Genomic DNA, 130,838 nt, shown 5'->3' with positions numbered 1-130,838 from the left:
AAAACCTGAGATCTACGGGAGTGATTAAAAGAACGATTAGGTTTAAATAACGGTTACTGTTTCAAGTTATTTCAGAACAAGCTGTGTATATGATGAGGTGTATGAGGCTTCCTTCATCTATGATGTAGGCCTATACAAAAAAAAAAAAGCTAAAACAAGGTTTCAATTAGAAGAAACATAAATTTAATGCCAAATGGAAATGCAAGTTCAGATCTTGTCAAATTAATTACAAGGTTTTAATTTATTTACACTTTACTGAAAGTTCAACAGCAACGTTGACTAAATGGAAGACGAGATTACGCTCTTGATGCCCAACGTTTAGGCCTGCGTTAACGACAAGTCCTCAAAGAGCCCAGAGAGAGACGATGCAGATGGAGATCACAAGCTCGTTATGTGTCGTCATTCTCTGGAGAGGTTTTTAGTTTCATTAATAAATGAAAGTGTCAGATAAAGTCAAGTAACATCTTGCATGACAAAAGTGCTTTTTTTTAATCGTGCATATCACAGGAAATATTTGTTCTATTTTATTCTACATTTATTTATTTTTGCAATTTTGTATTTAAAAATATGACATTTTTATAGAGGCCAAATTATGTTTTAATGAGGATACTTTTAAATGCAGGACTCCTAGGATAGGATAGGATAGTTTTTTATTTGTCGCATGCACAGTTACACATAGTACAATGCACAGTGAAATGTATTTTTGCACCTGCAGCCAGTAGTAAAAAAAAGTACTACAGTAAAACAGTAATAATTGCACATAACACACCAAGTAAATAATATAAGTGTAAATGTAAAACTGAGAAAAATAAAATAAAATATAGACTTTAATATAAAAATATAGACTGTAAACCCGAAATGTAAACTTAGAGGGGGGTAGCTCGTATATATACACACATTTACAGTATTGAAAACAGCTATGTGACTAAAGTGCAGTGGTGCAGTGGTATTTAAGTCCGGGTAAGGCTCTATATGTATATATGTATTTTCTTTCTGACATTAAGGATTTGAATTCTTCCACCACTGCTGATATACAATATGTACAAATATAGTCTCTTAGTAAATGACCAGGATGAATGTGGTAAGTGAACAAATAAAGAGGATGCAACAGAGACATTTACAGCGGGAATTAGTTCCTCAAATATCTTATGACCTTCATTATCTCCTCATAAACACGGTGTGCTGTGTGTCTGTGCCTCGTCGGAAAGCTGCAGCGCGGCGTCTTGTGAGGAAATAACAATTTCTGAGTCTTTAAAAGTTATGCAGAGGCATATGATAAATGATATGTTTCAGAGGCAGCATGGAGAAAGTGCTCGACTTCCCTAATAGCGTTCCATTTTCAACATTATTTCCTCGATTATGCTGGCTTTCCACTCCTGTCTCAGTCCGGAGCGCTAGTAGGAGACAAAGTAAGCTGTTTCATCCCCCTGCGAGTTTGGATGTACCTTTCCAAATTACAGAAAGCAGCCTGGTAGGGGAGGCTGAGACGGCAGGGACATAGCACACACACACACACACACACACACGAGACAGAGAGCTGTGCTAATTTTTCTAATGCTCGTATACAGCTGCACAGAACCTCTTTGGTCATTACAAATATCCACGTAAAAAGTACATGAGCAATCCTAATGCCCCTCCTGCTGTAGCAGCTGTAATTTTCTTTGCCCTATTACATTCAGTAATGAAAAATCCACTTAGACAGCTCAACCTCTCTTTTAGGCCTCCATCAAAATGAGCAAATGGTTTCTCTTCATGGCAAAAACATACCTCTTTATAGCCGTGTGTGTATGTGCATGCCTGCCGTAGCTTGAGGATGTGAATCATTAAAGGAATAGAAAATTATGAGGAAATTGGACTTGGGAAACAATAAAGTACCTTTCTACTTTGTTTTCCTCATCTGGATGGATGGAGAGGATGATGATTGTGGTTTGAAAAGGAATGACAAAGGGACCCATTTTGTGCTCATACCGAAGTTTTTAGGGGTTAGGGCTTCACTGATAAAAGTTTTTTGATGGATGCTGCATACGTATACGCTGTTAAAAAAAAATACATCACATCTATGTAACATAATGTAATGTGTAGTGTATTAAAATGCAAGATATAGATGTAATATTTAGTAGACATTTCATTAGTTTCATTCAGATATTTATAGTGAACATCCCAACGCTACAGATGTTAAATAATTTCGGCTTACAGTCATGTCATACGCAGAGAGGATATAAAAGATCAGCAGAGACAGATGACAGATATTTAGTGATAAAAGGAAATACACGTATTTTGCTTAAGTACAGTGTAGAAGTGTAGAAAGATTGTACTGAAATATTATGTAAAAGTATGTAAAATAAAAAAAGCTCAATATTGTATTAAGGTTAGACAAATCTATTCATTAAGATGAATCCTACAGGCCTTTCATTTATACAAATATAATTGATTTTAATTATTGACACATTATTGTAAAAGTACTGATACTCATACAGTAACCCAGTTTTTCGTTATACTTTCTATTAATTGATCTGAATCTGCAAAGTAACATTTAACTAAAGCTGGGAAATAAATGTAGTGGAGTATAGCGGCGTATCCACTCAAAAATTTGGCAGAGTTGAATTACAGAGCAGCACAGAATAGAGTATTTCAAATTTGCACCTAGCCAGGGTGGTTCTTCTCGCCTCAATCATTCCTCCCGCTCATACCGGCCATTACCTTCCTAATGTGCTCAGGTAGGCGACGAAGGACAAAATCCACAGTCTTCGTTCTGTCTAAAAATGTATTCAAAAGTTTCCTGAACCTAACAAGAGGCCACAGGAGAGAGTTAATCGAATCAAGGTGATTTTTAAAAAAGTCTTTAAAAAAAAAATAAAATAAATCACCCCGTTGGAATGAACATACTGTTAAGAGACTGAATTTTCATTTATTCGTGAAAATAGAAAATGAAAACAGCAATTTACTGCTGGTCAGACGGAGACTAATATACTGTTTTGATGAATTGCTAAAAAAAAAAAAAAAAAAAAGCACACAAAAAAAAGCAATTCCAAAACAACACATACATGCAATAATACTTAGGTAGAATATTTAGTTCAAAGACATTTTATGAGCGTTAAAATGTAAAACCAGCTCAGTTAACTGAACTTGACACAGTTAGTCCATGCTTATAAACAGTTATATAATCCTGAATTAACACCTGCTAATGTCACAACACACACAGTTGAATTTCATTCGTTCTACATGTTCTTAGTTTGTAGAGTGATGTATTAATTTGCTGTAACAGAGCCTGTACAAGGACAACATGACAACACGACAGCTCCTGGTTAAGTCTTCATTAGTATGAGGCAACAGACTTGACTAATTTCACATATATCAAAAGACACAGACCACTGTCACTAATATATATATTTTTTAAACAGTTAAACAGAGTCAGCCTGATAATCTGGACATCCAGTCATAATCCAAACCATCAGTATCTTCTGGACCTGCTGAACCGAGGCAGGCAGACTGAATTGCATTTGTCTGTATGTGAAGAATAACAAGCATTTCCTGTCTACTAGCGTCATTATATTTAAATGCTCAGATTTCAACTGCATCGCCAAGCACATCATTTTCTTCTTAAACCAAACATTTTTCAGGTTTTAATGTCATATTCTGCAGAAAACTGAGTTAAAACCTTGGTAAATGCTTTAGTAACCGGTGGCATGAAGGCGAAAGGGAGTGAGAAAGTTGCGGACATGTTGCAATTCAGAACATTGAGAGAAAATGTAAAGAAAAGTGATTTTAGTGGCAAAACTGCCGTAATATATGATATCGAGTAAGATATTTTATTGCCATGAAGAAAAGATGATGATTGCAGTGAATGGGTCATACATAACTCTGGCGTGGTTAGGAGTCACTTAGAAGCTTTCATCTATAGAAATGTGTTTATTCAGGGTGAGAATATTTAAAATAACTGGCTGAGTGAGGGCTGTTGTTCCACCAGAAAGACATGTTTCCTGTAACACGGCATCAAACTGACATGGTTTCTGGTGCTGCTACATACAGCAGCTTGTGTACATCTGTTAGGTAAAAAATGAGATTTCATTTTCTCAGACATTTTCACTCTGGGAAAAAAGCATGCTTGGGAAGTCTTCTAGTATATTCGTTTAAATACTTAAGGCCTCAAGGTCATGAGTCTTAAAATAAAAGCAAGACATTTTAACGTGACATTAATTAATAAAACATAATATAATAATACGTTTAGTTGATTCCACTAAATGTCTACATTATGTCCTACACTGACATTAAAAAAAAAAAAAAAAGATATGAAAAGACCATAATGATTCTGAAGATGTAACCCTGCAATTAAGGCGAAACAATTAATCCGGTCATTGACCGCTTACTGATGACTCAGGTGAATGATGGTTAACTAGACTTAATGGGAAAGCCTATTAAAGAGACAAGTCTGAAAGAGTGCAGACAAACGATTGACAGGCCCACAATACAGCAGGCCTCTCTGCGCATTCGGTTCTCATGCTACCAATTCATTACTACCATTTGAATATGAGCAGGATGTACTTGAGAAGCAGGACTTAAAAGAAAAGAAAGCAAAGGTACCATATAAAGAGATGAATGAATGATTTTGCTGTGACAAGAAAGAGAATTGTTCACTCCCCCCACTTGTCCTTTCTTTCTGCTCAGAGACGAGGCAGCCTGAGAAGCTGGCCATTAGGAAGGTAATTTGACAAGCTGTGCAGAGTGCTTTTCCTGTGCCCTTGCACCTCTTGAACATCATGAAGTCTTGTTCTGTACCCCTAGTTAATATTAAGAAAATACACAGCCTGGAAAAGGCTACGGAGGATGACAAATGACAGGCAATGTATCAAGCGCGTCTTCTGTTCAGGTCAGCGCGGCTCTTTGAACTCGCGGCCCTTTAGAAGAGTGAGTCAGTCAATCAGTTGTCAGCCGGCTGTTCGGGGTTTGCACACTGAGTTCCCATTATAATTTATTCACAAGGGAGATTACCGCGGCTGATCTTTTTGTGATCTACTCAAATTTTTAGGTCGTGGCACTGCATTCATCTCATTAAGGTTTACGTTTATAGCCGTGCACAGCTGTTTGTGTGTCCCTTAATGTGTGTATGAGGGTTTTTTTATTGGCAGAACTGAATGGCTTTAATTCATGAGGAGGATATGAAATGAAAGGTCACCGTCAGGAAACCACCCAAACAAGAAGGAAATAAGTGGAAATGAGACCCATCAGCAGATATTATCGGACAGACAGAGGACATCATCAACATGGAGCATCTTTACAGACAAAAAGATGGCGATGTAATATGCACATATGCATAAACTGACGTGCAGGGAAGTAAAGGTTGAAGTGAAAGACACTTGTTGGACTTGCATAACCCATAAACCAAGTATTCACTAAAATTTGCGACACTAGTCCTGGCTTTTTGCTCTCAAAATCAGACAGAAGTTGTCATAAAATGTAAACAGATGCATGTCGCCACAACAGGAACGACAGACACATATAGACACACATTTGTATTTTGTAGATGCTCACTCATATTGTGACCCTTATTGTAAACCAGTGGTTCCCAAACTTTTCACAGCCCGTACCCCTTCAGACATTTGACCTCCATCCATGTACCCCCTACTCTCACGCACTTGTAGCAGCTAGAAAAAGAAATGTCTGTGAGCCTGCTGCCACCCCCACCACCCACATTTAGCATGCATAACATACAAATAAAATCTCTTCAAGTGAATTATTTCTCACAAAATAGATTTATTTACCAGCATTTTCAGTGAGCAACAGCAGTTCACTTTTGAAAAAAGAGATCTATCAGAATTGTTGATAACATAATTTAAAGACCCAAGCAAGAACGAGATTTGCTTGTTTCTGGGGGGAAAATAACTGTAGCGAGTATAACTATGTCATCAGGAGATTTGCACCTACCCACCAATCACAGACATTTCAGGGAATCGGCGCTAGCTACATTAGCAGCAAACTGATACATAGCTTCAAAGCCAGTTGTCCTACAATCTAGCTATTAACATAATTGACTGGAAAGCAGTTTTGATTTTATATTTAGGTGGAGAATCAGAAAATGAGAAAACAACCCGTTATCTGTTTTTTCAGTTTCAAAATGTAATCAGGCTGAGTTCAGAATCAACTCTTTCGCGTACCCCCTACATCACTTTGTGTACCCCCGGGGGTACACGTACCCCAGATTGGGAATCACTGTTGTGAACTAACCGAAACCATTGCTGTATGACTGACACACAGGAGTCAATCTCCAGTTGCCCCCTGCCCAGTCTTTATTCTTATGTTACTGCAGTCTTATGTGTTTTCTAAAACTGACATTTGATGCAGTGACACAAAAAAAAAAAAAACAGGTCAGACTTGGGACCCAAACCCCAATCTCCTGCTGTAAAATTCCAACATGTAATTTAATGAACGGCCATAGAGTACATGCTAGTTACTACAAACAATCCTATGTAGTTGTGGGAGGCTGGCCGAGAGGATGTGTTGGATGTGAGGCTTCCCGCTGATGTACCAACATCCTCACCACGTTCTACCAGGGCACCATAGAGAGAGTACTGACCAACAGCATCTCTCTCTGGTGCAGCAACTGTTCGGCTGCAGACCGGAACAGCCTCCAGAGGGTGGCGAGGACGGCAGAGAAGATTATCGGTACTTCTCTTCCCTCCATCAAGGACTTGGGTGCCGAACGCTGTCTGTCGCGAGCGTCATCCAGGTCATGGACTGTTCTCTCCGCTGGCCTCTGGCAGGAGGTGCCGCAGCCTGAGGTGCAGAACAGCCCAGCTCTGCAACAGCTTCATACCTCAGGCCACAAGACTTCTGAACTGCAAATAGTCTGCAGTGAGGTTTGAGGATGATGCAATATCCAGTGTACAATAATTAATTGCAATAATCCAGTGCAGTATTCTTATTGCACTCTTCTATGATGTTGTTTTAGGTCTGTTTGTAATAACATATACAAACTAACCTTCTAACTAACTTTTCTTTGGTGCATCTCCTCAGTTTTTCCTGCGTTTTTTTTTTTTCTAACTGGGTTTTAGTTAAAAATACTCGACACTCCTCCTACTGTAAGTAGTCTCTCTCTCTCTCACTCACACACACACACACACACACACACACAACTAACCAATCTATTGCAAGTAGGGAGGAAAATTATACAAACAATCAAAATTAGTAATTCATTTATGCACATTCACACACATGCGAAACAAGTCTTGGATGTCTGTGGGGACATTATCAAGTCTTATTAATGGACCTGATCAGAAATGGTCCAGCTGGTTGCTAACTGTTGCTCATCCATTAGAATGCATTATCACACCCTTGCAAATGTCTTGCCCCGCAACCATGTTTACTTTTCTCTTGACGCGAGTGCTTCCTAATTGGCTATTTCAGCAGATTTTTAATTTCACATTCAACAGATATTTTATTTAAAACGTTAGTAGTAGTGATTATTATTTTTTTCTTCTTCTTCTCTTTTCGTATCCGTTAAATCAACAGGATGCAGGTAAATATTTGGGGTTAATCGCTTCTGCTTTAGTGGCTGGTGAGAGATAAGTGTTTGGTCTCAGTTTGCACCAAGTGTGAACAAGTGAAATATCTTTTGGGTTTGCGGATTTTCAATTTGGCCAGTAACTTTTTAGACTCTGTGTTTATTCACTGTCCTTTTACCCTCCTTGAATCAACTTAAAATCAGCTTCCCCCGCCCTCACACTGTTCTCAATCTCATGTTGAAACCTTCTGCTTCCAAAGCTACTCAATTCAATCATCTGTTAGTGGAGAAAACTGAGATGCCTCTCACTCTGAAATCCAATTTGATGAGCCCAGAGGGAGTGTAGAGGAGAATGAGGGGGTGGGGAGAAGAAAATTTTAAGGAGCTGTAATAAGGATGGACAGAGGGAGCGGACAAAGCTGAGAAGAGGCTGAAGGAGAGGTGTTTGCTGACAGAAGGGTGGATGGGGAGAGGATGAGGGCTTGTGGGGAAGCAAGAGAGAGTCAGGATTGCACCATGTGTGAATGGAGGCCGCGGGGAAAGACGCTTGTGTGCGTTAAAGGAAACTGATCTAGCTTGCTTGTTCGTACCTTTAACAGCTCCAGATATTGACATCTGTTTCTACTCGTTTTAATTATGACGACTACTGTTAGAAAGTCTAAATGCACCTGTTGAACAAAGCTGTCTGGTCCCTGGCTATAGCGTTGGACTACTTTGTCATGATTATCCCTTAAACTAAGAATCACACTAACATAAAACCTCATTGCAGTGTGTCAGAGCTGCCAACATTTAGGCACATTACCGTGATGTGACATTTTCTATGCTCCATCTCTTGGTGATGAAAGTCCATATGCTGGCTTTCCTCATTTTTGTCCCCCTCCAATAGCCAGATACAGATATAAATGGAAACTGTTCGGTCCAACTTGGGTTTGATTAGGTGGAACACAGAACTGATGTATCTGTGTTTGACTAGTTTGATGGGCCTTGAAATAACAAAAATACCAGGAAAATAGGAGCGTTTTGCATGGCAATATAATATTATATTTTATTATATTAATTGTAAAAAACAAAATGAACCCACGGATAATGCCTCTCATTCACACACCAAATGGGGCGCCTTCTTTTTAAGCTCTTGCGACAACAACAAATCCCATCCGTAGCAACAACAGAGACAACCAAGGTTTTTCCAGCAACACGACGCACTCCCTTAAAGGAAGCATGTCCCTTAGCGCAGAAAGGCCCATAATAGTACATGCAGAAAATACAGTAAACCAATAAGCGTCAACGGTGAGTCGAGAAACTTCTACAAAATGTAACTTTAGAAAATGTATTATAAGCTTTTTTTTGACAATCTAATCATTGCAGTGGACAACAGACGCACACTTTTAAAAGCTCAAAGACCTTCAAGACCTTCAAAGGCCTCCTGAATGCAACGCGGTTCAGAATTTCTGTGTACCCATCAGTCAGGCTCTGGAGAGTTTCTTTGGACAAAGGCATATGGCTTCGGATGTACTCGCTGCTGGATATTTCCGCCAGATTACGGCACTTTTTAAAAACCTTTCCTCTTCCCATTACTCGCTGAGCAACAACAACTCAACCACAAATAATAGGCCATTCATTATGAGCCTTTCTCTGGCATTTGGTGCCACCGGTCAGCGGGGCTCACTGATCGTTACCACGGAAACGTGGGTAAAATAAAAATAAAAAAAGTTCCGTGATGGCAAATTTCAATACAAAGCTAATCGTGACTATCTGACCGGTCCACAGAGAACACTTAATCAAATATGACTAAAATATATCTAAAACAAACAAACATTAAAATAGTATACGCGGCAGCAGTTACTTATTCTTTTTAAATGGAGTCTGAGTCAGTGTGTCGGTCTTACTTTGGCTGATTTCCATTATCCTTGCACAACATGTGACATACTTAAAGTAACTATGTTCCTTGATCTGAAAGTTTATCAGGCCATTTAATTAATTAGTATTAAGTGTTTCATTCAGTCATTACCCATTGCTGCACACTTAAATACTATATTCCACATATTTAAATGTCTCTAATTAAAGCAAATCTAGTTAAAAATGTGTTAAAACATCATAGTACACACCGTTTCTACCCACAGACACCATAAGGTGACGTGTACTCTCTGCTTTTCAGTCTTTACACACACTCTCCCACTCAACATACTAATTCACTGATATCATCATTATCTGCATCAAGGCTGTTTTAATTGATCTTATCCTGTCCCTTGAGCCTTGTTATTTTGCGTTTTTTGTTTTTTTTCTTTTGCCACGCAGCCTCTCCTTTTTTCATTTGGTATTTTTTAACACCATGCCGCGGTTTTCTAAAAGCTTTTCATGGCCTCTTACTTTGTTGCATTTAGGTCTTTTCGATCCTTGTTCGTTAATATATATTTATTTTTATTCTTTTTTTCGAGGAAGGCTACCCTAAAAGACAGTGGACATTTGTAAACACTTCTTTGTTTTTATTTTTTATGCAACCACCTGGAAGAAAGGCGTCGATCATCACGACTGTGAGTCTGTACTTTCGGAAAAGTAACACCCATCGTTGATGACCAACCTGATTGTATTTTTATTTGTTGCTTCCTCTTGCTTTCGTCTTGTTCTTTTGCTCAAGTAATGTCATTATATCATATTAACATCGTCATTATATCTGCTACGGGCACAATCTGCTTTTGCAAAACTAAACTCCTGTTGTCTTTATCTATCTATCTAAAATTGCTTCCCCGTTCCCTGAACTTCCTTTTACGGTTTTACATTTAAATTTCCACATCCATAGTCATTGCCTGGTCGTTCAGACCGCTCTAAGTGCTGCTCATCTTTACATGCACAGGAAGCTGACAAGAATTCCAGCCTGAGACAATGAACGCTGTTTAGGCCCTTGAAGCGGGCCTGATGCACAGTTTATCTTACAGCGAAGATGCATCCCCTCATCGCAAGAAGGTCCTAATGTATCCTCAAGGGCCCTCCACCTGCTCTCTGCTGCTTCGGTCACCATGGAGATTTGTCTATTTCAGCAAACGATAGGGTTAAATAAGTACACATTCAGTCCAGCTTGAGCAGCAGGAACAACATGTAAACACTTGTGGGATGCCTGGAACAACGGGCGGCATGAAATAGAGGGACTAGATGCGATGCTTTGATATGCTTTTAAAACTCACATCTATCCCCTCCTCCACTTAAAAATAAGGTTGGAGCCATCTTTTTAGTAGCTGCTCGTGGAGAGACACTAAATGGGATATGAATTGATGGAAAGATGGACAGAAGAGCTGGTGGAGGGATGGCACGAATGTAAAGCCTGAATAGAATTAAAGAATTAAACAGCACTTGATATTCTTCGGGCCCCTGAGCCCATTAGGGGAGCAGCGTTCCCTCTAAATTAGAGTAATGAGGAGTTTGGTACCCAGCTAGCTGCATGAAAAAAGGGACAGAAGGAAGGAGGGGCACGTAGGATCAAGACAGAAAACGCATGATTCTTTGAGAGAGCAAGAGAGCGTAAAAATCACCAGATTTCAGTCACAAGTATCTAATTGCCTCTATAGGTTCAGGAGCAGCCTGCTGATGAGTTTGTGTGCAGAATACATTTGAAACACTCAGGTTTTCAAAAGAACAGGGGGATAAACAGAGCGGAGAGAGAGGTGGGAGTGGTGTGTCAGTGATAAGAGAAAGAAGGAAGTAAAAGATTGAAGGAAAGAATAAGAGAGAGAGAAAGAGGAGAAATCTGAATCACACACTGCTGCTCTGATCACAGCATGTGTCCATCTCTGTCCCAGCCAGACCACCCGCCTGGCCTGCAGGGAGTATGTGTGTGTGTGTATGTGTGTTTGTGTGTGTGTGACTGACAGAGATAGAGCGTGTGCCTTGGTCAGCGAGCGCACACTCAGTGCGTTGCAGCGCACACTCGTGCTCGCTTGTGTGTCTCTGCGAGCTCTCTCAGCAGGAGTGAAAGCACATGGGATGAAGGGCACATGCGGCTAAACACACACTTAATCATAAAACAGTCGCTTTGCAGAGGTTTTTCCCAGAACCTGTCTAAAATATGTGTTGTCGAGGGGGACGAGAGGCCGCATCTTTTCTCAGAACAAATGGCAAACAAGAAACACTCCCGAGTGCAACTTGATCTAAACGGTTAAATTAATGATAAACATTTTCATGTCTGCCTGACCTGGGAAGGAGTCTTGGAAAAAGGAGGCGAAACATCAGATTTTGCCGTTTGACATTCATTTTTTTATTTTTTTGTCCGAATGTCTTGATTTGATCAAAATGTGCACAAAACAACAGATTCATTGATGATGGAAGTCCACTGTTGTTATGTCAGGGGAGACACATAAAGAGATATTTTTCCCTCCTTGGTACAAAACACGTTTCAGACAGTTATTTTTCACACCATTAACATTAACAAAACAACAGGTTTTTTGGGGAAACTATTAGATTATCAGCATTGATGCCGCTCTCATGTCTTTAACAGTTGATGTACAGTCAGCCGCGTGTTAGCTTAGCTTAGCATAGGCTGCAAAAAAGCAAGAAACACATGATCTAGCTCTAACCAGTGATAATGAAATCTGTCTATAACAGAACTTCTAAAGCTATTAAGTCAGTTTACATCTTATAGAGGCGTAGTAGTTCAGAAAAAGACATTTCTACAAATACAAAAATTGAAAAAATTTGTTGTTTTTCTTGTAAAAACTTGTCAGTGGTTGTTTCAGGTTCTAGCCAACAAGTATTCATTATAAGTGAATAATGTCTTTTTATTTTTATTCTTTGGAGGCTTGTGGTTGAAGAACACAAGCACTGTGAGAGTTTTCCCGTTATCCTGATCATATTTAATAAGATGCTTAATCCAAAGAGAAGCTGAGTTGCTGTTCTATTAAAATTGCTAAGATTCTGCATGACTTCAATCAAATTAAATACTTGCTTAAACAATGATACACCAGAAATAATAATGTAATTATACAAAACATAACGCTTAAGGTGAACTTCCATCCTTCCAAAAATACTTTTAATTAAAGATTTCAATGAACAATTCACATTTCAGTGAACGAAACCTTAAACAAAAGGCTTTTATTATTCTTATTATTCTTATTATTATTTCTTATTACACTTAGCAGTTGAAATAATTTATCTAGATATTAAGAAAACAAACGTGGATAGAGAAATCTGCAAAGAACACAATAGATGTAGGAGTGGATTTCTGAGGCCGTGTGCATCACATCACTCGGTGTGCAGTAAATTTAAAACCAAATACTTCTACAAATACACTAATCTCTGAGTTTGTTTTCCTAATTTCTTGTCATGTGTCCTCATTGTTTATCTGAATCGGACAATTAATATGCACTTATGTTTATGAAACATTTCTTACGTGGCTAAATCAAATTTTATAGTTGCATTAAACGCTTAGTTTTTATGTTGCTATGGAGTCATGCATTAAAGGTTATTTCCACATGCTGCCAATGAGAACAATGAACTGAAAAGCACATGAAAAAAGGCAAATGTCAGTGCTCCCATGCCACAGGGTTTGTACAGTCGATTAGATTAAAACAAAATCACCTCTGGTGTACTGTAACCTGTCAGTGTGTTTCTCTATAAACTATGTTAATCTCACTAACATGATCTCCACTTTTCCGTGTCATTTTCCTGACTAGAAACATGCCCCTCTGCCATCCACCGCAATCAGTGCGCCGGTCCGTCTGTGTGCCCGCGCACATTTATTTGTCAGGGATTCTCCTGTTTAATTTCCCGGCCTGCGCCAAGTCACGTCCGTGTAATTATGTGTCAACGAGCAATTAAAACATCAATTAAGGTTTGTTAGGCAGAGAGCTTATCACACAGAACAGTGATTAGACACAACAGTCTCCTAAATGTTTGTGTAGCTTTGGTTGTCAATAAGTTGATTATCTATCTATCTATCTATCTATCTATCTATCTATCTATCTATCTATCTAATCACACTTGCTCCTTCCTCACCCACCTTCCCTCTTTCCCTTCCTCTCTGATCCTTTTTTCATGCTCTTACCATCTATGTCTTTTCTAATCATCCCTCTAAGTGCCTCTCTGAATCCTCCCAAACTCCAGTTTCAATCTGTTTTCCGCTGTTCCTCAATCCACCTCCATATGCTCCCTCCATCCCAGCGGCCTCCCTCTCGCCGTCCCCTCTTCCTTTGTGTGCTCTTTGGAGTGCTGGTGGATGACAACTACATCTCCATTATTCCGTTTCTCTCTCCTCCTCTTCATCCCCCTCTCCTTGGGCTGGAGTGGTGCTACATGACAATCCAATATCCACCAGCCTTAACCTCTTCTTCTCTGTTTTTTTTTTCTCCCCCCTCCCCTTCATCTTTACTCCATCTATCTAATTTTCTTTCCATTCATCCTTGGATCTCCTCTGTGCTGCAAGCAGGGGTGTAAATTGCAAATCTATAGTTTGATTTAAAATAAAAAACATATGATATTTTAACCAGTGTGAAGTGCCTGACATAAACTTATAACCTTATAGGTTCTGAGCACAAATGTATTCATTTATTCCCCCAATAGGATTTATCCATATCTTCTTTCTTGTTACTACATTTGCCCCTGTCTTATTCATACAACAAATTTAGTTGTAAGTGTGTAAAGTGTTATGTGCAGGTTGAATTTAAGTGATTTTTAATGTAGTGGAACACTATTGAGTGAAACTTTTTTTATATATATATTTGCAGATGCATGTAATGATTACAATAATCACAAAAAATACTTTACTGACATCGCAAATCTTCCACAAGACTAATTTTTTTAGCCCAGATCTTTATTTGGTATTTTTTTTCCTTGGTTAAAAAACTATGTGTATCTCTGATGCTTGCCTGAGCTATTTTGGACAAATGACTAAACATCATTTGTCCATTTTGACGTCTGAATACAAATAAAAACAGGACACCTGTCAAACAGTGTTCATTCACAGTCCATCACGGTCCAGGTTGATTAGGCATGACGCACAACAGAAGACGGCTTTGGTCCATATTTCCCGTATATGCTGCGTTGTGTTCATAAGATTATTTCTCACACATTAGCCAACGACAATGAAATCCAAACAGGCCCCGTTTCTAATTCTTCTTCCTCCACAGACACTCCAGAGTTGAAGGCTGCTTTCCTTTCCTGATCACAGCCCCATGTCTTAAGCACGCTGTCTCTTCGACAGTGCTGATAAACAAGATCATGAAAATGAGCTCATTGGGATATAAATTTATTTATTTATATATTTTTTTAATAGGGGACACATGGTAACACAGAGCCTTAAAATGCCCTATGTGTCAGTGTCTGATGGCTGAGTTTAATGTTCCCTCTCTGTGGGTGTGTGAAATTCACACATGTGAACACACCTCCTGCCCACCGAGAAGGGAGCCATCTGACCTTTTGCTTGCGGTGGATTTAATGAAGAGACTGTCATTTGCCGTCTCTGGGACTGCATGCTCCTCTCACACATGCACATGTTGCAAGAGCACTGTTCCGATACCCTCCTCTTTGTTCGGTGGGCAGTCTATCACTTCTCTCTTAGTATTAATGAGCCTCGGACAATTGGTCTGCCAGTCAGAGCAGAGTGGCTGACTGATCTGTGGGGGCCCAATGCTGAATGCAAACTACAAGACACCAGTGTCATCTAGTGGTCAGATGTTATACTGCTACCGTAATTCTTAGCGCACTTGAGCAAGGCGGGAAAAGTGAAGTAAAGGTTTTGCCTTTTCTATAAGTATGTAGTGACAGATGTGTTTCAGGTTCTGTTTCTTTTTTGACTACATATACAGCTTGTGTGCCATCTGATGTTTTGAAATTGGGACTGCGGCAACATATGTTCAACATCATTTGCATGTTGTTCACAAGTGCGATACTTTACACTGCTGCTGCATTTCTAACTAGTCCATCAGGCACTGGCTCTTTCATATTTACTGCTTTAACACCTTTTTATTATATATTTTGCTTAAATTTCTATATAGTACTAATGGTATTTTTTCCCAGTTTATGGCAATTTGGTCCTTAAGCTCCCTCCTCTCCTTCTCTATCATGTCTTGTCTTATCTTGTCCTGCTTATCCTTTAGACTTCAACAGGTAAATGGGGCACAATCAATACATTCCTGTAACATACTATGAACACAAAATGTTTTTATGTCTAAGAGTTGCCTAAAGGTGAATAAAATATGAATGTATTAAGGCAGAAAACCCACATGAGCTTATTTGCAGCCAAGTTACACAGTATTATAGAGAACAAAAAGCACATGAAGAAGACATAAACCACAGCATAACTACATAAAAGCAGCTGAAGTACCAGAATAAAGCAACAAATCTATTATAGCTAGTTTTGGAGGATAAAGCTGCAGAAACTGACAAGTTGAGTGAGCAGGCATAGCCCCTTCACTTGAATGTAATTTGTAGATAATTGCTGATGCTATAAACACTGAGAATCTGGAGTTTCTGAAATAGAGAAACACATGAAGTGTGTGACTCTGATTTGGTTGCAATCCGAACTAAGCATTTAAAGGGGAATTACTGTTTTTTACAACCTGGAATAGACAGGTTGTAAGTATATATGGATATACGCGGATCTAAATGTCTTCCAAACGACTCCAAATGACACCAAAGTTATATGGGTGAATAAACAATTGTATTTTATGCCAGAAATAAGGTCCAAAAAACAGTAATTTCCCTTTAAGAAGGACCAAAAGTTTGTGGAGAGAAAAAGTATATAACCAGTATATTACAATACAAAAGGTAATCGTGTATTAAACTGTAATAAAGAGTAAGGAGACAGTGTGAAGTATCAAGATGACTGACCCTCCTTATAATGTCAACAGATTTATTTATTAGCATATACTGAAAATAAAAAATATATATATGTGGATCACCATGACAACCAGAGATTTTGTTAACTAATTAAAAAAAATTATTTTGAGCTATATCAAACCTTACAAGAGATGGAAGACAATAAGAGAGTTAAACTCAGTAGAAATACTTCAGTAAAAAGGAGACATTCGTTTAAAAAAAAAAATGGTGTCAAAAATATATATCAGAACTAAAGTGTACCTTGCGAACAATGACATATTTCATACTAACGTTTTTTATGTTACTTGATATAATTTATTACATTAGGTTTATTACATTAAAAAACACTTTTTAAAAAGAAGCACGTGTTCCTATCATTCAGGTAATCCTGTTTGTTCGCAGTGATTCACAGCACCAAGCTGCAGTTGAAATGTTCGGGGGGTGTCATTGTGCAGCAGCCTCGCAGACTGCTCTCTCCGAATCCCTCCCCAGTCGTCACGTTCCACGGCTCGTACACCGTCACGCTGCCAGCGAAACAAACACACACACACACTGAATCACACAACCCTCTACATTCATTTAAAAAGAAAAAAAAAGCAGTTTGTGGCTTACTAATAGCTGAAGTGAGATGTCAGCATTACATTTACTATAAATGGCTAATGGATGATGACAAGACGGGCACAAAGACGAGTTCCAAACGTGGTGCAGGCCCGCAGTACACCCACACACACACCTGTCATATAGCTGGGCGCAGCAGGTGAGGAGCTGTAAGCTGCTGGACACGTTGGTGTTGTTGAACTCTGTGCTCAAGAAAAGTGGGCACTGAGGATCAGGGATGTACAACATACCTGCAATAAAAACCCACAGATAGATTAACACTCGAGTGACAGGTTATATTTTGTACCGTATATTTCATTTAGATATAAAATATCTATCTATCTATCTATCTATCTATCTATCTATCTATCAGAAGAAGAAGAAGAAGAAGAAGAAGAAGAATATTTACAGTTATGGTTGCATTTCATCACTAATTAACACCTGATCGCTTAGCATATTAAAAGTTTTAGTTTTCTTCTGGTACTCGCTTTAAGAAAATGAACGTCATGGCTTCCTGTATCATTTTGTGTAGTGTGACAATTTTTGGTAAACCCGCAAAGTGTAACTGATAGAGACCCACAATAATAATTGTCAATTTCCCTGCAGGAACCTCCCAAAGGGAACAATAAAGTTGTCTATCTATCTATCTATCTATCTATCTATCTATCTATCTATCTATAACCGATAGGAAACACGCAGCCTGAACACGAAGAAGAACGAACAGGAGCAGATAAGAGCAAAAAAATCCACCTGCAATACAAGCAGTCATGAAACAGGATACGCTGCCTGCAATCAAAGATCTGAGGCCACAACTGGAGATGTCCGATCGCCTATCTGGAGCCAACGCAGCTGGAAATAGAACAACGACGCGTTAAAAAACAAGAAGTCGTACTTTATAATAATATTAAGTCAGCAAAGCCAGCAAATAAGACAGTAAATGAAGTGACTTCTCGTATCCACTGACAGTTTTTGCTCTCATTTCTTCTGAGTAGAATTTAATAATCAAGACCTTCCACTGATTTTCCGTCCTTTTAAAACTTGTCAAGGACAACCTTGTCATTTGTCAGGGACACAGAAATTTATGAATGTTCAACTTGCGATTTCTGAATCTCCCTCTTTGCTTTACATATCCCTAATCCAAAATGCCCCAGTCTCTTTATTTATTTAACCTTATACTTTCTTTCAGTTACTCTGCAATTGCAAATCATGATGATTCACTAAATGGTTTTTGTTGAGCTCATGAGTTCCTCACACTTGTCATCTGAATGCGTTGACAGTTGTTATGGGTGCATATATTACGTTCTGGATATTTGCAGATGTTCATGCTTGGGAATTGAGACAATATCTGAGTTTTCTTTTGATTTTAGGGGGTTCAAGGCCCAAACAAGCTAACCGAAACAGACTTCTCAGTCAGCCCACACACTGTGTAACTCACCTCATTGCAGCAGATGGATTGTGCCAGCCAAAAAAAAATAATAATCAAGGACATATGAGATCATTTCATCCTGTGCAGTTCTATGTGCGCCAGAGACTGTATCCTGTACTTCCTGCTACATTTGTGATCGCATCTGAGATAACACAATTCTGGATTAAAATAGCAACAATTTTAATTTTAATTTTGCAAAAGCTGGAACATCATAAAATGATAAGGCACTCACACATGGCTCCAACAGACATTCCCAGGGCAGCGAAGTTGGAGAATCCACACAAAGCGTAGGTTGCAATGGTTTCAGAGTGGACCTAGATGAAGACGGAGAATTCATCTAAAATGATAAGTGATATGAATATCCACTTAGTTGTGTGTAGTAAATTATCATGTGCACATGTTTCCACTGCCAAATGTAACCGTTAAAGCTAAAAACACCCACTAGATGCAATTGTTGCAGGCCAACTCCACATTTTCTCAATAGAAGTTGATCATTTAAAATGATATTATCTACTTGAATCGCATTAGGAGATAATGGGTGAGGTATATATATAACAAAATAAGATTTTCTCTGAGATAATGTACAGAGTTAGTTTTAAAGACGGGTCCTCCAATGGGACATCATTTAACCTTCTCATAAAACACGAACTAATAGTTTCAGTTTATATGCCCAGGTAATGCAGGAGTGTGATTACCACAAATGAAAGTCAGTCAACCCCAGTTATATAAATGATATTATTCTGTAGATCTTGATATAACTGCATAGTCACATACCACCTTTGGTATGACTTTTGGTATTTTGGAGATCTGGCTGCATAAGTGAAAAACCAATACGAGTACAAAACCACAGCAAAAGTCACGCGGCCAACGTTAATCAGGATTATAGATGGAAATAAACTGCACAGGCCTAATGCTAGTGGCTCACACGTGTGTAGGCAGCTAGCTCAGACACACCTTAGAGTTATCTTGTTTCATCTTGGAAAGAGTTTACACTCAACGAATAGCCCTGAATGAAACCTCAAGGACAAGGATGAAACATTTTGAATGTCCTTATAAATCACTTATTTCTTTATAAAAAAAACCTACACAACTGATGTTTCCTTGCCACAATTTTCTCCCTGCCATTGCTCACGTACACTGATCAGCCACAACATTAAAACCACTGATAAGTGAAGATGAGCTTTTATCTGCTTTGCTTACCACTGCCTTGTCCCTTTCTCCTCTTCCTTTTTCTTTCATTTTGGATTGAGCACTGTTATCATACTTAACTACTTTAAAGAGTCATGCACATGACACACCCCAATCAGGCATAACATTAAAACCACTGACAGGAGAAGTAAATAACATTGACCATCTTGTGACAATACAATGTTCTGCTGGGAAACTGTTGGATCTGGCATTCATGTGGATGTTACTTAGACATGTACCATCCACCTAGACCAGACCAGGCACCCCCACCCCATAGCAATGACACTCCCCCTGACACAGGCACACACACAAAAACGGTTTAGGAACAACTAAAAAAAAACATGAAGAACAGCACAAGGTATTGACCTGGCCTCCAAAGTCACTAGACCTCAAATTGATCAAGTATCTGTGGGATGAGCCATAGAGGCCCCTCCCCTCAACCCAAAAGGCCCCCACTAACAACATTCTGTTGCCAAACACCACAGGACACCCTCAGAAGATCCATGTCCATTCACTGATGAGTCACAACTGGTTTAGAGGCACAAGGGAGACCTACACAATATTAGGAAGGTGGCTGTAATGTTATGCCTGATTGGTGTATACCATGATTATTGACACCACCACTAGTAGTAAATACAGTGCACTAGAGTGAAGCTCAATCAGCATGCAATGTTTACTGGCACAAAACACAAAATATATTATAGTAATTATATTTACCTTATACACACTTTCACAAAAGTAAGAGGCAATTAACATATTGAAGGAGAAGCAGTGAGAATGAGACCTACAGAAATAAACTGTTTTACGTTGTTCACATATTCTGGCCCTCCTGCCTTCCTCTTCTGTATATACTCTGACAGCTTCTGGTAGGCCACAAACTCATTGATGAAGGTCTTTATGCCGATCAGCTCAGCAACGATGAAACTGTCCTCCCAGGAAACCCCCAACATGAAGGCGAGCGGCATGAACACATAGGAGCAGATGAGCTAAAGCAGGGACAGAGTGAGAGAGGTTGGTCACATATGTTTGCTGTAGGTTTACAGTATGTTAGAGAGCTGGAAGATGTATTTGTGTGTCTGGTCGGGGCCTTCACCGAGAAGCTGAGCTGCTGACAGTCGAACATCCCACCCAGCCAGGAGAGGACAGCGTCGGAAAAGGCCAGCAGTGCCAGGAAGGCAATCAGGATGGCAATAATGTTGGCCACTAGACTGACAGCATCGGATGCACCCTGGGACGCCGCCTCCAACACATTCTGGCTCTGTCTGAGGAGGGAGGTAACACTTGGTTATATGTCGCTCTATCTACGATCGCAGTCGCATCAAGATATCACAGCGTCATCAGTGTACAGGCATTAGTGACAGTAGTATTACATCTGGATTCTAGTCGCCCTACCTTTTTTTTTTAAACATTACATACATCATTAATGATCAAAGACATTATTAACTATTAAAAGCATCTTGGTGCTCAATACAATTCTTAAAAATGTACATCAGGTTTTTGGTTGCTCTCACTGATTTTGTCAAGATCACAGGTTGAAGGCATACAAGCTCTCATACAAAGCCACATGCAGATGTTGTGCGACACGATGAAGCTGCAGGGAAACGAGGAGCAGATTTAGGAAGTGATGGAATGTCGGTGATCCTTTGATAAAGAGATTTCTCTTTGTTTCAGTCAGCCTTGTGAGACAAATATTCTCGAGCTTTCATTTGACTCAAGCGGACAGTAGAGTTTTTATTGTTTGCAATGCTCATCTCTCCTACCCTTTGTTGATTTTGAGGACACGATCGGACGTTACAGGCGATATCTCCCTCTCAGGCCAGAACGTCTTGCCGATAGCCAGGGAGGCAGGAGCAGACATCAGTGATGCTGTCAACAGGTGCGTTGCCTCAACCTCAAACGGAGGCACATTGAAAAAGTTACATAAATTCAACTGTCGGTCATTTCCTTCCTGATGGTGTCATTTGAAACATCTCACATTAGTGACAGCCTGCCTTTGACCAGGAATTAAAACATTTCAGGCCGTATTAGGTATTTTCTGTCATATCACCCTAATTAGCATTCTTATAAGTTTAGACTATTGCAAATATCTTGCTCCTTGAAGTTGGGCATTCATTAATAACTGATACAGAAATGCACACAATTATTAATGGGAGGTATAAACCTTCTAGATTAAACATTGGCATTCATATTCCACCACAGAGATGGTTGAGAAATGATGATGAAACATCTAGCCACAGCTTTAAAAAAACATTCTTTTACCTAAATATTGACTTTCTTTGAAGTTTAAAAACTTTAATTCTGCACGTCTTTCCCCTCACCCCAAAGGAGATAAAGGCTCCCATAATGGTCCCAGAGATGCCAGCAAATCCCCCCGTCATCACAGCGTGGATCTCAGAGATCGTTAGCTCGCCGATGTACGGACCAATCAGGAGAGGTGTCTCCGTCTGGAGGACAGGTAAGGACACGGCTTGAGTTGATTCTGACTAATAGTTTTGATACATGCTGTACTGTAATATCTGGTTGAGGATTATGGTTACGATTGCGTACATGTCCTAGGAATATATTTCCAGCTGCAGCCACTGATTCAGCCGGAGATGTTCCCATGGTAACCTGCATTATGAATCCAATCTGGGAGGAAATCAGCATCAGTAAAAAGTCAAGGAGAAATTACTAAACTGTGGGAAATTATTATAAAAGTACTTCAGTTTTTTTTTTCTTATCTCTAAATTAATAGTCAGAAATAATTAGTTTCACACCAGATGTTTATCTCAGTCCCTGCATCCTCCTTCTTTCTCACCTTGCAAATGAGCCAGGGCATGAAACCAATGTAGTAGAGCATGGAGATGACCGAGCTTAGAAAAATCAATATAGGCATCACCTGTAGAGAGTCCACAATCATTACTATCGTCTTAGCAGTAGTTATGTATATTCCTGTATATCTTTTTCTTTTAGGATCTAGATTTCTCACAGGACAGTGCAGTTAATTATTCAGTTGTTTGCATTGCAGTGATGTGCCATACCTTGAAGGCAAATAAGTGTTCAGCGTAACTGGGACCAAACACAAACTCTGATCCAGCGTCTGTGAATGACAGAAATATCTGCATGGAGGAGATTTTGAATTGTTAGCGACAGACCTTGTTAAGGCAGCTGATTTTATCTTTCAACATGCCAGCCTTCATCATAATCTACTGAGTAAATGTGAAGCGAGAATAATTGCTTGCGAACTAAAGCGACAGGTAAATCTCCCAAATTATCAACGCTGACTGTGAACTTTTACGCTGGCAGACTATAGGAAGACTTATATTATAAACTATGTTTTGACTATTTACAGTATTTATACCTCCACTTGGTCTCCAAGCCATTGCAGTGCACTTAAGCCAACTGTGGTCCTGAGGATCAGCAGACCAAAGATAAACTGTAGTCCAATCCCCCACAACAAAGTTTGCCAGGACCACTGCAAAACAGATGTATACAACACATCAATTATTATTTTGTTTTTGTGTGTGTGTATGAAGAAGTTCACATGAGCGTCTCTTACCCTGAATGGGTGTTTGGAGAACAGCAGCATCAAGAAGGTCAACAGCAGCAAACCACAGAAAGACACAAGCTGTCTGATCCCTTGCTTGGCCGTGTCCAGGACAAGCCAGCACACCATGGCCACCAGTACCAAAACACATATTATCCTGAATAAAGAGGGACGACAAGGAGAGGGCATGCAAAATATGGTGCAGACTTGTTCCAGTACATCTCACAGATACTTGATAAGTTTGGGATCTAGTGAATTTAGAGGCCAGGTCAACACCTTGTGCTGTTTTTCATTTTTTTGAGTTGTTCCTAAACCATTTTTGTGTATGTGCCTGTGTCAGCCTGCATCCTGCTGGGGATGGCTGCTGCCATCAAGGAGCGTCATTGCTATGGGGTGGGGGTCTAGGTGGGTGGTCCATGTCTAAGTTACATCCACATGAATGCCAGGTCCGAATGTTTCCCAGCAGAATACTGAATTATCACAAGATGGTCAATGTTATTTACTTCTCCTGTCAGTGGTTTTAATATTGTGATTAATCAGTGTATGTAGTACAATCACCTTGATATGACATACTTGTAAAAAAACAGCAGACATAACAGATACAAACTCCACTTTGCTTACCAGCTATATGAGATCCAATATGCGAGTAAATGTTTGCTCACAGCTCCTATAAAACACCACTTCTCGCACTTCAGCTACAACCTCATAACTATCCCGAAGGTGGTTTGATTTGTAGACAAAAATTAGTTATATATGCCAGAGCAGGTGGTAGTAAAAGATATAGGCGCAATATAAAATATATCCATGGTATTAAAAGACTATAAATCATTAAACCAAAGAAAGGTATGTTTTTTCACTCCTTTTATGACTACAGGAGTATATGTGTGTGTTTGCAACTCTCCATAGTGGCAGCATGAACAGTGGGTGGTCAGGAAAAGTGAGAATCTTTAACCCTCTGTGGATGCATGTATATTTAGCCCACTTTTGTCACATTCTTGTTATATCGTTATAGTCTCCACTGTGTCCTCCCACTGAGGTAACATCCAATGTCCTCGAGCTATGGTGTAATTACTGTCCTTTATGTGCACTGCAGCACTTCTCACACCATCACCTGCTCTTGTTTCCTTTATCCTGCCCTGTTTGAACTCAGTGCTCATGCCACTTCCACTGACAATGAACTTCCTCCATTTGAGGACATTTGTTGTTTCCAGGAGACCGAGAAACCTTGAACTTGTCTGAGCTGCCATGCACATTATTCACATTACATCTACAAAAGGGGTTTTTTCAGTAGACTGACTCTACTACGCTTTGTACATTGGTTTTCTGATGAAAAAAAAAGACAGAAAAAAAAAAGAGACCAGTAAGTCGCCCCCACTTCTCTTGATGAGGAAGGCGCTCACTTCAGGGTAGAAACACTGACACACTGATTTCTCACCATCTTATCCAAAACCAGTTTCTTCTGAGAAGGTCTCTAACAGGAGTGAGAGCTTCCCACAGCTGGTCGCCATAGCGCTCCATCATCCAATCCCAGACCAGGAAGAATATGGTTACCAAGGAGATGACCAGCAGCCCCACAGCCCGTTGGAAGTTCAGGACACATGCCGCTATCACCATGGCAACAAAGCCTAAAAACAAATCTGGAATTAACGTGAATCACATCCCGCAGGCTCAGGGCGCTGACCGCGTTTTATTCACTTGAATCTTTTTTACATCAGAATTAATTGAGCCTTTGCTTTTATTTGCCGCTTCACATCCAACAGTTAAACAGACGTTGGGAGTGTAGTTAGTGTTAGAATGACTGGAGTGCCACAAAGACGTACTGCACTGCCGAAACATGACATCCTCAGAGGACAAGTCTGACTTATCAGCATCTATAATATCTTGTCACTCTGTCATGCGTTTTGTCCCAGCAACCCAAAAGATAAGAGTTGAGTAACGTTTTTGTTAAATTAAAGTTTAGTTAGTTTATGATAAGATGACAAAAAATTCAGCACAATAGTATAAAGTATGTGGTTTAAACATAATATTTCAAGGGGGAATGCACCTCCCCCCCCCCCCCCCCCTGCATTGCAGTGGTATGAGCCACCTCTCTAGTTTACCCCTCCCCCACGCAGCTAGCACACACTTTTGGTTTGGCTGACCACCTGAGGACTGTGGCTCCTGTAAGTTACCAAACAAAGACCTATTTACTTTATCACTCAGCACCAACACATTACAGACATTAGTAACAGCCCTAACTTTTACCGTTGTTATTGTCAAGCAGGAGTTTGCTAGCTGCCGTTTTGTTCTCTCAAACTAATCTCAATCAACCTCTGTCCACACAGTTTATATTGGAGCTGTTGTGCTGCTGTTAAGCTTTCGGTAGGCATATGTATTGATGTTAAAGCCAACGTGTAAGACTAATACTGCATGTAAACCTATGTGTATCAGCTAATTAATGTAACACAGTGATGGTTGAGGGTATGATGATGGCAGGTGATGCCCAACTCCTAAGGTGTGTGTGTGTGTGTGTTACCAAGTGATACTCAAAGGCATCATGTATCTGTGGATCTGTGAATCTGAGCAGCGAGAAAATAGTCTCAAAACTTTGTGTGCGAAGCCTGATCGGTCCGTATCTGACGATCTGTATGTTAGATACTGTTACAGGAAATCTTTTGAAAACGGAAAAGGATGAGGTTTGTGATGTTGAACGATCAGATTTGTGAATCTGCGATACAAACACACAAGTTCCGATTGCTTGATTACTTTTACAATCGTTTGTGAATCTCATGTTTCACGTGTGGATCATGGAACACGCAGAGAAGAACAGGGAGATTCTCCATGATAGCCACCAAGCCAAATCTGCAGGGTCTGATATTTGTGACTTGGGGGATAAGGATACTGGTCAAAAACAGTTAAAGCTGCCTTCCAAGAAAGCCAGTTTGAAAGTTTTACATGGCTGGAATACTCTGCTAGCAAAAATGCAGCGTTCTGTTTTGCATGTAGGGTATTTGGTTAAAATCTGAAGAAGGCACTAAGCAAGTTTCAAAAACATGAAACCACTCAGTCACACAAATATGTTGTTGTTTGTTGGAACAGCTACAAAGCAAGTCATACAAAAGGCAATGTTGTAGAGCAGATAGAGGCAGCGAGTGTGACTGAAATTACTGAAAAAAGGGAGTACCTGGAACGTGTTATGGCGGTGACTTGCTTTTTGGGGAAGCATGAATAGCATTTCGAGGTCATAATGAAACAGATGAGAGCCTCAATAAAGGTAATTTCTTTGAGTGCATGGCACTTTTGAAGAAGTTTGACCCATTTTTGCAGTGGTATACACCCCCATCAAACACCACTTACTTCTCAAATCTCAGTCAGAATGAATGAATGTTGTTCATTTGAGGTAAATGCAACTATTGTCAGTGAGATGAGGGAAGTCAAAGATGTATGCCATTATGGCTGATGAGGCCAGGGATGGAAAGACAGAACAGTTGGTGCTTTGTATCAGATATGTGTCTTTGGAGGGTGCAGTGAGAAAAAGGTTCCTGGCCCTTCCAGACATACACAAGTTTGATGCCTCATTGATAACAGCGGCAATTGAGGGTCAGTTGGAACAGAAGGGAATTGACCAGCTGAAGTGTTTGGCGCAAATGTATGATGGAGCAGCTGTCGTGAGTGGGGATGTTGGGGGTGTGCAAGCCCAGTTCCAAAAGCAGCACCCTGAGGCAATATATGTGCAGAATCTTGTGTTATGTCACACATGTCTGAAGCCACAGAGTCCTTTAGCTTGCTGGAAAGTCTCCATTCTTTCTTTAGTGTGTCACTTGTGAACCATCTCAAGTTTTTGGACACACAAAAGAAGCTAGGATTACAGCAAAGTGAACCTGTACAGTTGTTGAACACACCCTGGGCATACCAGCTTCGTTCAGTGACAGCATTGCTTGATAATGTCCCTCCTAACATTGAGTTCCTCTCCACAATCAACACACCCATCACACTGGGACTGAAGGCAAAACTTTGTAAATTCTCTTCAGTATATTTGCTGATGGTTTTCCAGATCATTGACATTGCCAAGCACTGACACGCAAAGATACGGAGATTGACACCTTTAAGCAGAGACGCAATGATGCCACTGCTGCAGATCTTCACAATTAAACAAAGGCAATGAGTGAGGCAAACCAGATAGCTATCCCTGAGCCGTCCTCTGGACAGATACGTGAGACAAAGAGAATGGATGGATTTGTAGTTGAGTCAACTTGTGGGGCAGGCTGAGTCTCAGACACAGAGGAATTAAGAAAAAATGTTGTTTCCTTGTGTGGACAGAATGATATCTGAGCTTGAAACGCATTTTTCTAGTGTGAACCAGGAGATGCTAAATGTATTTCAGACATGCAATCCATCCTCAGAACTCTTCTTGTCTGAACCTCATTTGTCAGCACTGGCACAGCATTACCACATTGAACTTAGGTCAGAAAAAGTGGTAGCTGCCAAAAACTTTCTGAAACGAAAGAGTGAGGCTGATGTTGTTCCAGACATGCTTACAGTGTACAATCTCCTGGATTCTGAAATGTTACCTTTCCTGAAAGATGTAATTCAGGTTGCCTTCACCATACCAGTTAGCAGTTGTAGCTGCGAGAGGCCGACACAAGGCTTTTAGTGCCTTGCTACATACTTGGCTGAGAAGGACCAAGGGCCAAAGCAGACTCCAGCACCTAGCTGTGATGTCCATTGAGAAGGAGGTGCTTGAGTGAGTCAAGCACGAAAAAGTAATTGACAGATTTGCCTCTCTCAAAGTGAGGCGGCTAAGATGAACTCTCCCAAAGTGTGTGCGTGTGTGTGTGTGTGTGTGTGTGTGTTGGGGGGGGGGGGGGGGCTGCTAAGCGTCTGCAGGGTCAGTTCAGTCCAAAAGGAGAGACAAAGGATAGAAGGATGTTGTCTCTAAGGCAGGGTTGCCCATCTTTATTGACCTTCATATCTTAAAGCTCTGACCCTAGAATCGCTCTTGCCTTAAGGAACGCATGAAGGAATTCACAAAGCCTGTGCAGTAAAAAAAAACATTTCACATTCATCATCCTCTCTGCTCTTTTATCTTTAGTTTCCTCATCTTATTGTAAGTCTTTAGATGATACGCTGTGTTTTGTAGACTCGCGGCTATGTCGCATGTTTTTTAATTGCGGCCTCTCTCTGATAGTCTGAGAATAATCCGTTATTTTTAACATCTAAAAGTATATTAAATATATTAAATACTGGGCCACTTGCATTAACCCAGTACATTTTAAATTTTTAAATTTAACTTAGTTTTCCTTAGCCTGTAAAATAATCTTCGAGCCATAATAAATCATTAACATCATCAAAATGTCTTTTGAAAATGCAGGTTAAAGGGAAAAAGTTTGACTTCCGATACAGCGTGTTCTCTTTTTATGACAGCTTCCCAGTAAAATGCAGTAACAACTTCAGGGATGATGTGATGTTTCAAGGTCCTAACTGATTTAATGCTCTTGACGATTAAATTATTTACGCTGTTCCTTGAAGCAGCGGTTTTTCTTTAAGAGAAATGTTTTTAAAAAGGACAAAGTCAGGCAGACATGAGAGCGTCAAGCTTTCCAAATCATAGCCTGCTCTGGGATTTGTTATTATCTTCTGTCCTAATATTTGTATAGGAAATGGCTAAAGCAACATCACTGTATGTCTGTTTTGGATAACACCTTGACACGCATTCTTGATGGCTTATAAGTACAGGTCCATTCACCGCGGTGCAGCTGGTTTGTGAATTAAACAGCTTTCATTCAGACTGCAAGCCCTTAAGCAAGACTAGAAATAGATTTTTCTGTGTTCTTGCATTTGGTACTTTAATCCTATGTGGCAGGAATAATCAGAATTACCAAACAGAAAAAAAATCTATTGTACAGTGCATACACTTCCTACTAAATGTCAGCATTAATGAAAAGCTCTGCACTCGTCTGTGCTGGGAATTGAAAAAATATACGCTCAGGCTTATGTTAGCATTTGGAAGATAGACACAGAGAGACACCTGCAACCTATTTAGAGTCCTGAGTTACACTTTAACAGATGCTAACAAAGGTAATTTACCTGCTGCTAAAAGTGCCTTTAAAATCAGGCCAATCCGGTGCTTGTGCTCTTCCAAATAGCCCTGCAGTGCCTCCATTTCCTTCTCAAGGAAGCTAGGCCCACAAAGAGAAGACAGATAAGGGGGGTAGATAAGGAGAGAGAGGGGGGACATAAATGTTACATCAAAGGGACAAGAGGGCGGCTGGTAATTTAGAGGAAACTGAGGAAATCGAACACGTGCGATTGGGAAAACCAAAAACCTCTTGTCGTGCTGGTCTGTCTTTTTTTGTGCATCATCTTCGGAAGCGCTGTCCACATCGGCGCATATGTGGTCCTGTTCCTGACACACACACACAAAGACACGCACGGTGCACAAGCTTCACGTTTACACAAGGGTGCTTGCACAATGACACATATTTGCTCAGAACCTGAATTTAAACTGGTAACTCAGACTAGAGCGTCTTCTCTTTCGCGCACTGAACTGAACTATGTGTCTCAGCCCATTTATTCTGCAAAGTGGATACTCAAGCCACAACATGCTGCACGTGCACTTACTTGATATATGGTAACACATTTGTTGTAACTCAATGCACAAAACTGTTTGAATTTTGATCGGATCTCTTTTGTATCCTAAACCACCGCTTTTTGCTGCCTAAAGTGAGAAAATGTTTCTAATATTATTAAAGAAAATTGAGACTATTTCACCAACCTCTGATTCAAAGGCCTTGTTGCTTTTTCCACGTTTTAGATTCTTCTTCTCTAGGGTGTTGAGCTCCATTCTCTTGCTGTTCATGTATGTTGAAGCACATACACTCACCAAATACACCTGTCCGTCTCCCCTCCCCTTCTCCCGCCTTCCTGGAATCCCTCCCTCCCTTTCTTTCTTTCTCTGTTTCTTCAGTGCTCCCTTTAAACTTTTTTTTTTTTTGCACAGAAACACCCCTGGATCCCTGGAAAGGCATTGTTTCTTTAGGAGTGCAACATCTCTCTTATCTTTATCCCTGCTGCCACTAGAGAGCACTAGTGTATAATTTCTCAGGGCCATAATACAAATGACCAACGGGTAGAGTTTAGAACAGGTTCATCTGAGTCCACCCGACACACTGGATGTCACACTGAGAGAGCTCAGCCTAAGCTTCTCTGTAGTTCATATGCAAACATATAATAAATATCACTCACTGTCAAAATAAAACAGTTATGTATGGGAAATATATCACCTCCAATTACATTAGAGTATGACTAATTTGACTTAACATCTATATGAAATCTTTAAATCCAAAGAAAATTAATAATATATTTAAATGTTGCTTCCTTTGAACTGGAAACGCCTCATCATGTGTCTTGCATTTGTTCCCTGAGAGCTTGTACTCACAGATGTGGGGAAACTGCTTTGTTTAAGTGTCAAAAAAAAAAAGGCCTCTTCCTTTTCCCACTGAAGACTACTATCTTGTAACCCTTTGATGCAATAAAAGCACACGCACATGCTAAAACTGTTTATCAAGTCAATAAGTTCAATAAAACAAAGACAAAGCAGTGGAAGTTCTTCTTACAGACGGAGGTTTGTTCATCCGTAGACTGTGTGCCAAAGTCCCTCGCTGTTAGCGAAGGAAGAAAAACATTTACGGGATAAGCCAGCGCAATGTTTTCTGCCCGTGCTTGCATCTACTTGCTGCGTCTGCTGTTCCAGTCGTGACCCTGTCTGTCTGTTTCTCATAGCTTTGTGGTAAAGCTGCATATAAGCCCCTCCGTGGGCCCACATGAATAAATCATAAAATGTTCTAGTAAACGTCTGGCCCTGAGAATGACTCAGTTCTTTACCTTGAAAGAAACGTCAAATTGTTGTAGCACACAACGTGCTGATTGAAAGGAAAATAAATCACAGAAGAGCCACTGTGGATGTGTTGCGGCTCAACAACAAATGGACAGGTCTTAATAAAATATAATATTATGATCTAGTTAGAAAAAATGCCCAAAACTTACTGTTTTCTAACTATCGTACCTTTAAAATCTTTGCTTTGCTTTACACTTACTACAGCAGTAAATGTAGCCCTACAGTAGTCATGAGCATAAAAATATCCATATGATTCCAATCAGACAAAAGGCACTAGACATCACCATCGTACTTAGAGGCAAAGACTTTTCCAAGAAGATGCCATGCTGCTGGAGGAGCTGAGTGACGTCCCTGAGATAGACACACACCTGCCATCTGGCCAACGGAAACCAAAATAGTTTCCAAACTCAAAGAGAGAATCCGCCCTTAATTAAACTGAGTTATTTCTAGTTACACTACATCATGGATTTCATTTCATCTGTATTTATTTAGCGTAACACTGCACACAAACTAATCCCAGGGCTGTTCCATATGAACAAATGACTCATAACACGTACCATTTCGCATACAGGAGCATTTCCTCTGAACCAGAACTCACTGAAAGCAAACTGTTTTGAAAGTAACTTCTCAAGTGAACTTTTTCAACTCAAATGTTAGGATGTGATGGCGGCAAATCGCTCGTTTATGTTCGTAGCAGCTGATTTTGCTGTACAAAGCAGTCAGGCCAGGTGATCAAAACCTAATTCCGGGGAATTTGGCAGCTAAGCAAATTCAGAAACCTTCAAAGGGAAACATTTTACATATCTGAATCTCATCAGTGACCGCATTGGTTGATTGTATGTACTGTATAAATAATTGGAAAATGGGGATTTGTGCTTCGCAATTAACACATCAAACATGCTGTATAATTTGTACAAGAAGTTAAATGTGTGTGGCGTAAGATCACAGTGCCGTGTAATCACATCCTCACTGGGGCTTTGTCAGCGGATGACAGACGATTCAAGGGGGTGATTAGATGCTTGAAGTGTCAGAGACCTTTGACTCAGGCTACAACCTATGCCAGATTTCAAAAGGAACAGGGAGTAATTGGAATATTTAGTTTGTCAGGCTGTGTTTTAATTGGTACGCCCACATTGTCCTGTGCAGAATGTGTACAGCCCGGTTTCTGAGGCAGGCATCCACCAGATTGGTCCACACACACACACACAGATGAGGCTCCATAATTACGCTCCTCTATTCAGCAGCACTGCCTGTGCGTCATCGCAAACGTCATATTCGAGCTGTACATGGGGACAGGACATTGGAGAGAAGAGAGGAGAGGAGAGGAGAGGAAGAAGAGAGGAAGAAGAGAGGACACTTCGCAGCTGTGGCGCGTTGGGGCTGCTGCTGCTCACAGGCAGATGTGCTGTCATCCTTTGTATCTCACTTACAAGGTGAAAGACTGTAGGAGAAGTAGCTCTGTTCGTCGATGGCTGAGCAGACGTTAAAGACAGCCTCCAAAGTGTCAGAGACGCATGCAGCACGAGGAAATCTATAGCAGCAGACTGAGTGGCATGCAGCCGAACTGCCTCCACTCTGAGATGACACGTTATTGATTCAGGTCTGGTTCGGCTGGGAGCCCCTCATGATTATGAAATATGGCCTAATGATTTAACAAGGTGACGCTTGGTCTAGTACACGCCAGCTAAAGACTAGATGATTGGTGACGGCTCCCTTTTCTCTCTTGGTCTCTCCTGTAGATACCTTGACTTCCTCTTGCCCTGGGTACTCACCGGGTAATGATTGTTCGGGCCAGTTAGCACTAAAGTCCTCTAAGATATTAAAATATACTGTAACTACATCGCAGACACAATCTTCCTCTTCTTTTTTTTTTTTTTTTTCTGCCCCCAAATATATGGCACTTGAGAGAAATGCAAAAATAAGGCTCCCTTCTGACTGCCTTGTTCTTCATTGATTAACTGTGTGCAGGTCTGGAACCGCCCACCATAACAACCAGATGATAGCTATGATGATGACAGCGGTGTTGATGAGAATGATAAGAGGCCTATTACAGTCTCTAAATTGATAGCCCCTTATAAAATCATTTATTCTGCAACCAGCAACCAGATAAATGAAGAAACCTCTTCAAGGCAGAAGCGTCTCTCTCTCTCTGTCTCTGTCTCTTAGGGATGAGACCTCATTCAAAGCTCAAGGCCAGGCCAGTCAACACATTAAACAGATGAGGGTTTATTATTATCATTATTATTATTATTATTATTATTCACCAGACAACACGATTTCACCCATGCTTTACTTCCTGAGGTGCCCTTGAGCACTACCACTCTGCACCTGACCCTTCCCCCAGACCCTCCTGAAAATATCCCTAAGGTGGATCAATGATGTATCACGTTTTCAAAATCTGCTGTGATGCTGGTACCCTCTCGCTCTCTCTCTCTCTCTCTCTCTCTCTCTCTCTCTCTCTCCTCATCGCAGCCTTCATCCGTGCCAGACGCGTATAGAAAGCAGCGGTGGGGTGCACTGACACTCATCTTGTAACACCCACCCACCCAACGGCACCACCACCACCTCCACCCGAAAATCATCCTCCACACACAGAGAACATTGTGTTGAGGAGGCTCCGGTCAGTGCGTGTCAGCTGAGAGGGAAAGAGAGAGAGAGAGAGAGAGGGAGAGAGAGCGAGGGGGGGAGAGAGAGAGAGATCCTCCTTGGCACACGCCGCCACTGTGGCAGTGAGGTTTTGACTGACTGGCTGACTGACGGGGGATCCTCGTGGAAACGCGGTGACGGGACGACACTCTCCTGATTTATTTCCCCCAAAACCTTTCTCGCCGTCTTGTCTGTCATCGCCGACACGACCGATGGTTCTCTAGCCGCGCCGCCTGTTTCCACCTCGACATCGGGATTTTTTTTGCTTTTATTTCCCCACTCCTTGATTGGCTCAACCGGGGCTGATCCCAGCCAACCTGGGCCGGGCCGTGGGGCTGTTCAGCGAGCCTTATAGCTGAAGTTGGCACCCGAGATGAGCGCCTTGAGACCCGGGAGCCGGGCTCTCTCTTCGCCCTGGAGGGGGTCTGGGTCCTGGTATTGGTGGTGGTGGTGGTTTTTGGCTGTCGGGGTGGCAGTGGGCTCGGGGGATCAGTGGTTGTCCGCGGAGACATGCCCTTCGACTTGCTCCTGCAGCGGCACCAGGATCTCTTGCGTGGAGCCGGAGCGAGGCATCACAGCGTTCCCCGTCCTGAAGAGCGAGGCAGAGATGGAGAACATCACCGAGATGTGAGTATCCCCCACAAAGCATCCGTTTACACAAGGGAGGTGTCCTTAATCTGAAACATTTATCCCTCTTTTATTGTTTTAACGCGGCTACATCTTCCGACACAAATAAGGGCATGCCATCCTCTGCCACAATTGTCTCTGGATCTGACAGGAGCGGCAGAGAAAGAACCTGGAGCGCCTCAGATTGGGATTATTTTTGGCAATTAATCCGCGCCTCTCTCATGAATTTAAATTATCTCATGCAATTCACTTCAGTTTAGCCTTTACATTTGTTTGGCTGAGACGCGCATCATGTGTAAGCTGCATTGCATAACAGACTCGTTGGCATCATGGGGCACATCAGTCTTCCGGCAGCAGCGTGGAAACAGCCCATTTAAAAATGAAAGCTGTTGAAGCTGATAGACTTTATTCTGACAAATAGACAAAGCCCAGTCTGTGTGCGGACGCGCGCGCGTGTGCGCGTCTGTGTGCGTGCACGGCTCTGTACAGTATGTGTGTGTGAGTGTGCGTGGAGAACGCGCGCTCACTAGACACCACAGTCCAAATATTAGCACAGACACTTCCCAAGATGGCTTTTGTGAGTGTATTGAAATGAACCGCACAAGCTGAGAGAATCGATGCTTTTTTTCTTTTTCTGGTTTTCGCTGAAGACCGATGGACCCTCCTGTTTTCATTCTTACACAAATCTCAGGTTGCATTCAAATGCTCTGCCCCTCCTCCCTTTACAGTGAGATTCAATAAGATAATGCAAAACGAACTAAATTGGATATTAAAATCTTTAGCCGCTGCAATGTCTTTCTTGGCAAAGATAAACGGCCTCGTTGATAACGACTTTTGTCAGAGATAAACAATCTTTATCGGCCTTGGAGGAGCCTTGGACGCTGTTTAAATGAGCCAGCAGTCTGGTGAAAAGCATCCGCTGAGTGCTTGGCTAATGTAAACAGACAAATTACCAAGTGATGACTGTGCCACGTCTAATTCCCAACGACCTTGCCAAAAAAAAAAAAAAATCGGGGAGATGGGTTATAGTGTCCTCCGCCTGCGTTAATTGGTTCCATGGTTTTGTGAAACCCCGACAATTGGTCAGACTGTAATGGGATGTTAATGTGAATCGCTTTGTGGATGCAAAAACTCACTTGTCTTGATGTATGCCCTGCCTTGTACAGTAGCCTGCGGATGTGTTTAGTATAAAAGCTGAGTCAAACAGATCACTTTTGTAGTTAGCAGTGTAAGATTTTCCTCCAATGTCCTTATGAGGATGTGTGTTTAAGGCAAAAAAAAAAAAAAAAAAAACCTTTATGTGTTGGATTCTTTGGATGCAAGAGAATCCCAGGATGTTTACATGTGTATCGTAGTATGCTACTGATAGATTGAACCCAGCAGGCTTATACACATCTGGGTGTAGTAACTCCTCCAAGTTTAACTCCTTCCTGCTCATGAACACGCAGTGGAGGTCTCATCAAAATAATTAAATAATATGCTCTTAGTGGTCGGTGGCGAAATTATTATACATATATCATATGGAATGGACGACTGTCTGCCGCTCACCTTGCCTGCGGCCGATTTGCAGATGTTTAACTGCTGACATTGAATGACTGACTGGTGATTTGTGGACGGCTAATTAGATTGTAACCCTGAAAACAAGTTGTCAAACTGAACGAGCAGCTGCAGTCTTTAAAAACAGAGAGGGTTTAATTTATGGTGTTTTTTTTTTTTTCCTGTTTTTTAATCTACTAATGTGGGTCAGCTTCTTTAATTACTGAAAGGAACATCTCTGTTTTTATTGCAAAATTTTCTCAAGTATAGTGGAGGGAGCAAGCTGACAGGGAATAAGGGGAGACAGAGGAGCGAATGATATGCAGACAATCCTGAAGCTGGGACGTTGTGTTTACATCGTGCATGACATGCTACCGTGTCTTTTAGACCCTCTAAGTCACAAGGTCACATCTATAAAATATTTTAAAGGGTTAATTTTTTTGTTGTTTCAGTCCTCACTGGTTAATCTTTTGATTTACATCTACTTAAATGTAATTACTGTGTTATAAATTCACAGATTAGAGATATTTAAAATACAAGCTGTCAGCACGTGCAAATCATTTAATCTAATTGAAGATGCGGTTTCCCTCAGGCACTGAATATCTACCACCTGACAGCTGTATTTACTAACCCATTAGTTTAGACAAATCAAAAATAGGTGCAATAAGGGTTTCTGCAGGACAAAGATCTCTGCCGTGATTGTTACAGCGTGTTCCCCTCGACAGGAGAGTCTGTGCTCGGTTGACTCAGTTTACACTCTGAATGTCCTCAGATATCTGATCTCGTAGCTGTACATATAAGCACATATGCAGCTTTTCAGAATCTGTTCACACACTTACATTCACTCGCACAAGGGAGTCGCCCGCAGTCTCCTTCTGCTGACCCTTAAACACAAACGGGTCAAGTGCCTCGCTCAAGTGCCGCTGAGGAAAAGGGGGCGAGGGCTGTTCCTCTGTTACCTGCAGTCCTCCAGGAGCTCATTTTTAATTTTGATCTCTACTTTTCAGCTACGTTTTCTGTTCTGTCTTTGTCTTGTTGAAATGCCTCTGTTTGTGCTCTCCTCTGTTAACAAATGAGCCTCCTGACACACTCTTGTATCTCCTGACAGTTACATTGCAAACCAGAGCAGCTTCTCCTCCATCAGCGACCTGCACCACTACAAGAATCTCAGGAACCTGTGAGTCTTTGGGCCAGTGCACACACTCAATACTACAGTTATTGTCAATATATTGTCCATGTCTGTTGCCTCAAAACCTTGCTGTGTTTGTCACTCTGCATCACACAGTGTTTGTAGTAACTCAGATTTACTATGTCTCATTTCATCTGCTAATCTAAATAACAGTTGCCTTTCAACAAGCATTTTCTTGCAGTGTTAAAATATAAAAAGTTAAGTAGACACTACCTAATCTCCCAGCCAATGTCCTATTGTCCTAATGTCCTAGACAAATAAACACATCGTGTAGTATGCACTGCGAGTGTGTGCTTTTAATTGTGGCTGGGCCCGATGGGAACAGAACTCCAAATGAAGGAAGGATGAGTGCTGCATGCGTTTGAGCTACTTTCAAAAAACAATTTTCCTGCGTGCCTGAAAAATACTTCACTCACAATTACACTCTGTGCAGTGTTAATGTATTGAAAAGAAAAAGCTTGATTCCCATCAAAGTTTGAACATTTTTAGTATAATTAAAGTGTCACATTTGAAATGCTTAAATTACACCTATGCTCTGCCTTAGTCATGTTGTACAATCAGTCACAGGATGAATTGTCTTACAGCCGTATGCAGGAATATTAAGCAGTATATTATTAACATTTTTGTACATTCTGTTGAGATACTTTTGCACCCAGATCCCATACAATTTATGTTTAAACATAACCTGACAGACACCTGTGTGAGTTTAAACTGCAGACACATAAAAAAACTGCAAATATCCTCTGATGCTACATTAAAGACAGTAAAACACGGGATGTGTGCCGCAAATCCATCCACCATTGTTTTTTTGATTTGTGTATCTTAAACTATGCAGTTCTGCAGACTAAAAATAAATGCTTTATACATTTTTACTGAATGAATAAACTATTTATGATTAGAAACCAAGGTAGTTAAAAATTAGCGCTTATTTATTTTTCTTTATTTGGGCATGCCACTAATGTAAACAATATGTAGGCTACGAGATGTAACCCATGTATGTGCAATTTGTGTGTGTGAATTAATTTACTTATGCTTTATACGTCGGCAATATCTGTGCTTGTTGGTTTGTTGTTTGATTGTATAAAATCAATAAAATATATTACAAAAAAAAAAATAAAAAAATTAGCGCTGCCAAAATGAGTGGCATGTAGAAGCATTGACACGGAGAAGTGATCAAACCAGAAGTAACAATGTGGAAAGCAAGCAGAATCTGAAGTGCAATCGCAGTGAATAACTTTACCCTGCAGAGGGCAGTAATATGCCCCTGTAGTATCAAAACTGCCAAAACTCCCAAGTGAAGCAGAAGAAGAAAAAAGTGAGTGGAAATAAATAAAGGAAAGGATCCCTGCCATCTCTTATCTCCGTTAATAGTTGTGAACAGAGTTACCGCCAGATCAAGTTTCTGATAAACTGCAACAGAGATACCTCTACAACAATATTCTGTTCGTGCATGAGAAGTGAAATGTGACTGCATTAATCGCAAGTTAACTATGGACATCATGCGATTAATCGTGATTAAATATTTTAGTCTGTTGAGAGCGCCATTATAAAGTAATTTTCAAGTTCAAAATGTCTTGCTGCGCAGTAACCCATTTTTTTGTTGTTGTTATTTTCTTGTCAATCATGTTGATTGGTTAATGAAGGTATAGATGATGATGTTTACTTTTTGTTTTGTGTCAGAACGGTGACCAACAGCAGACTAACATACGTGTCACAGCTGGCCTTTGAACAGAACCTCAAGTTACAGTACCTGTGAGTAAAAGAAAAACATGTTTCTCACTTTCTATGAGTAATTAAAGACATAATCAAAAATGTGCAGTTCTAGTGTATTTGTACTGTAAATGTAAAGGAGACTTATTTGTTACATTGTGAAGACAAAAGTAAATAAAAAAGGATGTGAAGACGAAGCCTAGTCAGGTTAGCAGGATTTATGACTGATTATCAGATCTTGGCACCCTGTCAATGTTAATACAGTCTGATACTTATTACACTTAAGCTAATACGCCACTTAAGGTTAATTGTCACAGTCCTCAAAGAGGAACATTTTTAATGATAAGAAATTGGTGTAAATAAAAACAGACGTGTGTTGTCACAAACACAATCTCATTCCCTGATGTCTGATTGAATTTCCAGGAATCTGAAAGATAACAACCTGTCGTCGCTATCCTGGAGGACATTCAGAAACCTCAACATCTCTTATCTGTGAGTTCAGAGAAACCTTCACTATCAGTCTGTCTATCTCTGTGTCTGTCTGTCTGTCTTTTTGCCTCCCAGCCAATATCTCAGTATTTAGATAAACAGGGACCTATAGCATCTGTACCTATAGCTTTCCGTTTTTAAGCTTGGAATTGGTTTTACTGCTCCCTTCAGTGATAGAAATTCCTTGAGACAGAAAATAAATATGTTTCTTAAAATTTAGATTCAGGCAACAACGCTGAGATTGAGATCAGCTGATGGGCTGTGACACCTGTCACTGAACACAAAGATGGCCTCATACAAACCGTTTGCCCAGTCTCCCATTCCTGTAATGGGATGCAATATTTCTCACAGTGCACTGAGCAATACTGAGCCAACTATAAATATGAAAAATGTTTTTAAAGCTACAATTTGGAGATTCCTACCTGTGGCTTGGTGCAACCAATCATTGTTAATTCCTTGAGGAACTCAAAGGACAAAATTTAAAAGGAATAATTAAGCATCTGTTGGAGAGTTACATGAGAAGATTGACACCGTCTCCACATTTGTCCGTTAAATATGAAGACCCAGAATATGCTCAGTTTAGCTTAGCATAAAGACTAGAAACAGGGAAGAACAGCTAGTCTGGTTCTCCCCGAAGCTAATATTAGCTAACCATCGCCACATTGTTGAATCCGTGCAAAAGCTGAAGTGTGCACAAGGAGCAATGTATCCGTTTTTACTTCCTGTTTTTTGTCTGTATTTAATAACTAAATTAGCAAGGGATGATGTGTTAATTAGGAAGCTGGGGAGTTGCTTTCGAAGAATTTTGTTACCATTTGGTTGAACCAGGCTAGCTGTGTCCCCCTGTTTCCAGTATTAACGGTATGCTAATCTTAGCATACAAACATGACTAATTGAAAAACCCTGTGACTTTAAAAAAAAAAAAAAGAAAAAGCACAGGTCTATGTATATTTCCCTAAAGAGTTAAACCAATCATTTAGATCACTTTAGAACTGTAAAGCAACTTTACATCAAAACTTCTGTTACTTGCTCTTCTTTCCGGTTCTTGACTGTGTGTGTGTGTGTGTGTGTGTGTGTAGGATCCTGTCAGGGAATCCTTTTCTCTGCTCCTGTGAGAACATGTGGATCAAGCTGTGGTTAGGAGAGGAAGCAGACAATCAGGATCTGCACTGTGTTGAGGAGGAAGGAGGAGAGCGCAAAAGAAAACTGCTGTCCAAACTGACACTACCTAAATGTGGTAAGGGCACACACACCCACACACACACACACCCACACACACAGAGTGAAGAGACTGAAAAAAAAACATGCACAATCTGCATCACAGCACAAAGCAATTCAACAAAATTTCCCAAATCTTTGCTGTGGTTGTTTTTGCATGCGTCTGATACAGCTGTACAGTTCTATGTGTTTAAGTTCAGTATAAAACTTATTGTACAAGACAAGTGTTTTGATTGGAGAAAGTTTTTTTTTGTGAACACCTTAGAAAATAACTGAACAAAGAAAAACAATTCATGCTCTGACTATAGACACCGCAGTAATCGGTAATACTGTATGTCTGCTGGTATGGGAGTTCCACAGGCTACAGGGAGGGAGCTGCATGGACTGTATTTCACAGGGCTCTGCTCTGCCTGTACATCGTAATTTCCCTAGACACTGTGCAGTGCTGAAAGATACAATGTCTTACTCATGAACAAGCAAACAAATGACCAACTGAAAGCAGGCATGCACACGGAGAGCCCTGTTTTCATACAGGGCTTAAGGTGCAGTTTAGTCCCTGCTGTGTGTCAGTAGAATGCCATCAACACTAAACGGACTGATATCTTCGTCCTTTAGGGATTTTTTTTCATGTGACACATAGATTAGCTGCCAGACGGAGGAGAGAGAAATCTGTGACACACTGACTAATGTGTGTGTGTGTGTGTGCGCCGTGTGAAGGTTGTGTCATCTTATAGACAGTCATCTGAGACTTTCGCTCACACATGTAGGAAGGTCACTGTGCAGGACATTATAGAGGCAGAAGGATATTATGCTCTGTGTAATTCAGCACACAGATGCCATCATAGAGTCTCAAGGATGCTGAGTGGGGAAAATTCACTGCATGTATCGCAGCAAAATGAGGTGTTATAAAGACCATCTGCACTATGTCCTATAGCACCGGTGACCTGCTGTCACGCAGCAGATTTCATTTCCTTTTTCTCTGAATCATCATGTTTTGTTCATCCAGAAGAGGATATTTTCTGGGTTTATAGAAAGCTGCATTAAAAATTCTCAACTGCGAAAGCAATAACCACATTTTATGGCCAATAAAAGACATTTCCCGCTGATTTAATTATGACAAAGTAAAGAACATTTTTGTTGAAGTTGTAAGAAGACAAAGTTTAGTATTGCGATTGGTTTATAATGCGTCTATAAAACAAGTAAATACTTTGAAATCTTAACAGTGCATACGTTTGCTTACAGCACAAGTGTAATGTAAAGCTAACCAGCAATCCTGCTGTCACTCCGAGACAGACTACCACAGACCACAAGCCTTTTACGTCCTTGCTTATGGGAGTGTTTATCAAGCTTGAATGTATAAATGTCAGCCGTTAATTGATGCTTTATGCTTCCCTTCTTAAAATCCGCACCATGAATTTTTCATGAATCCCGCTATTTTGGACACTCTTCTATTCATAAACGGGGTCAAATTACAGCTTGACCTGTTTCTAAAAGTCTGGGTCTGACCTGCTTTCATTCTCTGAGGAAAGAATCTGTGCAGAGACTGGGCTCGCTGGATTTTAGAAGCACAAACTGACATTTTATTATAATGTGGAGTTTGAATTTGACCCAAGTAAACAAACGAAACTCCGTTTGTGCCAGCCGTTGGGGGGATAAGTCCGGTCAGATCCAGTTTGGTTTTGCTAAGTGAGAACATAAAGGAATCTCACTGTTGGACTTATAAAGCACACCATAATAAAAGCTATGTAATCAGCAACTTGAATTTTAATGTGATTGTTACGTTATTAAACTGAAACATGATTCTAAAAGTATTTTGCCATCTCTGTTGCCAACAGAGCAAATGACCTGGTCAAAAATAGCTCAGGGCAATCAAGGCACTCAGGACACAAACAATAAGTTAGCATGCAGGAAGCTAACAATGTCATTGATAACTCCTATTGATCTGTCCCCACTGCCTCCCCTCCATTAGCGGAGGTTATTTTTGGCATTAGCACAGTTACAGCACGGCCCCCAGGAGAGGTGGGCCCGGGGACCCCCTGGCAGAATGACATATGAGTGGGACGGCATGGTGGGGCAGGGATGCCAAATAATGCCCCAGGGCTAACAGTGATACACCAGAAGACCTCTCAGCCCGGCCAAACTGCTGGCCTCCCTCTCTCTGGTCGTCCCCTTTATTTTAGATTTTCCATCTGTCTGCGTGCTTCATGTATGTGCTTCTGTCTGCGTGCCGGGACTTTTCTGAGTGACGTTATGAGGGAGGCACAAAGAAGAGGAAATGCCCGACGATGCCCTCGGGCTGACACTGATCTCTCTGGGCCAGCCTCATATGTCCCTCTCTCTCTCTCTCTTTTTCTCTCCACGGACTGTTTACCGCTGGAGCTCCACCCAATAAGGCTGGCGCAAACAGACTGCTCCCACTGCTGACCAAAACAATACTTTACCAAAAAGTGCTGCTCTGATGATCCTTCAGTCGTGTGCAGAATTAAAACTATTTAACAAACAGCTACACGCGTTAAAACACTCAAACTAGTAAACTAGTCACTTTTGTTCACCACAGCTCTTCCTTAAGTTGTACAGTGCAGGATCTTGCTTGTCAAGGTGAAGATGAAGATTCTTTTTCAATTTTTATTACGCTTCAAATTTCTGGACTCCTCCAAAATGCATAAAAGTGAATAAATGTAACCAGCTGTCCAGAGCAAAGGCCCTTTTTTTTTCCATGTGCTGTGTAAATGGCAGCAGATGAATTACCAGACCTCACAACACAGGTGCACTGTCTTCGTGTCTCTTTCTGTTTGCCCGTCTCAGTGTCAGTTCATCTGTTTGGCTGCTACGACTGTCTCTCGGGCTTTTTTGGCCCCCTCCTTTCTTTATTCATGTATTTATTCTTTTCTCCATTGTTTTCTTCGTCTCCTCTTCACGAACTGTCCTCTCCAAAGTTACACATGTGAAATAAAAATGCAGCATGTAGGCTCAAGCAGTAAATGGCAGCACAGACCAACCGAAGAGGCCAGATGGCTCCTATCAGTGTGTGTGGGCAGGAGAAGCTATTCACACGTGTGAATTGTTCTATTGTCAGACAGGAAGACCACTAACTTACAGGTTAGATAACAAACTACTTGAACAAGACACAAGACTTGTAATGCCAGATTAAAACAGCACAGCAGTTAGGAAGCACAACGCACAAAGAAAATGAGCATGATGCAGACCGACAGGAGCAGATTAGGATGGTATTTGCATGGTGTAACCCTAATGTTTTATGAGGTTGTTGTTGAAGCATGTCAAAGTAATGGACGTGACGTTTAATGCTAGATTTGCGTTCCCTGACTTCCATTTAAGGCTACCCTGCAGTCAGTTAGGAGTGAAGTTCTGCTAACAGGAGTATTAAAGAGGGATTAAAATGAACGGCAGCTTCTAACAGTAGAGCAAGGCTGGTGAAAACAATTCAGTAAATCATTTTTATGGGAAAGGGAAGAAAGGAAATGCCAAAACTTTGGAATGGGATGAAAACGCACACTATATCTATACTATTTCTGCACAGTTGAACTCTTGGAATTACGTCCATTACCACCATGCATACCTAAAAATGCACCTACAGTGCAGAGGCAGGAAGTTGTGGGTATTTTATGTAGAGAGGGGAGTAGAAAGAAAATTTCCTCTCTTCGTTTTCCTTTAAGTACCTTTCTCTAACCGTAACCACGTTTTTTAAGCTGTCTAGTCAATTAGTTATTCATTTTTTATGCTTTTTGAATGCCAAATTCTAATTTTCTAATCATCCCCGAGTCCAAGTGACTTGATGGCCAACTTTGAAGAAAGTCCTTCAGGGACAAGAGATATCTTGTTCACACGAACGTTTTGTAGACCTGAAGACACGACGCCTTCAGCTACAGCAGAGGAATAACTCAGTAAAAGAGCAACAGATAGAGGAAAGCCTTCAAATGATCTGATGTGAGAGTCGGAGCACTCCAGGTGTCAATTTGATTGACAGTTATCTCAGACAAGAAATCAGTAATCATTAACAGATGTAAATTCTGCGCCTCCTCCTCCTCCTCCTCCTCCTCCTCCTCTGCATTCTTTTGTGAATGCCTCGTATTGACAGCCTCACTGTGCACTAACACAGAACAATCTAGAGACAGACTCTTGGAAGGCTTTAGTGTTGTGTGACTCTCCAGCACATTTCCTCTCTCTCTCTCTGTTGTGTTTTCTTTTTTCGTCAGAAATATCTATCTCTTGCCCGCTTCTGCCTCTCCTTAGAAATCGCCACATTTCTGTAGGGGGGAGAGGAAGGAGGGTTACATAATGAGTGTGAACATTTCTCTAAACATCAATATGGACGTGCCTATTGTGCCCTATAACAAGCGCTGACAACAATGGCTCCTCCAACAATGATGCTGAAGTGTGCCATGGTGTATTGTGTGGGGGTTTCAGTCCTGAGAACAGGATTAAACTTGAGTTGTGAGCGGTTATTCAGCGCCACATCACCTGGGCCTATCCCCGATGCTGTCCTCGTAATTCACAGCCCATTCATGGAACATGCACCTGGCGAGAGAGAAGGAGAGAAAAGGAGTCAAGGAGGCTCAAGGGCGCGTCTATACTGTGTGCATAGCAAATGTAATATATTCCACACACATTTATTCCTCGAGGTGTGATAGGTGGCGTTTTCACGGTTACAATTTAGCTGACTCCTGTACCTGTAGTCAGTGTTTACAGACAAGAAGCTCCTTTAGTGACCCTGACATTTCAGAAATGCATCTAGACATAAGAGCAAGAGAGGAAATTTGTTAAATGCAAATAAGCCGCTGATGGTGCACCAGAGTCTCACAAAGTAACAATAGTACAACAGGCATACAAGAAGAAAACGCCATTCACTGTCATATAAAATAAAAAATGTTTGATATTGGCCTCGCTGTCTGCAATGAAGGAAGCCGGCATCCAGTTTTATGTCTAGTCAAACTTAAAAGATCTATTGTCCTGGCACTAGTGCATTATTTCCAATTATTTCTCCTGGCAAAGGACACACCATGTCATAGATGTGATTAATGCATGTCCATGCCTACGAAGAAGAACTAGGAGGCAATTAGGACAAGTTTGACCAACTGCACGTGGTCAATGAATGAATAACTGAACAAATGAACTCAATGAATGATGAGATGCTCCTCAGTTTAAAAAAACCCTGTCTCTACATGAAATATAGAGCCACACGGTAGGAAAAAAACCTTCACAGCTGACCTTTCAATCTTTCAGTTCCAATCTAAATGGACACTTTAAACCATGCTGTTACTGTGAGGGTTCCAGATGCGTCCATGCAAAGGACGAGGGGCTTGATGAGCATAAAATACTGTGAGTCATATGTCTTTTCAGCCACCAGATTATACACACCTGTGGCCCACCATCATCCAAAAGTCCAAATGAGACAATGAAATTTGATGGAGTGGAGTTCATCCTTCTTGTAGAGTTTTGAAAACCAGAGAAGCTCTGCCAAGGGACTGTGCAAGTGGCTTCAACATCATTTTTGTTTTTTTCCTCTGAGCTGGTTTGTCTTTCTTATGGTTAATTACGTCACCAGTTTTGTACTGCTGTGTTCATTTTCTTGATGTACTTCAAACAATGGCTCATTTTGGGGTTGGAGTTCACTGAGGTGGAAGGAGGGTTTCTGTCCTTGTCCGGCCACTGTGAGACAGGGAGATGTGTTTTGGATCAATCACAGATGGTGCTTTAGTTTTAGTTTAGTTTATTTCTTACAGGGACCATGTACAAAATGCATTAATCACTCAAAAAGAGAGAAGATACACTGTACCAGATTCAGCAAATAGCTCATTTCAATCTGCAGTCCCAGGGCAGGTAGGATAGAAGTTTAGACAGAAGTATAGACACACAAGGTCTGAAGTCTGCATTGCTGTGATTTGTAGTTACATTTCTGGGGAGGAGCACCTTAGGCTATGGGGTAGGCTACAGAAGACACTAATCCAAATTTCCATTGATAATTCCACTGATAATTGATAATTATAGACAAAGAAAATAAACTTGACTTTGGAAATATAGAAACAAGCGCTTCTGCAGAGTTCAACCAGATCACTCCTGGATCAGTATTGGATCAGGCTGGTCTACATCTGTTAATTACGACAAGATTGTCAATCCCACTTGCTGATGCTGAACACATCCGAGTAGCCAGAGGATCACAATCACATCCAGTGTCATGGGTGGTTTACCAGGGCCGGGAACATGGGGCTAGTTTTCAATGGACTGACAGGTCATGACTGCTGCACCCACATCAAGACCAAGGTGGTTTCCACAGGTTTCATTCTGATTTCTTGGCTTCATTGTTGTGTGTGTGTGTGTTTGTAATGTGACCTGCAGGTGGCTGTAGCAGCAGTAGAAAGCTGATTTACAGAGAGCCTGTTAAGATATGTGGTTGTGATATGGCAGCTGGGCTGCCACCGCTGAAATGACTGGTTTTTACTGCGACTCACGGTGATTGAGTGGGTTGCCGTAGTGATAAGTGGGTTGCCCTGGTGATAAGCATTCTGCCGACGGACAGAAGAGGTTGGAAGGGGGAGGGCGGGGGGGTGGAAAGGGAGAGTAAAGGGTTTGATAAGAAATCCGTCCAGTCTTATCTGCAGGAGCTGTCGCCACTCTTCTCTTCTCTTCTCTTCTCTTCTCTTCTCTTCTCTTCTCTTCTCTTCTCTTCTCGTCTTCACCTACGATCTTCTTGGACAGGGGACAACAGTGGCAAGAGACTCTGATTGAGTCTGATTGGTCACGCTCAGGTCACCTCCTGGTCAGCTCTGCACTCACACACATAGACGGACATACAAACACGCACATGCACGAACACAGTCACCAGTGTCGTTGCTTTGACAGAGGCTTCAGACTGTGTCCAATCAATTTAGTACTTGGGCTGCTGAAGACATGCACTAGTAATCAGTGTAACCATCACTGTGTTTGAACTCTGTCTCTTTGTCTGACTGTTTGATTGGGGTGAGTGTGCTTAAATGAAAGCGAACGAGAGAGAGGGATATTGAATCCGAGGCCTTTCTTTTGTGTGCCTTTCTCCTCTCTCTGTGGTAGTCGGTGTGTGTTTTCCTGCTACGTGCTCTGTGTTTCAACCGAAAGGACAAGAGTTGGCCATGAATCCTAAGTTTGCTTCCTTCCTTTCCCTCCTCTCCTCTCTCCATCTCTACACCCTCCGTTCACCTCATCCTCCTCTCCTTCTTCCCTGATTGTGTGTAGAGGTTCCCAAGGCAACGCTGAGCCCATCCGAAGTGGTTGCAATGGAAGGGGAGAACGTACAGCTGACCTGTATGACCTCCGGTGTGCCCTCACCTCAGCAAATCTGGAACATGGCACTCGTCACCACTTATGAGGTTAGGACACACACAGACACACACTCGGAGTAACACTGAATGTTTTATCGCGCCGCCAAAATGGACATCTGTTGTAGTCAGCTTTTAAACAAAAACATTCGCTGGATGCAGCTTCCCAGATGCCTCACTTTGATGTTAATGAGGCACATGTAAAAATATTGCAGTGTAAGGCAACAAAAAAGCAATATATCCCATCTTCATGAAGCTTAAATTGCTCAGTTTTTGTTTAAACTGTTTTTTTCTAAGAGGTATTGAATCAACTTTATGGTCATGTTTAAGGCTTTACTTTCTTCTGCTGTTGAGGTATTTCTAATATTTACTCCATTCTGACGTAAATGGATTAGAAACGCCAACATCTCACCCCAGTTCAACATGTCAGTGTGGCAGTGTACCTTCGTGGAGGTAGGATTTATTAGTGGTGATACATGTACTTAATAAAGGGGCATTTGGGTTTTGGACTCTCTTAAACCTGAGTGTTATGACCCAGCTCTGCTAGGGGATTGAGGGAAGCAACATTAAACCAGACTGAATTGGTTTTTGTCAAGCTTAATCACTAAAAACAATAAACCTTAACAAACAGAAAGCGCAGTGCCAAGGCTGGATGAAGGGTGTTGCATAAAACAATGAACTCGAACTCATTGAAACAAAAATAAACATATAGAAAGGGCCCTTTCTAAAAATAAAATCTCAAAACCTAACTCCTTATTCAAACTCAAAACACGCCAATAAACAACAGCCAAAACCTAAACGTGTCTATATAAACAATAGCTAGTTAGAGGGAACAAAAAGAGGTTTAAGTGTGAAGTCTAGCTCTTAGACCACAAAACAAAGTGCTTAAATAACAGAGTTATAAATTCTCTTAACTAAATACTTCTAAAGGTATTTTATATAAGTCACAATCATTGGTCACAACACACGTTTCCATGCACCAGCGTTGAGCAAGCTGTCGGGCTCTATTCGAGTCGCAGGGGAATGACGTATGACGTTTATATAGGGCCCCCAACCAATCAAACAACGGTCCATCGAGCGACAGCACAGGAAAATCTGCATACGTGACAACTGACAGAATAAAAAGAACAAGGGCAGAAAGGACAGGGGATATAATGCGACAGAACATTTTTTCACTGTTTTCAGAAATAAACAGAAAACTACAAAAAAAATGTAGTGATCCTTGATTGTGTGGAAACATGTTTGTATTTTGCAGTCAGAGTATGTCCCCCAAAATAAATGACCTACAAAAGATATTTAATCATCAAACATAATCATAGATACTGTTGCCGATTCAGTTTAATTTAAATTACCTGCTGTATAAGGTGCTACCAAAGTGAAGATGTGTGATCATATTAAGCAACGGTTTCATGTTTGTGTTCGAAAAATGAAAGAATCCCGATGCTCACATACGGATGCGTTTTCTCACCCAGATCCAGACATCGGGCCAGATTTCGGTGCTGCGACTGTCCAACCTGTCGTGGATGGACCACGGCAGCAAGATCGGCTGCAAGGCTGAGAACGTAGTAGGAGAGAATGAATCCTCTCTGCTGTTGAACATACGCTGTACGTTTACTCTTTAACAATCCTAATTCAGTGTAGATTAATGTGTCAGAGTGTAGTTGTGTTACTCTTTAAAGCGGAGAATTAAAAGCTTGAGGAGACAATGTTTCTTCTCATCTTTTAATCAGGGTATTTGCATGCCTCACTAGTTTTACTTTTGCCCATATCGTCTTTCTGTCTCACAATGTTCCTCTTGAACTCTCTATTCTCGACAATGTTCTCAGTTCCTCCCAAAATCATAAAGCTGAGTGACGCAATCCCGGACCATCACTGGTGCATCCCCTTCAGCGTGGCAGGTATAAAAGACATCAACATAATTTAGTGATCTTTTCTTGTCTGTGATTTTGAAATTTCACAATTAAAATACTTTCCCTAACTCACAGCATTGAACACATGAGGAAAGAATTATGGCTAATAATACGAAGCCATTTCTGAGTCTCTGTTACCTTTTCAGGAAACCCAGAGCCGAACTTAAGGTGGTATCTGGAGGGTAAGCCGGTGACAGAGGGGCTCTTCATCACTACCAAGATCCATGACTTCACAGACAGAGATTACCATGGCTGCCTGCAGCTGGACAGCCCCACACACCTCAACAATGGCCGCTACACGCTGGTGGCTAATAACACATACGGGACAGACCGGAAGGATGTGGAGGCTCACTTCATGCGCAAACCCTGGGAGGGTGAGGAGTACAGCATTTAATTTTCTGAACTGTGTAACTCACAGTAACTGCGCAGCAGCATATAGCTTACATCGATCAGCCACAACATTAAAACCACTGACAGGAGAAGTGAATAACATTGACCATCTTGTGACAATACAATGTTCTGCTGGGAAACTTTTGCACCTGGCATTCGTGTGGATGTTACTTAGACATGTACTACCCACCTAGACCAGACCAGAGCATGCACCCCCACCCCATAGTAATGACACTCCTTGATGGCAGCAGCCATCCCCAGTAGGATGCAGCCTGACACAGGCACACACACAAAAACGGTTTGTGTTGTTCTTCAAAAAACATGAAGAACAACACAAGGTGTTGACCTGACCTCCAAATTCTCTAGATCCTAAACTGATCAAGGATCTGTGGGATGTACTGGAACAAGACTGATCCACAGAGGACCCAAAGGCCCCCACTATCAACATCCTGTTGCCAGACACCACAGGACACCCTCAGAAGGCCCATGTCCATTCACTGATGAGTCAAAACTGTTGGGGAGATGGTCATAATGTTATGATTGATGTACATTTAAAGATACAGAGCAGAACATCAGCTAATTAGTTATTCAACACAAAACTAATTATCAATTATTTTTTTCAAGGTAAAACTCTCTTCAGCTTCTCAAATATTTACTTCTTTTTTAGACCCAGTCATTCACTGACTGAGAGTATAAACACAAAACACTGCTTCATTATTATGTAATGTGCAGAATCAATGAAAGTTAAACTTTGAGTAGTTTAGATAGATGCTTATAAAATACACTAGCTTGCATTATGTGTGCTGTGTCTATGAATTATCTGATCTAAGGGAACATTTCATTAAATTGGATTCTTTTTTCTTCTCTCAATGTCCAGGAGTAGAGAAGGAACCTTACTATTATGGTGAGCATATTTATTTATTTTTTTTCCAAATGTAATAAGTATCAAATTAACACATCCAGTCTTTGTTCATAGTTTGTTCACGGTGTCAGTGCTTTGAGATCATTGTTTTTATGTTTAACATCATCTTCGTTAGTTGACATAAATTTACATTCTAGAAATCTGTCTCTTTCTCTTTTGTCTCTCAAGTTGCTGAGGGTGCGTTTCATACCTACACATCCTTGCAGCTAGGGATTAGAGTTGATGTGTTGTCTTTTTCCACACTGTGGCCCTGACGTTGTCTGATTATTTTCTGACATTGTGCATGTTGAATACATGTTGTCTGTTGGTTTGTGTATCGTGCTTTGTGTGTGTTGGTTTTGAAGCAAAATCAACACGTAGAGATCAGGCATGATTGACGGCAATATTTGTGAAGTGCATGTCAAAGAATTTACAACTAAAATAAGTTTGTTTTTTTATGTTTGAGACCTAATTTGTCTTTGTCTGTCTCTTTCTCCGACACCTCATCCCTCCTGCAGATCTAACCACAGGTACTGCAAAATACTTTCTTTGTCAACGTTTACTCACCAGCAACACATTTGAATCAACAGACGGCCCGGGTTAAGATGTCACGCTGACGGGTTTCCTTTTATAGCCAGTCACATACATCCCTACAGTGATCATAGCAGGAGATGTGCCGTCAAATTCAATTTGGGAGCACTTGATTGCTGCACAATATATGCAAAAAGCTTGATGCTAATGTCTCGGGTAAAAAAATCAAGAAAAAAAACAATCAAAGGTAAACTTCTCTAAAGCTGATGGAGCCACTAATGTAAGCTTAAACTCTGGCCACATGCACAGACTCTAGTAAGGTAGTATGCAATATCAACTGTCGGTAGTAAGCTGGCTGGATCAACACGCAAACTAGATGCAATCCCTTTTATTACATTACTGTATGTGTCTATGATTGGTCAATAGCTGCCAGTCAAAAAGAGTCCAAAATACTAACCTGGCTCTTCAGCTCTGTTTATTCCTTTCTCTCTCTCTCCTGCATCAACAGAAGGCCCCCCTGATCCTCCTGAGGACAGAGTCGCTGTAAGTCATTTCTCACTGTTTTCCTACAGCTCGGTTTCTTTGCCCCTGTCTGTTGTTTACTGTTTGTGCCCTTTTATTTGTATTACACGTCCAGAAATACCTGAGTTGGATCTAATTTTAATGCCATACGTACTTAAAGAAGCCCAACAAATTGAAGGCTGGGCAGCACTTAAGGAAATGTGCCTTTCTTAGCTGATGACATAAACAGATCCCTTGGACCTTTTGTTGTGGTGTGCTGGATCCGTGTGGTTGACTCGGCACGCTGGTAGATTTATAACTCCTGCTTTCGTGCTTCGTAGGTGTACGTGGTGGTCGGCATCGCCGCTGTAGCCTTCACTGGTTTCCTTCTAATGTTGGTTATCCTCAAGTTCGGAGGAAACTCCAAGTTTGGCATCAAAGGTAAGATGTTTATCTCCAATGGTGGCATCCATTGTTAGTGGGGGGATGGTAATGGTTTTAATTGATGTTGGTGGGTGTTTAAGTAAAACATGTGGGCTACTCAAGTTCAACAGGGATTCATGGATACATGAAGTGCAATCTAAAGACTATCTAAACACAAAAATCAGAATCTTTTTCCATTTCAAACAGATATAAAGCACATGGGCTTAATGGTTATGGTTTACATTACTAGTCCTGTGTTAGACTGGCGAACAGTCCAGGGTGTACCCCGCCTCTCGCCTGATGACAGCTGGGATAGGCTCCAGCCCCCACCGCGACCCTTCTCAGGACAAGCGGATGAATGAATGAATGAACGAGGTTTACATTACTGGAGAGACATTTGACAATTGCAGTGCAGCAGTTATTTCAACTCCAAAAAAATCTGAACGTGAGTCTGAGTCCATGAATTAACAGGCTCTAAAAGTCTCTGAAAACAATTCGAATTTAATTGAAAATGCAGACTATCATGTATCTATGAGCTGATCCTGTTCAGAACGAAGCGTTTCAGTGGGTATCAGTTTTGCTGAAGATTAACACGCATGCAGAGTGAAATCAGCTCTTGTAGTCTGTGTGATGTTTACATAAAACTGCTCAAGTAGCCATTGCTGAAGCTCTGACCATACACACACACACACACACACACACACACACACACACACTCATATTCACCATTCATCTCATTTGCCATCCAGTTTTTGAAGAATCTCTTCTGCAGTGGCTACAAGTATAACTGATTTATCATACTGACTCACTAGAATAGATTTGTCTGCTTTTCTCATTTTGATGCTTGGCCAGTATTTTCTTCTTCCTTCCGAACTAACATTAACATCATTCCATCTGTTCTCGTCTACAATTATAAAAAATAAGCAGGCACGCTTTCATTTTTGATTTTGACGGGCTCATTCATGTTTAGTAGATTTTGTTGTCTAAATCCTAAAATACACAAGCTGGGTGCAGGGACAGTTTTCCGTTTCTTCCTGTCGGCTGGCTTTATTCAGTTTGAAAAGAAAAAAAAAAAAAAAACATAATATATTCACAACAAGCTACCCAAGAATTCAACATCTTGAGGATTTAATTTTTTTCTTGTGCTGTTTAAAACGACAGTTGTTTTTACGTCTCTGCATCATTTGAATCATTAGCATTTGACACCGAGATTAGAAAACCAAAAAAATTAACCCAAATATACAAAGAGATTTGATAAACGTGTGTGTGCATTTATGTGTGTGACTTTGGGCTTGCACTCTCAAAGTGCAGTATTTTGGCAGTGATTGATTTATGGCCCCCCAGAGAGGAGGGATGATAGACAGATGGAGCAGCAGCGTATACATTGTGTGTGTGTGTGTGGGTGTGGGTGTGTGTGTTTATATTTATGGTCTTGTGCATGGTTTCATTCATTTCACAGGAAGAGGGGAATGAGGTTGCGCTGAAGGAAATGAGTTCTCTGATGTCTCTCAGCATCATACTGTGTATATATATATATATATAGTATATATGCGTATAAGTATATATGTGTGCGTATGTGTGTGTGTTTTTTTTCTTTTGGGTCTAAGCATTTTTGCATGTGCATGCACTTCCATTCATGTGTAGGACGTTAGGTCATGTTACAGTTTTTTTCCTTCCGATTGCTCCCCCTGAGTCTTCATCTTTCCACTGTCGACCTTCCCCTCCCCATGCCGTTCCGTTCTCTTCCACATACAGTACGTCCAGATGTATGTGCCCCGCAGCATGTTGACTCTGCGGTGAGCGTGCGGAGAGGTGGTGCCATCAGTACGAATACTATGAGTTAGACAGCGGGTTGGACAGCTGTGAGTAATCCACGGCAAAAGTTTTGCCCACATAACTGCTGCTTGTTTGAATCTTCCGCAATATTTCCAACCAGACCAATGACCAAAGTTCATCATCGCAACAGAAATAAAACCGCAGATGGCATCACACAGCCAGCGCTAATCAAAACCAAACAGCACTTTGTCATGCCAGCGTGGTTTTTCTAAATCTTGAACACGTGCACATGCACACGCCCCCACATGAGCAGAGTCAGCGCTGACGATGATGGCGAACTCGAGATCAGAAAGTGTGAATAGAGCGTGTCGGGGCCTTGTACCATATTGAGCCGGTGTGCAATGAAAAGCACAACCCGCTTCGCTGACCCTGGATAAATCGCTGACCTCTCTCTTTCTGATAGTCGAGTAAAAAGCTGAGGTGGTCTACATTATTAATACTGACTGCATTATTCTGCTCCTCTCTCATCAATAACACATGGACGACATTTGGTACAGGTTTCCTCACACGATCTCCTCAACGCTTCTTTTCACACACGAGATGACTTTATTTAGTGGATATAGTTGTATGTGTTGGCAGATGGAAGTACCTATATAAAGGTTTAATGTAAAATTAACATACTGTTGAAGTAATGAACTCATTTGTCTTGATTTGTAAAACCTACCCACATTTTTAGCTCTGCTTTGGTCTCCTCCAATTCACAAGAAAGCTTTTCTCTGTTCTCATCTGCTAGCTTTGTGTTTGCGTCAGAAAACAGGCGCAGTGGTTGCAAATGGCGCTGAGAGCAGCGTCCGGGGTGATGCAGGACAGTAAAGTTGTGGGCTATAAAGTCTGCAGGTGGACGGCGTACTCTCGTTTAATCAATTGTTAATATCGATGATAGCGGCGGAGATTTCATTTCAAAGTGTGTGAGCATTAAATTGACTCCTTCCTCTTTTTATTTGTCTTACTCATACAGCATAATGCATTGACTTGACTGGAGTGCAGTTCAGCATGTGGTGTCTCTACAGAAGCAGTTGTGAACATCTTGTACCGGGCACTCTAAAGTGAAACACTTAGAACCACCCATATAACGCAACGCCAATACATAAACATGCATAAACCGTGCATATGCACAGATTTGAGTCTAAATAGTCTGTATGCACAGTTTAAGAACTTTTGTGTCATTCATCAATAATTTCATAGTTGTAGAGTGTCTTCATTCACACTATTCTGTCAGTATGCAGGTCAACTTGCAGGTTATACTATGAAATAATAATAATCCTGAATAAGGAATTTATGTCAGTAAAACACAGACTCATTTAATAATTAGTAAATGATTACACTTATTAAATATGATATGCACATTTATTTCTGTCATTAATTTGTGAAAAAGTGGATGATATGTTGAAGAGTCTCTAATATAATTCTGCTTTGGGAGCAACTCCGAGATGATGATCTTGGTAGCAAAGGTCCACTGTGATCTTGGTTTATGGGCTCTGTTTCCTGGCTATTATTATTAAAATATCAGACTGCACCCTGACAGAGTTTGAAGGATGGCTCCATGCATGTCTGTTTTTCTTTACATTTTCCTGGTCTCCTCCCTTGAGTGTAATAACTTCCGTGGCAGCAGACAGTAGCTTTGTATGTCGTCCATTTTCAGATTAAACTTTTTTTTTTTGCTCCTGCAGATATAGCATTAATTGCACTGACGGTCTTCTGTGCTTGTCTGGACAAGTGCACACTTTAAAATAATGAATCTATTTTGCTGCACCTCTGCAGAAGACATGCTTTTTTCTTTTTGCTGCTCTTTTGTGCTATTTTCTTTCGTTTCTCTCTTTAGTTAGCTTCTCTGCCTCTCTTGTCTTAGTGTAAAGTTACATGTCCAATTGAGGTGACTTGTGGTTTTGCACATGGCACTTGGATTGGAGCGTTTCCTTATGGTAATTGCGAAGTACTTGGCATGCATGTCTTTTTAAATTCAAATGCTATTCATCAACATTTGCAGGTGGTAAGAGCAGAATTGTCTGTCTTCACGAATCTCACAAAGGATTTTCTTTAGTTCAGTTTATAGAAGACAAATAGGGCAACCTTCATGCAAGAGGTCCACCGAGTCGAGCGGAAGCGTGACATTGTTTCTGGATAATCGCTGTGCTTTCAGACACAAAGTGAAGCCGGCAAGATCCGAAACAACACCGCTTATTAGCTGCTTAAAGGTTACCATTGTAGAGACACTGAACAGTGAAATTTTTCTCAACCTTTAGGTTTCCATGGTACTTGTCAGTATCATTTAAGATCCGGCCAGCTCCCAAATAAGACTAAACCTATGTGATCAATACAACACTGGAGAGAAAGCCTGGTGAGACTAATTCTGTAGTCTGCCACAATGTCTTGAGTCTGGGCCCAGAATACCACACTAAAGGCTGCACTGAACAAAATTTAAAAGATGAGTCGCTTTTGCTACAAATTGTCTCATAAGGAGTCCAATCAGTTGCTTAAACTGAAGGAGTGTATTGGAGCTTGTCTAGTATCAGAGATGAATGAAGAGCATGGACAAGTGAAAGATGTTAAGTTTTACAGGCAGTCTTACTGAAGTTACAAACACAAAATATATGCAATGTTGCAAGGATGAAAACCCATAGAAAACCCCTGAGATGTAAGGGAGGCTTAAAGGGTCAACTGAAATCCTAACAGGTTCCACACAATTACACATAAAGATCCTTCCAAATGAAATGAAGAGATCAAACAGTGCAGCGCAGAATGGGAAGGACATAGCAGCACCTATGTGCGTCCGTGCCCTTGGAGCGCCTGTAGGGAGGTAAACGTCAACATAAACCTGAGTTCTGATGGCGGAACAAGAAGAAATGTCAAGACAGGAAAAAAAAAAAAAAAGCGAGTGGTTTGAGAGGGAAGCAGTTAATGTGAAGTGGCTGAAGTGAGAGACAGATGGAGGAGAAAACGAATGCTAAAATTGACATTTGACAAGAAGTCAGAGTGAGAAAAACAGTTATGAAGCCAGTGGGGGAGTGAGGAGGAGAGACAGATTGAAAGGAAGAGATGAGGAAAAAGATGGAGAAAATGGAGGGGCAAAAGTTTGAGTAGATATTTTTTTTTTAGAGGAAGGCCAAAATGAGGAGGAAGAACTGAAAGAAAGGAAGAGATTAAAGGAGAAGGTCTTCTCATGTCCACTTATCAATGATTCATCATTAGAGCAGGTTTCGGTTTTCTCCTGGTTTGGTTGAGTTGCACGCCTCCATCTTTCTTTCTCTTCCTCTCTCCCCCTCTCTCCCTCTCACACACACACACAGCTCCTCACTTCCGATCGATCGATATGACACCTTCAAGGTCAGCAGAGCTTCATTCTGGCCCAAGGCATTAGCGAGCATGCTCAGTAAACCCACCACCACCACCACCACCACCTCCTTCTCCTCATCTTCTTCCTCCACTTCCTCCAGCGTTTGGCTCCAACTCTTGGGGTTTTTAATGAACACAGCTCACCCGAAAACAAAACTTGTGAAAAGGCAGCAAGATCTCAGTAAAATGTGGAGACACTGAAAAGTAAAATGAAACATTATTTTTGCACTTTTGCTAAACAGAGAAATAGAGTTTAGAGGTCTATATCTGTGCATAGTATATGCTAATGTTGGCATGCTAACACGCTCACAGCAGTGCAATACTAGCATGATTATTCAGAGCAGATACGTGTATCTAGATAACATGCCAGCAAGTTAATAATTGCACATTAGCAATACATGTGAAGTATAGTCAGGATTTGTAGGAATGTCTTTAGATTTGGAAGAATTTGGACATAAACCAAAACACTGAATAAACCCTCTGGACGACTTCAAACAGAAACACAAAAAAGCCATAAATGTTTGAGAAATCATCACTTGGGAACAAAATGTTTATAGTATATTTCTTGGCAGACATTATGACCACCATCTTAATATCCTAATAATGTGTAGGTCTCCCTTGTGCCTCTAAAACAGATTCATTGGAGAATGGGCAGGGGCCTTCTGAGGGTGTCCTGTGCCAAGAATATTGTTATATTCTTGGGGGGGCCTTTGGGTCCTGTGGGTGGAGGGGAGGGGCCTCTGTGGATCAGGCTTGTTACAGTGCATCCCACAGATACTTGATCAGTTTGGGATCTAGCGAATTTGGAGGCCAGGTCAACACCTTGTGCTGTTTTTCATGCTTTTTGTGTTGCTCCTAAACCGTTTTTGTGTGTGTGCCTGTGTCAGGCTGCATCCTGCTGGGGATGGCTGCTGCCATCAAGGAGTGTCATTGCTATGGGTTGGGGGAGCCTGGTCTGGTCTAGGTGGGTGCTACATGTCTAAGTAACATCCACACGAATACCAGGTCCAAAAGTTTCCCAGCAGAACACTGAATTATCACAAGATGGTCAATGTTATTTACTTCTCCTGTCAGAGTCTTGATGTCATTGAAAACTTCCGCCTAATAGAAATTATTAGCAGTGATCGTTGTCACACTTAAAACTTGACCATAGCCGCCTGTAGTTCCTCACAGGATGATGATCCACAACTCTGGGGATCAGCAACATTGAAGCTTGACTAGATTGACTGTTGCGTGATCTCACAAATTTTGCATATATCAATAAAAAATGTCAGAATCATGTTGTCACTAGAAGGAAATTCAGGCGATCACCAAAGCTACTGAGAATCCATGTGATATTTCAGTCTGGACCAAAGTGTGCCAGAAGGATTGACATTATCATCCCTAGAGATGTTCCATTAGCATCAAAAGCACAATAAACCCATTGGTCAGTTTGCTATTCACACCTGCATCCAAATCTTTTTAAAAAAAAACACACACGACCTGGTCCTAAAAGACATCTTTGAGCTCACTCCACTCTGCTATTTCAGTTGGTGTGTGCCTGTGTATGCGTACGTAAGCCTTACCAGCAGACAACAACAAGGCCTGTGTCTTTTCCAACATTCATAAGGTCAGCTGGTGAGGAGGTTTGAATGATGCCTGCCAGGGTGAAGCTGTCTTTCCTCACTCAGACGTTTCCTTAGCAACTGTAACAACTTGTTTGCAGATCAGTGGGTTATTTGAGGTAAACGGCCTAAAGGTCTCACTACTCTGAGTCACAGAAGGGCTGCATTGAAACTATAGATACTTGAGCTGCCGTGCAATTATTGTCCACCTGCAAAGCTTTGTGCAAAACAAGCGGTGGTAACAGAAATGGGAATAAGCAGGTGTCTTTCTTTTTATATAAGTTGGCTTGACCTTGAATGTGGAATGACAAAAAATATATAATTACTTTGCAAATCTGTTTCTAATTTTACAGTCAGTTTAAACTGTATCATCTGAGTCCTTAAAGAAAACGATTGTCTTCAACGCCCTAGAAGAAACAGATTTTTGAATTAAAAAAAAAAGACAAATTTACAAACTAGGAGAACTTCGACCCTGTGAATTCTGTCGTGCCTCCTGCTCACTACATGCTGGAAAAGCTTTTAGCCCCATTTAAGCACATAGTGCATGGATAAATGAATAGGAAAGAAGGCCACTGCCTCCTTTGTGCTGGTTTGTTGTTTCATTGTGTGTCCTGGACCAAGCTTTGAGGGAACAGTTTTTGTTTGTTTGCAGATTTAAATGTTGAGAGCTGGAGGAAGAGAAGCCTAACTGCCTACGGCAGATCCTGAGGGCAGTGACTGTTTGAAGTGCTCCGAAAACGGAAACTGCTCTTCTCCAAAGTGAAACGTTGCCTGAAGAAGTTGCCTGTTTGTGGCTATTCAGTCTGATCACGCTGCTCTTTATGAGTGACTCCTCTAACAGTTTATTAGATACAGAGCTGTGGTCAGCAATAACAAATCTATAGTTTGACAGTTTACAAAATGGAAAATATGATCATCTTTTTGAATCTTGGAAACATCATAACTCATTGTGTAACACTAAACAGGGAAACAAGCACTGCAATAGACTGGCGACCTGTCCAGGGTGTACCCCGCCTCTCGCCTGATGATAGCTGGGATAGGCTCCAGCCCCCCGCGGCCCTTCACAGGACAAGCGGTTACAGAAAATGAATGAATAAACAGGAAAACGTTATTTCTCAACAGATTGATGACAAGTGCTCTTTTGGTTCAGTCTTTAACCGTCTTGAACCTCACGGGAAAAACACATCACTCACTCCGCTGATGCTATTTACGGTCAAACTGGAAAGATTTGGCAGCTATTTTGAAACACCCCACATTTGCAGTAATTGGCTTTCTGAATGAACCGAAAACACAGTGTGAATAGCCAGTAACAAGCTCTAATCATCATGTGTGCAACTTCCTGCGATTTAATTTACTGTATCCGTGTGTGAAATCAGTGAGAACAATTACACGCTTAGTGGTCTGTTTTGAAAAGGGCAAGTGTTGAGGGTCAGAGTCGCTGAGCTTCCAAGACGTCGCCATCCATTGATGTCTTTCTTATCAGCTCTGTTAGGGAGTCCATTGTCCTGCTGTACATCATTTCCCGTCTTGCATTGGTCAGCCTGACCTTTGCGAACAGTCGGAGCAGTGAAAAATTAGATTGCTTAAACTGGGAGTGCAGTGTGGGAACGGGCACATAAATGGACTTTAAATGGTGATACAAAGAAACCAGGGGATCATGAAGCTTACACAGCACAAATTCATCTGCATATTTAAAACATGCCATTGTTTTCAAAGATGGAGAGTCTGTGACACGAGGCTTTCTGGCGGCAGCTGCAATTTATTAGTGCACTCACTCACTCAGTCATTTTTTTCCCTTAAAGTTATTTTCATATGTTTGTTTGCCCCTGAGGATAGATCAAGCTAGAAAAAAACGGCGTTACTGACATGTAATCACTACATATAGATCACCAGAGTTTTCCTTTTTGTTCAAGTGACATCCTCTTGGCAACGCAGCACATGCAACCACTGTTTCCACTAATGTGATCCACTATACCACCGAGGAAATGAGTCATCTGTAAGAAGAAAAATATCATAGCGTGGATGATTTTTTTCCTGCAGGTTCTGCCTTTCTATTATGAGCAACCAGAAAGAGCGTTTTTGTCTGCGACACATGTAAAGCTAGGCTCTGATACAGTTCTGATGATAAATCAAACAAATTATTTGGAAATTTCTACAGTGCAGTCATGAATTACAACGGGATAAATCAAAGTTTCTCTTAATTTTTGAGTTTAAAGGCAGCAGACGTGACTCACCAGACGTGAGGCCGAGCCATGTGAACTCACATCTCCATTCGGCGTTTGCTCATGCCGACATATTTACTGCGCAAACATGTACAGCTCGTCAGTGTGATATTTTTGCTCAGACACTCTGACAGTGTGTTGCTGTTCAAGGTCCTGCTGGCCGCTTAGGAAATGTCATCGCTGCCAGAGAATCTGTGCATGTTGCGTGCGTCAGTGTGGCTTTTTCTCTGCAGTACAGTGAATATGCATGATATAGGTTCTATGTTAATGAGACTTTAGCCATCAGTCAACACTTGGTCCGACTGCATTAAGGCAAATACTCAAGAAGCCAGGAGACACAGAGACATACACACACAGAGAAATCCCCCCACCCCTCCACCGTTTTCTTGAATATGTATGAGAGTTGGCAAAGACACGTGCCAATATCATTTACTGTGTCTGGCTGCGTTTGTCTTGTATATTTGTGTAGCGTTTTCTGTGCAACAAGAACAGAGACAAAGAAGGGAAGAGCGAGAGAGGGACAGAGCAGCAGTACTGAGCAATTGGGAACTGCACTATAACAGATAGCGGTTTATTGATGGGCCAATTGATCGTTTGCCTGTCCAAACTAAGCCAGGATGCCTCTGTCTTCTTGGCCCTGCTTTCCCATTACTGACTCGTGCTAAGGTCAGCAGCTCTGCTTAGAAGTGTGTTTGTGTGTCTGTGTGTGTGTGTGGAGGGAAGATGGGTGCACAAGTGTGTGAGCGATATATACACCAATCAGGCATAACATTATGACCATCTGCCTAATATTGTGTAGGTCTCCCTTGTGCCTCCAACACAGTTGTGACTCATCAGCGTGGATGGACATGGGCCTTCTGAGGGTGTCCTGTGGTGTCTGTGTTGTTAGTGGGGGCCTTTGGGTCCTATGGGTTGAGGGGAGGGGCCTCTGTGGATCAGGCTTGTCCCAGTTCATCCCACAGATACTTGATCAGTTTGGGATCTAGTGAATTTGGAGGTCGGGTCAACACCTTGTGCTGTTTTTCATGTTTTTTGTGTTGCTCCTAAACTGCTGCCATCAAGGAGTGTCATTGCTATGGGGTGGGGGTACCTGGTCTGGTCTAGGTGGGTGGTACATGTCTAAAGGCTCATTTAAAGTACTGTGGGACCAGTGTTGGGAACGTTACTTTAAAAAAGTAATTAGTTATAGTTACTCACTACTTGTTCCAAAAAGTAACTGAGTTAGTAACTGAATTACTCTATAATAAAAGTAACTCATTACCAGGGAAAGTAACTATTTGCGTTACTGTTAAAAAAAAAAGTTGCTATATGTCAAAGAATTTGGATTTTTTTGAGCAGTTTTCACAAGTCAGTTGAAATGAGTAGAACAGACAGGTGTTTGTACATAACTTTTGATATTTATATATATATTTTATAATTATATTTATATTAAATTTATTTTTATAATATTTATATTTCGGTAGGGTTTAGACGGCGAGCTATCGTCTGTGGTGGAGGTATCGGTGTTTTTGGCCACTAGCTTTGTAGATGCGTGTCGTTGTGAGATGCTTCATTAAATTAGAGTTGCTTACAGCGGATGTCGAGAAAGTCTTCGCTCCTGGACATAATGTACACATTACATGCACGTTCCTCCCTTTGACCACAATGAATTTTTTTATTTATTGAAGTAGTGCTTATATCTCCACCTTGAAAATGCCAACTTTTCATCGGATTGCTCCTGACTCGCCGTCTCTGCTGCTTCATCGAATCTCTGTTGAGCTGTTGTGTGTGTGTGTGGCGCGTGTGCTGTCATGTGTGTAAAACCACTGGCTCTGATTGGCTACCATGAAACATGACTCTGCCTTAGCCAATCATAATCGCTTACCTCGTTATTAACCCACCTCCTCACTAGCGGTGAGCCAGGGGTGCGTTCGGATTACACAGTTTATTCAATCGATGTATAGTAACGCACCGCATTTAACGTCCAGTAACGTTAACGGCGTTGTAACGACGAGAAAAGTAATTAGTTAGATTACCCCGTTACTGAAAAAATGACGGCGTTACCTAACGCCGTTACTTTAAACGGCGTTATTCCAAACACTGATAGTAACGCACCGCATTTAACGTCCAGTAACGTTAACGGCGTTGTAACGACGAGAAAAGTAATTAGTTAGATTACCCCGTTACTGAAAAAATGACGGCGTTACCTAACGCCGTTACTTTAAACGGCGTTATTCCAAACACTGTGTGGGACATAGACGCAGTAACCTACGCACATAACTTGGGCCGGTGCGAGCCATTTATACATCAGTCTGGCTCGCTCTGTAAAAACACCAGCCAAAAGCAAGTCGGCGCTGTGTCTTTAATGGCAGTCGGGTTAATTTTTGTTCTACTTCCTGCTTCACTTTCAACAGTGGTGACTGAAACTTTCGCTGAAACTTTCGCCGAAATTTCGCCGAAGGTGAGTCAAACAAATGCCGAACCGCCTCAGTTAACCTTTCCTTGATGTGCTCCATCTGTATTGATCCAAAACAATCAATTCTAAAATTGCAGAGATGGAGAAGCAGCTGGTAATACTAAAGCAGAAACACGCTACTACCAAGCGGACCAATCTCAGCTCTTGTGGTCTGCGTTGCCACAGCACATATGTACATTTCTGGGGTGGTGCACATCAGCTATGGCGTTAGGGTCTGCGCTGTCGCCGTTCACTTCTACTGTCAATGGTTTTAATGTAAGCACATGTTCAAACCTGCAGAATTGCTAGAGAAATTTTTATGTGAGCATTTTTATGTGGTTCATTTTCTCAGGGGACAACAGAGACATCAGTCCAACATACGTAACTTAGGTTTGAGTGAATGTGTCCTCAACCAATTAAATGATAAGCAATGAATTTTATCTTAAATTTATGGTGTTTGGTGTATGAAGGATAAATAAAAGAAAACATGAGCAGACAATGAAAGACAAAAGTGAAAGCTAGAAAAGAAATCTGTTACTGTTACTCCATGTGTGTTTCTGTGAGCTCAGCCGCCACGTACTACATCACAGCCCACACTGCATGTTAGCAGCCTCACAGAGCAGCCAGCTGGATTTATTACTGTGTTTCCTGAAGTCCGGTTCATGCCCCAGTGCCAAGACCTAAGCTTTTGCTGAGCTGTCCATGTGTTTCTTAGCTGACATAAGACCACTGACAAAAATTACTCACGTCCAAGCTAAGAGCAGTTTGAAGCTGACATGGACGGAAATAAAACAGATGTCCTGAGAAACTGCTGATAAGACAGAATCACGCCCTAAATAATAAGGGAAAAAATACGAGGTTTGTGCACAGAGTATGTATAGATGTTCTTTATTGCTCATGTCTCTGTGCTGTATCACAAAAAGAATAGAGTACAGGTGAAAATTAGTTCTGCAGCTCATATTATTTCCATCAAAAGGGGATGACTGAGGTAGTTTTGGCACTGAGTGAGGATGCCTCCTGGGCGCCTCCTTTTGGATTTTACCAGTTATGCATAGCGAGCTTTGAGGAGAGCACGGGGTAGAACCAGAATTTGCTGGAGGGAATTACATATCTGATCCGGCCTGGGAACACCTCAGGAGGAACTAGAAAAAGCTGCAAGGTAGCACTGGAATACCTTCCATAGCCTGTTGCCACGGTGACCTTACTTTGGATAACTGGACGAAAAGAGATGAATGGATAGACGGGCTGATTATTTTGTCGTTTAAGAACACCTCAGAATAGTTCAAAATGCAAAAACAAAACCAAAAGATGTTTAAAACAGCCAGCGAATATTCTCAGTCAGGGAGCTGAGACGATGATTGTAATCTCACAGCTTTAACTGCAGCATCTTCAGCAAGTTTTCTCAGAGCACTGTCAAAAATCTGATCACTGTTTTCTGACGCGCGTGAGACAGAATGAACACAAAGGTAAGAGATGAGGAATCTGACAATGACAAGGTGCTGAATGAAAGGATGTTAAACCGTAAGCGCAGAGAAGATTTTTGTTCATTGTTGAACTGAAAAAGGTGGAAATGAGAAAAGTTGACTGAGTAAAGACAGCGTATAACTTTGCCATAGTCTGTAGAATTATTTTTTTGAGGGGAAGTGAGAGACAAAAAGTGTGAGAAAGACAGATAGAAATGCGTGTATGTGTGCGTGTGCAATTGTCAGAAGGTCTACTGCGTGACATGGTCAACTTCCGTTGCCCGTTGCATGCTGTTGCCGTGGCAACGTGCGTCACCGCCAACCTGCGCCGCTCCAAAACCGAATCATTATCACTAGCTGAGTCTGAGAGAGGAGTGAATCACTACCTTCAGACACACACGCACTCACAAAAAACACACGGGGAGACGTGAAGCGACACCTGCCCGCGACTAAAGTCAGCAGCGCCGCGATGGGAGCAGACAAAAGACGTCACATCATAAAATCCAGAGTTCATTACTGCAGCGGGCCGCCTCAAGCTGAGAGATCTTTTGCTCCGTTTACTGGCTTTGTTTATGAAGTGAGTCATGGCATGAAAAACATTTTTCACTCCCCTTCCTGCAAGGATCAGCCAGACATGAGTCTGATTTGGATTTTTGAGGCTGACACTGTAACTCTGAATCTGGGTGTTTGAGACGCTGACCATAAAACATCTGGCACGTGAAGTGTTGAATGTATTTAACAGCGAGTCAAACAACAGGCAGCTGCTGCTATAAACCTCCGAACAGGTGCTCGTCCAAAAATAGACATATGAAGGAAATATGTATGCATACATACCTTTAATTTAGATCTAGATCAATGACACACAGGGACATAGGGACATGTCCTTTGTGTTGGTTTAGTTCCACTAAAACTATGACTATGAGGTCAAATAGATGACTTTCAGGTTAAATTAGATTATGCTTATGTCCATACCAGATCAACTGTATATTAAATATAGCAACTGTATAAAGAGAAAAAACAAAAAATACTTTAGGAAACAGAAAGCGATTAGAAAAGTTAGCAAACAAATCTCAACAAACTCATGTATATTACAGTTACTATTAAAACCTCAAACTTTTTTTGGACATTCTTGCAATAGAGAAGTTGGCCCCTGACCCAGTTCTGGCTTCGCTAAATGCATAAACCATCGCATGGAAACCTTCTGTGATACCAATAAAACCCCCCCTGATGTTAAATTCCTCTGCTGTGTCCTGGGATTGTTAATCCACTATACTTCCACTGTGCTCATGCACAACAATTCAGCTGGAGCATTGTTTCCCAGAGTTTAGCTACAAATTAGAGCCTCAAAGCAGTCTCTGGTGGATTATTATTCAGTCACTGTGTGATACCGGCACAGCGAGGAAGCTCAGCGAAGCTTTCCCTCAAGGGGGACACACAGTGGGCTTAGTGTTTATCGTCACTGCTGACTGGGAGTAGACTGAGTGTTGGTAGTTTTTTGGCATGTTTGCTTTTAGCCCGCCTGAAATGTTGTCTCTCATTTTTCGCCATAAGAAATGACAAACCCAGCTTAAGGAGGAGAGCAGGTTGTTGTTTTTGGCTCACCTCGCGCTGCCCTTTATCATAAAGTGTCAGCTGCCTGGAATAGTTTCCTCCTTCCCGTTGCCGACCTGACAGACGCCTCAGCTATCACTTTGTTGCTGCTGTTACCTCCTCTCACTTTATTTCCACTGTTCAAACTCCCTAATTACACATGTTGCTCCTGGAGAGATTTTTTGTTTTGGGACAAGAATGAACAAGCACGCTCGGAGTTACTGCATGATTAATCACAATCTGGATGTAAAACTCACGGTGGCAAGTTTACTCATTAGCGCATGGGGTTTGTCAGTTTCAGTAAGCAGACAGGGATGCTAATAGAGGACGGTTATCATCCCAACATCTCTCAACTTCCTTGCTCTCATTAGCTTTTGAATAGGAGCTACAGGAGCTAATTATTTCCGTCCAGTTCACAGACTTTATCTTTATTTTACCAGAATTACAAAATGTACCTTGAACTTTCTGGTCGCACTCAACAAGCAAGAAAGTGTGCTCTTTGCCTTGTGCAGCAGGGATTGATGTAGTGGATGCTGTGGGGGTTGTTGGTCATTTGGTGTATTTGAATTTCAAACAGAAGACACATATCTGCAGTTTTCTTTCAGTTAATTGTTTGGTCTTTTAAAAATCAAAAAATAGTGGGGAGAAAAAAAGGTTGTCGCTAGGGGGATGCCTTCAGGTGTGTTTGTTTTTTCCCCAGAAAACCCCAAATACCCAAAGATTACAAAACAATAGAGAAAATGTACACGTGTGAGAAAATGGAATGAAAAATGCAAAGACTACTGTAGAACTGATATAATCACACTGCATAAGGAAGTTCATGGCTGCTCAGTTCTTCTTTCTTTGACTCAGTTGACTCAAACTACATTGGCGTTCTTCACTAAAACACAGTGGGTGATATGAAGCCAGACAGTATACAGTGCAGTCCAAATGAACATTTGTATCTCTGCAGTAGTAAAATCAGTGGAAATGTGACCGAGAACATAAAACCGCTGCATGGAATTAAATTGGGACCACTGCTGCGGCACGCCTTGCATTTCTCTTTCTGCCCCCGCCTCCATTTCTCTCTGCTTATCCGTTTGATGTTTTGCGAGACATGGCTCTGGACACTTTTTTTTTTCTTTCTCTCCTTCTGTGACATTTCTCATTTTCTCTCAGATATTTGGCATGCATCTGAACCTTAATGCCACATCCAGCGGAGAGGTTTTTTTTTTTTTATTTCTTCTGGCGGGCTCAGCCTCCGTCGTAAACTGACAGGCTGGTAATGCAAACATAATCCTCCAGCTCAGATAAGGCTGTTGTGGTTGGTTGGCAGACTCCCCCCTGGTGACATGCCAGGTGTTGTTATCAATCTGTAATTTCTTTTTACAAAGAAACATGCAGCTGATTATCTTAATGACTTACGCGTGTGTGTACATAAAAGCTGCAGCAGAAATATGAAAACCCTTGGATATGTTAATTTTATGAGGTATGAGTGTGTATATCGATCGGAGCGCGCTGGGAAGGTGAAGACTATAAAGTAAAGTTCAGCGTAGGATCAATGAGCCCATTGTTCGTGTTTGGTAAAAGGTCAGTTCACTCCTACTGTGAGTAAATGTTTTTCGTTGTTATTTTTAAAAAAAAATCCAAATAATCACTTTACTGGGAAGCTGCTCTGCTGTGATTGTGGATGAAATATCTGAGTGACTGTGACCTTTGCTGTATAATTAATAAATGTACACAACATGGAGTAGGTACTCCAGGTAAAGTATGGGGTTCACTTTTTAGCAGGATGATATGTCTCTGGAGATCTAGGATGCTAGTTAGTCACACTTGTATCTGGCTGCACCACCGGTTTGATCAGTCCATCAACCAATTTGGTCTGAACTTAAAGGGGAATCTTTACAACCTGGACCTTATTTCTGGCACAAAATATGATTGTTTACTCACCCATATAACTTTGGTGTCATTCGGACGATATTTAGATTCGGTGGAGCGCCGCGTATGTCCGTACAGTGGGAGTGACTGGGGCACCAAAACGCAGCCTCTAAATAACACATTACTCGTTCATTTCACCAATATTTAGATATGACACACTAGTGCTATTCCCCGTTGAGTCCAGAGTTACCTGTTATCATCATCCGGGGCCTGTAGATTGACCTACTAACTTCTGACCTGGATGATGTCATCTCTGAGCGCCGCGGGCACCCGCGACGGTCGGCTTGTTTACCTGTAATTTTCTACTGCTATTTTTTTGCAACATGGCTGAATGTGGCTAAATATCTTCCGAACGACTCCAAATGACACCAAAGTTATATGGGTGAATAAATTATCGTATTTTATGCTAGAAATAAGGTCCAGGTTGTAAAAAATAGGTAGTTCCCCTTTAAATATCTCTTTACCACCATATGAAAATTCCCACGTTAGATGGAATGAAGGGTGGCAACGCTAGTCATCGCCTCGCCTCGTTTGCTCCCACGCCGCTTCCTTGTCACAGCTCAGAAAACAGGCAAGTGAGAGTGAGCTCAAAGTTTGCTCAGATCAAAGAGTTTCCCACAAGCCAGGAAGACGGATCAGGGTAAAATCAAAAGACCGGGATTCAGTCGGGGTCAGAGCAGGCCGAAAACAGGCTACGAGACATTGAACCTGCAGCAAAGCGCTTAACGACAACCGGCTCTTGTAAGCGGGGGGAACTAATGAGGGAATTGGAAGCAGGTGAGTGGAGAAGACCTGGTGATCATACTTGCTGAAAAGCAGGGCTGGTGTGGAAGCGGCAGGTCTGAAACAGGTCATGGACAAACAGATGATCAGAGGTCGTATGTATCAGTACCAAGAATGTGTATTTCGGTGTAGTCGGTGGACATAACGGGAACAACTGTGTACTTAATGGCGCCTGCAAAATGCCCACATCTACACATGGCCACCTACCGATGCGTCCTTGATGATACAGGCAGGACGAGAACATATGAAGTTTCACAAGTCCTCAAGAACACAGGCAAGAACCGTGCCATTAATTCAGATTAATCCGTCCAATGAGCGATGGTTTGACTGGTTGTTTGACACCTAACGCTAACCCTCAGCTAAAACTTGACCAACACATCTTACCACCGCTGCTTCTAATGATTTAAAATGACGGTAATAGTACATAGCCCGTTTTTGAGTCTATAGCACATGTTACCAAAAAGTCTGCTGATGCTGCTCTGTTTGAAATAACACATTTACTAAACCTCTCTGTTCTAACACTGGATTTTTTTTAACCTATATTCTACTCACAGTATATTTACCTGTATGAAGGGTGGAAAAAAGAAAACGTACAAGGTTATCAACATGCACAGAACATTACTTCCTTCTTCCTTAAATTACCGAATGGGAGTTATTCTAAGCATGTAGCAGAAAGCCTTGTGTACTTTCTCCATCCTGCAAAAAACATCTTTTATAACAAATACTAAGCAGCGTAATCCTCTGCGGTACCACCGCGCACAACTAGCAGCTCTTAGACCTCTTTTGTAAAGGCTCTGCGCGATGAAAGCTTTATTATTAGAAGAATTATTATTTCAGTTATTATTTCACATTTGTGTTGTTTTCTTTTGTTTTTTTTTGTTATCATTTGTGTTTTTTTTGTGTTTCCCTTCAGGCTGTGTGTTGTTTCAGAACATCCCAGTGGAGGTGGTCTCACGCTAACAGAGACGGACACACGGGGGACTAAAAGAAAGAGAGAAAAATTGCTGTGTGTGTGTGTGTGTGTTTTGGTGTGTGAGTATATGTTTGTGTGAGAGAACAAACAAGAGAGTGACAAATGGAAAATGGGATAAGGAAGATAAAGGAGAGGGGCATCCACATATCTAAGCAACACGATAACAACAACAACAAAAAAAACAAACTGTGAGAAATGAAGGGAGTGGACACTGTAGGGGTTACGGGATTATATAAAACAGACGCACAGACAATGGTCAGGTGGACGGTGTCCATTAGCGAGCTCTGAAGGTAGAAGACGCAGGTAGAGCCTTGGGATGCTGCAGTCTGATCATCCAATCACAGAGAGCCTTCAGAGACGCATAAAAGCCTCCCATTGGATGAATTATTCAGATCAGACGGACTGAGACAACCATTAACCTACATCTTCACCCAAATACACACACACACACATCTCCCTCCTCCGTACACACCCACACTTTTGTTCTACACCACTTTAAATTTAGGCACCTCCGCTCACGATTGCGTACTTTATCACTCGGCCCCCTTGGTGCCGACGTAGGCAGGCTCGCCCAGATATTTCCTCGCGCACGCCCCACAAGCTCCTCTCGCACACTGAAGCCGTACTTTGCAAACAACGCTGTGTTCCGGGGGGGAGGCCTTGTTTAAATTCAGGCCGCCTTCTCTGTTGAGGCCCTTGTATAATAAAACCGAACCCCTCAGACATTCAGCCGCTGCGCCGGCTCTCACGGATCCCGCTGAACTCGAAAGAACACAGCAGAACGGTTTGGAAAAGTTTAGAGTCTGGGGAGGAAAATTTGGCTTTGAAGCCACGAAATAAAAAGCATATATATATATTATTTGAATTTGGCAGCAGCGTCCTCTTAGTGTAAGTCTGCACAGTGAGAACAAGTCATAAAAGTGATCAGCGATATGGGAGTGAGAAAATGGCTTCTCTTCAAATTGCTTTCCGTATGCGTGCAGGATACTCGTGTGATGAGTTAGGCAGGTTCCTGAAAGTCTTCATTTGAGACTGCGAACACCAGCGGTGGCGGAGCACACTACCTGACTGTTTGGGAGCCACTGTGCTCCAAAGCCGCTGCGTAGCCGTCAAATTAGTTTTGCAGGTATTCGCCACACCTGTCAAAACATCCAGCACATCCGCCACAAAACAGATTTCTTTTCCCTCCCTCTCCCCCTGCCAGCAGCGCTGCTTAGTGGAAATTTGTGGCTCTATAAATCAAAGGATGTTGAAGCTCGTGCTCTTCTTCTTCTTTTTTTTTTTTTTTTGGATGGAGGGCTGTATTTTTACAGCGAGAGATGCTTAAGATGTTACGTCTGTAGCTCATTAGAGGACTTACACCTTGTCAGTACTCACCAACACCGACGCTGACACGTAAAACCTTCATAGCTCAGGACTACTTTTGGACTACTTTTGCAATTACAAACCATCCTGATGCACTATTGAATCCACACGAGCAGATGCATTGTTGTACATCTCAGTCGCATTAGGGAGACAGATAGATGCATGTGTTCACAAATGCACACATTCATTAGTAATGACATCCACATGTCAAGTGAGTGAGTGCACCACATACACTATGCATGGCTCGTCCACAAATAGGAAGCACACACACACACACACACACACCAAGAGAGGAAGAACGTGGCAGCTGAGACTGAGGTCAGGGCAGATGTTTGGGGAATATTTGATTAAGTGAGGTACAGGGTTAAAACACAGACACTTTGCTGGTGTGGACGCCCAGTTTTCTTTATAAATCACAGTTTAATAGAGTTTAACCCTGTTTATCCCAAAACTCCAGACAGCTAAACTGGTCGGCAAATTTAATCTAAAAAAAAAAGGAAAACGTTTTTGGATGGCTAATGTTTTTTGTTTTTTTTTAAATCGCATTATCTTAAGAGTGTGCACTTGAGTAACCGCTGCATCCATTAATGAGAAAGAAAAAGGGGGCCGTGCACTCACCGCTACATAAAAATTCACATGTAATGTTGATTGACCAGACGAGGCCGTATAACATTTAAACTGCACGGTGCTTGTACTTCGGCTCAGTTCAGCTTCATGTCTTTTCTGGCCGCAGCGGTTTTTGAAACCAGCTGTAAACTGCTGCTGTTGTAGCGCAGAAATTATGAATCTGTGTAACTCCACGAGGTACACTCGCAAATCTCTCTGAAGCCTTTACAACACGAGACTGATTGAATTAAACGTGAGGATTACAGAACTTCGGCAAAAAGGGAACGTTTTAAATGTTGCTGCTTTCACAGTCCGTTTGGTTTTGTTCACTTGTGTATACACACACACACACACACACACACACAAAAGAAAAAGATTAATTATCAGAAGAAAACACAACATTACATTCCCTTTTGAGGCTTAGTGTGTTAATTAAGTGTCAGAAACCAAATGACAGTAAAAAAATAAATAAATAAATAAAATCATTGAAAATCATGTTTAAAAATGCAAAACGGATAAATAAAAACAAAGGTTAATAGAATCAATTAAAACAGCCCCGAAGGCACTTAATGATTCAAATAGGAAGCCTGCGTCTCTGTGTGTCTTTATTAGAAAAAGTTAAGAAGTAAAGGATATGATTGCTTTTATAGAGACACGTTTATCTAAAATACTCAAAGTCTGCAGCTTCACCAGCAACATGAATGTAACTTTTTCACAGTCAAGATGTTTGTATGTTTATTATTACATTAAATACAGCACATTTACGTACGTATGTATGAATGTATGTATGTATGTTTTAATTTCTCAAGTTTTATTAGTCAACCCGTATCTGTACAACGGTTACTTGGATAAAAGCAACTACCAAATGGGACATGACCAGTATTTAAACTTTCCTGAAATGAAAATTGAGGACATTCAAAGATGTCTAAACAGCAGATATATTAATACAGGTAGCGTATTGTGACATTTTTGAAGCACACAGATGTTAATTAGGGACCTTTACAGGTAGTTCTAGGTGGATTTTGTGACCATTTGACAGTCAGACTAGGTCGTTTGTGTTAAGCTAAGTTAATTGAATTTGACGGTCAAACTTCAGTTCTTTTAACAGTTCTTGTTATAACCAGAATAATATGCTCATCACTCAGTTTAGGGTTGAATTTCTTTCTTTTTATTTCATTTTATTTTTTTTGCACATTGTACATATTTCCTTTTCTGACCATATCAGATTACACATTTTAGGTTTTCTTGAAAAAGATGTTTTATGGGTTACAAATAATAATAATGATAATAAAAATAAATACTAACACTGGGAAACATGCAGTAAAATAGCTTTGTGAACTGAATGTTATTTTGAAATGTATTATTATTTTCATTATTTTCTTTGTCATTTTTATTTCTTTTTGATATGTAATATTGGTGTTTCTTAAAAGGGAACTACTGTTTTTTACATCCTGGACTTTATTTCTGGCATAAAATACGATCGTTTACTCACCTATATAACTTTGTTGTTATTTGGAGTCCTCCAAAAGATATTTACATCCACGTATATCCATATAGTGGGAGTGACTGGGGCACCGAAACGCAGCCTCTAAATAACACATTATCTGCCGCGAAACTCGTTCATTTCACCAATATTTTGTTATGATACGCTAGTGCTATTCCCCGTTGAGTCCAGAGTTACCTGTTATCATCATCCGGGGTCTGTAGATTGACCTACTAACCTCTGACCTGGTAATTTGCTACTGCTAGTTTTTTTGCAACATGGCTGAATATTTTTCCGATTCTGAGGTTGCGGACGACGACTTTGTTTATGATGGACGTCCTTACCTTTGTGAGCCAGGGTATATGGATGAGGAGCTCGTTGAAAGGAGGATGTGGAGGCAGAGAGAGGAACAGCTGGCCAAAGAACAACAAACCGCTGCTCGTTTGCAAATAGATGACAGGTAACTCCAGACTCAACGGGGAATAGCACTAGCGTATCATAACTAAATATTGGTGAAATGAACGAGTAATGTGTTATTTAGAGGCTGCGTTTCGGTGCCCCAGTCACTCCCACTATATGGATATACGCGGAGGGACTCCAAATAACAACAAAGTTATATGGGTGAGTAAACGATCGTATTTTATGCCAGAAATAAGGTCCAGGTTGTAAAAAACGGTAGTTCCCCTTTAAGTAAGCTGTTGTCAGGTGCCTGTTTCGCCTTCATTCATTCATGTTTGTGACAGGCGTACATCACCGTACCTCAGTTATCATCTCTCCATCGGCAGCAGTTCAGTTTTAACGACGCCATACATTTAAAGGACTGCACAGTGATCATCTTCTTACCTCTCAGCCATCAGGACACAAAATCATTAAACCCATTTTCTTACTTTGTTGTAATTATATTCAGGACAAAAAGGCAAATCTGAACTGAAAACAAATACTACACGTGAGGTTACGAGGACTTTTTGGCCTGATCCCCATCCACATACTATGTTGCAGCGCTATTAAAGCGACATTCAAGAAGCTGTTCACTATGACTGCTTAAAAGGCTCTTTTGAAATAGATATTTCCTTTTTGAGAAGAAAGACTGGGTTTCTCTTTTCAATAAAAGAAATCATTTATTGGTGTCCCTCGTGTTTAAATGTGTCTTTTCATCTGAATGTTAACCAGCTTTTAGGTGTATGTTTATGGGTCAGTGGGTATTTTGTGTTGTCTCCCTTTATGCATCAGTAAGTGAACACAGTAAGTGAATATATATCTGTGGCTCTTCTGTCCCTGATCTTCTTTTTCGCCCTTTTTTTTTTTTAAACAAATAATTTTTTTCGTCACCTTCCTCTTTGACTCGGCCCAACTCTTAACAGTAGGCAGCAGTAATGCTTCAAGTCATCAAGGCTTTTTCCTTTTCATACCGTTTGACTGTAAGGATTTTTAACAACTTTAAGAGTGTTGCTGCCAGTGACGAGCTCCCACTGGCCTGCAGTCTAACAATAGTGGAAACCTTTTTCATTTCCTTTAGGAGTTTCAATAGAATGAGATTGGCTCGGCTTGAACACAGACCTTTGATTGGTTTAAGGCAGCATTTACAGTAAATCCTTTACTCGAGTTAAAGTAGCAATATCACATTCAAGAAAATGTTCAACAAAACAAAACAACAAAAGTCATATTACCTAAATTTAAGAAGCATATCAAATGTTAAAAATAAGATTCAGAAAACTGACCCCTCAATTAAAAGATGCAGCACGGTTTCAGACGCGTACCAGAAGCGGCCTTCCGCTGGGCTGAAAATACGGTACAGTCAAGTTTTGAAGTCCCATTAAGCTGCACAAAGTGGAGGGAGCGAACCAGGGAAGCAGAGCATGCAAGCAGAGCGTGCAGTCAATTTTAAAAATATAGCACCTTTTAGCAAAACACTCCCAGCAAGGTGTGAAATCATGTGGAAGATGGAACCACCTCCACGTGGTTCAGCTGCAACAGTCAAATGTAGCTGAAGCCATTTTCTCACGGGCAGCAGACAACAGACTGACATAGCAACACCGCACCTACTTTAACGTACGCGCAACATCAACGGGAGTGTGGAAATCGGTATAAAGGCGAGCAGAAGTAAGAGTACGAAGCAGATACACTCACTGCAAAGTTGTTAACACAACGGGGGAGCTGGTGGGATAAAGTACATTTGAGTGATTTGAACATTTGTGTTCTCACATGCAGCGAGTCCAGAGAAATAGCAGGACTGAAGTGATTCACACACTGATGCCTTAGTAACAAACTAATAATGTAATATATAATAATATAACAGTAACTGGGACATTGTACTTTAAAGTACTTTCACTTTTGAATCTACATTTTGCTGCTAGTATCTTGCTTTTAAGGTTTGTATGCTGGTGCTTGTAGAGGATGCATGTTTACATTGGTTCTTGTATGAATACATCTTCCACTACTGCAAATATATTATTGGACAAATCAACATAGACTGTAAAAAGTGAATTTTGCAAGTTAATGCGTAGTACAATGGTTCAGTCTGTAACAGTGCAGTCTGTAACAAGAAATCTTAATCTGCAAAGAAGCTGATGAGTTAATAGTTGAGTCAGATCTATAAAGATGTTTGTTAGTTTACACTTCCATGAGTTGTCTAGATTAAGCATATAAGAGTTATGAAGATTTAGTTTTCATTCATCATTAATTTAATATTTATGTTTTTTAGATGTATCAAATTTGGGTTAATTAAGGTTTGAGTATATTTTTGCTTCTCCATACTGACCAGATGTTTGATGGCAATTTCCTGCTCCGCTGGATTGATTTTGCAAAAAACTGGAAACACAACACACACAGCCTCCCTTTTTTTCCCCCACTTAAATTTCCACATGTCTGACCACCACAGAGTGCTTTAAGTAAGAGGAACTGGTCTTCCAGTGCGTCACATGAGAAGGTGAATGTGGGTTGAATATTATAAATAGAAAAGATCAAACCAAGGCGGTTAGAAGAAAGGAAGAGAGAGAGAGAGAGGAAGCGACGCGGAGGATGACGAAAGAATGCAAGGTGGTAGACGCATGCATGGAGACGAGAAAGGAGACACAAGCATAGTGATGGTGAGAGACGAGGAAATGTCTATTTTTACCGGTGGTCGGTACAGAGAAGAGGGGAATGTGATAGGCCTCCGCATTAGGCCGAAGAGGAGGAGGAGGAGGAGGAGGAGGAGGATGATTTTGGCTTGTACAGGCAGATTCATATGGACGTTTACTGCAGCGTAAAGGAAATTGTATCCATCTTCTGTGTCCTACTGTATCCGTCTCGCTCTTTTCTCTTTATGAACCGTTCTCTGTCTGCTTCATACCATCTATTCTTTTTATCTAGTTTATCCTTTGTCTCTTTTTCTCAGTTTAGTTCCCACTGAAATGACACACAAACGTCTGCCTATATATAGAGAGCTGCAGTGAGTCACTGATTAGTCAAGACAGAGAAAACAATAACAATCTTAGTTAGTGATCAATCATCATTTCTGGTATTTTGTCGAGCAGAAACTTTGAGAAGATCCCAGGATTTGTGATCTGTGACAGCATCTTTCATTAAACACCTAATCTCTTTGGTTTTCCCCGGCTGTTGGCTGCATAAAACAAGATGTTTTAATCTGTCAGGAAGCTGCGATTGTCATTTTCACTACATTTTGATTCATAGATGAGATGATGAAAAAGTTCTGCAGGACTGTGGGGATGTGGTTCGATCAGAATTAAGTGATAGTTATGAAAGAAGTTGACAAACTGTCAGTTCAATTCAATTTTATTTATATAGTGTCAATAACAATACAAATTGTCTCAAGACGCTTTCCAAAACCCGGCCTGAAACCCCCAGAGCAAGCCTGAAGGCAACGGTGGCAAGGAAGAACTCCCTTTTAATAGGAAGAAACCTTGAGCAGAACCCAGCTCATGTGGACGGACCCATCTGCCTAAGGCCGGCTTAAGGCTGTCCTCACATTGTTATTCAGCTGTAAATCCTAAATCTGCACGTGGATATTATTGCATCACCTCCTACATCCACCACTCTTTTCCATCCTGTTATACTTTAGACCAGTGAGGAGAACTCAGCATGCTCATGACTGAGAAAAGTATGCTTCCTTTTCTCTGTTTGTTTGTCTTTCCGTTAACCACTCAGTGAATCTGCAGCTCCTCTCCTCTTACACATTAAACTTCCTCCTCCTTCCCCTCTGCATGTCTCCCTCAACTGCATCTCCCCATCCCTCTTCCTCCTGGATCGATAGATGACTTCCTGTGTTCAGCAGGGTGACAGCGCAGTTTAGAGACCAAAGGGCTCACGTTACCGGTCGTGTGTGAGTGTGTGCTGGTGTGTTTGCGCGTATTGTGAAGAGGCTTAAGAGGTCGCGTAGGCCTTCGGGGGTCAGCGGTGTCTGTGCCTGAGCGATGGCTCCGCTGACGGCTTAGGCGTAACATCCAAAAGAGACGGACTCAGAGGGTTTAAATGACGGATTTTCTTGGCTTTTAAATTTGTAAAGAGTTCTTTTTTTTTTTTTAAATCAGTGGTCTGACTGTAGCCGTGCATTTGTGCTTGCCTGGTTTATGATATTTAGTGAGCAGCTCCAGCCAATATGGAGGGAAATAGATGGATATAAGTACAGAGACCTTTCCTTTTCAATTAGACGTTTTTTTTTTATCTCGAATTTTACCTTTATCTAGGTTGTCAATCATCACCTCTGAAGTGTATCTGAACCCCATATTTTAGTCAGTCTGACCTCAACGACAGCCGCCAGTCATCTCAAATCATGAAATCCACCATTATCTGCTAACAACTGTTCCTGCCGTTCCTCTCCTGGGCTTGAGACAACCGAGCTGCTTTAACAGAGTGACTGACAGGCCCTCATGTCCTTAAATCCCGTAATAGCCTTTCTACATCTATCGCCCTGGGCAACAAGCAGCAGTAAATGGCTTCAGTTTGTCTGAGGTGTACCCAGAGAGCCCAAGAGAGATCAATACAGTCACTCACCGTCATCGTTTTAACTCAACTTTAGTGTAGGCTGCCGCCATAAAACTCCTGCTCCACTCGGGATCCTAGAACCTCAGGCTGCCACAGCAAGACCGGTGTCACAGCAGCCATGTAAAGAGCTAAAGAATGGACACGTGGACAAAGTCAGAGCTTTGTAACATAATGTCTGACTCATAATCACTGGCTCTGTCATCGCAGCTTTCATTGCAGCGATGGCAATAAAGAGTTCTTCAGTATCTTGGCTGAATTACAGTTAATTTCTAGTACCTTTTCCTGTCCTGTCCTGTCCTGTTTGGAAACTGAAGTGATAAGAAGAGTGTACAAGACTTTCCATGTCTACTTTTCACACATTTTTTTTCCGCTTTCCCGACAACTCTGTGTAACTACAGCATGATGACAGAACACATCTGCTCAGTTTCGCCAGGCGTCTGATTTCCAGCACTCAACATAAAGCTCTAATGAAGCAGGCGCTGCGGACTGGAGGTCATTAATTTAACACTGTCATTATTCATGCCGTGTTTTCTGATTGGAAGGCAGCACTGCCCGTCCTTCCTTGACAGAAACAGCTGTTAAACTCGACACAGGGACATTTGTTCGTACACAAATTGGATCAAGAATGAGATGAACCGCAACGGTGAATTACACCTAGAGGCGAATTTAAATCCGGGTGATGAGTTCCCTTTTTTGGTAACTGTTACCTTTGGTAATTGTAACATTGCACTCTCCAAATGAGTTTTGGGAATAACATAATTAAAGGGTATTTAGAATGGGCACAAAGGACATTGAAGTTCTGATGAAATCGTTTTTTATGTTAAATATGAAATGTCTTGTTCTACATGCCACCTGTAAGCCCAACAAAGACTAAAAGAATCACTGTTTATATAAGTTAATTAGTTAGTAGTTTATGAGTAGCATTTCCTGAAAAACTATTTTGAAATGTCGATGACGCATCCAGCACTGGGGGGCGTGTACTAATTTTGGATCCACTGACACACTTCCTTAAATTTTTAAAACCCCTCCCGCCCCTGTTTCTCCTTCATCAGCCGGAGGTGCCCAACTGTCATCTTCTTTTCTCAGCTTGAACAGGGACGGGCGAGGCCTGCTCAGGAATACACGAGCAACACAAATTATCCAACTATCAAATTAGTTTATGAATAAAATCTGCATTCAGTATGAAAGACAACGTGGAAAAACTTGGAGTGGTGAACAGTGGCGACTAATTCAACTATCACCCAAAATGTTTATTGTAAGCATCCGGTCCACAGACCGGGGCATTCCTCCTCTTCACATTGTCCTGTCTGTTAATAATCTCTAAAGTCTTGATCTGATCCGACTCATTTCTTGTTTTCGGTGTGGTGGTCAGCACTGATGCCTCACAGCAAGAAGGTTCAGAGTTAGAATCCGTGGCGTTTGCATGTTCTCCCTGTGTCTGCGTGGGACCTTTCCGGGTCCTCTGGCTTCCTCCCACCATCCAAAGACATGCTCATTAGTTTAATTGGTGATTCTAAATTGGCCGTAAGTGTGAGAGTGGTTGTCTGTCTCCCTGCGATAGACTAGCGACCTGTCCACGGTGTACCCCACCTCTCGCACAATGAGAGCTGGGATAAGCTCCAGCCCCCCCGAGACCCTCCAGAGGACAAGCAGCTACAGAAGAATGAATGAATGTTTTTGGTGTTTCTCTCCCAGTTATAAATAATGGATACTTGTTGATGGAAGAAAACAACTTCACAGATTAGACCCAAGTTGAAGTGAACCAGCTCTGCCTTTGAAACATTTCTACAGCTCAAACCAAAATCTCTCTTTCCTTTGAATCCACTACAATCGTTTCACAACACAGCTGCCTCAAGAACCTAGAAAGTCACAAAACAGAGCCTTTGTCTGTCGTTAAGGAGATATATAAACTTGAGAACAGTGACATATTGACTGGCAGTTTTCATCTGCCATCTGCCACCCTCTTCTCAGCCATGACCTGAACTTTGAAGGCGAGACGTTGTAATTTATTGACTGTTAACCCAGGTTTCTCCCCTCCACGCCGCGAGGAGCTCCGATTTAAACACCAGTTCCATGTCTATTAACAGTGTTGGGTCTTGACCTGACCCCACTTACACCTTCACCTCTGCTGTCCATCTCCCTCTCAGCCCCTCCACCTCCCATCTCCACAGCTCTTCACCCCCCCACTTTTTTTTTTACCCCGTCACTCCCAGCGGACCTGCTGCCACCTCTCCCTTTCTACACGTCTCACACACAAACGCATGCAGGCTCCCGGCGGCCCTCAGCTTAACGGTATTTATAACGATCTGACCCTGAGACCTCTCTGCGTTAATGATCTTCCCCTCCCAACGCAAACACACACCCACTGACAGACAATAACCTGCGCTCTTGTGTGCGTCATTTTGTTTTTCCCTTTGTTATGTTTAGATAAACGCTGAAGGTAATCAGACAATGTGGAAGAATAGAAGGGAATAGAATAGGATGTCTTTATTGTCATTGTACAAGTATAATGAAATTAAGGTGATGTAGAAGTACTGGAATAAAAATAAATTAAACAAAGGTAAAGGAAATGTAAAAAACTAGAATAAAAAACACTAACATGACATAACAGTCCCATTCACACTTAATTATAAGCCACTGTTATTGCACGTCACATGAAACTATTGCGTTTGTTTGTATTGCACATTGTTATGAGAATTATTGTGTGAATTATTGCACATCCACATTATTATTTCCTTATTGTTTGAGTGGTTCAGTGCAATTATGGCTCTTGCATAGAAGCCGTCTCTCAGTCCGTTGGTGCCGTAATGTGGAATTCGTCCAATGAGAGCCCGTCGTGACAAAATGTCTGCTTCCGATTTAATAACGGTTTAAAAGAGGAAACAAAATGGAAGCACCTGCCTCCGTTTAATACGTTTTTTTTTTTTTTTTCTTTTTTCACCAGTCACTATCTTTGACCTTGAGGCGCAGATGGAAATCAAACATTTCCACTTACTACGGTGTCCTTGGAGTTTTGAACAAAGCAAGATAACATATCCATTAATTTCATTTTGTTGGTGGTGAACGTTTTAGTCAAGGTTTCCTTGTAGGAAGATTTAAATGATTGTTTTATTTATTCATTTATTTTTTCATTGAATTAACAAAACCGCTTCAGTCTATGGCTCTTTGACTGTGACGCTGCGATTTGAGTTTTCAGCGTGAAATAATCTTTTGTTCCAGTTCGCTTGTTTAAATTCTAATTTGGTGATTTGTACGTTTTTGTTTTTTTAAAGGACTGAGTTCAACTTTCCTGGTTGGCAAAATTCTTACTATGCATCATTTAAAATTACATATTATATATTATAAAGAATATATAATATTCCACTACATCACATGACAATTTGACGTTTAGTGGTTTTCAGTAATTTGTAATTGCAGAATTAATGAACTGTGCAAAAAGTATTTGATCCCAGAGCAATAAGTATAAAATGAGTTGTTCTTCATCTTTCACTCTTTGGGGCCCATTTACTGAACACATTAGCATACAAGTCTGTGTGTGTTTCTGGACACAGAAAGATGCTGCCAGACATCACACCAAGCACACACAAACACACATTTTGCAAGTTTCCACACACAGAAAAACAAACCATTGTGCTCGCTCTCATTCTTTTTCTCTCTCAAGGCCTTTTCATTCCTCACATGAGTCACCGACGCACACATCCCAGCCGCTTTAGACTCTCTCCCGCTCAGACACACGCAAACTCTCGCGGCCTCACCTTCTCAATCTAGCCCTGTCAAGAGCACTGGAGTCTGATATGAGGCCTGGGACAGAGGAAATGAATGATGTCAACCAGCATGATAATTCAGCAGGGACGACCACATGAGAGAGGGGAGAGCGTCTATTGTACGCTGTGGTCATGGGAAATTAATCTCAATTCATAATACAATATTTCTCGCCTGGTGCTCAGGTCTGAAAGAAGAGAGGAACATTCACTTTCCCGACCTGCGTGTCTACAATGACAGCCATGCTTGAACATGTCTCTGGTGTTGTTTTACTGAAGCTGACACGAGGCTGAAGAGCCGATGAAAGACCAGGAGTGAGTGGATGGAAGCATCCAGTTGTGCTCCTTACAGCAGCCTTACACGCACGCAGACAATTGCACATGCATGTTTTATCACTCACACCCATAATTTAGAGAAGAGGCATAAATAAGATGATATTACAGACCTAGAATCATGAAGTAGACAATCACTCACCAGCTTTTATGACCGCACTTGTAGGGCAATGAAAAGCAGTAATTTGCTCACCTCTTCACATCCCTGATTAATACAGTGTAATTTACAAGCATTGCCGATTATCATAAAGATATTTTGTGCGTTGCCTCTGGAATCTCTTCCTCTTCCTAATATTTTGTCATCAGCTAAGAGTGGTGACTGCAAAATTTAATTACGAAAGACAGCATGACGGCAGACTTACAAACACACAAAATCTGTATGTGGTTGCTAAGTAAGTGAGTGAAGAAACATGAATGCAGACTCCACAGGGACTACGGCCACTTTGGCAAACTTTGAGACTTTGTACACGTGAACCATTGACTGACGTGAACCCCAAAGTATTTTCTGGGAGATCTTAAAGCTGCAGAGACTCAAAAACATCAACTACCAAAAACACTGAGCACAGAGTAACTGGAAGTTGCAGCTCTCACAAAGCCAGAATGCTCCATTTGGATTTCATCATGGTGTTTCAACTAACATAAAGAAAGAAAAACACAGCTGCATGCAACTGGATTGTCCTACAACCAATCAGAGCAAAGAAGAATGTGATGTTAAGTGATGAAAAGCATTCTTTAATTTCGTTGTCAAAAGCAGGTCTTTTACAACCGATGACTCTAAACACCTTGCTTCTTCCACGGCAACCATTTTGTTGTCAACAAATTCAACTCAGCTCAGATGACGTGTATGACTTTGTCACCATTACTCTTCTGTCCATCATCACGGAAAGCCCATTCAAGTGAACTGATTGGCCCAGTATATCTTTGCTGAAGAACAACCATTACCCAGCGGAGGGTATTATGAACTGAGATTAATTTCCCACACTTGTAGGCTGGGAAGTTGCTCTGGCTCTCCGGATAGCAATGCACCACAGTGGGGAGTACTGGTTCTCATTTGAATTTTACTTCACAGACAGTTGTTGTTTTAATAATGCAAGAAGCGATGATTTTAAATTATATGCAATTAGACTGAGACTTGACTCAAGTTCGTCTTAAACCTTAAACATTCCCCTCTTTGGAACTGGCCACTGATTTTCGATAAATGTGATGTGATATGAAATCCACGGCATATAAAATATATCATATTCTGCATCACAAATATCAAAAGGGTATCTCAGAAAGTTTTTAGCACAACATTTCCATTATACAGTGTAGACAGTATTTCTACAGCACATAGATCCAAAGAAGACGGCTTTAGAGACATTATTATAAAGACCACAACGTTAGAAGATACAGAGTTGAAATTTGTAGCTTATACTGTTAAAACTTTTAAGTGAACAGTGTGTATCGACACAAAACAAGGACTATGGATTTTGTTCCCCAATATTTGATTTCAAATTACATTAGTAAAAGGTTGGAACAACTACAGTGACCACAAATGCTTTTCCATGTGGATATGGTTACTTTTAAAACATCGTATTTAGTCATTTAAGATCGTACATTGACCTTAAATAGCTAGAGGTGGGCTTACAGTTACAGGGTAGGAAGGATGCTAACAAACCCAGAGCGCGAACATTGACGCCTGCACTTGCAAACAAAGCTTCTATTTAGTGATTACAGAGAGTCTTTGTGGGAAAATAAAAATAAAAAGAGGAAAAATATATTGTTTGCTTTGGCATGGGGTCTACAGATGCAGAAAACTAGCAGCAATGTCATGAGAGTTTACTCTAGCTGACAACCTTCATGGACTGTCTTAATTAAAAACTAATAACGGCTCCAGTCTGTGGCGAAAACAAAACATATTTCTGTAACGGGGCTTGGGCTCAGCGTCTGACTCATGCCACCTCACCTCTCTTCTATTTTTAGTGGCTTCATGTTGCTGCCGCATGAGTTTTCATATAGAAGAGCTTATTCTCCCGAGACATTTTTCGTGCCATGTAATAGCAGCGTCACTGAATCTGGATCGGTTTACTGCACCAGGTTCCTAGATTTCTTCCATGTAGGTTAACCGCCAGCTGTGTAGAAATGCACTTTAATACATCATTAAATGTTGCAGACACACACACACACAAAACCCCCCAAAACATTTAAACGAGACAACAACCACTCCTGATGAAGTACCTGGTGGTATTCTCCTAGCCTGGTCCTCTAATTGGACACTTACAGGCTTAGTCGCTTATTTTCCACATGCAGAAATGTGCAGATTTGCGCTCACAGTCAAACAAGATGACTGAAGATAACTCTCCAAGAGCTGCTGCTTCTGCCACTCATCCGTATTTCCTACAATAACACTTCCAGTTTTAACAAAGGACCTTTGTCCTCATTTAATCCGCAACAGTGCTGCTGCACATTAAGATGTGTCGGCAGTCAGTCCCCCAACGGATGCACCTCCTACCTACCAAAAAGTTTATGCAGGGCGTGGAAGGTCAGCAAGACATAAGGAGATCCAGTTCCATTAGTTTAATGTTAATTTAATGTGCATTAAAAACTCACTGCACAACAGAAAGGAAGATTTTAGTCCTCAATGGAAGGTAATAACTTTATATTTTCTTGTGATGATCGCCAAGTAATTTGCTAAGGATGTGCAGTTGCAGGTATTTGTCTGGCTAACACATCTCCTTACCTGTTGTGTCTAATGGTTTGTTGCACAGAACCATCTGGGAAGATGCCCTTGGAAGCTGTTTGGCTGTTAGGGCAAGGAAAAAAAACTTGACTTAGTGCTCACAGAAACAAAGTAGTTTGAACCATGTGTCATCCAGTTATGTCGGACAGCAAACATGTTTGTGGCTGTTCTTAACAGACACAGTCTGAGGCGTGATAAAAAAGCCTATGGCCCCAGCGAGAGTTGAGACTTGATAATGGTACAAATAAGGATAATAGCGTCCACTTTCAGGCACTTGAAAGTGATTTCTTTCGCTTTCTTTGCTTGTTTGCGCAACTTGTTTGTGCACAGAAAGTTACTAAATAGTAGTTCTTGGCAGAGAAATCGAAATCCTGCTTGCTTTCTCACCTACACACACCGATTTCACAGTTGCTGTGTAAATTTTGGATCGTCTGTTGTCAGAGTTACAAAAAAGTGTTAGTCACCCATCCCCCGACCGATTTACGACACAGGAAAGGTGTGTGGGCTCTCATCTCCTCGATGCCTGCCAGTAACAGCTTAATACTTTAATTACTTCTCCTCTCACACTGCTTATCCCCGTCTCTCTTCTCTCACAGGACCTTCTTCGGTGATCAGCAACGATGATGACTCGGCCTCTCCTCTCCACCACGTCTCCAACGGCAGCAACACACCTTCCTCCTCAGAGATGGGCCCCGACGCGGTGATCATTGGCATGACCAAGATCCCAGTGATAGAAAACCCGCAGTACTTCAGGAGCACGAACAGCCTGCTCAAGACTGACACGTGTAAGTCACAGGTTCTCACTTATCTGTATGTCTTCTTTACTGTTGTTGCTTTAACCTAAAAGCAACGACAGTAATGTACGTGTGTGGTACACAGCGGTTACCGTGGCAACATGTTTCCTTGCCGTCATAACAATGACCTTGGAGCTGCTGCTGTGTGTGCATTCATAAATTTGAGACTCATATGTGTGACTCATACGCGTATATTACCAGAAACAGAGCAAAAAAAGTATGGCTTGAACTGAAACACGTATAAACCTCTAATTCTGCAAAGAGAAGCAAAAGTGAGCAGAGAAAGGGACAAATGTTAGTCACAAATAAAAGAAGTAAACAGGAGGAGAGAGAGGGAGAGAGAGGGAGAGAGAGAGAGAGAGAGAGAGAGAGAGCAGACAAATAGACAGACAGAGAGCACACAGAGATATTGATCTGGCCCATCAACATGACATTATGATTATTGACAAGTAATAAAAGCCTCTTCAGGCTTTGGCCTTGTGTTGCAGTAAATTATGGACCTGCACGTGTGTGTGCCTTCTTTTTGTTGAGAGCATGGTTTAGGAGGTATAGTAATGGTGAACTGGGCGATGACCTCTTCAGTGCTGTGATATAACTGAAGTACTGACTGGGATTTACAGCCTAAAGACAAGAATGAAAACGCAGAGGATCAATGAAGTCGATAGCCGGCTGCTGTGAATGTGCGTGTGCCTGCGTGTGTGTTTTTAATGTATTACAGTCATTACAACTATTACTCTGTGTTCCTCTTTGACTCACAGACAAGAAGCATGAATACTGAAAGTATCTGAATGATTATTTGGCATCCTGCCTTTTCAGGCTGGCACAATAGCCTTTGATGGAGACAGTTTGGCAAAGTGACATGAAGTTGCGTGCCAAAAACGGAACTCTTTTTAAACAGTGTCCTTAACCCGCCTGTGTCCTGTAATATCAAATGCAGGAATCAGTAGCAGGTACATGCTCCTACTTAAATGATTACACGGGCTTTTTCCTGGCAGCAATAAAGCAACAATTACTCTGCAGAGACAATGGATCCACGTGTAATTACGGGAAATGTTAGCTGTGTTGCAAGGTTTCAGCTGTGCAGCTTTCTTTCTTGAGTGAGTACCTCATTAACAATAATAACACCAGATGAGTTAACATTGTTGGAAGGCATGTAACATGTATTATTAAGGAAAATGAAGTAAAATGCATGCAAAAGCTTTTGGCATGTACAGTACATAGCCAGGATCTTATACTGAGGTTATGAGTCCCAAAACCTGTCTTCTATTTGTGTTTAATTATTTTGATGTTTCATTTCGATTTATTGCGAAAGCTGTTCAAGTTTAAATTGACTGGAACACTTTGTCTCCAGTTTACCGACAAATACCATCTGCATCTTTCCAGAAAACTTATTTATGAAATTCTTATGTAGGCCAATATGAAAAATGTTGGCTAGTTTTATGTGCAGTTTTATGCACTACAAATCCTTGGCTTAACATTTATTGCTTTTGTATTATCTCTTGTTGGGAGTATGATGAGAATACTTGCAGTAAACGTGAAGTAAGCTAAGCTGACTACTATCTCACAGTGACGATAGAAGTTAGCTTAGCTTAGCTTAGCATAAAGGCTGGCTCAATCTAACGGAAACACAACATTACTTCCAGCACCTCAATAAGATCTTACTTTACATTAATAGCAGAAACCAAAATGTAAAATAATACAATCTGGTTTTATTATTTATTTATTTAAGCACAGAAACGTTGTGGAGGCCAACTATTTTCCCGTCTTCATGCTAGGCTAAGCTAACTGGCTGCTAGATCCGATTACATACCCAATTTAGTCTCTTCCATCTAATTACACTAATATTTTCCAAATGTTAAACTGTAAAGGGCTGTGTAATACAGCAGAGTAGGGTATAAACATACCTTAAAATGTGTGACGCCTCAGTAGTAGCCTACAAGTTAAATGGAGATTTTTCTCTCTTTCATCTCTGTTATGTTACACCATCCCATTGGCTTTGTCTCTCAATTCTTCCACTGCAGATCTTCTGGGCTTTGAATTGTGTTGCATCAAGGGAATTAGGATTAATATCGTTCTGGAAAATGTTGTTCAGAAGTCAGCCAGTGCGTTCAGTATTTTCAAAACTCTCAGACACACGCGCTTACACCGAAAATGTAGGTCACAATTAGCTACTCCTCTTGGCAGGAGGGCATATAGTTGGGAATGGTGACTGACTGGAAGACGCTAAGGGGAAAAACAACAGGGGAGAAAAGAAAAAGAGTCATGACATGAATTGTGTGAGGAATTTGACGGAGAGAAGGTTTGACGTTTCTGGTTGGTCCTCTGCTCTCAGAGCATCTGTTTAGCAGGATTGTGTCTTTGACCTATGGTGTATTGCTCGGTTCAGACTAGCAAACTCGCAATTTCCAAGCTGTTCAAGCTGTTTTATGTCAGGATCCTTGGTCATGGAAAGAATTCTGGGAAGATGAGAGAAGGAGGAGTGGAAGAAGAGGCAGATGGCAAACAGGGAACAATTATGTCCCGAGACATTCATTTCTTCTGCCGTTTATAGGATGCCGATTACAGAGGATAGGTGTGAAGGAGGATTCTGTGGGGAGAAAGATTGGAGCAAAACTGATGGGAAAGGATGGAAGACGAGGTGGCTGATGGGAAATATCACTCCTCTTTATGTTAATGTTGTAAGCCCTGTCATAAACAATTGACGGAGGAAAGACAAATGGAGCACCAGAACGGGGGAAGAACCTGTCTCTAGATGTTAATGTTTAGACGGTGTTGATCAAAATCTGATCCGGTTTAGGAGCTGAGGGGAATCACAATAGGGAGGAATAAATGATGGAAGAGAGGGATGCTAAATAAGGAGATGGAGATAATGAGAATCGATAGAGAGATGCTAAATGAGGGAAAATATGTGATGATATGATAAGCACTGAAAACGTGTAGGGAATTAGGGGGGGGAAAAAAACTGAGAATAAGTGTGTAACATTTGGTAAGTGGGGGAATAATATTTCAGCAGATCTTAATTAAGGATACCGATCGAGCCGAAGAGAGTGATGTGTAGCACTGCACATGGAGATACAGTTTAATAATGAGAGAAGGATGAAAAAGGGAGTGTCAACTTGTCAAAAGCAAGATAGTGATATATGGCCATAAGAAATAAAATAACTCAATTAAGTTCTTGATTGCTATGCGCAGCGACTGTGGCAAATCCTCAAATACATGACTACAGTGTAGCAACAAATCTCAAAATGTGACATAGAGACGAGCAAGGAACGCCGCGAGAACACCACAAATCGTCACGCTAAAGACAAAAGGAAAAAAAGGGGAAGCATTGGTCCGCACACATCAATTTATTTGCCATTTGAGGGCGTTAATTAAGGAGAAGTGGTGCGAGGCGTTTTCATGGGTGAATGCTTATTATACAACCGCAGCAGGAAGCGGTGCGGTGAGGTAATTAGCTGGTTAAATGGTGGGTAGCTGTATTGTGGTGACGGTGGTGTGCTGCTGGTGCATGGGAGATGTGGTGATCGGGACCCGCTGCAGCTGTTTTTTGAGACGAAGGCTTAATGTTACGAGGAGTGGATAATAAATAATAGAACTGATAGACGCTCTTGACTTTTCTTTACACAGACGCCCCTGCAGTCTGTACGCAACATTAAACATTATGTCTACATGCTGCTGATTTGCAGCTGTAAAAAAGGAAAATGATAACACGTGGATTTTCTTTTGAAATATGAATTATTTTCGAAAATGTTTAGTCTATATAGTGTTTCCTGCTGGTATACAGTATACTCTTTTTTACCTCTGGTCTTTAGTCCCTTAGAGAAATCATTTGGGTTAAATATTAAAAGGTCAAATCCGATTTAGGAACATGTTTTGTAACCATTAAACTATTATCATTCCGCACCTTTACTTAACCACACAACACAAAGAAGGAAACCTAAATCACTGAAATCTTTCCGTTTAAAACATTGCTATGTGTACTATCAAGGAGTGAGGTGGATATGTAGCTGTACAAAGCCTACAGTGGCGCTCATGTAGAGCTTATAAACTGAGTGGTTGTTGCCTTTGGGTCTGAGGCTGTTGTAGAACGTGGAACGTAGAACTTAAACGTAGTCAGCAGCGGGTGACACCAATGGGCGCCAAGCCTCAGAGAAAATGACGCTTAGATGATTTTTTTTTTATCTTGGTAATCATTGTCCTAATGAGTTTATGGTCTTAATCGCTAGTTACAACGTCTGCATCGGCACAAGGTGACGCTCATTTAGTAAATTATAGGGCCAGAGTAAAATAGACGATAATGCTTGGTGTGCATTACAGCGTGGCTACGATTGAACTGAAAACTCGCTACCTTGTGGCCATCTACAGTGCTGCTCTCCAGCTTCTCTCTTTCATCCAGATATTCAGTCATTTCTGGCTCCATAAAAACCAAGATGGTAACAACCAAAATGCCAGACTTGTGCAAAACATCAGTGCCGGTAGGCCCTCGGTCTCACAGAGAGACTTACACCAGGTTCAGACTAAACAGAAATATCCAGACCACAGAGATGTAAGGCTTCATTCTGCCTTGTGTAGTGTGCCATAATCAACAGTAAACCATGGTGCATCTGGGATGCCTCACAATGTCTCCAAAAAAGACCAGCACTCCAGATTTTATTTCTTTTCTGTTTCTTTACCAAAGTGGTAAATGAAAGAGGCGTACTAACCTATCCATGCGACCTAAAGACAGGTCTGCAGTAATCTTTTCTTTATATCTTGGGCTTTTCCAACCACAAGGCAGCCAGTTTTATTCATGTTCTCGATACCGGGCCCTGGCATGAAGGATAGCGTATGATTGGTCGGTGACAAAATGTAGTTTGTCACGTGTCTCAATATGTTCACAGCAAGAATTTATGTCTATAACTGCCTAATCTGACGCAGTCAACATCTTATCAGACAGAGATATTGTGTCGTCTGCATCCAGCATTAGATTCTTTTGTATATCTGATGTAGACTAGCTGTGTTTATATGTCTTTCTCTCTCTCTCTGTCTGTCTCCTTGTCTGCCTGTACAATATTGGGTTATGGTGGACATCAGTAGCTTACAGTGTAGATCGATGCAGCTCCTTCTGAGAGTCTAGCTAGGCTTTAATGTGATATTCTGAGTGGACAGCTTTTCTTCAAATGCGCCTCTTAATCACATCACACATAAATCTCGGCTATGGGTGTCCTCTGTGTGTGTGTGTGAGAGAGAGAGAGAGAGATAGTGTGTGTGTGTGTGTTCAAGGCTTACACAATACGCGCATGCATCACAGGATAACCGTACGGGTTTCCATGCGCACAGACAGTTGCACATCTGGCCCACAATCAAAAGACAGGGCTTAACTAGGTTATAGTAAGGGCACCATGCTGTTAATCATTCCGTAGTATAATACCTTGAATTATGAGCGTGGTGAGATGCCAAATTTCCTAGCAATCAGTTGGCAAGGAGTCACGAGTTACTAAGCAACGGGGAGCAGGGTTGTCAACTCTGATCCAGCTGTGGGTGAGCAGGAGGCAGGAAGGGATTATGTACATGAAACAAAGAAAGACACTGGTAAAAAAAAAACTGAATGGAGACAAGCTGTAGATCTGCGTGTTTACTGTAGCATTTCTATGATGTATTAAGTGCAATGTCCTTAAATATGCAATATTACATAACCACCTCGCCTCAGCCGGTTTTCTGCATAAAAATGAAATTGGCTGAGGTGAGATAAGATGCCCCCAAGACAAGCGCTGCATCTCTTGTTTGTATTGTGACAGAAACCAAAGGCTACGCTTTGACATCTTTCCCACTTTTGAAATGCAGCCAGTGGTTCCTTGATAAACTCAGCACACCCTGCAGCTGTGCTTTTGTGCAAAAAAACAAAAACCAACAGTGACACAGAGCCTATAATTAACATGGTTGATTTGTTGCGTGAATAAAAGGTACAAATAAATTATTTGGGCCGCAGTCAGAAACCTGGTGTTAGCAACATATGTAAAGAAGCAAAGAAGACCAACAAGTTATATTATAGACCCTCATATCATATCATTATTACAGTGTTTAGGAGCAAATACTTCATTAAAAAAAATAAATGGACGGTTAATTACTAGCACGCTCCAGGGGTTTATTATAATGTTTTCTTCAGGAATAAGGATAAGGAGAGAAATGGGGCTGCAGCAGAAAGCAAGTGAAAGGTTCCTGTTGTCATTTGAGGAGAAAAATCTATAATATAATGAAGTTATGTATGATATATATAGTCGTAAACTGGAGCCAACACAGACCTATAACTATTTATGCTTAATACGATACCTAATCATGATTGTTGTTATATTTTTAATTACACAGTTCCTACATCTAGTATACCATAAATATCTGATTCACACAACAAATTGTGAACTGGTAATTATGGTCAGTGGTGTAAAGCTGTACCAAATCTGCAACTTGTAGTTTTGTCACACAGACAGACACAATAAAGAACAAAAAACTACTTTACATGTCTGTGTCCTCAGGAATCTAACGTAATATAAGATGTAGTGTTTCTAGACCTGAAGTTGTTTGTGATCTCGTGAGATGTGCAATGCCTCTAAACCAAAATGGCCCAAATTAAAGTGCTTTCTTTCTCCGTCCCTCCTTGTTCGACAGTCGTCCAGCACATTAAGAGACACAACATCGTCCTGAAGAGAGAGCTGGGAGAGGGAGCATTTGGAAAAGTCTTCCTGGCCGAGTGTTACAACCTCTCCCCTGACCAGGAGAAGATACTGGTGGCAGTCAAGGTAAAAATCTGTTGGTTCCTGTGACACACATTTCAAAAGCAAAGAAATCAGAAAAGTGATGATCCAAATCCGGATATGACATTACTATCATTTCCATGACCCCCATAACTTCTCTAAATGTGTCTGTTTTTAGTCCGTTTTCTCCGACATGTTCTAACATATGCGACTACACTCTGGTTGGCTACAGGGATTATAGGAAAAACATCTGCGTCCAGACTTACAGGAACGAATTGTGTTTATAAAAAGAAATTAGAAATAACATCCCGTCTGCATGAGGAGTCAGGTTTCAAAATGAGACGTTTTGAAAACCCCCCGGTCTTACAGAATGATTGATGCCATCAAAATAAAGCCCTTAATGTTATTACCGAAGGTGAAGTTATTGCCTTCTCCACAATATTTTGCAATGAGATCTGATACCTGAAATACATTCAACATATTGAACAGTTTACAGCAGGTAATCTTGTGTTCCTGAAACGGATAGATGGCATTTTTGTAATAAAATCCCCCGCATGCCATCGGTACAGTATTTAGAAGCCATGTTTGCCTCAGTTTCCCCTGCCATTGATAGAAAGTCCTTCCTTTCAAGGGTTTCTCTGCAAAGAAAAAGGTGGAATTACAGTGAGAAACCGCTGACTTCCGGGGTCAGATTAAATGGTTTCCTAGGGAGCTTCCTCCCATCACATCTATCTGTCCATCAGTCGCTCCATCAGGGCTGCTCTCTCTTTTGGTCTGCAGTGAAACAGGATCTGCATGGTGAAGAACTTCTCATTAACAATACATGACCCGTGAAATACCCCCTTCTTCCTTTGTCCTCCCTTAACTCCCCACCCCACCGCCACCGCTTCCTATGTCTCTACCACCTCACCTCCAGCTCTCACCTGCACCACTTTTTCTTTCTCACCTGCCTCTTCATTCTGATACTTTCCTCTCCTCGAAATCCTCCACCTTCTTTTCTCTTCCTACACTTCCTGTTTCCAGCTTAGCTCTTAAATCGCCCGCTGATGTGCGCTGCCAGCTAAGCTTCGGCTCAGTCTGAGCACTCGGCAAAATATGCACCTGAAAATCTTGGGAAGCAGAATGTAGAACACGGTGCTGTGTGTTTCTGACTGCATGTCAAATCAGGTAAAGCATTATATAATCACCACAGAAACGAGTGCTGCAGATCTCAAAAGTGTTTGCGTGCAGATATGAGGGCGATGGGTTGGTGATTGGTTTAATCAAGAGGCACTCTATTGATTCAACTCCCTCAATTCATCAGATTTTTTTTCCTTTTTCCAATTAGCTAATGCGCAACCTGCTTACACCACAGTACGCGCAGTACTCTGCTGCTTACTTGCTGCCGCATCAACAAAAAGAAGGTGTCATGAAGGCTCACGGTTACAGACTTTTCAAATAAATGAAGACACTGCCTCCGGTTCTTCCTTTTTAAGTGGTCTGCTCACCCAGAGACAAAATAACACAGGCTACCTCTTTGGTAGGAAGCAATTCATAGTGTGATCTCTGAATAATCCAGACACTATTTCTGTAAGGAGAGGATTTTGTGTGCGGGTTGCACAACAAAAAAAAATAAAAAATTTTGTGCATTGCATTGGGATAGGCAGAAATCAGACCTTAGAGAGATACTTCTCAAAACTTAGAAAACTAAAATCAAAACACACATCAATGACTGCAAAGTGAATTTGGCATCTTCCAATGGCAAGCATCTCTTCTTTGTCATACAGCTTAAGTGAGACTTGGTTTACTGAGAATGTGTGTCACGGAAACTCAGTGTGTACCCTGAAACCACAACTGTCTGCACGGCTGGATATCTATACTGTGTTTTTTTGTATGTTTATGTAGGCACATGACCTTTTCTGATGCTGTTAAATACAGTTGAGGATACACATTAACTAATTAACATACAATAAATGCCATTTTGCAGCAGAAATTATTCACACAACAGCCACAACATTAAAACCACTGTCAGGAGAAGTTAATAACATTGACCATCTTGTGACAATACAATATTCTGCTGGGAAACTTTTGGACCTGGCATTCATGTGGATGTTACTTAGACATGTACCACCCACCTAGAACAGACCAGGCACCCCCACCCCATAGCAATGACACTCCTTGATGGCAGCGGCCATCCCAAGCAGGATGCAGCCTGACACAGACACATACACAAAAATGGTTTAGGAACAACTCAAAAAACATGAAAAACAGCACAAGGTGTTGAACTGGCCTCCAAATTCACTAGATCCCAAACTGATCAAGTATCTGTGGGATGATCCACAGAGGCCCCTCCCCTCAACTCATAGGACCCAAAGGCCCCCACTAACAACATCCTGTTGCCAGACGCCACAGGACACCCTCAGAAGGCCCATGTCCATTCTCTGATGAGTCAAACTGTTTTGGAGGCAACAAGAGAGATACACATTATAAGAATGTGGTCATAATGTTAAGTCTGATTGGTGTATACCAATCTAATCTTGACTACTTTTCCTTCACTCATTTTCTGAAAGTTCACTGAAAAAAAAAATGGAGGGAACTGAATTAATAATGCACACGAAGGTGCTCAAAGCTTTGTCAGCGTGTGTGATCGTCTTTGCGTCCATGGATCTCCACCGTTGAGCACAAAAAAACCTAACATGACATTAAATACAGTACTTACATTGCACTCTGTCATGCGTACCACATTACAGGAACATGCTCTCAATTGTACACCGCATTACAATAACCCTACACTCACTAATAGAGCTTAATGGTCCCGGTTTTAAAGTCGCCTATCAATCACCCAGTCATCCATAATACAGAAGCAGGTTTTACTGTTACTGTATATTAAACACTGAGTTGCCATCGATCACAGGCGCACACGAAAATATGCATATGCACGTGCGCACAGTCACGCCCATGCAAACACATTTACGCTCCCGCATTCCCATCAATCATGAGCGCCGAGCACTTTCGATAATGCTGCCTTCACACATGTAAATGAGTCACTACTTTCCCGAGCCAGAGGTTGTTGATTGCTTTTTATTTGTCCAAGGACCTGAATGTGCTCGGACTGAGTGACTAACAGTGTAATATTATGGCTTTTGGCCTGGGAATTAATGCAGCGTTGAGTTCTCAGAGCCGGGGTTTTGCTCAATAGCGTGATTAATACTTGTTGCCGTGGTTATTTGATACATTGAACTGTTAGCAGATTGAGCCCCAGGGTGTAGTGAACAAGAGTATTTTTTTTATTTGGGTTTTTATGCCGGAGCACACATTCGTTGTATAGCATATGTAGACATTTAATAATGCTTTTCAATTAACCATTGAAAGAACAAAGTCTACCAGGTTGTGCCCAGTATCACTCTTCTTAACGCTTATCACCTCTTGCAGGGTCACACAAAGTCAGAAACAATCCTTTCCAACCTTTAATAAATACAAATACATTTAATTGCATGAACTGAAACTGAAAAATCCCACAAAGACGGATTCACTCCCAGAATGCGAGAAGTCATCAGAGGAAAGTCTCCAACACATTTCCCATACATGTTTGATATCACATTTCAAACTGAGATTGGAGCGTGGGCTTTCATGCACCATCTATACTGTAATAATCCACCCCATCATCTTCATGCGGCATCATATTACGGCCTGTAATGTGCGTGACCTGGCCTCCCTTCCAAGATACATGATTAGTTGGATATTGGCGGATGGAGCTGCATTCTGTCTCATTTTCTGGCATCTCAGCGTTCTGGACGAAAGGTTGCAGGTTGTTTCCTTCCGTCCGAGCTTTCTTAGCTCTTTCTTCAACGTCCTTTAGACCTCTGTTTGTAACAGGAACTTCTATCTGCATTGTTAGCACACAGGCAGACAGGCAAACACACACATACACAAGGTGGAAAGCGCACGTATATCCATGTCATATACTGTAGGAAGATAATCAATTATTCATGTAGGACAGGAGGAATTTTCTATATTTTTCTTCTTTAGATGTGAAATTAATACAGACCCCGTATCATTTTCATTTCCTGCAACTCTCTCTAACACGCTCACTCTTTTCCTGTCTCTGTCCCAGATGCTTGTATTTCGCAACCTCCCTGACAGATTTCCTAATTCACAGAAGGGAGACAATGATTAGTTTCAAAGGGAACCTGGGAATATAATGAATGTAAACAGTGCTGTTCTTTATAATGGCTTACATTAATATAAAATGCCACTGTTTTCTCCTGCTCAGTCCCCTTCGCTCTGTGCCAGTAATTTCACACTCTGTGTGCCGAGTCGCTGTAACTCATTTTTACAAGGCAAGACACTTTTTTTTTTCATCGTGGACATCAGCCAAATAAATTGGAATAGACTAGATCCACTGTGAAAATGACTAATTGGCAATAGTGTACGTGGCACAGTGTGTGAGTTTTTCATTTGTCACTTTATTAAAATGTCACTTGTGTGTGTGTGTGTGTGTGTGTGTGTGTGTGTTGCGCAGACACTTAAAGAGGCCAGTGAAAATGCCAGGAAGGACTTCCACCGTGAGGCTGAGCTGCTGACCAACCTTCAGCATGAACACATTGTCACTTTCTACGGCGTGTGCGTGGAGAGCGACCCTCTCATCATGGTGTTTGAGTACATGAAGCACGGAGACCTCAACAAGTTCCTCAGGCAAGGCTCTCTTCTTCATTATGGGAAATGTCACAGAAATGGCAGCTGTTAAACTGAAAAATGTGCATTTCTCTAAAATGCCGTGAAGAGGGAGTGATCAATAATCGTAGTGGGTTGTACAGTATAGGTTTGCTACTCTCTCGAGGGCAGGGTGTAATATTTTGCGTGTTTGAGACGAGGCTGACAGCTATCGCCACACCGGTAACTTTCTTCCTTCCCTGTTCCCCCACAGGGCTCATGGTCCGGATGCAGTACTGATGGCAGAGGGCCAGACCACCAGACCTGTGGAGCTGACACAGTCTCAAATGCTGCACATCGCCCAACAGATAGCATCCGGCATGGTCTACTTGGCATCACAGCACTTTGTGCACCGTGACCTGGCTACCAGGTACGACACTTACCCAATTCAGTGAATTTTATTGTACAGTCCTAATGAATATGAGTGAAATAGCACATATGTGTTACAAATGACTGACTGATTCCGCCCGACATTTAGTAGTAATGATTGAAAGGACTGTGCCAAATATATTAAGCACCATTTTGTAAATGTAGCTGCTCTAAATAATCACTGAAAGCTTCCCTTTTTTGTCTGTTTATACAGTGTAAGCTGTGGACTAGTGGTTAGCGAAGCAGCAAATTCCTTGCCAAATAAAGCTGATTTGATTTGATCAAAAGTGATGAGTCCTCATTGAACTGAACAACTTTGCTCAATGCTGTCAATGTAGAATATTTTAAGCCGACATTTAAATGTTAATATATAGAGTATATGCAAGGAGTAGCTGTTTAGCATCCTGCAGTGTAACGGTAAGCTGTGTGAAGCATTTTCATGTTGTTGTTCTGTACTTAGCTTGTGTTTGGTTGTGTTTTTCATCCAACAGGAACTGCCTGGTGGGTGAGAACCTGCTGGTAAAGATTGGAGACTTCGGCATGTCCAGAGACGTTTACAGCACTGACTACTACAGGGTAGGTGTATGTGTCGATATCTTTTCTGGCCCTTCTTTTAGCCCTCCCTCCTCCCTGCTGCATGGTCCCTCTCTGCTACTCCCCTGCATGGGCATGACTGACGGACTCCGGCAGAGTTACAGTAAGACGCTTGCCAGCGAATCTGAGTAATTAAACACACATGTAGCTGTATGTACGCCTCATGTGCTCCCATACTGTAAGCACTTGAATGAATTATGGTAAAGGAAGATAATTAGCCTGTTTTCTTACATGAGCTTACGTCATACCATGCATAATGGCTAATTACTCCAGCTTTTTCTGTCCATAAACACCATTTTCCTGAACAGTTTAATTAACTCAACATTCTTGCATTAAGCAGGTGTTCATTTCCAAATGTAGGAGTATACGTTCCATTAGGTGCTCGGCTAACAAGGCGGCTGCATGACAAGCACAGGCAGATTAATTATAATTGTGTGTATATAAAAGCAGAAATCCATAATTCGTAATGTTTCCGTCAATAACGCAGCATACTGACACACATATTTTGCAAATCGTTAAGGTATTGTCTTGCCTGTATATAATGCAGACAACAGGTATGCACCAAGAAATGTGCACCAAGCAGAAGAAATGTGTCTGCATTAATGCCAAAGAAATGTCTTTTGTGTTAATAATAAAATCAATGAAAGAAACATGACCTCAATGGACATTGTTAGCCAGATTTTGTTTTATATTTTTATATATACACACACACAAATACCGGTATGTTTAAATTAGTATTATCTATTGATTGAAAAGATACTTCACCTTCACTCAGTATCCCCTCATGTGCAAAGTCACAGTGTTTAATATATTCACACGGCCACACTCAATCTGTATTCAGAGCACATTAGAATTTACTCTCATCCGTCTTTTCCTCAACACTGTTGAGATTAAATTTGGAATAACTGGCCGAATGCTGCAAATTAAAGATGTAGAGACGATTAAGGTCTCTCCTCTTTGGCTTTCTTTTTTACTATCTCCGTGTGACGACACACAGCAGCATCATCCTCCTCCTCCTCCTCCTCCTCCTCTTTCCTTTCACCCTTCCTCAATAAAGCTAAGTGCTGAGGCTGTAGTCATGGCAACGGGCAAAGGCAGCGGCGGTGAGCCTTTCGGAGTTGAATCCAACGTTTCTCAGGAAGTAAAGTAATCACGGGGAACTTCTGCTTAGTATGCCGAGGCAGTAGTAGAGGAGGAGAGGGGGAGATGGAAGTGTGGGAGATGGAGGCAGGAGGGTGCAGAGAGATGAAAGGAGGAGAAGGAGAGAGACGGGGGAGCAGCAGGAAAGAGAGACAGAGAGAGAGAGAGGGAAAGGAGTGGGAGGCAACAAGACACAAACAAATACACAAAAAGAAGAAAAGTCAGTAATAGAGCGGTAAAGGAATATGGGAGAGGAGAGGCGGCCTTTGGAGTAGACATCCTACAGGATAGTCAGTACGAAACAAGCAACACAGGAGCCACAGATTCAGACAACCACAGAGAGCACAATATCAGAGAGAGAAGCTGCAAGAAATGACAACAAAAAAAAGGACAGCGAGGCAAGGTAGACAGACAGGAGAAAAACAGCAAACCAGAACAAAGGTGCAGGGTGGGAGGTAAAATACAGTTATTCTGCCATGTTTCTGCATCTAGGAGGGATAGAAGTGTGTGTGCGTGTGTGTGTGGGGAGGGGAGGTGTAGAGTGTAGGGAACCAGTCATGCTCTTGCGTCAGACAGGAGCAAAGATGAGTCATAGAGGATTTGTAGCCCCCCCAGTGCTTATGTGCGTGTGCATGTAAGGAGAGGCGTAGGACTGAAGGGGCTGCAATGACGTCATTGGATCTCCTGTTACACAATGAACCTGACAGGCGCTCCAGAAGACAGACACGACGCCTCGACTCAAACCCCGAGCCTTTCCCTGCAGCCCCCGTTTTTTCCTTCGTCTTCTTTCTCGGCGCGTGTGCAGGCTCGTGGGTGGGGCTTGACTGGCGGTTGGAGTCGGGGAGAGTGAATGCACAGTCGATACACCACAGCACAGTTATTCTTTTTCCTCCCTAAAGTGATTTTATGCCCAATCGTGTAGGATGAAAGAAAATTAACATTCGAGCCTGACTGTTTTTCTGCTGCTGACACAGGCTGCGGGAAAAAAAAAAAACTGGTAACAAAGCAGAGATAAACACTCTCCCTCTAGAGTAATTTGGCTGGCATGTTGTATTTTTCTTTTCTTTTTCTTTTTTTTTAACAAATCACCTCCGGGTACCAACCAACACAGACGAACAGCATCCTAATGGAGCACCTGGAGAGGCTTAGATACAAATCTACACAAGTGGACATCATCTCACTTTTTTTTTTGAGCTTATTGGAGCTTCACAACTATGACCATGAATGTATTCAGAGAGCCGGATGTACCACTGTACCATTGTAGTGACAGCAGGAACCAGTAATACTGCAGTGGTCTGTGGCTTTTATTTTCATGAGTGCATGTTCAGTGGGACACTCAATATTAAAGCAAACATAGAGCTAAAAAAAAACCCAAACCATCTTGTCTTTTGCACCAGATGAGTCATTCAAGTGAGTAGGCACCATCTTTGAGTCCGATATCCACTTCTTAATATATTACAAATCCCTGAATATGACAACACAGCTCCTGAGTTTTGCTCTGCTGGTGTTTCTCTGCTCCCATTTGAGTTTTTCTGCATTTTTTGGATTTTCTGGAGTCGTCATCTCCGTCTCATTCTTGTGAATGTGATATTTAATACCTGGAGGGGATCGATGAGATAATTCATACCTTAATTATGTCACTCAACTGTCTAATAAGACAAATAATGAAGCGGTGGCATTTTAAATTGGAAGGTGAACTTCACTCTGCAAAAACACATTTATTATATTCAGTAGTATATTATGAGTCTGGCCAGACATACAGGAGAGGTTTAAAACTGCAGCAGGGAGGTAATTGTAGTGCACTGTCACGGCTGATTTAAACCATTTCAACGTCATTTTTGAGGAATTACGTTTTATCTGAAGCACTGATGTAAACAAGGACGACCACGTGTTTCCAGAAGAGCAAATTTGAAGCTCTCAGTGTCACCATTTTATCTTTCATCTAAATCTCCATCATTCAAAAAATTAATAAAATATGGAGGTGGAGTGCGAGCGAAGCTGAGGCGGGTGGGTGTGACGCCTGTAGGCAGACAGCCAGCGCCCTGTGAGGACTACAACCTGACACTCAAGGCAAGCCATGCTCTAAATTAAGCATAACTTTAAGCCTTGATATGATTTAAACGGATGAAATATAGACAAACTCACCCAGATACAGTTGTCTTGAACGGGGAGATTTGCAAGTTTTGTACCAGGCTGTAAACATTTTAGCTTTTTGACATGTGGTGCTTGATTCGTTTTTGGAGCACGCCTCAAGTGGTTATTTGAGGAACTGCAGTTTCTGACACCTCGGTTTCATTCATTTTTTTTTTTTCAGTCCTTGGTTTTAAATAAGATAATGGTGAGCATTGGGATTAAAAATAATAAAAAAAAAAGCTTGACATTGGTACAAACTGAGAAGAATTCAAAGTCTCGAATGAGCAGCCAGTGCATAACCGTCTATTGAACTTTTCAGACTGAATACTGTCACCATAAATATTGTTATCTGAACAGAATCTGTAGTGAGACAATGCTGCACTTATAAACTTACCACGTATTATATTAAGCCTGAGCTGGCCACGTGTTTTAACTCTTTTCTCCTGATGTATGCAGACCATTCTTGGAAAGTGTTTTTTGTTTCCATAGCAACACACATTGGGATTACAGTTTTCTGTGTAACATCCACCAGTAGGCGGAGTTAGCCACACATTAACCCCTCCCCTACAACATCCCATAATGCTTTCTTTTTTAAACCCAGGCAGTTGCCATGGCTACACCAGCTTCTGGAAAGTCACTACAGAGAAAACCACATCCCTCCTGTGCTTTATCTCCCTTCTTTTTGGAGGCTTTCCTGGAACACTCAGACGGCGGTCTCGCTGAAAACGATGCATATTTATAAGACAGGGCAGGAGAGAGACGGGCAGCAGGCTTAGAGACAGGCGAGGGAAGGTGCGAACGAGCGGAAGAGATTGAGGAGGGCAGAGAGAGATAAAGCAGAAGAGAAGGAGACAAACGTTGACCGCCAGTCTACTGACAGCACAGAGAAAACAGAGAACGGGCCCATGACGGGGAGATGCAGCATCAGTGAGAGTCTTTGAAAGTCTTCAGACTGCTCCAGTGTAAACATTACTTTCTTCATATTTGAGGCCCCCCTGTGACAAAAAGATTTAATCCGAGCTTTTTCTTTATCTTTCCCTCTCTTTCATGTGTTTTCATTTCTGATTCCTCTTTAATTCTGCCTTGTTAGAGGCTTTCTGAAAAGACCGCCCTCGACGTCTCTCGATCTGAACACACTGAAACACACACACACACAGACACACACGTAGACAGTTAACAAACACAAAATAGAAGATGTGGCTCGGCAGTTCAAGAGCCCAATATTAATATTTCAGACCAGTGGGGGAAGTGATCGGTCATGATGAATAAAACAAAAAGACTAATGGATATAGGCAGGTTCAGACGCGTCAGTGAAACCTGTCAATAGAAGAGAAAACTGCTTGACATATCTGCTAATCCTTAATGTAGGCCTATTTTATTTCTATAACACAGGCAAACAATAAAACACACAGTGATCAGGCATAACATTATGACCACTGACAGGAGAAGTGATTAACATTGACCATCTTGTGACAATACAATGTTCTGCTGGGAAATGTTTGGACCTGACATTCATGTGGATGTTACTTAGACATGTACCACCCACCTAGACCAGACCAGCGACCCCCACCCCATTGCAATGACACTCCTTGATGGCAGCAGCCATCCCCAGCAGGATGCAGCCCGATACACAAAAACGCTTTAGGAATAACTCAACAAATCATCCAACCTCCAAATTCACTAGATCCCAAACTGATCAAATATGTGTGGGATGCACTGGAACAAGCCTGATCCACAGAGGCCCCTCCCCTCAACTCATAAGACCCAAAGGCCCCCCACAGGACACCCTCACAAGGCCCATGTCCATTCTCTGATGAGTCACAACTGTTTTGGAGGCACAAGGTAGACCTACACAATATTAGGAAGGTGGTCATAATGTTATGCCTGATTGGTGTACACTGCAGTGGAAAGCTAAGCTATGTTAGCCAGGTCTACTGATTTTGTCTACTACCCAGCCTTTATACTGGGTATTTTAGGGTCTGAATATTCAGTGACATCTAATCTCTTCGAGGTCCTCTTTAAACCTGGCATTAATATGTATCTCAGGTAATCCGATCACAAGTGGACAGCTCCAAGCACAGGTGTGAATTAACCCGAGCTACGCCGAGGACACTTCAGGAGCTGATCGCTCAAACCACATTCCACATTTGGCCTCGTCCTTTGAGCAGCGCGAACGTGAACGTGTCCTTGGTCACATTAAAGGACGGCCTATTCAACTGATGTCCTTCAGAGATTTTTTCATTCACCCCACTCTAAAGTTTCACATCTGTTATACGCAGAAATATTCATAAATATACTCTCTGAATTCTCACTAAAATAGTGAATAAGCAAGTGAGCTCGGGCGGGCAGAATTATAATTAATCCATTAAGCATATCCAGGAAGGGTAGAGTGTGTAGTAGGAGTTGTAGAGGAGAGCGTTTGAACAAACTGTAGTTCATTATGCCCAAGCCAATACAGCACATTTGAATCTGGCAGAAACGTAGAGAATTATAAAATAAACAAACAGACAAACTAGGAGGAAGACACGGTGCTAGAGGGAGGACAGCGAAGGCCCAGTTATTGAGAGTAAGAGCCGCAGAGATGGAGGCAGATATGTTTCCCCTGATGTAAAAGTGAACCTGATGGCTATCTGTGTGACTCTGCACATTTTATTACTGCATTAAATAACCCTCTGACGAACACAGAAACAGGCCAAGTGTGAGTACCAAGCCATTAATAACGGGCATAAACCTCAGAAAATGGATTGTTCCATCTGTGTGGAGCAATGGAGCGCGGGGCAGTCGGTAGATTCATGTTCGGAGGAGGACTGAGCTGTGCAGCAAGGGAGGGAAAACAGCGTCAGTACACAGAGTCAGCTTTTACCTGGTTTTATTTAAAGAAAAAAAGTCAAGCTTTGTCACATTTAACATGTTTAAACCATCCAAATCTCGCTGACCTCCCAGTAGCAAGCTTCACAGTGACGTGTATACAGCTTAAAAAGTTTGTCAGTTCTTTAAATGGTAATCAAATTAATGATATATTTTTCATATTAAAAAAGCTAGAAATAGCTTGAAATGGGTCCGCCTGTGTTTTCTCTTGTGGGCATTAACCGTTATATTCAGGTGATTTATTTTCATAAAATGTCATTATGGAGTAATGTCTCCACTCTTAAAGCCAGGAATAAAATGCAATGAATTATCTTTTCAAAATCCTCAGTTGTATTTGAGCTTCTTTATTGAGTTCTTGCGTTTCTTACAGAATATTTTGTTCCCGAGCTCTTGAATGATTTAGATATAGATATATAATCACTACTGCAGCCAGCTGATCGTCATACTTGGAGAAAATGTTTGTTTGCAGCTTTTAGTACTTATAAAAATCTGTTGATGTGTTCCCACTTTATTCTCTTTTTTTGTTTTTGATGATTTCAGTGCTGCAGGTATCAGTATTTCATTTTCCCAGTTCTCTTACTTGCATACTTTGTCCCCTATATGGGGGGTATCAGGCAGTTGTTAAGCAGCTCTGCTCAGATTGGTCCAGTCTGAGGGGAGATTAGCTCACACTTAGTATGTTTGAATCTGTTTTTATATATAACCACTGGATGAAATGATCTGCTCTGCATATTTCACTGTGCACTCATCATGTAGCTTTAATTATAAGCAAGAGCAAGCCAATAAACAATGTGCATTATAATATCTGTTAATGTGGGGTAAGAAGATAAACAAGCCGTTTTGTTTGTAGCCGAGCCAAGATAGTACTATAATCACACGTTACTGTGTTCTTGGTGGATGAGGTGTTCACTTACCTTTTATTTCTGGTGCAGCATTAAAAGGTCACGCTCTGACCTCCGCCGCTATAATAACGCGATCCAAGCCTGCAGTAGAGATGCGAGAGTCTCTCAGCTGAAATAAACTGTCGGCGTTTATGAAGAGTAAAAACAGCAAATGAATGCAGCACTTTAATGGCTCGGTTCAGATTAGAGCGTAATGAAATGAACAAATTGCCTTTGAGTTCCTGCGTATGATCAGCTGTTGATTTCTGCTCAGTGAGAAATCACTGGAACTCGCCGTTTCGCGATACAATGTAAGGTCGACTGTGATTGATTTATTATTTAATTAAACTTCACTCACATGGGACGCTAGCATACTGTAACAGTTCGAAACGGATCAAAAATGCTTGACTACGGGAGTGTATGGCGTCAAGAAAGTTTAGTTAATAGTTAACCTCATTATCAAAGCTAAATTGTACACATTTGTCCTTTTAGTTACGACCGCTGGCCAGCTGATTAATGCATACACCATGATCTCAATGCCATGTACAGTATCTATGCCCTCTTTGTTTGAGGGGATATACAGTAAAGCAGTGTGTTCTCCACAGTACGCCCTGCAGCAAAGCAAAATTATCAGGAATGAGAGGAAGATGATGCAAACCGCTGTGCCCTGCCGTCACACCTCACTCACTGCTAAGCCTCAGGCAGCAGTTTGGAGAAGTGAAATGTCTGCAGCATTACTTTAAAACTGTATTGAAACTCCTGAGTGTGCGATGTTAAAAGCTGCTCTTAACATAGAACTGAAACGCATGATGTCGCAGGACAGAGTAGAAGATGCCCCACAGTATACTCCATGTTTATTCCTCCATTTATACAGGATACTGACTTAATGCTTCTTTCTATCTGTGTGCTATTAAAGGTCGGAGGTCACACCATGCTGCCCATCCGCTGGATGCCACCTGAAAGCATTATGTACAGGAAGTTCACGACAGAAAGTGATGTTTGGAGTCTAGGGGTTGTTCTTTGGGAGATCTTCACCTACGGAAAACAGCCTTGGTATCAGCTCTCCAATAATGAGGTACAGTACCGTCATTCATTTAAAATTTGGCATCTAGAACACACAGATACACATCAGAGTTTGTGAAGTCTGTGAAGATCCTCTGCAAGTACGTAAACTTAGCAAAAAGAAGTCGAAAACAACAACTGTGCAAATGTTACTCTGGACGCACCTTCAGCTTAATAAGTCATGACGAACAAGATGTTGCAGCCCGAAGCTATGAGGAAAACAGCGCTCCATAAAAGATAAATCTAAATGTTCAGTCTGTTTGGTGTGCAAGGTCCTCACAGGTATACATTTAGTCAATCTTTCGGCCTGAGTCATCTGGTAAAGCTGAGGCCCTGCAAGCTGTTTGTGAATTAATGTGTCGCTGTGATGGAGAGACCTGAGGAGAAAAACTATCCACATGACAATTGATAGAGGAGGAACAACTGCGATGAAATATTTTACCGGGGGAAGCTTTGCTCTCCTCACTTTTTGAAAGTGCGGCCAAAATGGATGTGTTGTTGTCACACAAAGGATGCAGATGAATCGTACTGTATGTTCTGAGTGGAATGTGTTAATTCATTTGCTGTGGATCAGACTAACTATAGTGGTCGAGTGACACTAATACAAGTAAATTTTCAACTGTTTTTGGATCAGTTGTAGTTGTTTAGTTGTTCTCTTTTTAAAAAGCGACACGTAAGTAAAATATTACAATAGATATTAATAGAGTTACAGAGAATCATACAATATACATTTATTTTCTTGATTACTCTTGGTTTTTCCTTTTTCTCCATAAAATGTAGTGAGAAATACATTACAGTTTCCTAAAGCCCAGTCAATTAATAGAATCTCATACCAGGGCTCAATGCCATAGGAAAATAAAAACACATATTCTTTGTTCTCTTAGAGACTCTCTCAATCTGACTATTGCATTAAATATATATTTCTACGTGAAAAAGAAAACCTATAGCTTTACCGGAAACACACATCCATCGTAGCCTTTCAACCCTTCACCTTCACCTCAACCTCACCAAACACGGACCTCATCATGTCCTCAACTCTGGTTACATCCAAAAATTAACCTTTAGCCCCGTCAACTGTCTTCTTTTCCCGTTTTTAAATCTACCATTTCTCTGGCGCTCCACAGTTCGCTCACCTCCTGACCCAAATATGATACTCACATATCTTTTACACAGGATATGGATATCAAATATTTTTTCTTGTCGCACAAAGTGATAGCAATCACGGACAAAAGGAGGAGTAGGTAGCTGCTTGATTGGCCGAATGATCAACCTCTTACAGATTTGATCCTTAGTAATTTGAGATATTGAGTAATAATCACCGGGTATTGTGGTTTTATATATAGAGAGGATATAGGGTATAGCAATTATGAGACACAGCTGGGGTCGGAGGCTCAATAAATGCCATTAACTGGTATTCACTGCGTGAACACATTTAATGTTAGAGAAAATTATAACTACATTACAAGCTAAGAATAAAATATTAATTTTATATTACAAATGACTGACAGTTTATGAGTTATACAGCCTGTATAGAGGAGAGCTGCATGTCGTAGTTAGCTTTATAAAAGTGCCATCTCATTTAATCCTCATTCAAAAGTCAAATTAAATCTGAACGGTTTTTACATTAACATATTTAGAGACATGTGCTTAAATGCTAATTGTGCATTACACCTGTGGGTAAATGTGTAGGTGGAGACGTTCCTCTCACACTGCTGTGGAGAAACTCCATCCAATTTATCTGGATCACTGCTCCGGTGCATAACTTCATCAGTTCCCTAAATAATTTATTCACTGTGACATTTTCACTGTATGCCACTGCAGCAAGGTGACACAGCTTGATAGAGCAGATGCTCCATCATCTTCACTGGGGACTGAACTCGCAGACAAACTTTCAGCTTGACCTGATGGGACGGTCCCTGTTTTTGTTCTTTTTGTCAGTTCTGACGCCGGATGACATGAAACTTGATGTCTGTGTTTGTTCCTGTCTCTGCAGGTGATAGAGTGTATAACCCAGGGCAGGGTCCTGCAGCGCCCTCGGACCTGTCCTAAAGAAGTTTACGACCTGATGCTGGGATGCTGGCAGAGAGAGCCGCACATGAGACTCAACATAAAGGAAATCCACTGTCTGCTCCTCAATCTGGCCAAGGCCTCGCCTGTATACCTGGATATACTGGGCTGAACACACCAGGAGGACGGAGAAGAGTTTTGAATGTGTGTGTGCGTGCGTGCGTGTGTTTAAGTGGAGGTGGTTACCGTATCTAAGTATGTATGTGCATTTAAGGTTGCATGCATATGTGTGTGAGCTAGGGGGACGTTGTGACACCTCCAAAACAAAGTGTGCAATGCTCGTGCAAGTGTGCGCGTGCAAGGTGCCGCTGTACAGGATGTGAAGCTATTATTAAACTCTTAAAGGCAATCAAAAAAAAGAAAATCCTCAACACATCCCCGATCGCATCTCTCCTCCCCGCCAATTTCCTCTCCTTCGTGCATTTCGACTCCTTCCCTCCTTCCTTCCCAAAGAGACATTTACTGAGAGTAATTTAACTTTTGAGGGGGGTAAAAAAAAAAAAGTGTCTCACTTCTTTTCAAATGCTTTAAACTGACTGGGGCTAAATTGATGAGACCTGATTAACAGGACTTTAAATTAAGTGACTCACCCCTTGCTGCCTGTGGGACAGCAGGACTCTTTTGAAACATCCGGAAATTTCACGGAGGAGCAGCACGGGGAGGATTTCCGGAAACTTCTTTTGCGCGTGCACATGAGACCGGTGAGACATTTCAGAGGAAATGGCTCCGTGAGATGTCGAGCCATAAAGACACTGTGTTCTCCCCTCTCACCCTGTCTGTTTATCTGTCCGTCTGTCTTTCTGCTCACAAGAGTATCCAAGTCAGCATTCATCCAACAAGAGTAAACAGGGGTGGAGGGGGTTGGGGGGGTACTCATATAGTAAACTGAGTGCAACAGCATAATGACCAAAAAAAAAAAAAAAAAAAGGGAGGAGAAGTAAACACAATCTGCTTTCCTGCCTGTCAGACAAAATTAGGAGGTGTGATGAAAAGATAATATCTGGTTGGCCCATTTGCAGATACAAAAAAAACAAAACAATCAGTGACAATACGTGCCAACTGAGGCTGTGGTGACAAAATAATTGAGGAAGAAGGCTGTGGTATTCGACTATAATGTATTTGTGGATGCTGACTGCTAGAAATGTTTAAAAAAAAAAAAAAGAAAAAGTAAAAAAAAAAAAAAGCTTGTTTATCTGGCACTGATCTACAACATCTGCTCATTCAATGGGTTAATTTTCTGGACTTGTGCGCTCATGTATGCACTCTGCTTTTTACCACAGTTTTCTGTTAAATGTTACTTTGCTCAGGCCTGGACGTCAGCGTCGCAGAGCACGGGGTAACACGATGACTACCCACCGACCCCCTCACCCCCCCTAAAGTGACAGATGTTTCACTTGTGATGTCAAGCGTGCGTGTCGGAGGTCAATTGATTCATTTGTCCACAGCTGTGCAACAATCGCAGGACCGCGGTGTCGGGGAAGAAGAGGGTGGGGTGGGGTGTAAAGGTTGCTAAGGGAGGCTGAGTCTTGAGTGGTCAGATCACGGTCAGATGTGTGGGCGGCGGCGCTGTAGAAGGTGTGGTTCATTTGGTCAACCCATATTAAATCATCAAGGCTCTCAGCACTCAGACATCCTTGAAAACCACATCTGCGCTAGAGGGATGCACACGAGAACACATACACACACACACACACGCTGTATACCTTATCCCGTCAGGCCTCCATTTCCACACACACACACACACTGAAAAGACACTCAAAACGGACCGAGAAGGAAATTGAATTGTGCATGTTTTATTATTTGAGCGGTGCAGTGCTTTAGCCAGGCCCCGTCCTCTGTAATGGTGTAATGTATATTTCATTACAGCCTAATGGGCTCCATTAGCACAGTCTCCTCACAGACATTCAAGACTTATTGTTTTATGGCTGAGAAGGAAGGATGGAGGGATGGAAAAGGAAAGGAGAAGAAAACAGAAAGAGGGGCCTGGAATGGCGAGCAGCGGAGAGGAGGACTAAGAGGAGAGGTAGCAATGCATACTGGGAATAAATGGAGAGGAAGGGAGAGAGAGAGTTCAGAACGGGAGCAATGGGGTAGAAAGGAGAAGACAGTGGGAATGTAAAAGCACGAATGGGTCATTGGGAGAAAGATGAGGGTGAAAGAGAGGATTGTGGAGTGAAAAGGTGGAGAGAGGGAGGAAAGAGAGGTGTGAACGTCCTCAGGGAGAAAGTGAGCGCGGACATCCATCATTACTGTGGTTCTGCAGATGATTCTGTAAGCCACAACTTCAGCTTCACGCCGCCGTCACATTCCTACAGCTGCCCTCAACCACACATACACACACATACATTTTACTGGCAGTCCACCAACAACTTACACTGAAAATAAACTCAATAATGTACCACACATCCCCATTATTGAGAACCACTTCACTCACTTACAGTACAGCTCACATGTCTGAACGCTTACGGACACACTGTATATACAGCTCACGTGCATGCAAGGAAACGCATTTAATGTTTGTTTTTTTCTGCATTTTACCGGGGCCATATTTTACTCTTTACACAAATATTAAAAAGTCACGATCACTGCGGTTTCACTAACGGTCATTTTAATTAGATGTGAAGCATCAGTTTCGAAATATGAGTCTTATTTGTTTATTAACAGCAGCACTTGATGGTATTGGTGTTTGTGAATTTTGAAGAAAAAAAAAAAAAGTCGGTTTTATTGATTTATAGTATTATTATTTATAAAATATGAAGCCTTTTGTACATTTCTTTCTATATCTGAAGTTGCCTTTTTTGCAACAACAAGCGGACTGTAATTGGTTTGGTTGATTATGTTTTAGCAACCTGTGTAAGATAATCTTGAGTGTACATGTATTTTTATGTCGGGCTCCCTCTTGACAAGCCACCTTGACGGGCCTGTCCTCGTGCACAGTGTGCTCTGCAGCACGGATGGGTGTTGCACCAGTCTGTCACATTTGTACATTCAATTTGACACACTGCAAAATTATTGTCGCCCGTCGGAGCATAAATGTGAGGGTTAACGGGTGCAGCGTTGGCAGTACGGGCTAACAAGGTCCTCAAAATCCATCCCTGCTGTACGGTCAAGTAGAGTTTGCACTGAGTGAGCGTGCACTCAACACAATTCAAAAAAAAAAAAAAAAACTTGCCACACAATAACTCTGTGCGGTGACAGAGGGCAGTGTGTTTGTGGACCTGTGTGTGAGCTGGAAAAAACTGTGAGAAACAGTGCATACGAACGCCTCTGATGTCAAAGGAGTAGCGGACGTCGACGCGACATCTCAGCTGGCTGTACTGATTGTGTACGTACCTGCTGTGTTAACACATTGTTTTTATATATAATGAACTTTGTCAAGTTGGACAGTGGTGATGTGATGATAGTCGTAGAAAGAGGCAGCGAGAAGGATGTTTGTTATGAGGAAGACTGGTCAGCACAGATCGGCCGTCCTCGCACTGATGCCTCAGATCAAAGATATTGGAAGAAAAGCAAGAACAACTGCTGTATGAATGGACACCTCGGACAAGGAGGGACTGACAATCACAGACTTCTCTCTTTCTCTCTCTTATTCAAGTGACCTACTGTAAAATAGACTACTCAACCAACTCCTCTTCTATGCTGCCTATACTGTATGTGATAGTCTTTGACTTTGGTCTTTAGAAGTGCTACTTTTTCTTTTTTTTGTAAAATGAAATAACAGCGAGAGGAATGAACAAAAATACGTGTACAAATGTGAATAAGCCGCTGAAAGAAATAAGCATCGCTAACAGCTGTGTCCGGGACTGTGTCAGTATCTAGATTGTACTATTTTTTCCTCTTTTGTCTTAGAAGTGGAGGGCAGAGAAATGGGAAGCTGCACGGGACTCACAAATACACAAGATGACATGCAGCAGCCACCGGGATGCAGAGCGATGTTTGCTCATTCTCCCAGGGGGGTGTTTGTGTATGTGTGCGTGCACGCGTGCGAGCGTGTGTGTGTGTGTGTGTGTGTGTGTGTGGGGAGAAGGCTGATTGATGTCGGAGGGAGTCAGGAGGGATCCGTAGGCCGGGTTCAGACTCTAGCCAAATCCTAGTTCAAATGCAATGAGATTCAACACAGGAATCACCAATTGATTTGTTGTCGCTGTTCACCAATTCATGATAAATGACTTTACCCAGGCGTGTCGTACTGTGGTCGGTATTATGGCAGCTAAGATTTATGGAATCAATCAACTGCTTTATTTTTGACTCTAAAATCAGCCTTCTTCTCTACACAACTTACTAAATCCTGGGTGTTGCAGAGAAATATCAGCAATATTAACAGATATTTTCCTTTGCCTGTCGCCTCACATTAATATAGTTTGTGCTGAGTTTGAGCTAAAGCATGAGACTCAGCAGTCGGAAGTGTATTTCCCATACAGTAGATACACATCACAACTTTGAGTGTGTTATGATCCATATCACATTTAATCCCCACTCTCTCCCGCAACCCGAGCATCACGGACTAAGCTAATAGAGCTGAAATATCATAAAGGTCATCTTTGAGATTACATTTGTGCTTGGATGCTTCTGGAGCCTCTACACCCCGACGAATGTAATACCCCCAAAATCTGCTTCTCTGCAAAGAAAAAAAAGAAAAGTAAAAAAGTGAAACTGTGATTTGCTATATGCAGTATCTTTGTTTTTTTTGTTTTGTGCTACTCGTCTCATGTGTTTTTGAAGGTTTCACCGCAGTAGAAAAAAAAAAAACAAAAGGAGGAGGATTTTGGCTGTTTTGTGGATATTTGGAAACTAAGAAGGTTAAAACAGGACAGAGGACAAAACACTGTTTGGTTTCTGTATGAACGAGATGTTACGATGTTGTTTCTATGCCTAAAAATGCTCTTCAAAATGTAAGAAACATCTGTATTGCAAAGCACACCAGGTAATTAAAAGCTGGAAATATTCCTTTCGATGCAGCTAATGTTTGTCTTTGCGAGCAGGTTGTTATTTGGTAACTGGATGTCACCCGTCTCTGTCCTGCTGGTGAACACACACACACACACACACACACACACACAGAAACACGCAGCAGAGGGAACGTGTACAGTCATGCAGTTGTGTGGTGGAAGTGAGTCATGATGGCAACGATGATATAATGTGACTTCTCCCTGAAGGAGGACCAGTCTGTCGTGATACAATGTAATTAATAAAAAGTGTTATGTCATATCAAAGTTCCTGCAAGTGAATATGTATAATATATAAGTGTGTGCGGCCTATGTATTACTCATCAGCAAATCATACAGTTTTAAGGTGAAGACATTAAGGTAGGGTGTGGTTTGGTTTAAGTTAACGGTAAGGGCAAGTAACCGTTAGGGTGATCTGTCCGACCCACACTGGGACTCTAGGCAAAGATTTCCAGTTAACATTACACAAAAAAAGTATTGTCCAAAGTAAGTTATTTTCATTGTCGTGTCCAATAAAACAACAGGTAAAACCCTAGAGATGGCAGACACTATGTGCATTTTGGTGTCTGACTGGTTATAAAGTCTTGATATTTCTAGCTTATGCATGCTATTTCTGCCTCCTGGCTAAGCTAACAAGTCCACTTGCGACGAGTTCTCCACTCTGGCTGGCGGCACAAATGGTAGACTTGGTCACAGGCGACAGAGCTGGATGCACTGATCAGCTATCCAAATGAACCAGTGTTAACTGTCAAAGGGAAGATGAATGATGAGGTGCTAGTGGAGGTTATTTTATTAAGACATTATCTGCTTTGCTTACCACCGTCTTGTTCTTTTCACCTGTTCCTTTTTCTTTTAATTTTGGATTGAGCACCGTTGTCATACTCAACTACTTTAAAGAGTCAGGCACATGTTATGCCCTGATAAGCCATAAAAATATGACCACTGACAGGAGAAGTGAGTTGACCATCTTGATGGCAGTAGCCATCCCTTACAGGATGCAGCCTGACAAAAACAGTTTAGGAACAACTCAAAAAACATGACAAACAGCACAAGGTGTTGACCTGGCCTCCAAATTCACTAGATCCCAAACAAATCAAGTATCTTTGGGATGATCCACAGAGGCCCCTCCCCTCAACCCATAGGACCCAAAGGCCCCCACTAACAACATTCTCTTTAACTGTTTTGGAGGCAGAAAGGAGGTGGTCATAATGTTATGCCTGATTGGTGTATAATGGTTAGTTAAATGTTGCCTAAGGAGGTCACCTACTGTCACTGAAGACTTAGCGCATTGCCACTGCCGTAGTTTATAGTTAGTCAGCGCTCCGTTGGGGGGCTGTACTGGAGCTCCAAGCAGACGCTGGCCTTGCCTGTTGACAAGCTGCATCTCTGCAGACCTGAGGCTACCACAGCGCTACATTTGCTATCAGGCAGTAGCAGATGGCGTCCAAATGTTTCGGGCGTCCAGTCCCAGCCACTCATATGTGGGCCAAGACTTCCTGTGGTTTACACCAGTCATCGAGTAAAGTCCTACCAACTTGAGATGCGAAGATGGAGTTCAGAGACAAAGTTTATGGCTATGACGTGTTCTGACTCTTTTGCTCTAGACATGGCCACCATGAAACCAAGGACAATGAATGCAACGAGAAAGTTCCAGTACCAACCTCTTGCCCCTTGCCTTCAGATTCTGCATATTATTATACAAAGAGATTAGGGTTAAGCCACCGGGAAATTAATGCAACTCCATGTAAATTACCCAAAACTGACCTAAGTACAGTACATATCAGTGTGTGTGTGTGTGTGTCAGACAAAGACATACAAAGCAAACAGAAATGAGAATGAAAAATAAGAGGTACTCAGGCATGCTGGAGGCGGTGAGAGAGAAACAGAAAAATATGCAAAATTGAATTTAGTGATAGACTGTTCGAGTGATGCCACATCTCTACCCACTCTATTAATCCCCGCATAAATCCAGTGTCTTTTCAGAAAAAAAAAAAAAAAGAAAAGAAAAAGACACAACACTTGCTTGGTTTGCAGATTAGTAGCAGGCGGGAAGCTTTTGCTGGGAATTGTACTCTCAAATTGGACAGGAGAGTAAGCCTAAATCCCTGATGCAATTAAGCAACAGCTGAATTAATATGTTCTTTTCACGCAGAGCTCCGTCTACAATTTATCTTTTAATAAAAACGTCACAAAGAAAGGAAATGGGGAAATACGCAAGGCGGCACAAAATTCACCTTTGGTGTAAGGAGTGTTTGTCTTAGGGTCAGTGAATGTAGAGGAAGGAAAAGTACCTGGACTCAGCAAACTGCCTGTGTGTGTGTGTGTGTGTTTGAGAGTAAAGGAGGCGAGTGGTAGTAGTACTCTCTCTGGAGTGCAGTAGAGAATACCTGCACTCAGCAGTTCAAACATATGAATGACACATTTAATCAACAGGCACACACCAACTTGTAAGGATGTCTGTAAACACATCTACTACATGTCTTGTTAAGACAAACACACAAGGAACTGCTGCCGCTGTAATACCGAGGGGCATCTGAACAGATCAGCTGCAGAAACTATAATGATATAAGTCTTAAATCCACCTCGCGTTGTTTCTGCCTTGAGATGGTTTTACCACACCCATGAGCTCAATTAATACATGCTTAACCTCATTAATTGTGGCTATTCATATCATCAAGAAATACAAGCTTAGGGACTTTACAAGACTATCTGAATTATTTCCTTTACCAGTTTTAATGAATTGGTTTAAAGAAAAAAAGATTATTATGGTTGTTGTCTTTGAAAGGAGGAGGATGTAATGGGCTGTCCAGCCGGAGCCTCGACATAAAATGCAAGAGATTGAAGCACAATTTGTTGAAGTCAATAAAAGTGAGTTAATTAAAAACTCAACAGGAAGGTAAATCCAAAAGCAAAAAACAAAAAGGCAAACAAAAAGCGCTGGAAACTCCAGGGGCGAGGAAAAAAACAAAACGGCTGCAAGGGCAGGTAGCTGTCTCTCTCAGGGAGGCACTGAAAAAAGAGAAAACACAGAAGATGAGTTCTGCGATTGCAACAGGAAAAACCACAAAAGCACGAGGCGAAACTCGAACGAAACATGTGGAATTATCTCCAGAGGGAAGCCACGGCCAGCCTTTTAAAGTGAGTCGATTGGTGATTGGCCGTAGCTGGGTCAGGTGCCCCCGCCAGTTTCCTGGACAGGTGAGCCTAATGAGAGTGACAGTCAGCCTTTTTTTTAAAATCCACGAAAAAGTTAAGGATAAAGACTCTTTAAGGCTACTGCGAGACCTAGATGCCGTAACTTACACACGCAGCCTGTGCCAGCGCTAGCCATTTATACTTGTGCACTCGTCATTCTGACTTGCTCTGTAAAAACGCCACTGAAACGCTGGTGTCTTCTTTGCCAGTCGAGTTAATTTTTGTTTCTACATCCTGATTCACTTTCAATAATGGTGACTGAAACGAGACTGAAATCTCTGAACGTCCTCAGTTAACCTTTCCTCAATGTGTTCCATCTTTATTGATCCAAAACAATCAATTTGAAAATTGCGGAGATGGAGAAGCAGCTGGAAATACTACCAAGTGGACCTATCACAACTCTTGCGGTCTGCGTCGCAGCGTGTAGTTACATTTCTGGGGTGGTGCACGTCAGCTACGACGTTAGGGTCTGTGTATGCTCTGCACTGTTTCCATAGCTACAAATTGACGCAGAAGCCTAAACCGTCTATGTTAAGAGTTAAAACATTTGAGTCACACCTGGTCCCTTTGCAGGATCTGTTGCTGTGTCGTAAGTGTGCTGAAAACATTATGGAGGTTTACAGTTTTCACATCACACTTGCACAAGTTGGGCCCCAAATGTCTCCTTAACTAATTGTGCCGTTACAAACATGCACTGACTTATTTTCCATTTTCAGCAGAAACATGTAAAATAACCATTCACTTCTTCAGCGTCAATCTCTAAACATACATCATTCTGCACACTGAAGGTCAAACAAGCAAGCAACCATGACCTACTCCTATTTTTGAGTGCATATTTGCATAAAGCATGCAATCATTAGTGTCAAAAGGCTGCTCTATACCAACATATAAATTATAAATTTAATGACAACCCCATCTTATGAGAAAAGTTGATGTACTCTGACGAAACCTCATTATAGGAAAGAGACCTTGCCAAGGGCTCCACTGCCAAGGATTGCACCTTCAGCATGTCCATGAATACTTACGGCAGGTAAACATAGGATAACTAAATGGAACAAAACACACCAGGGCTCCACTAACCTTATAAACAGCAAACATGTCTACAAGGGTTTCTTCATCATCAAGGTCATAAGAGAAATGACATCTAGAAATATCTGCAAGGAGAAGTCACTGGTTGAGGAGATGGGATGAAAGGGATTGAAGAGGGCTTTGATGTGGGATGCGTGTAGTTGAATATGTGAAGGAACACAGGGAGTAAGACTCAGGATGGAGAGTAAAAATAAAAAAAGAGTGATGAGAAGAGTGGAGCTGAGAACTGAGTTGACCCGAGAGAGAAAGAAGATTAGACACACCTTGTAGGTAAGCACTGGAAAAAGAAAGACATGACACATGGTCTCATTAATGAACTAAATTTATGATAACTTCAGGCATTAATTCTGGGAGTGATTTATAACACAGTCACATGGTACACTGATCAGGCATAGCATCATGACCACCTTCCTAATATTGTGTAGGTCTCCCTTGTGCCTCCAAAACAGCTCATCAGAGAATGGACATGAGTCTTCTGAGGGTGTCGTGTGGTGTGAGACAACTTAATGTTGTTGGAGGGGGGGTCTTTGGGTCCTATGGGTTGAGTGGAGGGGCCTCTGTGGATCAGGCTTGTTCCAGTGCATCCCACAGATACTTGATCAGTTTGGGATCTAGTGAATTTGGAGGCCAGGTCAACACCTTGTGCTGTTTTTCATGTTTTTTGAGTTGTTCTTAAACTGTTTTTGTGTCTGTGTCTGTGTCAGGCTGCATCCTGCTGGGGATGGCTGCCTCCATCAAGGAGTCATTGCTATGGGGTGGGGGTTCCTGGTCTGGTCTAGGTGGGTGATACATGTCTACGTAACAGCCACATGAATGACAGATCCAAAGGTTTCCCAGCAGAACATTGTATTGTCACAAGATGGTCAATGTTATTCACTTCTTCTGTCAATGGTTTAAATACTGTGACTTCAAGACAACATGTGCATTCAAACACTGTCATAAAAATGCAGCCGAATAATGTTTGATACACACAGTTAAATGATGGGTTTCTTGATTAGAAAGTTGGGGATAATTGTTTTGGTTGCTGATGCCGCTAACAAAAAATCTTCCATGACCTGAAAATGGTTCCTGAAAACATTCAAGATGGAGTTCAAAGTCCTTACACAATTGGCAAAACATCTGAAAAGGTGACATGTTGTCTGAGCTGAGAGACCCTACAAAGACAATATCTCAGCACCTTTCAGTGTTTTCCAGACAAGAAAATAATGGTGGACATGGCCATGGCTTAGAGTCTCTATCAAGCATGCTGTACATCAAAGCCTTTGTAATGCCATTACTAACTATAGCCTGTCTGTGCCTTAATGCCATACTATTAGCACTGGCCTCATCCCAGAAGATCTAAAAGCAGCAGGGAAGAGAAACTGTTGCTCAGAGGAAATCTGTCATTATTACAGAAACACTGGCCTACAGAGAAAACCTGTTAACAGAACAATGGTTCAGTGGAGACAAAGACTAGGCATGCCAGAGCTGCTCCATAACAACGGGGCCAAGATTTTTAAGGCAATGACAAGCATTCATTAGTGGTTAATTCCTCCCTGCTGCACCTGCATGGTGACATCATTGCCACCATGGAGGAGTGTTTATGTGGATGTGCCCCCCTGAAAAAAAATCTGTTTCTGTGAGAGATTTGTGGCTGTTTCGTCCTGAAAACTGCATAATGAACACTTGTCAAATCTTTGTTGAACCTTTGTTCATGTGTATGCTATTTGGGTTTGACCAAGGTCAACAGAAAGATTGACTGACTGCGATATATTTTTTACTTTAAATGAGGTGAGGTGTATTTCTGCAGCCTTTAAACAGCTAAAAGTCTTAGAGACCAATTTAATGGCATCAATTTGCATTTGTATTGATACCTTGGACAAATATTTGCTAATGCTTTGCCTTGGTTTAAAAGAAAATCATGCTTTTTGAGGTTACATATTTAAGCAGCTAGGGCCATTTGTTGTGTTTTCTTGTGTTTCGGTAGTGTGGCTACGGCATGAGTGCTTAAAAGTACGCAGAGATGAAAAAGCAGTGAAAACCTACAAGGAATCCACTGGATTCAATCCAGTGGTGTCAATGGACTGCAGTGACAAAAATTTCAAATCAAAAATAGGCCTAATTTAGACTGCACACTAGAACAAAAATAACACCCATTCTCTGCAAGGATCACGTAAATTTACTGAGTTCACCAACCCACAGCACCATGACTGCTGTCCGGCTCTTCTCGCTGCTTTTATGCTCTCCTGCTTGATGATCAAGTGGCATCAGGTTCGCTCAATCACCAGCTGCAGCACGAGGGAGAGGAGACAAGCTATGCAAGAGACAGATGAAAATACTCAGCATTTAACGCAATTAGTTAACCAGATATCTGGATCTAGAACAGGACTGTACTGAAAGTGCTTTTCCATCTACCAGTTTTATGTCCATTGTAAATTCATGTGTAAAGATCTGGCAGGAAAAACATATTCAAATCAGGTTTTCTTAACAGGGTTTATGTATTTGGAACCAACAAAAAAAAAAAAAAAAAAAACTCCTGTAAAAGACTGAACTAAAAAAATAAAAATAAGAATAAAAATGGAATCAGTACACTGTTCACTTCCACGGCTTCATATTTCATAGCCAGAAATAAAATCTGAAGCTCATTGTGCAGATTCTTTTTTCAGTCCATCATAAATGCGATCACTGTATCAGCAGACTGCACCTTCTTGGACACACATATTCATGCTTCCCTGTTATTAAATGATTTTAAAATCTCCTTTTAAACTTTTATTGTGTCACTAATTGTCAGATCATCACTAAAGCTGTTCATTAAACCACCCCTTTAACAATTACCAATTGTTTAGCTCATTCAGGGTCATCCTCAAATCTTTGCATTTTCTCTTTCCAGAAAGTTAAAAGAGGTCAGATTCAGCTGCCTCTTTAACAACAAGGAAGAGACGAAGCTATGTCTTGACCACCTTTAAACAGACTGTCACTGAGTTTGACTCCATGTTTGAAAACAATGGGTAAGTGCACTACTTAAATGTTGTATTTTCTTTCACGTTCAATCAGTTTCAGACCTGCAATAGCAAGTTAAACTAAATACATACAAGAGTATAAGAAATTTTCTAGGCATTAATGGGATATCTTGACAACAGGAACTGGACAAGAAGAGTGAGGTGCACAGTCCTGGAGGCTGGAAATCCGGGTAGCCTGAAACAGCGGAAGCTAACTTTTTAGCTGTTTTGCCTTACTCAAACAGAATAAAAGTCTAGTAACACTTCTTTGGGATTTCATTCTGGGGCAGAGACAAAAAAATTGTGTGCAATTAGATAATCCAATTATATAATCCTTCTACCTGCAATCAAAGCAACTAAGCGTGTGACATTAAGCGATTAAGGCATTCGAGACAAATGCTTTAATCGCTGTTAATTGTTTGTCCTTGTCTGGTCAATGTCTTGCAACAGATGCAATATCGGACTCTAAACAGCTCGCTTCTCGGATGGCAGCCATCAAACTCAACTCTGCTGTGTACATATGACTTTGCTGCCATTACGTTTCTGTCCATCACTGCATGAAGCCTGCCCAAATGATCCTGATAGGCCCAGCAGGTCTTTGCTGGAGCATAATCAGTTCCCAAAGGAGAGGCTCCAGACCAACTTTCCACCTCAAAAAAATTTGTAGGCATGGAAGTTGGTCTGGGTTTAAGTTAACACTACTACTTCTTCTGCTCTAGAATTGAAAACTGTCTAGAGAGCACAGTCAGTGATGAAAATATCTTTTTGAGCAAAGTTATTTTCACCTTTGATATTCAGCAAAGCAAATAAGATTTCCAACTGAGTATTAGCAAATTCTTCATTTGCCTAAATTTGAGGTTTGTTGACTGATGTGATCTACCATAACAAACTAGGTATTTACTCAAGTGCAAGCTTTTGCTACAGAATCACACATTGGCAGTAAATACACATAATTTCGAGTTGACTTTTGATTTAAGTTTGCTCAAGCAAACAGAAAGAGGTAATTTCACAAACAAAAGACTAAATGGATTAGATACAGATACAAATATTAAGGTGGCAGAACAAATAATAGATACGGTTACAAGCGACACCTCCGCAGAGCCTTCAACTGAATCCCAATGAAAGCGGTGCTCCTCAGTACACAAGAACGTTCCCAGAGGACATAGTGGAAAACACTGAAACGGGACCAACTGGAGAACGAGAGCCATTCCTCATCTCCTGTCTCCTCCTGCTCCTGCAAGAGTTTCCTGTTCCACCGAAACGGAACAGCCAGTGGCTTTATCAAGATTTATGAGCTAAATCATCATTGGAAATATAAGACACTTGTTGGGGCACAAGGGGAGATGGGAGAGGCGGGAGAGCAGGCAGAGAGAGAGAGAGAGAGAGGGAAAGATATGGCATTGCCTGGAAAGGACGAAGAAAAACGAGGCAGGATACAGAGGGAGAGAAAAACAGCAGATGAAGAAGGAAAGATAAACACAGATAGGAGGATTCTGTGGGAACAGATGTCTAGACTTGATCCAGTAACCCGACTTCAATCCTATATTTTTATGTTCCTTCTGTTTTCTTCTCTAATTGTGTCGACACCCCATTTGAAAGCTGTTATCATGACAAACACTCTTAAAACAAGCAGAAGTGCAGCGGTGATAAAGGGCTGAATGGACTGGAGACAAATGTGAAATGAGGTGAATCTCCAAGTCTATCAGCCACAGCCGCTACATTACACGACCTCTCCGGATGATGTGCTTATTTTTCACACTTTTTTTTCTTTTCTTAGATTCATGAAAGAAACTGAGCCAAAAAGAGCGCACAACTCCAACTGCTACGTCACGACATGCCGCTCGTGGATCACAAACGGGGGCTTCGCCAAAAGGTTCGGCTGCAGACAGAGCAAGGGAAACGGAGCCACAAATACAATTCATGATCCAATCAAGGGGCAACCTCCGAGACTGAAAAATGAAGCCAACGTTGTAGAGCCACAAACTGCGCTTCCTCAAATGGCCTGCCTCCGAAAGTGAGTCAATCCCCACAGGCCGCCATATTAAAATGTCTTCACAGCAGAAATATTCGGGAGAAATAAATATCAGGCTAAACAAGCATGTCTGGATTTGGAACACCAAAGAACCTGGTGAATTGAGAACGTTTATATGGCACGCAACTCAACCATGCCGCCATTTTTACTCAGCAGTCATTTGTCGTATTAAAAAATCATCTGCAGCACAAAAAGCATTTTCCCCATTGACCAAAGGCATTAGAGGCCTCGGTAAAACTATTAACAGTATGCGTACAACTATAAACGGGGTCGGATAACACTCCTTGTATTTTAAATTTTTAATACACGCATTTGTTTAAACCTTCCATCATCTCCTAAATGAATTAGTTGTATTCTAGTGTACAGGCTGAAGGGGGGAAATATCACTTTGATCTGCACAATGTGGAAGTAAACCCGGAATTGTGGTGCTTTTCAGGTAAAGTCTTCAATATCTTCAGGTATCCGGTTTTTCGTAATACATCCAGGCATGAACTGCGAAGCTCCTGAGTCAAGAGAGATAAGATAAGATAAGGACAGTAGTTCTACATTTGTGGTCTACTGGGAGAAGGCTTGGTTGTACAGGCTCACAGCTCCTTAACACAGCGCTGGCGAAGCAGACCGTTGCTGAAGGCGCTGCCCAGAACAGAGCCGGCCTTCTTCCCCAGTCTGTTCAGTCTATTCTAGTGTGCCGCTCCAGGAGACCACACCATAGTACATAGCTGATGCCACCACAGAGCCGTAAAAGGTCCTCAGGAGTGCTCCCTGCACTCCGAAGGGCTCAAGTGTCCTTTACAGGTAGAGTCGTCTTTGGCCTTTCTTATAAAGTGCCCTAGCATGATCAGACCAGTCCAGTTTGTGCAGTTGTTCAGATGAACTCCCAGGTACTTATCAGAGTTGGCTATCTCTATGTCCATTCCCTGGATGTTCACCGGTGTGGGTGGTGTGCATTTGTCCCTGCGGAAATCCAGCTGGAGGCAGTTTTCCTGGCACCTGGCACCGGACTGCAAAGTCTCGGATGTAGTTCTGACAATATGAAAACCAAATAGGCAAGAGAGGATGAGATCATTTGTAAACTGTCAGAGAGTATGTAGATTCCTGTAGGCAATAGCCCTGATCCTTTTATTATTATTACTATTATTATTATTTTGAAACAGCAGCTCTGAATCTGTTTGTACTGGACATGCTGGCTGCTTGAAGTAGGCCAAATGGAGAATGGCAGACTGGTCCTTTCCGGCCAGCTGGCAGTATAAAATAAATTAATTTAAAATAGATTTTAAAAAAGAGCGAGCAGTAACATGATCAGGATAATGGTCAATGAATTTGCAATGATGTGTGTATTAATTTTTATGCGCTCAAAAAGTACGTTATATGCGTCTTTTATTTGTATTAATATATTTCTATGTATGAATTGTGCAAATGTTGAATGTGAACATGTTTTTGTACAACGCTGACCTCCTTGGGACTCCATGGTGAAAACAGACAAAAGGTAAAAGCTAATAAAAGCTACAGCACACACACTGTGACCGCATTTGCGGCAAGGCGTTCCTCACTGCTATTGTGGGACATAAAGAAACACCTGTTACCATAAAAAAAAAAAAAAAATGTACCGCTTGAGTGACTTCACTTACCATAATCGAAAGCAGTTTTTTGGCAACACTCTGTGCATGAACGCTGTACCCACACAATTTTTTCTGGGTTGTGTCGCGTCCTCTTCGTGTTACGCCGTTAGACATACAGTGTGTGTTTTGTATGGGCTGAGAGAAAATTGCTGCCACATTCAGCTCTTGTTAATTTCGATCCCAGCTCAAAAATCAAAAGCTGTTACAAATCAGAAACACACATTTCCAACAGCAAAAAAACAAAAACAAATCCACAGCAGACTCTTGTTTTAACTGCGAGCAAGAGCTTGTAACGCTAAATTAGTTGACTAAATGTCAAACTGCATTTCCTTATAACTTCTTCGCATCATTCTCAGGCTTAAATTCTCTCTTTTTTTATTTTTTTTCATTGAGGTAGAAAATTGTCATCAGTACTTCTTTCTCTGGATCCTTTAATCTCAATTTCTAATCTCTTCCTTCTGCATGGATCTGCTGAATCACATCAAAATTCAAACTGTGTAGGGGCTTGATAAATGTCAGCCCTCACCGTTCTGCAGCCTGTGCCACCTTTAATGAGCCTTAGCGCTTGTCCGTTGAACAATACGACACTATATGAAATGGCCGCTGAGCCATGTGTTCCTGCAAATCGAATCAAGTGTGTCTGCAACTGCCTGATTTTCAAATGATTGACTAATGAATTGATTTTAGTGATGCAGTAAACCAAATCAGCTCATTTGCCCTTTGAGATTTTATGATAACTGCTGGTACTGTATGCGCCCTGCTGTCGACTGAGATGCTGGACTTCAGAGGACTGTTGTGAGCGAAGATGTAAATACTTAAATGCAGTTGACGATAGACGAAGCAGGAAAGCAAAGTGGCAGAGCGAGGGAGAAAGAAAATTGAAAAGTGTGATAAATTTAGTAAAAGCAAACCGTAAGAGAACAAAAAAAAACAAGAGCGAATTCAAACCAGGTGCAGACAGTGCAATCAAGCTTCAGGAGCCAACAACAGAAAACACTAGGGAGCCTGATACAGGGAGAGCAATAGAGCAAGCAGTAGAAGAGAGGCAGTGAACGAGGGATGGGCTTTTGATGGAGTCTCATCTGGAGTGTTTATGACGAGGCAGCGCCAGCAACGTAATGAGTTGACTGATCAATCTTTCCTCCTTGCCTCGCTGGATCAATAGCACTGTTTTGACAGCCTACATTAAGCTCTAACTAATTGCCAGATTGCTAAATGCTTTTAAGAAGAAGAAAAAAAAAAAAAACATATCCAGGGCGATCAATAATGCAATCACACCAGTGATGCTCCCGTGCTGCCGAGGGAGGAGGCGTGTGCTGGTGTGTGTTTGCTTGTTTGTACGTATGGACGTGTATGTTAGTGTGGTGGGTTTTAAGGGGTGTTTTAACGGTTACCTGCCTCATGAATTGCAGGACTTGTGGATGTTTCTAATTTGCACGAGTGGTGTTAGAGCAGCTGGGACTTGCGGTCGAGGGGAAGAGAACAGACGGAGCGCTGGTGTATTTGGGGTTTGAACCTCGGCGGCCTCAGTGGGACAGTTAGCTGCCTTGGCTCACAGCTCCGCGGCTAAACCACGAAGACTTTAAAGCAGGCCCTACTGATCAGGGGAAATGTTTTGACAGCTTAATTTAATAGCAGCCTTTTGTGTGCGTGTGTGTGGATACTGAACAGTCTAGGTTTAGTCATCTTTTCTTTTGGTAACATGATCTGGGAACCCCGAGAGGCGGGGTACACCCTGGACAGGTCTCCAGTCTTTCGCAAGGCTGGGAACTAAACACTACAGGGGAAATGAACACAGTCAGGCAGATGATGAGACAGTAAACGGCCTAGCTCGATAATCTAAACCATTTATTTGGAGGTTAAATCATCGACTGTATATGAAGATGGATGAACCCTCTGTGACGTTACCTATGAATTTCCTGAAGAGTTTTGAAGCCCTGCGTGGTGGCACTGGTCGTCGCCATCTTGCCAGTGCCTGACTGCTCGTAACTCCGGGGTAACTTGAAAATAGTCAAAGAGGTGGAGCAACTTGTGAGGCCATCCACCTTTCACTCAAAGTGCCCATGTCCCTATTTATGCATAAAGTTGAGCCTTGATGTCATTTAAACAGGTGCGTTATGTTGTTGTCCTGGTGCTGTTTGTTCTCTTTCCCTGCTCTCTCTCTCCCTCATTAGGCTCACCTGGGCAGGCAACTGGTGGGAGCACCTGACTAAGCTGCAGCCAGTTATCAATCAACTCCCTTTAAAAGGCTGGCTGTGGCTTCACTGCAGTGCCAGATAATCTCTGGTTTTGCCTTGCGCCTTTAAGAATGAATCTTTTGTTAACTTTGGACTTATCTCTTGTGTTTTCTGTTTCCTACCTTCCAGTGCCTCCCAGGGAGAGCCAGAGTCCTGCCCTGTCAGCTGCTTTGAGTTTTTTTTTTTTTTGTCTGTTTCTCTTGGAGTTTCCGGGGCCTTTTGTTTGCCTTTTGCATTTTTGTTTTTTTGTTCTGGGATTCACGACCCAGCCGAGTTTTGAGAATAAACTCAACTACATTGACTTTAATACGCGGTGTTGTCTCCTGCTTTGGCGTCCGGCCTCTGGCTGGACACACCTTCGCAGCATTATATAGACATTTACCCCTACACAGTTGTGAGTGGAGGTTTAAAAGATGAATAAGGCTTTAAAAATCCAAATCTGGGCTGGAAATTTATTCATTTCTGCTGCCAGCTTCAATTGTTATTTAGGGACCTGCAGTTCCTCATTGGCTTATTTATTCTGCCCCGGAGTTTGCCTCTTGGATTGAATCCCTCGCTGTTTAATGTAGAAAAGCACACATGCTCAGGACAAAACGGCAAATAGAATAAGTTAGCAATGTGATGATGAAGACAATGGAGCATATATCACCAAAATATAGATATTTCCTTCAAGATACTGGATCCTGAGATTCACCACATAGCCAGAGACTCCAAATGAAGTCCTCCGTGTTAACCTAAACACCCTCCACTGACACTGCTGTATTTTGCATGGGTTTGGCTATGACACATCCAAAAGCACAAAGCACCACAATTAAAATGGGAAGAACCATTTAAAGATACCGAAACAGAAACAATATGAGCAGCAACAGCAGCTTATTTTTAAAAACACTAGTTTACTCATTGTTCTGTTGTCTAAGGTGGCACATACCTGTCAATTCAATCCGTACTGCACCCAGTTTCCTTCATAACCAGCAGCTGCCTGGAAGCTTCTTATTTTTTTAAATAAAATGGGGTAAAAGTTAATATTTTAGTGTTACCTTCTGGTTTCACTGGGCTCAAGTTGCCGAAAAATGCATTACTGCAGTTTTCTACCTTGAAAACTGCTGCTAACAAAACAGCAAGCTTGGAAATTCAACATCAAAATGTGTTTTGTTTTTTATTTTTTTATAATTGTTCTGCAGTATGACACAAAAGGGAATGTCCAGATTCGATAAGCTTGATCTGCAGCTTGGTCAGCGTTCGTGTTATTGTTCTGTATGCTTAACCCGTTGGTTAATAACTGAATATCTGAACCCTTGTGCCTCTGGCCCCATAAGACTTGTTTGTGGTGGTGCCTTTTTCTGTGCTTAAGAAAAAACCTGCAAAGTAAAATGTCATTATAAATGAAATTCTCACTGCAAAATAGAGGGAAGTTCTAACAGCGTATAAGTCAGTTCCCCTCTTTGTACTGAGGGTGAGTATAGGGGCTGATAAAAAATAGATGGCGTCGCTGCGAGTTTGTGCCTGTATGCATTATGTGCGTGCACTAAGGTTCATGTTTTTGTCCAGGGCTAACGGGGTCAGGACGTCGGATGACAATCGAGTCTTCTCCTCCACTCACACAAAACAGTGGGGGATACAAAACCTTTCATTTTTCAGACAAGCGATGCCTCTCCTGCACAGTTCGTTCATGCATTTTTAACCAGGAGAAACACACCGGACAAAATGCCACGAACTGAAAGTGCATGTATAGGAGCTAACCTGGTGTTTTACCGCCTCCACAATTCACACAGTGCTTTGACCCGGGAGCCAACGACGGATCATGAGAAGAATTAAAATGAGGGCTTGAATAGAAAAGTCTGGAGGATGCACGCACACACCCATACTGTACGTTATTAATCGGTGGCAGGAAGAAAAAAAAAAATATTGAAATGAATCTTTGGGAACACAGCAGAGCATATCAGTTTGACACAGAAACAGCGTGTCTCTGTTGAACTTTAAGCCACGCTGACATTCATTTCAGGGATGCTGATTGTAGGTGAAAGCTAATTGCGTGCGGATGATATCGTGATGACAGTGTGATTAGACACCGCGGCCTTAATTACTAAACAACTTAGCTCAGTATTTTTTCTTAATCACTGATGAAGCAAATCCAACTTTGTATGCCATAATGTGCACATAGAACACAATCTATTCCTTAAAGCCAACTAAAATTAAATTGTAAATAGTCTCGTTGAAGAAAAAAACTCAAGTATGATTATTGATAAACTCCTTCTATACTAATAGACCTTCTATGCACCAAATGGAAAAGCTTTCTTAAAGTAAATGCTTTTACAAAACAAGCTGGATACATTGAAAATACACATATTTATTTTCTGTAGTGCTTTCTTCTTTTGATAAAGAAACGAAGGGATCCTTTTACTGCTGCAGCAAAGCTGAAACAGCTGAAGATGCGACATCGACAGAAAATGGCAAAGGAGAGCTTATAATTTAGCTTTTCTTTTCATCGTGACATTTTCCGTTTGGGCGATTTACTCCAGTATCCACAGGTTCGTTACCATTTACCTCCTCTTTCCCACCACTCGTCTCCTCACTGCTGCTTGTCTTTCTTCCTTTCCTTCTCAGTGACGTCTTCTCCCTTTGTCCCCTTTCTCTTCCTCTTCCTCTTCCTCCTCCTCCTCCTCCTCCCCCCCTGGCTCCACCCCCCGTCCCCGGCTGTTCATTTTCTCCTCTATTCCCATATCTCTGCTATTAAAACAACTAAATTATTAAACCTATAATGATAATCAATCAATAACACTCTTTCTTAGAGGGATAGGCCGCTTAATAATTGACTAATCCTGAAGGGACCTCTGCCCCTAGTGAGTACAGCTTGTGTGTGTGCGTGAATGCGCATGCGTATGCTCCTTTCAAAGGGCCCACCCATTTGCATCTGTGTGCACCTGCATGTACTTATTGTTCCCTCTGATTGAGGCGAATGTTATTGAGGTAGACTGGCTCTGATGAGGGTCATGGAGGACTAATTAAACCCTTAACTCTCATATCTAGAGAAGCAGGAAAAGAGAGCCATCAATGCATGCAATTAGAATGACTAAGCCACAGGTGCAAAAGGGTAAACAAACACACTGCATGCTACGTCATAACACATCAGAAGGATTTTTTTTTTAATACTAATTTTTTGCAAACCATTCCTATACCTTGAAATCGTTAATCCATCATCACACAGTTGCAGAGTGCAGAAGATGAATAATCCCTGCAGAGATTGATCTCACTCAGGCTATTGTTCTCTACCTCTGTCTTTACATCTAAACGTGGTGCTCTCCCTCTCTCTCTCTCCCGTTGCAAATCTCAAGCTCTAAAGCAGAGGTTGTCCTCATTTAACCGTCAGTGTGAAAAGAAAAGAGCTACTGAGAAAAAGAAATGCACCACCCGCGTGTGTGTGTCCAGTGAAGTTTTCCAGATACTGTACCATGAAAGATGGATGAGGGCCTTTAAAACGTTTCAAAAGGTAATAGATGTAGCTACACCCGGCGCCCTGAGTGTAATTGGAAGTTTTCTTATTACAGTCACAGTATTGTTTTGGGTAATGTACCAAATTATGGGATGCATGAGATGTAATTGTATAGTGTGTATTATTGTCGCGCTGGTTTTATTTAAGAGCTCTACACTGCAGCCAGTATAAGGGACCTATATGTGCAGTATTTAAAAAAAGACTACAAGTAATATGTAGCTTGGT

The 130,838-nt window shown here is 41.5% G+C and overlaps 2 protein-coding genes across 2 annotated transcripts; one reads left to right on the top strand and one right to left on the bottom strand.

Moving 5' to 3' along the window:
• Nucleotides 1-16,706: 16,706 nt before the first annotated feature.
• On the bottom strand, nt 16,707-29,875 carry LOC311492380 (solute carrier family 28 member 3-like; the record flags this gene model as incomplete). Its single annotated transcript, XM_084550645.1, has 17 exons — nt 16,707-16,824; nt 17,034-17,148; nt 17,648-17,746; nt 18,556-18,637; nt 20,300-20,497; nt 20,605-20,773; nt 21,272-21,402; nt 21,830-21,955; nt 22,059-22,139; nt 22,309-22,389; nt 22,532-22,609; nt 22,852-22,965; nt 23,050-23,194; nt 24,473-24,662; nt 29,104-29,195; nt 29,343-29,422; nt 29,792-29,875. 17 exons carry the CDS (start codon nt 29,873-29,875, stop codon nt 16,707-16,709), a joined length of 1,983 nt encoding a protein of 660 aa, XP_084406771.1.
• Nucleotides 29,876-33,932: 4,057 nt separating this feature from the next.
• ntrk2a (neurotrophic tyrosine kinase, receptor, type 2a) lies at nt 33,933-109,281 on the top strand (the record flags this gene model as incomplete). The annotated part of the gene is made up of 18 exons (XM_084552065.1): nt 33,933-34,186; nt 36,831-36,899; nt 38,592-38,663; nt 39,045-39,113; nt 40,190-40,347; nt 47,556-47,689; nt 49,111-49,243; nt 49,465-49,536; nt 49,695-49,922; nt 51,879-51,913; nt 52,213-52,312; nt 86,296-86,484; nt 93,136-93,266; nt 97,723-97,895; nt 98,128-98,283; nt 98,774-98,858; nt 106,815-106,973; nt 108,954-109,281. The coding sequence occupies 18 exons, from the start codon at nt 33,933-33,935 to the stop codon at nt 109,137-109,139; spliced, it is 2,403 nt and encodes an 800-aa protein (XP_084408191.1). The 3' UTR covers nt 109,140-109,281.
• Nucleotides 109,282-130,838: the final 21,557 nt, after the last annotated feature.

The sequence above is a fragment of the Chelon labrosus genome (assembly GCF_963514085.1).
Source record: "Chelon labrosus genome assembly, chromosome: 9".
NCBI lineage: Eukaryota > Metazoa > Chordata > Actinopteri > Mugiliformes > Mugilidae > Chelon > Chelon labrosus.
This window is presented reverse-complemented; position numbering and strand designations above follow the sequence as displayed.